Source organism: Trichogramma pretiosum, unplaced genomic scaffold (genome assembly GCF_000599845.2).
Source record: "Trichogramma pretiosum strain Unisexual culture from Peru unplaced genomic scaffold, Tpre_2.0 scaffold39, whole genome shotgun sequence".
Classification (NCBI taxonomy): Eukaryota; Metazoa; Arthropoda; class Insecta; order Hymenoptera; family Trichogrammatidae; genus Trichogramma; species Trichogramma pretiosum.
The window spans coordinates 1-105,488 of record NW_019640828.1 but is presented as its reverse complement, the minus strand read 5'-3'; the positions used below and the strand labels follow the sequence as shown (position 1 = coordinate 105,488).

General features: G+C 38.3%; 7 protein-coding genes across 10 annotated transcripts; 4 read left to right on the top strand and 3 right to left on the bottom strand.

Annotated features, from left to right (window-relative positions):
- The first annotated feature begins 13,719 nt into the window (after positions 1-13,719).
- LOC106659474 lies at positions 13,720-17,605 on the top strand. Its single transcript, XM_023463323.1, has 6 exons — positions 13,720-13,753; positions 13,848-14,135; positions 15,042-15,543; positions 15,626-15,725; positions 17,258-17,369; positions 17,484-17,605. The coding sequence occupies exons 1-6, from the start codon at positions 13,720-13,722 to the stop codon at positions 17,603-17,605; spliced, it is 1,158 nt and encodes a 385-aa protein (XP_023319091.1).
- Positions 17,606-18,255: 650 nt separating this feature from the next.
- On the bottom strand, positions 18,256-20,078 carry LOC106659473 (chymotrypsin-1-like). The gene is made up of 4 exons (XM_014382047.1): positions 20,015-20,078; positions 19,594-19,940; positions 18,591-18,860; positions 18,256-18,513 (listed from the first exon to the last, which is right to left on the bottom strand). Exons 1-4 carry the CDS (start codon positions 20,076-20,078, stop codon positions 18,256-18,258), a joined length of 939 nt encoding a protein of 312 aa, XP_014237533.1.
- Positions 20,079-31,846: 11,768 nt separating this feature from the next.
- On the top strand, positions 31,847-36,866 carry LOC111694594 (zinc finger protein 84-like). The gene is made up of 3 exons (XM_023463321.1): positions 31,847-31,896; positions 34,618-35,251; positions 36,819-36,866. The coding sequence occupies exons 1-3, from the start codon at positions 31,847-31,849 to the stop codon at positions 36,864-36,866; spliced, it is 732 nt and encodes a 243-aa protein (XP_023319089.1).
- A 4,642-nt stretch (positions 36,867-41,508) lies between these two features.
- LOC106659472 (transmembrane 9 superfamily member 4-like) lies at positions 41,509-48,839 on the top strand. The gene is made up of 10 exons (XM_023463320.1): positions 41,509-41,638; positions 46,090-46,258; positions 46,337-46,483; positions 46,556-46,717; positions 46,796-47,070; positions 47,145-47,363; positions 47,441-47,598; positions 47,673-47,935; positions 48,010-48,190; positions 48,263-48,839. Exons 1-10 carry the CDS (start codon positions 41,509-41,511, stop codon positions 48,500-48,502), a joined length of 1,944 nt encoding a protein of 647 aa, XP_023319088.1. The 3' UTR covers positions 48,503-48,839.
- A 1,535-nt stretch (positions 48,840-50,374) lies between these two features.
- LOC106659523 (zinc finger protein Dzip1) lies at positions 50,375-56,190 on the bottom strand. 3 transcript variants are annotated; one of them, XM_014382102.1, is made up of 11 exons: positions 55,654-56,190; positions 55,400-55,496; positions 55,161-55,314; positions 54,639-54,997; positions 54,250-54,564; positions 54,057-54,182; positions 52,980-53,981; positions 52,704-52,893; positions 51,808-52,606; positions 51,615-51,735; positions 50,375-51,540 (listed from the first exon to the last, which is right to left on the bottom strand). In XM_014382102.1, the coding sequence occupies exons 3-11, from the start codon at positions 55,279-55,281 to the stop codon at positions 51,265-51,267; spliced, it is 3,309 nt and encodes a 1,102-aa protein (XP_014237588.1). In that variant the 5' UTR covers positions 55,282-55,314; positions 55,400-55,496; positions 55,654-56,190; the 3' UTR covers positions 50,375-51,264. The 3 variants fall into 3 exon arrangements, with proteins under 3 accessions (XP_014237588.1, XP_014237591.1, XP_014237590.1); XM_014382105.1 differs by lacking the exon at positions 55,400-55,496; XM_014382104.2 differs by lacking the exon at positions 55,654-56,190 and having other exon boundaries at positions 55,400-55,595.
- A 1,592-nt stretch (positions 56,191-57,782) lies between these two features.
- Positions 57,783-93,407, top strand: LOC106659632 (probable multidrug resistance-associated protein lethal(2)03659). Of its 2 annotated transcripts, XM_014382273.2 has the most exons (7): positions 57,783-58,018; positions 58,472-58,582; positions 58,662-58,817; positions 68,621-70,136; positions 89,732-90,635; positions 91,524-92,743; positions 93,124-93,407. In XM_014382273.2, the coding sequence occupies exons 1-7, from the start codon at positions 57,945-57,947 to the stop codon at positions 93,181-93,183; spliced, it is 4,041 nt and encodes a 1,346-aa protein (XP_014237759.1). In that variant the 5' UTR covers positions 57,783-57,944; the 3' UTR covers positions 93,184-93,407. The 2 variants fall into 2 exon arrangements, with proteins under 2 accessions (XP_014237759.1, XP_014237760.1); XM_014382274.2 differs by lacking the exons at positions 57,783-58,018; positions 58,472-58,582; positions 58,662-58,817 and adding an exon at positions 64,731-64,807.
- On the bottom strand, positions 74,706-77,053 carry LOC111694590 (S-phase kinase-associated protein 1-like). The gene is made up of 3 exons (XM_023463307.1): positions 76,953-77,053; positions 75,712-75,978; positions 74,706-74,969 (listed from the first exon to the last, which is right to left on the bottom strand). The coding sequence occupies exons 1-3, from the start codon at positions 76,980-76,982 to the stop codon at positions 74,850-74,852; spliced, it is 417 nt and encodes a 138-aa protein (XP_023319075.1). The 5' UTR covers positions 76,983-77,053; the 3' UTR covers positions 74,706-74,849.
- Positions 93,408-105,488: the final 12,081 nt, after the last annotated feature.

Below are 105,488 nucleotides of genomic sequence, written 5' to 3'. Positions count from 1 at the left end.
TCTGAAGGCCTGAAGCACTCAAAAAATCTGAAAAAATTCAAGGTTGTTTGGATTGTTGAAAAGTATTTTTGTGAATTTTTTCAGATTTTTTAATTGCTTCAGGCCTTCAGAAAAAATATAGATAGAAAATGGACGTTTATACCGGAAGTGGGGGGTAGGAGGGGGGAGGGGGTCTAAAATTTTGGTTTTGGGTCTTTTTTGCCATGTACTATAACATACCAAAAGCGCGTCGAGATCGGTGACATACGAGCGCAGGTTTATTTAAAAAATTCTGAGCCTTACCCATATATATCGCTACTCGTACGTGAAATAATTAAAGCATCGTTAATCATCGTCATCGTGATCATCGTCGGTCGCGTATACACATACGAGATACATAATTTTATCGCGGAGGTGTCTCTCGATTTTCGAAAATTCAGTCCGCACCGATACTCGTGATTAATTCGTTGTACAAATACGTGTTGTACGAATTACTCGCTTGGCTGGGGACGATTGGATTTTAATCGACGGTGGCAAATTACTCGCGCGCGTACGGTATTTAATAGCCGCGCGGTATTATCGCTATGCGCTTACGTTCGAGTTAACGTTTTTCTGGTTTTTACGATAATATTATATGCCTAAATGAAAATGCGCCGCTCGAACAATTAGGCACGAGAGCAGCAGGTAGCGCGTATATATATTTTCAAAAATGTCTCGAGCGACTACCTCGTAAATCATGCTACGTGCTGCTACGAGCCACGAGCGAGAGCATAATAAATAGCCGCGCCGGCAAAAATATAATTTCTAACAATACTCCGGTCACTCTCTCTCTCTCTCTCTCTCTCCGCAATAATGTACCTTTTGATAACCATCAATTTTGCTCGTTTACTTTTAAAAGCGGCGTCTAAAATTAAAACACGCGGAACGCGTGTGCGGCTGCGAGTGCGTTACATACTCGGCGCATCTATTTTCTCCTGCACCGGCCGTACCCGGTATATTATACACCGTAGAAGTTGGTTGGTACACACGGGTCGTTTTCGGTGCCCGGAAGTGATCACCGTCGAGTTTAGAGGAGTTTTTGTTTTTTTGGCTTCAACAATTTGTCTTACAACGCGTCGATAATCCATATTTCTCTTTGATCTTTTTTGTCAAAACTGAGCTCGCGGCCAAAAATCCACCGCGTGAAAATTCATTCAAGGGGCGTGTATATATAATATCAGCGGAGCTCAATGAAAGAGCCGAAATATAATAATCACAAGAGCTGATGTTGCTGCACCTCGCTCGAGGTCTTCGACAATGCGAGCGAGGCGCGGGGAAAATTGCGTGGGAACTTTGGCACGCCCAGAGCACAGGAAAACGTCGTTTTCACGGCTAATAAATGTCATTTTACGCTATTTACGTTGTCATTTTTAATAATCCATCGCGTACGCAAGTGTCATTTTTAGAGTCGGGATTGATTTTCGGGTCGTTACGTATATCAATTATATAAAATTAAACCGACTGAAAAAAATCGATCGATTAACAACAAAATTGTTTTTTTTAATTGTATCGTCGTAATAACGCCAACGAACGAATACGAACATCGAGTGATTATGTACGAGATCGATATTACGCGAGCTTACCGAGTTTGCGTATGATATATACAAACTATGTACGTGCGTACATCGTCGGGTCAATATTTAACGTAGTGTATTTTTACTCGTTTCGAGTTTTTGAAATTTGTGAAGAAGAAGAAGATGATGAAGAAGAACCTGACCCATATTTACGAGTCGAACTGTATTTCATTTCTCAAATTTTTTCAAGTATTTACGTTTCTATGAGTAATCGTATAGTTTATGAAAACTTTAAAACTTCCAATCTGACAGGCATAAAGTATCTTGAATGATGGAAAAAATGACGACTTGTCAACGGAGATCAACTTGGATAAAAAAAATTTTGTTTTTATACGTCATTTGGTGGAAAAGTAAACATTTTAAACTAATAATCTTTTTCGGGTACGAATCGTTTGGAAAATGTTACTATTATCATACGTCGTGACCTCGAATTCTTCGTTTCGCTAATTTTTCGAGTAAGTAACCTTTTATCAAACTAATCGACGAGAAATTAAGGTTTTATTAAATTTAAAAGTCGAATTATTTCCATTGATCCGAGCCTCACCTGAAAAAAATAATTAAAAATTCAAACGATTCGAATTTATTCGAGACAGGTTTGGAAAAAACAAGATAATTCAATTACGAGAGTCTCGGAAAGGCTGAAAAACAATTAAAAGGCTCTCTCGTAGTTTATAGTCCAAGCAAATTCTCGTGACTCGGAATCGCTCGATCGAGCCGGCTAAAAGTAGCAAACAATTATATATTATCATGAATGAATAATCGTGAATGAACGATAAACGTATGAGATAAGGATTGGTAATGATCGAAAAATAAAAATAAGAATTATCCGATTCCTCATAATATTTATCAACAGAATTATAATTTGTAATTTGATAAAGCGTATAATTGATTTTGATAGATTTCGTATTGCTATATTAACCTAATGTTTTTTTGCAAATTATATAAGTACATCTATTCTTGTACCTACAGCTTAATTTACAACAGACCTCAAGCTTCTTTTAAGGTGGCTCATCAGTAAAACGGGTCGACAACAGATGTTTATGAAGAAATGTAGAAATTTAAGCATTATGGTTATCAAACTAATTTTTGAGAACGAAGCCATTGAAAATAACAAATTTAATATGGGCCCTTATGGGAGGCCATCATAATTTCATACATTTTACGCCATAAATTTTTTATTAAACAACAGATCTTGACCAAAAACGAGTATTTTATGCTTCAAGTCACTACCTTTCGACTGGTATGTTAAAAATTACCCCTTATCGAACTAACTAATGAGTAATTACACAAAATGTGCGTAAAATCATTGATTTCGAATAGTGCGAGCGGTTGCCTGCCTAATGCGAGAGAGAGACATACGCCTCAATTTACTATAATTGTTATGATTACTGACAAGCCACCTTAATCTTTACAGTTTCTTTGATTCTACGTTTTCGTCATTGAATGAACAACCATTGAATGCAAATATTTTGAAAAATTGAACGACAACTGATAAAGTTATTATTTAGCTTGTAAATCCAGAAAATTGATTGCTTCCAATATATCTAGAATGAGAAATCGAAAAGAGGTTAAACAAAAAACGACAATCAATGTGCTGTGCTGCATGTCTGCAAGAAAGAGCTGCTCAAACTTGGTGTTTGTTGCGAGTTCTTTCGTTTTTAGTTTCGAACAAATTAGCATTAAATAACATGTATTTGCAGCATCTTTTTTGACTGACTAAAAATGGATTTAATCGAATAATGTTACATCCCACTGTTTTTTTTGTTTTTATATATGTTTTTATTATGATGGTGTAATACATTTGCGTGATCAGCACGACTTAAATCAATGTATGAAGTTTTTGTAGATAATGTAGGCGCCCATGTTTCCACTAGCCGTAATTGTTGATACATATTTGCTGTAGCCTTGCTGTGGCTAGTTTATGAAATTATTTACATTGATGATATTATTTCAAGCGAGTTACATGCCACTTTAGATTCAGGTTTATACTAGTACCCTGAAGAATGGTTTATCTCTTGCGAGTACGTCTCTTTTCCAACGCTGCGCCACCTGGCGGCCGAACCTAAAGCTTCAAATTGTAGAAGTAAGAAAGGCGAGTAAATACTAAGACGACTTGTTTCAATCAAGTCAGTTCACCATGTAAACAATTCAATATTCATCAAAAAATATCGATTTATAACAGTTGTAAACTAGAATGCTCTCTTAAGCGTAAATGTACAATTTTGGATTTATAGAACAAAAACTAAGAAACGGATAAAACAATCATAATCAGAACTTTTACTAAATTTATCAAAAAACTTCATTAATGCATATTTTATTAAATCAGGGTCACGTATCATTAGCGAGTGTTTATTAAAAAATAATCACGCTTCATTCAAAGTTCCAAACAAGACGTGAGAAAAACTTTTAGCTGATCGTTGCATGAATAAATACAGGATCAGTGGCCAAAAATTAACAAATAGTAGTTATTGATATTCGTCTGTTTCGAAAATAGAACACCATAAAGACAGCGTAAGTAAAGATAGTTAAACACCTGAGGTTCAGGTAAGATACAAAAATTTCGGCACAATTTTTATTCATCGACATAAAACTATGCAGTTAAAAATTTTATATAGATAAGTATCTATACATATTTACAATAGTCAATCAGTATTTTTTCTCGCAATTGTGGCACGTTTAATCTTTACATCCTTCACGTATTTTCCTATGGTGTTTAAGCAATTGCTGTTAACGTCCAAATTAAGCGTCCCAATAGTCTTGGCGACCTTCGTGAGCTATTTTTTTGGTGTCTTCTCAAATTGCTTGATCTCCCAAATTTTTTTTCCCAAATGTCGCGTGCAAAATCGGTGCGAACTTCATAAACTATTTTTTCGGTCGAGCAAATATGATTTTGTTACAAATTTCCTCTTGTATTTGTCGCCAGCGTAATCTTTTCGACCCGCATGGGCTGATTTTTGGTGAAAAAGCAAATTTTGTTCAAGTCAACACTTTTTTTCGCAGGTGTCGGATGCAAAATCTTTCCGACCACTGTGGACTATTTTTTTGTGTCTAGTCAAATTACATTGTTTTCCAAACTTCTTTTCGCATTTGTCACATATGTAATCTTTGCGACCTTCGTGTACGGTCCTTTGGTGCAAAAGCAAATACGTTTTAGTTCCAAATCGTTTCTCGCACGTGTTGCATGCATAGTCTTTGCGACCTTCGTGAACTATTTTGTGATGGTTGAGCAAATGTGATTTTTTTCCAAATTTCTTTTCACATTTGTCGCATGAATAATCTTTCCGACCTTCGTGTACAGTCCTTTGGTGCTGAATCATAATACCTTTGTATCCAAATTTCTTTTCGCACTTGTTGCATGCGTAATCTTTGCGACTTTCGTGTACTGTCTTTTGGTGGGTGAGCAAATTACCTTTAAGCCCGAATTTTTTCTCGCACTTATCACATGCGTGATCTTTGCGACCTTCATGGACTGTTTTTATATGCAAGAGCAAATTCCTTTTTTTTCCAAAATTTTTCTCGCACATGTCGCATGTGATATCTTTGCGAACTCCATGTATTGATATTTGGTGGTAAAGCAAATTTGATTTGTTTGTTAATTTCTTCTCACACTTATCACAAACGTAATCTCTCCGACCTTCGTGAACAGTTTTTTGATGGTCGAGCAAATGTGATTTTTTTCCAAATTTCTTTTCACATTTGTCACATACAAAATCTTTGCGACCTTCGTGTATTGTTCTTTGGTGGACGAGCAAACTGTGTTTTTGTGTAAATTTCTGTTCACACTTGTCGCATACATAGTCTTTGCAACCTTCATGGACTGACTTTTTGTGCGAAAGCAAATATCTTTCACGTCCGAATTTTTTTTGGCACTTATCGCAAGCATAATCTTTCCGACCTTCGTGTACTGTCTTCTGGTGGAGGAGCAAACTATATTTCCACCCGAATTTCTTTTGGCACTTGTCACATGTGAAATCTTTGCGACATTCATGTACTGTTTTTTGGTGCATAATCAACTTGCTTTTAAACCCAAATTTCTTTTCGCACTTTTCGCACGCGTAGTCTTCACGACCTTCGTGGACCATTTTTTGGTGCTTAAGCAAAAGCCATTTATATCCAAATTTCTTCTCGCACTTGTCGCATGTGAAATCTTTGCGACCTTCATGGACTGTTTTTTGATGAGATATTAAATGCTGTTTACTTGCAAATTTCTTCCCACACTTGTCGCATGCGAAATCTTTTCGACCTTCGTGTATTGTGTTTTGGTGGTAGAGCAAACTAGATTTATGTCTGAATATTTTTTCGCACTTATCGCAAACGAACTTTTTACGGCTCTCATATGTTTTTATTTGGTGTTTAATTAAATTGCTTTGACCTCCTAATTTCTTCTCGCACTTGTCGAGTGTGAAATCTTTACAACCTTTACGAACTATATTTTGGTGCTTGATCAAATCTGTTTTTATTCCAATTATCTTCTTGTGTCCGTCGTGTACTGATTTTATATGCAAAAGCAAACTCTGTTTATTTCCGAATCTCTTGGCGCACATTTCACATAAGTAATCCTTAAAAACTTCGTGGAATATTTTTTTGTGCTTGAGTAACGTTGATTTGTTTTCAAACTTCCTCTCGCACTTGTCACATGTGAAATCTTTGGGATTTTTGTGCACTAATTTTTGGTGCATAAGCAAACTCGATTTTTTCACAAATTTCTTTTTACATTGGTCACATGCAAAATCTTTGTGGCTTTTGTGTTCTGATATTTGATGTCTACTCAAATGACTCCGAAACTCGAATTTATTTTCGCACTTGTCGCAAACATAATTTTTTTGTTCATCATGAATTGTGTCTCGCTGCGTTATCATGCTTGATTCCAGTGTAAATGTCTTCTGGTCAATATCACAAATGTATTGTTTGTCATCGGAAACAATAATGTTGTGTTCACTGATATTATGTTCCGAGATATTTTCCTCGGATTTCTTCTCACTTTTATCCATTTTGGTGCTCAAATTAAACGTTGAATTCTTCTATTTAGTACCACGGAAATTTAATGAGTGAAATTTATCTTTCGGTATCATAGCTTGTTTAATCGGGAAAAACAAAAGTCAAACTAATTTGATTTTACTATAAACATAAACAGTGTACCGTGGGAATATGCCAAAATAGTTTAGGATCATATTATTTACAATTAAAGTATCGATTTATCTTCTGATACATCTATTATTATCCTAACAATATTTGAAAGAAATATTTCAAATAATGTAACTTGGCATCGATTTCTTCGATGAATATTTTGTTTTAGTCCACTAAATCTTAGTAATTAGAAAAAAAGTCCCAACAGACAACATCGAGTTTACACAAAATTGACGTATATGTATGCGATAACATCTCTGTTACTTTCATTTGCGTTTAACGACGATCAACGGAGGGTTCAGTTCAAATGCTTTTAAAAAGTCGTGATTGTTACGGAGACACTTCTACGCAGCTCGTGGTACCTTGGTTCGACGTCAGCTTCGTGAAATGACTCGTGCACGAGGCACATTGTGCGAGTCTGGGTAGTCTGAACATGGATAGAATGTTTAGTTGGAATTTATCGTTGCTCGAATCGAAGTGCTACCGTCTCAGTTGAAGCATCATTGAGGTGGCACAATTATTGGAATCGAAAGGTCACAAAATGCATTTTCTCTCTAAACTTAGTATCGTAAAATTTTGGATAAAAGCTCGAGGAAACGATATCAACTTACGATCTTCAAAGATACGTGGTATGCCATTTGATTTTTCCGAACTTTAACTGACACGCGACTAATTTATAAAAAAATTTTCAGGGGATTTATCTTTAACTAGACCGTGGAACATGAATTCACTCAGTGAATTTAACTTTTATATGAAACGAGAAGCTATATAGATTATTGAAACTTGCATGCATCACTTTTCGGCAAGATGAGATAAATAAAAGAAAACTATCAATTCTGCATAATATCTATCATAAGTATTACAATTTTTTATTCGATGAAGCTCGTGTAAAACAACACCGACGAATATTTTCTCGAAATATCGTCTTGAAAAAGCATCGCTCTACACCAGCGATATCATCACGGTTATGTACGATAGCGAATTGCTGACGATCTAAGAATTAAAAATAAAATTTATTGAACAACGACGCGAAAGCGTGTTATCAAATAGCTGTTGCTCACCCAGTTGTAGGTCTCGTAATTGAGCTTCACGAATCCAGCCATGATGCCGCTCGATTCGGTCGATCGCATAATCATGAAAAAAATCAATTTGCGCGTTCTCTTCGGCAGCTTGTACCATCCGCTGGTGTATCTTGAAGACAAAAAAAAAAAAAAAAAAAAAAAAAAAAAAAAAAAAAAAAAAAAAAAAAAAAAAAAAAAAAAAAAAAAAAAAAAAAAAAAAAAAAAAAAAAAAAAAAAAAAAAAAAAAAAAAAAAAAAAAAAAAAAAAAAAAAAAAAAAAAAAAAAAAAAAAAAAAAAAAAAAAAAAAAAAAAAAAAAAAAAAAAAAAAAAAAAAAAAAAAAAAAAAAAAAAAAAAAAAAAAAAAAAAAAAAAAAAAAAAAAAAAAAAAAAAAAAAAAAAAAAAAAAAAAAAAAAAAAAAAACAAAGGGTTGAATGTAAAATGATCGACGCAAGTGATATAGTTGAATAAATTTGATAGCAAAAAAAGGAGAAGGTACGCTTTGTCGAAAATCTCGTCGCTCGAGTCGGTCACCACTTGGCCGACGAAGCACATGACGAATCCCGTCAGCAGGGCGCTGCAGGCCGACGCGCCCATTTTCAGGCAGTGCTCGCGATTCTTGTCGAACTGAATGATGATCTGCGCTCGCGCGCGACGACGCGAAAATGAAAAAGAAAGAAGATTAATTATTTTCACATTGTTTTCTTTCGTCTGTAATTGCATATATGTGTGTGTATGTGTTTAAATGTGACCATGGCACCGGAGACGGTGAGATCGAACAGAGCCAAGCCCAAGGCGATGAACAGTATGTTGCCGCTCAAGGCCGCGATTTGATCCAAGACACTGCGAGTAAAAGAAAAAAAGATGCGATTTTCATATGGTCGATTCGATAACTGAACCAAGATTTTTCCGCGGTATAAAAATCGTACTCGTAACAAGAGGCGTGATCTTTGATCAGCTCCGCGATGTGCCGATAGAACAGATCCTCGTTGCGCTTGACCCTGGAATAGACCAGTCGGTCGTCGTCGAGTCTCGCGTGCAGCTTGTCCAATCGACACCTGGCACAAAACAAAAAAAAAACCATAACTAGTCGCAGATTTTCGCAAAATTAAATTACATCGTACCCGAGCACTTTGAATTTGCCGACGATGAAGATGATCATGAATATGAAGGCTCCGGTGCAGGCGTTGATGCACAGCGTCATGGCCACGGCGTAGTTGATCAGAATGAAGAGCAGCGCGAGCAGATGGTCCTCGTTCTCGAAGCCCGCGTACGCCTGGGTGATGACGATCGGCTCGAAGCTGGCGTTGCCCTGCACGAGGTAATTCAGCAGGTAGGGCACTGCGACGGGATAGACGATGGCCGCCGGTATGATGACCATGAATAAACCTGCGTCATTGCGAACAGATTCGTCGATCGTAAGCATTATGCATACGTGTACGGTCGAGCCTATGCAATTTATAAACCTCCCCAATTTCATGAAAATTGAGACAATTCTTGTTTAAAGAGACGCTAATAACTATTAACTTCGGCTTGTGAAATAATTTTAGTCTAATTAATGGTTCAGTTCAGTTCATGAACGATTATAAAAGAAAAAGAGCAATCCAAAGTTACCTTGTTTTTTGACAAAAATTAATATCAACACAATGCGTCTAATGGCAATAATTAATATTTAATTATTTTTTTTTACAGAAACCTCTCTATTTCAAATTTGATTCCTCCAAGACCTCGAAAAACTAAATTTAAAAACTCTGTATTTCATTGATACAGTAGGGGAAAGCGGGGCACGTAGACTCACCTAACTAAAATGCTCAATATAAAGTTTGTAATAAGAATAAATGAAAATTTAAACAGACCAATATCAAGATGAGAAGTCAATGAATACAATGCAATAGTCAAAAGTCATAATTTTTGCATATTAATTAAATGACAACCAAAATAAAGGAAGCGTTGAAATCAGTGCTTCTTGCCCCAGCGTGGGTAAGAGTAACTGGGGTGCGGGGCAAGAAGAGCGCACTAGAGAAGTAGGTTGCTCATGCTTGATACTGTCTGCGCGCACATTGTTAATAGACGTAATTTGTTTATGAACTGAAAAATTATGAAAAAAGTTGAATACATAAACATGTAAGTGTAAATTTTTAGCTATGATTCAAATTTTTACAACACAAAATCTCTAAAATATTCAAAAAATTTTTTATTCGAAAAAAATCGAGTTTAGAGGATAATCCTCGAAATTTTCTGAGATGACCTTAGAAAATTAGATTTTCCGTAATTTCGGGAAATAAACAATCTTCTCCAAAAATATTGAAAAAATTTACGGATGTTTTTTAATTAATTATACAACTTATTCGTTCTATTTATTACTCAAATCAATCGTTTTTGCGATAAAAAATAATTGGATTTTTTTGTATAAACAATTAACTTCGGGAATGCCGTTTTGCTAGAAAAAGCTAATTTGAAAGTCTGTGAAAATTTCTGAGATACAATTACACTATGACAAACTTTGATCATATTTATGGAATTTTTCATCGTAAAACTTTGAAAATCATTTTCAGTTTAAGTTTTGCAGAAATTTTTACTGCTTGTTTTGTTTAGATATTCATAGCTTTTTTACTACGTTTTTAATCCTAAATCTGAACCCGGATTCGAAAAAGGCATTGAATTTCATACTATCATTGTGAAATTAATCGTTTTTGTATTGAGTTAATAATTGCGATCGGCGACGAGCAAAACAACAACACGGTAAAATGAGGTTAAGTTTGAACGAAAAGTCAGCAGACCGCCGTCACGAATCGTCGCAATGCCTGGCGTACCGCGACACTAATGCCCCGCTTCAGGCGCTACTCTTGCCCCATTAAGACATGTTTTTAAAAATTAAATATTTCATAAAATATTGCGTTTAATGAAATTTTGAAAAAAGCCTTTTCATCGGGAAGACATGACTGTTCTTATGAAAAAAAAGCGGTAGCATAAAAATCATTATCAAAAAAGATACAGAAGTGTGAAATAAGAAATTTTTGTAATAATTTTAGCGTATTTTTGTTTCGAGTTAAAATTAATAAAATAAACTTTTTTTGCGTCGTTTTTGCATGCAATCGATAGTTACAAGTATATTTCAACAATAAGTGGGGAAAAAATTTATTTAAAAAATCATTATCATTGAAAAAAACAAGAAGTCGTATTACCCCGCAAGTTACACTTGCCCCGCTCTCCCCTATATCTAATTCACAATTTTCACGAATTTCTGTAAAATTTTAATCAAATTTTACTTTTAATTGGTCGAGGTACGACGGCTTACGAACCGAGGTAGATCATGGCCAATTTGTAGTAGAACATGGCGAAATCCATGAACACGTCGGCCTCCTCGGAGTCGAGTATACTCTGGCAATCGGTCACCACAGTGTCTAAAAAGCCCTTCATTCTCTTCAGAATCGGCTGGAAGAGGACGTAGAGCAGGCCGGTGCACAGTACCGTCGACGTCTCGAACATCGAGTCGGACGCCGTCTCCACGGTCATGTCGTGCCTCGCGCGATACAGGCCTGCAAACTGCGCACAGAGTTTTATTATTATTATTATAAACTGAGCAAGGTATCTGTCCCACTTTTTTGGTCAGTCAAGTTCGATCTATTTTCGATCAATTTTGAATTCACTTTTAATATGTAAATGATTAAAGAACATCATAACACAAAGGTTCGGGAAGTACGAGGCAGGTAAAATGCCGTGCTCTTACTTATACAATTACTATTGCTCTACCGCTTGCAGATTTACAGATAAGGTCAAATCTCAAAATGAAATTCCGTTTCGTTAACAAAAAAAGGTGAAATTTTTTTTGCGTGCCCAGCGGCCCTGACCCCCGCAAATTGTTCATAGGACCTCCAGAAGTGAAAAAAAACGCGTAAACATGAAATTTGACAATAGTTAAATTTTTTTGGGGCACTTTTGTGTTTTAGACTCCGAAAAGTCATCTTTTCACGCAAATACGACTTACGGCTCAAAAAATAAATGAAGTTATGCTTTCGATAGGAAATTTCCTCAGCTTTCTCATGGTGCAGTTAGATTTTCCAAAAAATTTCATTTTCTCAAGGAAAAATCGAAAATGATCCAAAAAGTTCACTTTTTCCTTACTGAATTTTTCGACATATTTAGCCCTCAATGTTTGATGGCGATTTTCGCGGTGGAAATTGGATATTTCCGAAAATCAAATAGTACCATCGGAAAGCTGAGGAAATTTCCTATCGAATACAGTGGTCAGTTAAAATTTTTAGATGAGTTTTAATAGTTTTTCAACGACTTAGAAATCGAGCAATAAGTCGTATTTGCGTGAAAAGATGACTTTTCGGAGTCTAAAACACAAAAGTGCCCCAAAAAAATTTAACTATTGTCAAATTTCATGTTCACGCGTTTTTTTTCACTTCTGGAGGTCCTATGAACAATTTGCGGGGGTCAGGGCCGCTGGGCACGCAAAAAAAATTTCACCTTTTTTTGTTAACGAAACGGAATTTTATTTTGAGATTTGACCATAAATGTGCACTCACCATCTAGCGGTAACGGATGGCTTTAATTTTGATTAAATATTCATACATTTTTTGAGCAACTAAAGCAAAACATAAATCATTATTAAAGCGTTAATTTTCAAGCAAACTTTTTAAGTTTGATTATAGAACTGAAACTCTTATGTTCATTTTCGCATTATTACAATTATTAATCTTCGTGCGTGTAATTCCATTTTTGCTTATTTAAAAAAAAATAAATCAGCCCTGTCAAGTTATGAGACTATTTGCTTGGAATTCAAAATTTTTTAAAACTGCGTACAATTGAACAGTTGATGTCATTTATCGACTGGAAAATTTCGAGAGAAAAAAAAAACTAGGGCACCCGCGCTTACTTCCGCGGCAGCGATGAAGACGAAAACGACGCTGAACCACACCTTGGCCGCCGACTTGACGTGGGGACTCTGGTCCAGCCAGAAGCCCGCCAATTCCAGATACCTTTTAAAGCCGTAAAAATGCTTATCGAGGAAATCGTTGATCTGATGCATCGGCAGGCCACTTGAGGCCTCTTTGCCGATTTTCCTGCTGCGTTTTCTACATGGCAAATCGTGTTCGATCGTAAAAAATGTTTTCGGAAAAAATGACGAATAGTTTTTTTCTGAACTTACGTACGAGCCATTGGATTAACTTGGGATTTTATGGTTTATAGTTTGCTTCCCCAATCGGACTACGACGAAATGTAGTTTACGAAGAACTCGACCGACCCGTGCACGACCTGATGTAATTTTCATGATTACGATAGCGAAGAAACTTTGAATTAAGCATTACGACTTCCCGACTAAAATTTATTCATGGCGCCGTTGAATGATTAATTATGACGGCTCGCATAAAACAATTATGCAAATTCGAACGAACGCATCTTACGTTATATACTTACTGTAAATTAGTTTGTAGGGCAGGTATCACAAAGTTTCAAAGTTTCCAAGAGACTGTAGAGCTTGAGAAGTAATGAAAAATTAACGCCCAACGTAATTGAATTAATTATTTCATTTTGATATTTAATCGCTTGGTGAGTTACGAAAATGTAAGTAATGTTTTTGGGCTCATTGATTTTTTCAACCATTTTCAAAAATATCGAATTTACCATAACGATACACATTGTTTACAGCGATAAATGCATCGACGGTATTATAATGCAAAAAAAGAGAGAAAAAGCAAGAAATAATAGAACAGATAGTTGTCGCGCGCATTTGTCTATAAGAAAACAATAATCATAAATAATTGACTGTCGAATTATCGCATTGAGATAATGGCAGTTTCGATCAAGTTGTCACCACCCCTCGCTCCCCTCGCTCCCCTCGCTCCCCTCGCGCAAGCCTTCATTATGTACTTATATCGAACCACAGCGTAAAAGAAACACTCTTAAATTTTTTCTCTCTCTCCTCATCGACATGACGAAAGATCCACGAGCAAGCGATATTCAACGTAGAAATCGTCAAGGTTCTCCCGAAAAATTTCCAAACACTCGAATCGTATATATCGATAGGTATATAGAAAAATCGTGTAATAATTTCGACAGATTTCGAATGGGCGTTCGGCCTGAATCGTTTCGTCTTCGGTCTAATGGGCGTGTGGCCGAAAAAACGGCCCAACGACGACAGCAACAGCAACAGCTCGTTCATGTCCACGAACGTCCTCGTGATTCCCGGCATGATCGTCCTGCTGGTGGGGGGCCTGATCGCGCCGCAGATGTACGCCCTCAGCAGGATCTACGACGACTTCACCCTCGTCATCGATAATCTCACCACCGTCAATCCGTGCGTCTGTGCCGTCATGATGCTCTACTTTCTCTGGTCGAATCGCGACTGTACGTTTGTCGTAACCTCGTGAAATTGTTTCGAGTATAACGCTGACAAAATAACACTGTAATGGCGAACGGAGAGCTTCTTACTCGCGACGACCTATTCGCGGATACTCGCACGTTCTCGAGTTTATCGTCTCGTCATAATTCGAGCAAGGCCCGCTCTGATTGGTGGAGAGACTGTTTACACACGATGATGTTTAGTTATATATAGCAGCGCCACAGCAGTTTGAGTGCGGTTCACTCGTTCGCCGTTTCAGTGCAGTATTTGATAGTACGTGCTGCGTCCAATATCTATAGTGCCAACTTGAAATCTTCATTTATGGATCGAAGGACGCCATCTACATTCGAAACTTTTTGTAAAGCTTTAGTTTAGGTCTTCATCAAGAGGTGTCGTATCTCCTAACTTGCAGGAACGCATAATTTTTTGATTATTATTCCATCATACATGGTAAAATTGCTAATAATTGACTCGACCACTTATTAGAAGTATGCCTATCGTTAAAAATATTTTTTTTTTTTGAAATACCTTTTGATAACAACAAACGTAACCTTTCGAAACTATATACTTACTCAGCTTAAAAATTTTGAAGCACAAAGAGACGCTGACTTTAGCATAGCATTATACATAAACATGTTCTTAAAACATGAATTGAATATTTTTACCTGGAAATTTTTAAATTTTTTTGCAGGTTGTCGAATACTAGATGGCCTATTTTGAATAAATATTCGACCAAAATAGAATTTTCGACAATATAAAAAAACGATTTGATAATTTATGAGCGCAGCTAAAAATGGTCTCTGAAAATACGATGCTCAAAGAAGAGAAATTAACGTTCATTGCATTTAATTAAATTATATTTCATTTATTCAATGCAAAATTTAATGCGAACCCGTACGAAATACACACAGCGGTTGCAAGGATCACCAAGATCATCGAGCTCGACTGGCTGCGCGACGTCCAACGAAGCCCCGGCGAGCGCCTCACGATGCTGCGCTACGCCGGCTACGGGCGCACCTTCACGCTCTCGGGCTGCTTCATCACGATCTTCGCCGTGCTCTGCTTCGTCGTCACCCCCTTTCTCGGTCTCAGCTTCCGGCTGATCAACAATCGCACGGACCAGGTCGGCCGGCGCAGGATTCATCTGCCCCTGCAGTCGGTCTATCCGGGCGATTACCTGCGGTCGCCCTACTACGAGCTGTGCTACGCCGCGCAGATGCTCGGCGGCTGCATCGTCGGCATGACGATCGCGGCGACGGACAACTTTTTCGCCGCGCTGACGTTTCACGCGAGCGCCCGATGCCGAGTGCTGGCCGAGAGGATGGCCGGCCTCGCGCTCATCGGGATCGCCCGGGAGGAGGAATTTTTTCGTGCTTTGGGAGCGTCGATACGCGAGCACGTGAGAATCATAAGGTGTGATCGAGTCGTGGTCGACGACGACGCGCCGGTAATTGATCGATGCGAAGCTCCTATACGTCTTGTATTTTTTTTTTAGACTCGTGCGGACGATCGAGAGGATCTTCAACCAATTGCTCCTGACGAAGCTCATCTGCATGCCACTCGTCGTCTGCTTCGTGGGACTCGAACTGATAGGCGTGAGCAATCGGAATTTTTTTAAAATCGAGATCGAGCGAGAGATATCGAAATACGAGTCGATTTTTGCTCAGAATTTTTTATCGCCGTCAGAAACCCTGAAATTTCTAACTGTGATTTGACTTATACAATTATTTCGAATTTACCACTTGCAGATTCACAGATACAGAGGTACTCGCCATCTATTGGTGGAAGTTCAAAGTGATTTTAATGTTCATTTCAAGTGATTTATAACTGGTCGAAAATTTTTAAAATGCGAGCCAAATATTATTTTTAACATACTTATTAGGGTGGTTCGCTTTTGCAAAAATGTTCCAAATCGCATATACGTCATGGCGATTCTGAAAGTTCAAGTCTTTACGAAAAGAAAGCCGGGTTCAGAACCTAAAAAAAGTGTCGGGAACCGGTGTCGATCGATTTTTGAAGTTTAAAAACGTGGTCCAAAATAGGAGCAAAATCGGTCAACCATTCAATTTATTTCAAACTGTGTTTCGAGAGCAAAAATAATATCGACAATACATTTTCTTACGTATTTTTGTCTGTAGAATCGAATGCCGTAGTCAGTTTTGCTCTACGACTTCGTTTTCATCGATAAAAATGTACTTTTTTGATTTTTTTTTCGCTTGAAAATCCAAAAATCGACTTTGCAACGTTTAAAAATGAACAGAAAAAATCTTCGAAAATTTTTGACACTACCAAAATTTAGGATTTTTTGTGACGAATCCAACCGTATGAATTAGTATATGCTTTAAAATTATTTTCATTCATAAAAATGCAAATTTTCGATTTTTTTTGGCTGAATTTGACGAAAAATCTCGAAAAATCTCGTCTTTTTACGAGCGAACGATGCATGTATGTACGTACATTTACTTTCTAAAACTTCAAACACGTTTTTCTCAAAACTATGCTTTCAGAATCGGGAGTCAAGATATTTCAAAAAGTACTACATTTAGAGATACGCTTGTTTTTAATTTGAAGCTAATTTAATTGTCTGGAGCTTGAATCTATACAATTTTTAATTTTTTCATTATATTTTTTAGAGCCTAAAAAGGGCAAAAAAAATTTTTTCCCCGAAGTCCGCCATTTTATTAGTTTTTAATTTTTTTGCAATTATTTAGGTTCAAGCTCCAGCAAATGTCATCTAGTTTAAGAGGAACTTCAGATTTTTAGATTCGGACAAAAACTCAAGGCGCTAGCTTGGCTCCCGTTGAGGTATCTTCTTTTAACACGACCTCCTTTAAACGCGGCTTGGGGATACATAATTCGATATTTTGGTCTGAAAAAAGTTTTATATATAGTTAAAAACATATTTTATAAGTACCAAAAAACTTGCACTGCATTATTCACTTCCTTCCGTGAAAAAAAAATACGAAAAACACGTCATTTTAGAGGCGCTAGATGAGAGCCACCCCTAAACACGTTACCAGACTTATATATTCAAATCTAGCTCATATGGCTATTTTGTTACAGCTACTTAATAATTTTTTAATTACCTATTTTTTGGAGAAAAATAATAAACTTTGCCTGCCGACAGTCGTTTGGCAGCGAGAGCATCCGATTGACGACGCTGTTCGCTCAGGTCGGGGCTCTGGTCACGATGGTGTTTCACGCGTTAATCGACTGCGTCGCCTGCGAAGTACTCATGAGTTGTGTAAAGATCAGAATACATCCCTTTTTGCCTCTAATCAAAAATTATTTTATCGAATACCGACTCAGGCTTCGTTTCTTTTTTAATTTCTTAATTTTTTTTTCTTCCACAGAGTACGAACATCAGCCAAGCCGTTTACGATTCCGCGTGGTACGATTTACCCGCGCGCTATGCGAAATGCTTCATTCCGATTCTCATACAGCTCAAGTATCCGCTGAGACTTACGGCTGGTAAATTTTGCTTCATGAATTTGGTAACGTTCATGCGTGTGAGTAGATATTGCCTTTTAAAAGTTGATGTAATAATTTCCTCTCGTATGAACGATAATCTTGTTTTTTTATTTTTTTTTTTTGCTAAATATTAGATAATGAAGAGTTCGTTCGCGTACATGACTATGCTCTTGGCAGTGGGTTGGCACTGAATCACCGATACTTAATTGTTCGCTTTGTTTTATCTATCTATTAGTTAGAAAAAAATATGAGTATTTTTGTTGATCAATGAAATCTGCAGTTCGTTTTTATTTTCTCTCTCACCTTTTCTAGTTACTTGCTTAGTGCAATCTTAGACCCTTATTATTTTAAACATTTTTAGTTTTTAGCTCATATAACAAATACTTGTCAGACTTAAATTAAATTTACAAAAAACAACGAATTTAAAAAATTGTTGACTAATGCTCGAATTATTCTCTCACCCAAAAAAACTTGAACCCAAAGAATTATAACCATCGCTGGAAAGATTGATTTGCGCAAAATATGATTGTTAAAAACATGATTGTTAGTACAATTTTTTTTTTTTTAAATACGTAAAGAAAATCGAAATATTTATAAATTGATTTGCATTATAAATTTGGAACAAATCTTAAGAAATTAAAATCTACAAATACATTATTCTTCTTCTTCCGCGACTTGATGGCAATACGGTACTTTTTCGATAATTCCTTCTTGCTTAAAATCTTTATATTCAATGTATTTGAAAAGATTCCCGTTGTATTCCATGCCTGCCATGGCTTTGTTGATGAAATCCAGATATTCCGAGACTCTGGTGTATTTGGTCACCGTTCCGCACAATTCACGAGTCTTCGTGCTGGCGACACCGATCAGCGTGTTGGTCGATTCGTCGGTGAGTGGACCGCCACTGTCACCCTTGAATTCAAACGATCATTTGCGTGTAATTCGAATTCCAGCAAGATAAGAAAAATAAATAGATTCGATCGATGTACCTTGCACGGCCCCTGATCTGTTACGGTTTGGACGCAGACTTGTTTCTCCGTGCAGGGGGGATCATTCGATTCGTTGATCCTTCCGACGATGTACTTCAAACGTGGACTCATTTTTCCAAAAACTACCTGGCCCCCTTGCTTATCTTGAGAATAAATTCCAAAGCCACTCATGGTGGCGAGGCGCTTAGCCGGCGGCTTGTACTGATCGAACTTGGGTAAATTGACTGCTCGTATTCTTTCATCGGTGCCGAGAGGCAGCGGGCGTCTCAACTATTGTCAAATGTAAGATAATTTAATGTCAAATCGATGAGTTTCTCGTCAACGGATTCAAGTGCTTTAATCCATCGAGTCGCATGAGAACGTTTTTTCGACATTTTTTTCGGCCACTGTATTTTTGATGAAATTAGGGTAAAAAAATATGCGAATAAACAATTCTAATGTAAAATTCAATGTCTTTTCAAAATCAGGTCTCTTATCGGAAAAATAATTGGGTCAAAAGTTATACTTGATTTTATCCAAAAAAAACGTGCATAAATAGTTCTTTACGATACAAGTGCCATAAGTAACACTTTTTACACTGAAAAGTGTTTCCATGGCACGAGTATCGTACAACATTTTATAGCACTGCGTGGCATAAGTTCACATTTATGGCACGCTTGGCTATAAAAATAATTTATTTAATTTTTTGATTTTCCAAAAAGAAAAAATTTGAAATCTCACGGTTTTCATGCAAATATCGCGTTCTCGATACCTAAACTGAAAGTATCGTTGTTTATATTGAAGAAAATAAAGTCGGAACACGAAGAGATGAAAAAAAAAACGTTCAGAATTTTTAACTCGAAAAACGAAGAGCTACGGAATTGACTAAAGAATATTTGGGAATTTTTTCCGACAATTTTTTTGGGGCGATCTTTTCATCGAGTGCTCTCTATTCTCGAAATAAATAATTAAATTATTGTTTAATTAAAATCACGATCTAACTTTTACATCGCCCTCGACTCACCCTCAAAAGTGCTATATCGTCATTTTCCTCTTGGGGAGCGTTCAAGAAGTAAGTGGGCGGCAGGTAGATGCGATCCACGTCGCGATAGATGCCGGAGCTCTTGTTGCGCAGATCCCTCGTACCGGCCACGATGGTGATCCTGGCGAAGTTGAAACTGGAATGGTCAGCGACGCAGTGGGCGGCCGTCAGAATGTGTCTCTCGTCGAGTATGCTGCCGCCGCAAAAATGAAGAGCGCAGCCAGTAGTGCCAGAGTAGTAGTCCCAGCTTTCGAGAGACACTTGATGCTTGAATCTTCCCGGTTGAGCGTGATGTCCGCCGACTATTCTCTGCACTATTCTCGCTGATACTGTAATTTTTTGGGAGAAAAGTATGTATGATTATTGAGGCGAGTTGGTGCTTATAAAAGACGAAAAAACTTACCATCGCTCACTGCACAACTCATGAGCAGTCCCAAAAACAAACACAGCAACGATTTTGTCAACATTTTGATCGAGCGTTATATATCAAAACTGATACGACTCAACACAGGCTTTGATCTGCACCATCAAAGCTTCGGAGTCGCTTTACTTCCAACGATCGTCAACTATTTATATATTTTTTTCGATTCAATTTTTGTCAAACGGTAAGATTCTTCAAAAATAAAGTGCAAATAAAATTAGAAAATACGAGCGTGAATAATTGCAATAAAATTTAAACAATGAAAGAACTTTTGAAATTTCACACATCTCATTGGGCTTTTCACAAAATATTTAACAATGACAATAGCACCCATCGTCTTCTTTCATCGGTTTTGATTGAAATATGATGTTTTTTTTCTGAAATTTTGCCGTAATTCTCATTAGATGTTTAACAATGAACAATAACGCCTATTGATAACTGTTATCAGTTTTGATTGCAATAAAAAGGTTTTAAATGTTACTGACTGGTAGTATATGAATGCATGAATCGATGAGAGTCATACTTAAACATATTTTATTGTTTTTGCATACATTGTCTGGAATCAAGTATAATAACACACCGAGACACAATTCGAAACGAAAAAAAATTAGGCTTATGACAAGTGCGAAAAAACATTTGAGTAGCCATCAAATATAAGAACACAAAATCCACAACGATTTTGCAAGTGATCAGTGCGAAAAGAAATTTGTGAAAAAATTAAGATTGATAACGCACCGAAAATTGGCACATAAAGATTTTGGAAATTTCTCATGTAACAAGTGCAAGAAGAAATTTGAAAACAAATCAACTTTACTTAAGCACATACAGAAATTCCATGAAGTTTTCAAAGATTAATTATATGAAATGTGCGCAAAGAGATTTGTAAGTTACCAGTGTTTACTCGCACATTTTTTTTTTTTTTTTTTTTTTTTTTTAGATAGAGAAATGCGTTACGCACCGTAAGGAGGTTGGAGTTGAAGTCAACCCCGAACCTCCCCGTGTGTGGGACTCGCCCTCAACCGATTTGCGTCGGTGAGGGAATACCCACTAAAACTCTATCTGCCCGAGCGATGGAAGTGCTCGGACGCGGCTTTATTTCGTGGTGCCGTCTTAGATGGTGGGAGACCACGTTCTCCAAAAGATGTGCGCGAGATGATGTCAAGGCTACCCTATGCCTTCTCTTCGACCTGCAGAGTTAATACCTGTATAACCACTGATGTGCGTGGTCATTTTATTCCACCGGAGCCAATTCATGTACGAACCACGGAGAGCTCTAAACGTGATGGAATCCAAACATTTGCTCAATCCGAGTTCGCACAGACTCGCGGCGGAAGCAGCGGACCAGATACCCCGCCAGGAGATCGTGATCGAAGAGAACGAGATGTTATCGTTCTCGACCCCATACTCACTGGCGACCTGATGACGAATGTCAGGGGTATCATATTTAGCGACTTTCCGACGGTGCGAGTCGTCAAGGGACGATGAAGCGCTGATGACTTGCGCATCGATCACCTTGACAACCTGATCCTTTACAGCGACGATATCTGGCTTCCGCAAGCCTTCTCTGGTATGAAAGTGCGGCTCCTGCCGGACACTCCATCCCAACTGCCGGAGGCTACTGACTGCGATACGGCAAATTGCATCGTGTCGCAGTATTCGGCCTCCATGAGTGCGGTGACAGCCCTGAATGACGTGAGCTGCGGTTTCATTAGTACCACAGCCCGCTCGACACTCGATAGGCGGGCCACCGACTACGCGTCTGCCGCGTGATGTTCGAACGCGAGTTGGGAGAGTATTGACCCGTACGTGATGGAATTGTACATAGTCTCGTCCGGAGAGGGCCGCGCTGTTACGGTCTACCCACGAGTGGCTCGCACGAACACGAGCACACTCGGAGAGTTCCTTGCCATCATTCGCTTGATGGAGTAGCGAAGCCCAGTACTTGCCACGAGCCTCCTGGCCGATAAGAGGCCGCCCATGAAAGGACAGCGCCGTTTCGGCCCATCGGATCGAAGCCTGCACCGAGCGATGACAAAAGACACCTCTAACGGCGGCACAGGAAGACTCAGCCATATCCGAAAGCCTTGAATGAACCAAGGCCGGAATAGCTGTTCGGAAAGATGGAATTCCGAGTCCCCCGTCTAAACACCGCGCGTGGAAGTATCCAATGGGAACATCTTTTGGTAGCCGTAACCACTTGCGAACCGCAGCGCGTACTTGTCGGTCAAGACTCTTAAGAGTTTGAAGATGGCATCTCGACAAGACTAACTGGTGGTAAAATCGCGGCACGAGGAAGCAACGTAAGATCTTTAAACGCTGCTGGGGCTTTAGAGGAGCCGAGGCGATGTTAGCCAACTCCCGAACTAAAGTACCCCCGGGCTTCCGGATACCAAGGGGAGAAAAATGCACCCCAAGGTATCTAAAGTGCTCGGTAGGGCCAAGCTGACGAATAGGCCCTCCGCCAATCTGAAAGCTTTCAGCAGTCGACACTTTATATGTCTTCCGCTTAGTAGAAATCAAGATTGACATCGCGATGCACTTGGCCGCGTTGAACTGCAGACCATATTTGGAAGCCTCGTCCCCGGCGGTTCGCAACATTTCTTTCATACCCAATATTGACGAGCTAAAAAGCACGATATCGTCTGCGTACGCCAGTGCGTCGATCTTGTGCTCACCCAGATGGTATCCTACCGAAGAAGGCAGGGAAGTCAGAACCCGATCAACCACGAGAGAAAACAGGAGTGACGATAAAGGGTCGCCTTGACGAACACCTCTTGTCACCCTGATGGGTTCCGACTTCGAACGCTTAATGGTGAGCACAGTAGAGCTGCTCCTATATGTATCCTCGATATACCGGACGAAAGCAGATGGTAAGCCTAACCTTTTGAGTGTCGATGTTATCGCATGATGACTGACGCTGTCGAAGGCTTTTGCAACGTCGAGCGAAACGACGTGCAGTTCCTTCAACGATGACTTTGCGTCGCGGAGAATTGTGCTAAGCACAGTGATATTCTCCGCGCAGCCATCATGCATGCCTCTCTGCCGCTCGTCCACAAGATTTGCCCGCATAAGACGCGAAGCAAAGACCTTGTGTAAATGACGAACGACAACAGGGAACGTGAAGGGAGTCCATGAAGGTCGTAAAGATTTAACGTGTGACAAGTGCAAGAAAAAATTTGGTAAAAACTCAGTTCTGGTTGTACACCAAATAACAGTAGATAAAAAATGAAAATATGATGCATCCGGTTAGTTTGAAAAGAAATGTGTAGATCAATGCAACGCGATGAGAAAAATGCGAGAAGACGTCATCATGCCTCAAACTTCCAGTAAATTCTTCGAATAAATTTTTTATTTACTCCCATATTCTAGATCGAATTCGAAAAAGTTTCAATACACTGAAAAAAACCTTAGAGGCAAGTCCAACAAACGTGGACAGCTGGACCAGAAAAAAATAGTTTGCTGCCAAAGCAAAAACATTAGCAAAATTTAGCATTGCAATAGAGCCCAATAATTTTGCTGTGGCAGCAAAATATCTTTTTCTGATCCAACTGTTCACTTTTGTTAGACTTGACTCTAAGATTTTTTCAAGTGCAGAGCTTATTAATTTTATTTTAAGTTTAACGATCCAACTGTATGTATATCATGATTCTTTTATGCATTTTCACTTTATAATAAATGAATTAAATTAAAAATTAAATTTGTATTTGCGTCTTTTATAGTAATTCAAGTACTTTTTCTCGTAATCGATAAAATGCACAATTACATTAAATTTGACGTCTGATAAAAATCCAGTTTTTATAAATTTTTGTTGTTTATAAGAACAGCTGGAGCTGATTGTAGTAACATGCATTGAATAGTTTCTCAGAGAATAATCAGATGACGGCAAATTTTGAAACGAATGTTCACTTTAATAATTTATAATTTAATGCATGAGTATCTATTGACTCGATGTTACAAGTATTATTTTGAAGTACTGATTTTTAGATAAACAAAAATATTCCTCGAAGAAATCGTTGCTAATTTGACATTTTAAACAGATTCAAATATTGGCAGGAGAATATATAAACAGATAAATCTGTAAATTAATTGTAAACAACATGATCATAAATAATTTTGATGTCGTTCCTCGAAAACTGATCATGTTCTTGTTTATAGTAAAAACAAATCAGTTTGAAAGTTATTTCTCTCAATGTAACTATCAATCATTCAATGTTAGTAGAACTAAGAAGAAGGATACGTCGTTTTACTTCGGCACCAAAATGGATAAAAATGAGAAAAAATCCAAAGAAGTTAACTCGGAAATTAATTTAAGTGAACACGATAAAAAATATATTTGTGATATTTGCCAAGAGGCATTTACACTAGAATCAAGCATGACAACTCACCGAGGCACAATTCACAATAACCAGAAAGATTACGCATGTGGCGAGTGTGAAAAGAAATTCGAGTTCCGAAGTCATTTGAGTAGACACCAAATTTTGGTGCACAAAAATCGAGAAGATTCTGCATGCGACAGATGCGAAAAGAAATTTGTGAAAAAATCGAGTTTGTTTCAGCATCAAAAATTAGCACACAAAAATCGTGAAGATTTCAGGTGCAACAGGTGCGAGAAAAAATTTGAAAATAAATCAACTTTACTAAAGCACAACAAAATATTCCATGAAGTTTTCAAAAATTATTTGTGTGAAATGTGCGCGAAGAGATTTGGAAATAAACAGAGTTTGCTCTTTCACATTAAGAAAATTCACGAGGGTCGCAAGGATTCCACCTACAATAAGCGCAAGAAGAAATTAGGAGGTCAAAGCAATTTAATTAAACACCACATAAAAACATATGAGAGACGTGAAAATTTCGTTTGCGATAAGTGCGAAAAAATATTCAGACATAAATCTAGTTTGCTCTACCACCAAAAGACAAAACACGAAGGTCAGAAAGATTTCGCATGCGACAAGTGTGGGAAGAAATTTGCAAGTAAACATCATTTAATATCTCATCAAATAACAGTCCATGAAGGTCGCAAAGATTTCACATGCGACAAGTGCGATCAGAAGTTTGGACTTGCACATCATTTGTTGTACCACCAAAAAGCAGTCCACGAATGTCGCAAAGACTACGCGTGCGAAAAGTGTGAAAAGAAATTTGGGTTTAAAAGCAAGTTGATCATACACCAAAAAACAGTACACGAATGTCGCAAAGATTACGGATGTGACGAATGCGAGAAGAAATTTGGACTTAAACAAAACTTGTTAAAGCACAAAAAAACAGTACACGAAGGTCGCAAAGACTACAAATGTGAAAAATGCGAGAAAAAATTTGGACAAAAAACGAGTCTGCTCTACCACCAAAGGACGCTACACGAAAGTCGCAAAGATTACTCATGTGACAAATGCGAGAGGAAATTTGGTCAGAAATCAGATTTGGTTAGGCACCAAACGAAAGTACACGAAGGGCACAAAAATTTTGCGTGCGACAAGTGCGAGAAGACATTTGGTAAGGCAAGCACTTTGATCAGGCACCGAAAAACCGTCCACGAAGGTCGCAAAGATTTCGCATGTGACAATTGCGAAAAAAAATTTACCCAAAAAGGGCATTTGATTCAGCATAAAATGACAGTACACGAAGGTCGTAGGGATTACGCATGCGATATTTGTGAGAAGAAATTTGGAGATCGGAGCACTTTGTTCAAACACAAAGCAATAATCCACGAAGATCGAAAAGATATCGCATGCGACAAATGCGAGAAAAAATTTGCTAAAAAATCAGATTTTGTTGTACATCTAATGACAGTACACGAAGGTCGCAAAGATTATCAATGCGACAAGTGCGAGAAGACATTCGGTGATCTAAGAAATATAACTAGGCACCAAAGAACCGTTCACGAATGTCGCAAAGACTACTCATGCGACAACTGTGAGAAGAAATTTACACAAAAAACGAGTTTGCTCTACCACCAAATGACAGTCCATGAAGGTCGGAAAGATTTCGGATGCGACAAATGCGAGAAAAATTTTGGAAATAAAAAAAATTTGTTCTTGCATATAAGAACAATTCATGAAGGTCGAAAAGATCACGCTTGTGATAAGTGCGAGAAAAAATTTACACAAAAACCGAGTTTGCTCTACCACCAAATGACAGTTCACGAAATTCGCAAAGATTACGCATGGGACAAATTCGGGAAAAAATTTGGTAAAAAATCAGATTTGGTTGTACATCAAATGGCAGTACATAAAGAATGAAAAGATGATGTATCGTGTTAGTTTGAAAAGAAATGCGTAGATCAAAGCAACGCGATGCGTATAATGTGAGAAGACGTCATGTTTCAAACTTCTAGTAAATTCTTCGAATAAATCCTAGAAAATATTGACTCCAACATATATTGGATCAAGTTCAGAAAGATTTCATTATACAGCTCATTTTATTTAGTACATGTACACGACCCAGATGTATGTATATCAAAATAATCTTTTTTACATAATGTTCCACTTTGTAGTTGTGTCTTTATAATATTTCAAGTAATTTTTCTCATAATCGATAATATGCACAATTCCATTAAATTTCACGTCTAATAAAAATCCAGTTTTAATAAATATTTTCTTGTTTATAAGAAAATTTCGAATTTATTATAGTAACATGCTTTGAATGTTTCGATCGATATTTAAACACATGACTTTTTTAAAATTTCAATAAAAAATCGTGCCAATACGATCAAGTCCAAACTTATGTTGACTACCGTTACACCTTTGTTCACTGCCGTGATACACTTATATACGGAAAATTGTTTTGTCCACTAGACCACGGAACGTCATATGCTTATACATGTTCCATATCGACTAAATCCTTGTTCCAATGGACAAAGTAAGTGTCTGTGTAGTGTACAGTGAAACCTCCCTGTACGGACACCTCTTGAAAGCGGTCACCTCTCAATAGCGGACAAATTTTGCGGTCCCGGCAGAAATACATCGTTTCTTATGAGACTAGCCTCTAGTAAAGGTGGCCAAAACCACTTCTTAATAGCGGACATCAATTTATTCAAAGTTATGGGAAAAAATGCAATATGCATTAAAAATCCATGTAAATGCATAAGCAGTTGATACGAAAAACGATTAAAAACACTAAGCTGAAAGGTACTCGACTTCGCTTTGCTTAGCATTAATGAAGTAACCCGTTTAAACTAGAATGGTGAATAAGCTTACTTGATTGATAAATAAAATGGAAAATTCAACTTGCTGTTCATTTTTTTTTAATGTAATATTAAATCCATTTATTACAATTTTTGAAAAGCAATTGTTTTGTAGGATCTGTGAAGAATTTGACTCTCTACGATTTCGTAGTATCTCTAAAAAATGTTAGTTCAACATAAATTTAGCCGTTGCAGGATTTCTCTATATTTGACACATTCCATGATACACAATTTAATGTTTATAGATTGACATCAATGAAACAATATAGGAAAAAGATAATTGAAGAATCTAAAATAAAAATAAAATAAAATAAATGATTGCAAAAATTTTCGAAAAAATCCGTGACTGGTGTTCATAGTTACCTGCTGAGTCGTTTCATAATTCATAAATTTACTTGGTCCAACTCTAAAACCCGAAGGTCTCATAGACTTTATCATTATTAGTTGTATCATTTTCCGGGTTTTTATTGAGTATCTATACCAATCACTGAAGTAACTATTTTAGGCAGAAAAAGTTTTTAAATATCTTAAGAAATCTAATTTCGATTAACGAGAATCGAAATCCTTACCATTTCTTAAAAATGTCACTGCTAGCATCGTAAATTTTCTGAGAGGGATAGCTTACCAAAAACAAACTTTCGACGCAAACGATGTATACGAAAACCATTTTCAAAACGATGTTCATATCTTGTTTAAATTCAATCACCATCTAAGAGAAAAATAAGGCTATAAATAATAAAATATCCTGCTTTACCATACAAAATTTTTACTGTCAATTATTAACATTATAAATCGTACCACCCATCCGGAAATACTACCGATGACAAGCACAGTCAATACTCCAAAGACAAACATGGAACTGACAATCGTGTCCAGTAAATCAAATAAACTAATCATAAGCAGAAAAATAATGTAATGCAATTGAACGAAATAATTCTCAATATTAACACTTAACTGGATACAAAATTGATGTTGTTGAACCAGTTGAGAAATACGTTTGAAAGTTTCATCATCTCCGTCCGAAAAATGCTTTGTTTGAGAGAAAGACGAAATTTGTTTTAATTTGAACCTAATTGAAAATATAGCTTCATTCATTGTAATGAACAATATAAGGAATTATAAAAATTTACAATAAAATACCCCACGAATCTAAACTTTCCTATCACAAAGGAAGTTATTGATACATAAAAAACTGATAAACTTGAAACAAATACTGCCGTTATGTAAGCTAGTATTGGCAAAATAAAAAAAGTATAATAAAAGTGTATGTCTTCATCTATGAACAAGTCCAAGTAAGCAGAAAACTTTTTTCGATGCGCGTAATTTCTTGGTAAAATTAAATTTGCTATAACTGGGAATAATATTGGAATTATCATGGCATACATCATAATAGAGACATATATAAGACCTGCAACAAAATTAAACTCTTGATTTAGTATGGTTCATTAAATTTGATTTTGAGTATAGACCTGCCTGTGATTATGTAAGAAGTGAGCCTAGCTGTGTCAATGTATGTTTGTAAAAAAATTTTTTCCTCGGAACTACATTGAAATAAATTTCTCGTCATAAGAACTATTAACTTTTGAAACTTGAAGATAATTTAGATAAAAGTAAAAAAGTATTCGATTAATTTAAAAATATGTTTCTCGTGCATTAATGTTTTATAGAAAATTTGACTGTACTGTTATGTATTTTTTTTTGTCTAAAGTTACAAAATACGTGCCAATAATAACGGAACATGCGCAGCAGTTTTGAATGCATAATTCTATTACTATATTCATATCGAGTTTGCTGTAGCGTGTTATTCGTGCAAACTGCAAAACCATTTTTATAAATCATAACTAAAATTTTATTCTTAAATAAAGTACGAAAAACTTCTGAAAATGGATCAATAATAAATTACCGTAAATATTAAATTTGCAATCATTAACACAAATATCACCCATGGTCGATACTTCTTGATGCCAGTCCAAAAAGGCCACATGAGTGAAGCCTTCAGTAAAGGTACCAATAAGGGATACATTCCTTTTGTGCGTTTTTCAAGATCTGATATATCTGATTGTGATAACTGTTTCAATTCCCCATCTTTGATTGATTGTTGCAGAATAATCGGACGATATTGCGACATGCTCTTTACGAACCATAAACAAAACTACATTAACATATATTTGGTCGAAATCTACACCAGCGAACTTAAATACTCGGCCCTCGAAAATGTTCAATCGATTAGTCGCTTCCTTCACTGTGCAATGCAGGTCGTGAAACCGTAGTCAAGCGCTGTTGTTTAAAAAACGCGAAGAAAGCGACTAATCGATCGCAAATTTTCCAGGTCCGAGTATCTAAGTTCGCTGGTGTACGTGCGAGAAAAAACTTGAATATTACAGTGAAATGACAAATTCATTTCTCATTAAAATTTCAATACGATGTACACCAAAATTTAAAATTTCAACAAAGAAAATTGCATTCAACTAGAGTACGAAAATGTTGTTTTCTGATAGTTGACTTTTTTATAAAGAAATATAATATCTAACATCTCATAATATAGTTTTTATGCGACGCATTTAAATTTTTTTTTATTTTTTTATCTTGACCGAGAGTAAAATTTCCCTCCCGCTGCGCGATTGGAAAATTCGATTTTCATGCAAAGGTATGAAGGAAACCACTTTAACGAACTTAGCTAAAAGGTCGAAAAGGCCAACATACAACATAAGTACATACACACACAATCTCATACAGACATTTGTTAGTAATTCAATGTAGTTTTCAAATATGTCACCCAAAATTTCTTACGACGTCTGGTTCTAAATCTAATTTTCGAGCTTATCGCACAGCTTCCTCTATTAGGAAGTAAAAATCAATTTGCTCACCCACCGAGAAATAGTCCATGAAATAGTCCATGAAATAGTCGTAAAGATCATGCATGCGACAAATGCGAGAAAAAATGTAATTTTGCACCAAAAAAACAGTACACGAAGATCTCAAAGACTACCCATGCGATAAATGCGAGAAAAAATTTAGGGATATAAGGGATTTGAGAAGATACTTACGAGGCTACTTACGAGAGTCAAGTACACGAAGGTCGCAAAGATTACGCATGCAATAATTGCGATAAGAAATTTCAACGAAAATCGACTTTGCTCGGCATCAAAAGATCGTAAACGAAGGTCGCGAAGATTATGCATGTGGTAAGTGCGAAAAAAGATTCGGATTAGTATATTATGATACGTGTGACTTAAGCAGGCCATTATTGCACGGCACGGTTAGCACCCGAGCAAAGCGAGGGTGCTACTGAAGTAATGAATAGGCTATTTGAGTCATAAGTATCTTACGCTTTTTTATAGCACTGTGCTAAAATCACGTTTGGGTCCCCTTTGGCAAGATATAAGGTGCTCATATAGCGTCGCGGTGCAATAATGAGCAACTAATCACGGCAAAGCGTGCCTTAAACGTGAACCTTAGCCACGCAGTGCTATAAACAAATTTTCTTTGATATTCCACCAAAGCACAGTACATAAAGGGCTCATGTCAGTATGAAAAAAAATTGGCTGATCTACAGTCCAAGATCATTAAGATTTCGTACTCAAAAAATGTAAGAATACATCATATCTCAGACTTATCGAAAAATATGAGGATTCCTAATAAGTGAATCCCAATAGTAAAATCAAGAAAATATTGACTCTGACGTATGCTGAATTATGTTTAGAAAAGTTTTATAGGAGATAATTTTACATGATTAGACAACCTTACTGTATAATAACCAAGTTCATCACGATAATATCTTATTTTTAGTGTTTAACTTTGTAATGACGTATTTTATAATCTCCCAAGAATTTTTTTTCAAATCGAAAATAAGTGTAATCCCATTTTGTGAAAAATTTACATTTTGTACGAATGTCTCGACCTTATTGCAGTAATATGATTTGAATACTTCCTCAGATAATTGTGTGCAATTCATCCGTGAAATAATGAAAGCCACTTCTTTTTTTTCTCGACAATTGGAGATGGAGATATGTATATGGCCGATTCTCTGTCAACTCAACCGGTCAACATTTTTTCCCTACATCTCATATGATGAACACATTGTTTGGGATGTCAGGAATGTACAAAAAAATTTATAGAGCGATTGAGGCCTTCTATCACCCTTATTCAGAATTCCAGAGTTGGCCTTTTTCGCATTTTTCCATTATTTGTCAAAGATCGCAAATTTTTCAATAAGCTCTAACTCAGTAAAGAAAGACTCAAAAGTAAAAGTGCACAGAAGGTTTTTTGTTGGAAATCGTCGAAATTTTCAGAAAAAATGGGTTCCGAAGCGATCTGAGCACTCTAGAAGCTTCTACAATAGAAATAACAAAAAAAAACAAAAAACACTAAATCTACTCAATTATGATCCGGACTTTCCTTTCCAAAGCTATTTAAGAAGCTTCCTTAACATGTCAACTACTTCCATGTAAGTTTTTATAATGGTTTGAGCCTTGGTTTGCGCTGAAGACACTAATGTGTCGAAAAACGTGCAAAAAAAGGTCCTAAAGCAGAGTCTAGCCTTAGATCTTTACATGTTACACTTGCTAGGCAAACTCAAACCTCAAATATAAGTACAGGGGTCCCTCGTATAACGCGGGGCTTACGTTGCAAACATGTACATGTACTATCCAGCCAACAACCTTGAACAACTTGAGGAACTGTAGTATGTCTCTGGAAGTCCGAGAGATTTTTGTAATCTCCGGAGGTCCGGGAGATGTGCTCAGCGCAAGAGCTCACCAGCGAGCGGCCCGGCACCGCGGCTTATATAGCGCGACGACGCGGCTGAGAAGTGGCGCATATCACAGCGAGGCTGAGAAATGGCGCGATCCGCAGAGCTCGGGCGTGATCTGCAGTACGCGTCTATAATGGACAAAAATATTTTTCGACGAAATCGATGCTAAGTTAGAATATTAAACTGGTTGAAATATTGTTAGGAGAATGTATAAACAGATAAATCGTTTTTTCGTTTCTCGAATGTATTGCTCATGTTTAAAGTAAAAACCAATTAGTTCGAATGTTGTCATACATGACCAAACACGCCATAAACCAGAAAATCAGTTTTACTAATTATAATTCCGTGGCACCAAATTCAAGAATCTGTCGTTTAATTTAGGCGCCCAAATGAATAAAAGGGAGAAGGATTCCGAGGGAAATATCTCGGAACATAATATCAGTGAACACGACATTATTGTTTCAGATGACAAACAATACATTTGTGATATTGACCAGATGACATTTACACTGGAATCAAGCATGATAACGCAGCGAGACACAATTCATGATGAAAAAAAAAATTATGTTTGCGACAAGTGCGAAAATAAATTCGAGTTTCGGAGTCATTTGAGTAGACATCAAATATCAGAACACAAACTCCGCAATGATTTTGCATGTGACCAATGTAAAAAAATATTTGTGAAAAAATCGAGTTTGCTTATGCACCAAAAATTAGTGCACAAAAATCCCAAAGATTTCACATGTGACAAGTGCGAGAGGAAGTTTGAAAATAAATCCACTTTACTCAAGCACAAAAAAATATTCCACGAAGTTTTCAAAGATTACTTATGTGAAATGTGCGCCAAGAGATTCGGTAATAAATATAGATTACTCTCTCACATAAAAACAGTTCATGAAGATCGTAATCTTACTTGTGATGAATCAGAAAAGAAATTTGGAGGTCAAAGCAATTTAATTAAACACCAAATAAAAACATATGAGGGCCGTAAAAATTTCGTTTGCGATAAGTGCGGAAAAATATTCAGACATAAATCTAGTTTGCTCTACCACCAAAAGACAATACACGAAGGTCAGAAAGATTTCGCATGCGACAAGTGTGGAAAGAAATTTGCAAGTAAACATCATTTAATATCTCATCAAAAAACAGTCCATGAAGGTCGCAAAGATTTCGCATACGATAAGTGCGATCAGAAGTTTGGACTTGCACATCATTTGGTGTACCACCAAAAAACAGTCCACGAAGGTCGCAAAGACTACGCGTGCGACAATTGCGAAAAGAAGTTTAACCAAAAAGGGTACTTGTTTCAACATCAAATAACAGTCCACGAAGGTCTTAGAAATTTCAAATGCAACAAGTGCGAAAAGAAGTTTGGTCTAAAATGCAATCTGATTAAACACCAAAAAACATTACACGATGGGCGCAAAGATTTTAGATGCGACAAGTGTGAGAAAAAATTTCGACAAATATCGCATTTGATTAGACACACTAAAACAATACACGATGGTCGCAAAGATTATTCTTGCGATAAGTGCCAAAAGAAATTCGGGCAGAAATATAATTTGCTTGCGCACAAAAAATCAGTCCACGAAGGTTGCAAAAACTACGCATGCGATAAATGCGAGAAAAAATTTGGGAAATCAAGTAATTTGATAAATCATCAAAAGACAGTCCATGAAGGTCGCAAAGATTTTGCATGTGATAAATGTGAAAAGAAATTTGGAATAAAATCACATTTGCTCAGACACCAAATGGCAGTACATAAAGGACACAAAGTTTGAGACATAATGACATCTTCTCACATTTTTTGCGTGCGAAAATTATGCGTTCAATTAGAATAAAAAAATTTAGGTGGTTTAGAGCAATTCTATAAAGCACCAAATGACAATCCACAAAGATCATTGAGATTTTGCACACGAAAAATGTTAGAAAACGCCATGTCTCAAACTTATTAAAAAATATAAGCTTCATAATTAACAAGTACTAATATTAAATTTCACAATGTATTGGTTCTGTAAATATACTGACTCTAGTTCAGAAAAGTTTTATTGGAGTTTATTTTATTTTAAATAATTAGTTGACCTTTTTATGATAATATGATAATAATTAGATCAAATGTTTTGGCTACTTGGTTCGTGCAGGCTGTTTGGGCCAAGATCAAGCAGATTATATGGAGCTCGGACAGCAGCGGATAGAGACGGCAAATTTTGTGATGAACTGGTTCAAATATTGTCATGACATTTAAGTATAAACAGATAAATCAGTAACTCATTCCTCGAATGTATTGGTCATGTTTATAGCAAAAGCAAATTAGTTAGAATGTTGCCTTTCCCGACCAAACTATAGCCCTAATACCAGAAAATAAATTCATCATTTAATTTAGGTACAAAAAATGGATAGAACTGATAAGAAACTCGAAAAAGATGTCTCGAAAAATTATTCAAATGAAAATGACATTGTTGTTTCAAACGACAAACAATACATTTGTGATATTTGTGAAGAGGCATTTCCACTGGAATCAAGTATGATGACACACCGACACACAATTCACAATTTAGAAAAAACTTACTTATGTGACAAGTGCGAGAAGAAATTTGAGTTCCGAAGTCACTTGAATCGACACCAAATATCAGAACACAAAGGCCGTAATAATTTTGCATGTGACCAATGTGAGAAGAAATTTGTGAAAAAATTGAGTTTACTTACGCACCAAAAATTAGTACATAAAGATTTCACGTGTAAAAAGTGCGATAGGAAATTTGAAAATAAATCAAGTTTATTCAAGCACAAAAAAATATTCCACGAAGTTTACAAAAATTATTTATGTGAAATGTGCGCCAAGAGATTTGATACTAAACCCAGTTTGCTCTTGCACTTAAAGGCAGTTCACGAGGTTCCAAAAGATTTCACCTACGATGAGAGCAAGAAGAAATTAGGGGATCAAAGCAATTTAATTAAAAACCAAAAAATAACTCATGATTTCGCATGCAACAAGTGCGGGGAGAAATTCGGTCAAAACTCGCAATTGCTCTATCACCAAAAGACAGTACACACAGGTCCAAAAGATTACGCATGTGACAAGCGTGAAAAAAAATTTGCACAAAAAACGAGTTTTCTCTACCATCAAACGTCAGTACACGAAAGTCACAAAGGTTACGCATGCGAAAAATGCGAAAAAAAATGTAGACTTAAGTCTAATTTGTTCAAACACCAAAGGACAGTACACGAACGTCGCAAGGATTTTGCATGTGATAAGTGTGAGAAGAAATTTATAAGCAATTCAGATGTATTTAAGCACCAAAAGACAGTCCACGAAGGTCGCAAAGATTACGTATGTGACGAATGCAAGAAAAAATTTGGACTTAAACAAAATTTGCTAATGCACAAAAAAACAGTACACGAAGGTCGCAAAGACTACAAATGTGAAAAATGCGAGAAAAAATTTGGACAAAAATCGCATTTGCTTCGACACACAAAAACATTACACGATGGGTGCAAAGATTTTAGATGCGACGAATGTGAGAAAAAATTTGCACGAAAATCCTATATGCTTTTGCACCGAAAAATAATGCACGAAGGTCGCAGAGATTTCACATGTGATAAGTGTGAACAAAAATTTGGAGAAAAATCGAAATTGATCTCTCACCAGAGGACTGTACACGAAGGTCGCAAAGATTATACATGCGATCAATGTGAAAAAAAATTTGGGGCTCAAAGCAAATTAATAACACACCAAAAGATCGTGCACGAAGGTCACAAAGATTACGCGTGCGACAAGTGCGAGAAAAAATTTGGAGAAAAGAGTTATTTGCTGAAACATCAAAAGATAGTACACGAAGGTCGCAAAGATTTTGCATGTGACAAGTGCGGAAAAAATTTTGGACAAAAATCGAATTTGCTCAGACACCAAATGACAGTACATAAAGGACGCAAAGTTTGAGACATGACTTAAATTTTTCGTGCCTGAAAATTATGCATGCAATAACAATAAATGAAAAGAAATATTAGAAAAAGTCATGTTTCACACTTATTGAAAAATATAAGCTTCTTAATTAGCAAGTACTAACAGTAAATTTTACAATTTATTGGTTTCTCGAAATATACTGGCTCTAGTTCAGAAAAGTTTTATTGGAGCTAATTTTTTTTTTTTAAATAATTAGATGACCTTACTGCATAATAATTTCGTTTTTTGTAATGGTTTATTTTGCCACTGAGTCTGAAATCTTTCAAACGATTTTTCACATAATCGATAATAAGCGCAATCGCATTAAATTTCACGTTCGATGACAACCCATTATTTCTGAGTAATTTATTGCTTATAGGAATATTTCGAATTTTTTATGTAGTCAACATTTTTATCAGTAAAATAATGAAAAGCGTTGGTTTTTTGTCTTGACAATTGTAATTATAAATAGATACTTGTATGAATTTTTTTTTGAAATTTAAAATAAATTGTGTCAGTATGATTGATTTTTACCTAACATGTATCTACTATCGTTACACCTTTGTTTAATGTCATAGTTTTATCAGAAAACTGTTACTCAGTTTTAGAAGGTTGATAGAATTTCTCTGAGAAATCATCATTAATTTGAAATTTGAAACTGATTTAAATATTATAAGGAGATTGTATAAACAGATAAATTAATTGTAAACAATATGATCATAAATAATTTTGATGTCGTTCCACGAAAACTCATCATGTTCTCGTTCATAGTAAAAACAAATCAGTTTGAAAGTTATCTCTCTCAATGTAACTATCAATCATTCAGGCACCAAAATGAATAAAAGTGAGAATAAATCAGAGGAAGATGTCTCGAAGAATAGTTGGAGTGAACATGGCATCTTTGTTTTAGACGGCAAACAATACATTTGTGATGTTTGTCAGGAGGCATTTACACTAGAATCAAGTTTGATGGCACACCGAAAAACAATTCACAACGAACGAAAAGATTTCGCATGTGATAAGTGTGAAAATAAATTCGAGTTTCGGAGTCATTTGAGTAGACATCAAATATCAGAACACAAAAGCCACAAAGATTTTGCATGTGACCAATGTAAAAAGAAATTTGTGAAAAAAACGAGTTTGCTTATGCACCAAAAATTAGTGCACAAAAATCCCAAAGATTTCACATGTGACAAGTGCGAGAGGAAGTTTGAAAACAAATCAGCGTTACTCAAGCACAAAAAAATATTCCACGAAGTTTTTAAAGATTACTTGTGTGAAATGTGCGCGAAGAGATTTGGAAATAAACAGAGTTTGCTCTTTCACATAAAGCAAATTCACGAGCGTCGCAAGGATTCCACCTACAATGAGAGCAAGAAGAAATTAGGGAATCAAAGCAATATAAGTAAACACCAAAAAACAATTAATGTTTTCGGATGCGACAAGTGTGGGAAAAAATTTGCAAGTAAATGTGATTTAATATCTCATCAAAAAACGGACCATGAAGGTCGCAAAGATTTCACGTGTGACAAGTGTGAAAAGAAATTTACACAAAAACACAGTTTGCTCTACCACCAAATGACAGTCCATGAAGGTCGGAAAGATTTCGGATGCGACAAATGCGAGAAAAAATTTGGTCAGAAATCATATTTGGTTCTACACAAAACGGCAGTACACGAAGGTCGCAAAGATTATCTATGCGAAAAGTGTGAGAAGACATTTTTTGATGCAAGTTCTTTGATTAGGCATCGAAAAACCGTCCACGAAGGTCGCAAATACTACTCATGTGACAAGTGCGAAAAGAAATTTACACAAAACAGTAATTTGCTTTTCCACCAGAGGACGATACACAAAGGTTGCAAAGATTATGCGTGTGACAAGTGTGAGAAGAAATTTAAACATAGAACGAGTTTGCTCTTCCATCAAACGTTAGTACACGAAAGTCGGAAAGGTTACGCATGCGAAAAATGTAAGAAAAAATTTGGTCAAAAATCAGATTTGGTTAGACACCAAACGAAAGTACACGAAGGCCACAAAAATTTTGCGTGCGACAAGTGCGAGAATAAATTTGGTCAGGCAAGCAGTTTGATCAGGCACCGAAAAACCGTCCACGAAGGTCGTAGGGATTACTCATGCGACAGGTGCGATAAAAAATTTGGATATAAAAATTATTTACTCTACCACCAAAGGACCGTCCATGAAGGTCGGAAAGATTTCGGATGCGACAAATGCGAGAAAAATTTTGGAAGTAAAAAAAGTTTGTTCTTGCATATAAGAACAATTCATGAAGGTCGAAAAGATCACGCTTGTGATAAGTGCGAGAAAAAATTTACACAAAAACCGAGTTTGCTCTACCACCTAATGGCAGTTCACGAAAATCGCAAAGACTATGCATGAGACAAATGGGGGAAAAAATTTGGTAAAAAATCAGATTTGGTTGTACATCAAATGGCGGTACATAAAGAAAGAAAAGATGATGTATCGTGTTAGTTTGAAAAGAAATGCGTAGATCAAAGCAACGCGATGCGAATAATGTGAGAAGACGTCATGTTTCAAACTTTTAGTAAATTCTTCGAGTACATTTTAGAAAATATTGACTCCAACTTATTATGGATCGAGTTCAGAAAAGTTTTATAAGAGCTCATTCCATTTTACACAGTTACGCAATCTAAATGCTTATAGACAATCTATATCATGATAATATTTTTTTAAATGTATTAAATTTCATAATTATAAATAATGATTAAATATAAATAACTTATTCTTTACAAGAACAGCTCGAACTTATTGAATTCACATGCTTTGAATAGTTTTTCAGAGAATAATCAGTGAAATATTGAAATGAAAATAAATATATATATTTTAATAGATATTACTATGAATTATTTTTTAAAATTTCAATAAAAAACCGTGCTTATACGATTAAGTCTAACCCTATTTCAACTGTCATTACACCTTTGTTCATTGTTTCTACCTGCCACGGTTTATACTTTATTTTTTCATTAGGCACCTATAATTACTACTATCAATGAATTTTTTGGCTACTTCATTCCTGCAGACTGTTCAGGCCATGAAAAAGCTGATTACATTGCGTCGATGGCATAGAAACCAAGCCATGGCGTGACGATAGCAGTGGCCTGGGACGGCAAATTATGAAACGAATAATCATACAATTTTTAGAATTTATAATTTAATGCATGAGTATGTATGGACTCGATGTAACAAGTATTATTTTGGAGTATTGATTTTAAACTAGTTCAAATATTGTGAAGATACTCTACTCAACAAACTTATCGAAACAAAAAATTCCAACGAAACATTGTCAATTTTCAAAAAAAAATCTTCTCGATAAGCTTAATATAGACCAAGATAGAAGCATTAGAAAATTGACAAAATTTTTTCGATGAAATTTTTCATTGAGTAGCTGCGTATAAACAAATAAATCGTTAATTTGTTCCTCGAATCGATCGGTCATGTTTATAGGAAAAACGAATTAGTTTGAATATTGTCTTTCCCGGTGATACCCGTAATAACATCGAAAGATAAATTTTACTCATTGAATTTCTGTAATACAAAATAGGTTCCATCGTTCAATTCAGATACCAAAATGAATAAAAGTGAGAAAAAATCCGAAGAACATGTATCGGAAAAAATTGTCAGTGAACGCAAAAAATATATTTGTGACAGGTGCGAGAAAAAATTTGTAAAAAAAAGGAATTTGTTTACGCATCAAAAATTGGCACACAAAGATCGCAAAGATTTCTCATGCAACAAGTGCGAGAGAAAATTTGAAAACAAATCAACGTTACTCAAGCACAAAAAAATATTCCACGAAGCTTTCAAAAATTATTTATGTGAAATGTGCGCCAAAAGATTTGATACTAAACCCAGTTTGCTCTTGCACTTAAAGGCAGCACACAAGGTTCCAAAAGATTTCACCTACGATAATTTAATTAAGCACCAAAAAATAACTCATGATTTCGCATGCGACATGTGCGAAAAGAAATTTGGACAAAAATCAAGTTTGCTCTGCCACCAAAAAACAGTCCACGAAGGTCGAAAAGATTATGCATGCGAAAAATGCGAGAAGAAATTCGGACAAAAATCTGATTTGTTGAAGCACAAAAAAACAGTACACGAAGGTCGCAAAGACTACAAATGTGAAAAATGCGAGAAAAAATTTGGACAAATATCGCATTTGCTTAGACACACAAAAACATTACACGATGGTCGCAAAGATTTTAGATGCGACAAATGTGGAAAAAAATTTGCACGAAAATCCTGTATGCTTTTGCACCAAAGAATAACACACGAAGGTCGCAGAGATTTCGCATGTGATAAGTGTGAACGAAAATTTGGAGAAAAATCGAAATTGATCTTTCACCAGAGGACTGTACACGAAGGTCGAAAAGATTACCTGTGCGATAAATGCGAAAAAAAATTCGGATATAAATCAGATTTGTTAAAGCACCAAAGGACAGTGCACAAAGGTCGCAAAGATTACGCATGCGAACATTGCGAGAAAAAATTTGGACTTAAACATAATTTGCTCGAGCACCAAAAGATAGTACACGAAGGTCGCAAAGATTTTGCATGTGACAAGTGCGAAAAAAATTTTGGACGAAAATCGAACTTGCTCAGACACCAAATGGCAGTACATAAAGGACGCAAAGTTTGAGACATGACGTCTTTTCACATTTTTCGTGTGAAATCTGTGTATGTGCAACTTTTTATAGCACCAAACTAAAATCTACGGAGATCATTAAGATTTCACACACTAATAATGTTAGAAAACGTCATGTTTCAAACTTATGGAAAAATATAAGCTTTCTTGATTAGCAAGTATGGTTTGGGTACATTTTCACTAATAGTAAATGTTACAATTTATTGTTACTCGAAATGTACTGGTTGGAGTCAGAAAAATTTTATTGGAGCAAGTTTTATTTTTAGTAATAAGGAGACCTAATTATAATTATGTTACAATCATTTTTTTGTAATAGTTTGCTTTGTAATTTGAGTGCAAAATCTTTCAAACGATTTTTCTCATGATCGATAATATCCGCAATTGCATCTAATTACAAGTCCAATAACAACCCAGTTTTGGTGAGTAATTCTTATTATTGAAATAATAAAAAGCCCTGATTTTTGTCTTGACAATTGTAATTGTATAATAGATACTTATATAGATATTTTTTGTAAAATTTTAATAAAAAATCGTGCCAATACGATTAAGTTTATCCTTATGTCAACTATCATTACACCTTCGTTTGCTGCCACGGTTTATACTTTTTATTTTAATCAGGCGACTACTAATTACTACTCCCGGTGAACTTTTTGGCTACTTGGTTCCTGCAGGCTGTTTTGGCCAAGATCAAGCTGATTATATGGAGAGCGGAAAACAACGGTAGGGATGGCAAATTTTGTGATGAACTGGTTCAAATATTGTTTTTAGAAAGTATAAACAGATAAATCAGTAACTTATTCCTCGAACGTATCAGTCATGTTTGTAGCAAAAGCAAATTAGTTTGAATGTTGTCTTTCCCGACCATACTAGCCATAATACCAGAAAATAAATTCATCATTCCTTTTAGGTACCAAAAATGGATAGAACTGATAAAAAACTCGAGAAAGATGTCTCGAAAAATTATTCAAATGAACATGACATTGTTGTTTCAAACAACGAACAATACATTTGTGATATTTGTGAAGAGGCATTTCCACTGGAATCAAGTATGATGACACACCGACACACAATTCACAATTTAGAAAAAACTTACTTATGTGACAAGTGCGAGAAGAAATTTGAGTTCCGAAGTCACTTGAATCGACACCAAATATCAGAACACAAAGGCCGTAATAATTTTGCATGTGACCAATGTGAGAAGAAATTTGTGAAAAAATTGAGTTTACTTACGCACCAAAAATTAGTACATAAAGATTTCACGTGTAAAAAGTGCGATAGGAAATTTGAAAACAAATCAACGTTACTCAAGCACAAAAAAATATTTCACGAAGTTTTCAAAGACTTTTTATGTGAAAAGTGCGCGAAGAGATTTGGTAATAAACATAGTTTGCTCTTGCACTTAAAGGCAGCACACGAGGTGCCAAAAGATTTCACCAACGATAATTTAATTAAGCACCAAAAAATAATTCATGATTTCGCATGCGATAGGTGTGGGAAGAAATTTGGAAATAAACATAATTTAATACTTCATCAACAAAGAGGACATGAAGGTCGCAAAGATTATGCATGTGACGAATGCGAGAAGAAATTTGGACTTGAACGTCATTTGCTACGGCACAAAAAAACAGTACACGAAGGTCGCAAAGACTACAAATGTGAAAAATGCGAGAAAAAATGTAAACTTAAGTCTAATTTGTTTAAACACCAAAAGATAGTACATGAACGTCGCAAAGACTACGCGTGCGAAAAGTGCGAAAAGAAATTTGGGTTTAAAAGCAAGTTGATCATACACCAAAAAACAGTCCACGAAGGTCGCAAAGATTACGTATGTGACGAATGCGAGAAGAAATTTGGATTTAAACAAAATTTGTTAAAGCACAAAAAAACAGTACACGAAGGTCGCAAAGACTACAAATGTGAAAAATGTGACAAAAAATTTGGACAAATATCTCATTTGCTTCGACACACAAAAACATCACACGATGGTCTCAAAGATTTTAGATGCGACATATGTGAAAAAAAATTTGCACGAAAATCCTATGTGCTTATGCACCAAAAAATAATGCACGAAGGTCGCAAAGAATTCGCATGTGATAAGTGTGTACAGAAATTTGGAGAAAAATCGAAATGGATCTTTCACCAGAGGACTGTGCACGAAGGTCGAAAAGGTTATTCATGTGACAATTGCGAGAAGAAATTCCTATGGAAATCGACTTTGCTCCTACACCAAAAAACAGTTCATGAAAGTTCCAAAGATTATGCATGCAGCAAATGCGAGAAGAAATTTGGACAAAAAGGTCATGTGCTTTTTCACCACAAGATAGTACACGAAGGTCGCAAAGATTTTGCATGTGACAAGTGCGAGAAGAAATTTGGACTAAAATTGAATTTGCTCAGACACCAAATGACAGTACATAAAGGACGCATAGTTTGAGACATGACTCAAATTTTTCGTGCCTGAAAATTATGCATGCAATAACAATGAAAAGAAATGTTAGAATAAGTCATGTTTCACACTTTTTGAAAAATATAAGCTTTTTAATTAGCACATACTAATGGTAAATTTTACAATTTATTGGTTTCTCGAAATATACTGGCTCTAGTTCATAAAAGTTTTATTGAAACTAATTTTTTTTAAATAATTAGATGACCTTACTGCATAATAATTTCGTTTTTTGTAATGGTTTATTTTGCCACTGAGTCTGACATCTTTCAAACGATTTTTCACATAATCGATAATAAGCGCAATCGCATTAAATTTCACGTTCGATGACAATCCATTATTTGTGAGTAATTTATTGTTCATACCAATGTCTCGAATTGTTTTGCAGTCATATGCTTCTAGCGTTCCTGAGAAAATTTTTTTCAGTGAAATAATGAAAAGCGCTGATTTTTGCGTTGTCAATTTTTATTATAAATAGATACTTCTATGGATGTTTTTTTTAAATTTCTAATAAATTGTGTCAATATGATTTATTTTCACCTAATATGTATCTACTATCGTTACACCTTTGTTTACGGTAGCAATTGGTGCTTTGTTTTACCAGAGAACTGTTACTTACTACTCTCTTCGCATTTTTTGGCTATTGCAACGATCACCCAGTTGAAAAAAATTGCATGGATATCCACGTGGAAATCCACGAGGATTAGTAATCCTCGTGGACCATACAGGGATTCCATGTGGATCGTACAGGGATTCCACGTGGATCATACAGGGATTCCTCGTGGATCGATCATGGGCTGAAAAAAATGCAATCACCACGGATATTCTACTGATCAACGCTGATTTTTTTTCAATCCTCGTGGATGTGGAACTTGTTCGCGAGCACGCGCTCAAAACATCCACGAGGATTCGCGGCGAATCACCACGGATTTTCGACTAATCCACGTTGATTTTTTTTCAATCCTCGTGGATGTGGAACTTGTTCGCGAGCATGCGCTCAAAACATCCACGAGGATTTGCGACGAATCACCACGGATTTTCGACTGATCCACGCTGATTTTTTTTCAATCCTCGTAGCTGTGGAACTTGTTCGCGAGCACGCGCTCGAAAATCAACGAGGATTTGCGCAAAAATCCCCGTGGATCGATCGAAAATCAACGAGGATTTCCGTGCAAATCCCCGTGGTTTACGTACGTGGACTCTTTATATGATCCATGTTCGATCCACGTGGAATCAATGTCCCATCCTCAAGGAATCCCTGTATGATCCACGTGGATATCCACGCAATTTTTTTCAACTGGGCAGCCTCAAATTTTATTCACGCCTTGCTTGAAAATATGAATAGGACAAGCGGTTAGTTGATTATTGGCCCTTAAATAAAACCGCACCTAATGTTTGGGAACCTTGAATTGATGACAGATGCACTAGTCAACGATTTTTCATAAATTTGCCAATAGATACTGATCATTTCTGCCAAGAGAGACGTGATCGGTAGTAACTAATAATTTAATAATGGTTTCTTCAGTAAAAAATTATTGTTCAAATCAATAAGTATTTTCTATATCCTTTAAAATTATAAGAAGCCTTCGTAATAGATAAATTCTCTTTCTTAGTACTTTTATCAATCTAGTATCTTATTTTACTCAATATAATTCTTTGAGTTGTCAAAAATCAAAAACTTTAGACAATAAAAAGAGCTTCTCCGTAGTTGACTGTGTTTAATCGGTTGACGCTAAATAATCGATGCTCAATTGTTTGCATTGTTCTACCATTCAATAAATTTAAAAAAAAAGACATGAGTATTTTTGTTAATCAATCAACTCTGCGGTGAGATTTTATTTTCTTTTACATCCTTTCTAGTTTTATATAAAAAAAATATAAGATTTATTCCTTCTAATGATGAAAAAACCCTTTGGGCTCTAAAAATTCAACTGTAAGTGAGATAATAGATCGGCTTACCGAGGAGCGCGTGTCGCACTCCATCTGGCAACTTATACCTGTCGACACGCTCTTCTCATGCTCAAAAAATCACGCTAATTTTTTTTTCGCTCTCATTTGATTTTGATGAGAGATTTAAAAAACTGACAAGTCCATCAGATTTCTTGGGAAAAATCCTATCGACGAGAACAACATTATGAAATTGAGAATCACGAAAAAAGGTCTAACGCCAAATTTTATCGACGCGCAATTTATTTTAAGGTATGACACCTCGCTATGTTGGACTAATTTCAAAATTCTTCCTTTTTTGACATTTTCAATTTCGATCCGCCATTGAACAGCTGAAAATTTCCCTTTTAAACTATAATCACACGAAAAAGCTGACCATCGAATATTCAAAATCGTGGTACATAATAAAACTTTTTCAAAAGATTGTATTGGGGCAACTATGAAAGTCGAATCCTACTAATTTGGATCTAACTTCAAAACCTGTCCTTTTTCTCGCTTTTGAAGCTTTCAATTTCATTCCATCATCGATCGATTAATTATACGTTTTTCTATGCGATGAGGAAGAGAAAAAATTTTCGAGTTTGGATTGGCTCACATCGTCGTAAATAAATTTTCAATACTTTCAATAATTTTTTCTGAAGCCCTCGAGTATTCAAAAAATTTGAAAAAATTCAACGTTATTGGGATTGAATTTTTTCAGATTTTTATAGTATAAAATAACTTGAGAATCAGTAAATCACTTTGTACGGATGTGTTATATATAACGTACGGCAAAAGCAAGTCCAGATCGGTGACAGGTGGCACGTAAACGTGGCGCAACTTACAAGAGTGTATTTCGTTGGATTTGACTATTTTCAAAATAAGTGTGTAGAGTAGCGAGACAACCGAACGTCGTTGCGTCCGTTAAAATGGTAAGATATGCGTTCTGCTGATTTATGCACTTGTTTTGCTATGAACTTTTAATTTTTACGCACCATTGTCACTGGTGCACCATCAAAAATAAATAACATATTACTAATCGGTTGTAGAATAAACTACAATGGAAATGGGCTGCAGCGGTCCTGGTATTGCTTTTTATCGAGGTTCAATCATACTATGCCCCAGCAGGCCCTGTGGACTTCAAAAAAGGCCAGAAAATAGATGTGGAAGCCGCCAAAATGTATAGTTCTCGTACACAACTATCTTACGAATATTATTCGCTACCTTTTTGTTTGCCCAAAAATGGAACCTTATCTTATAAAACTCAAAGTTTAGGGGAAATTTTAAGCGGTGATAGGTGAATTTTTGAAATGTTGTATCTTTTATAGTACAATCACTATTTACAGTAATTGTCATGTTTATTGAAATATTTCAGAGTCGTTAAAACGCCTTATGAAGTTGAAATGGCGCAAAATATATCTTGCAAACTCCTTTGTGATGATATAATAGAACCCATATTTTGGAAAGAAAGTTATTCTTCACTTGTCATTGAACGAATACAACAAGAATACATTGTTCGTTTGTAAGACATTTAAAGCTTTTTTATGAGAGTAAAAAAGTGCACTCAATTTAATATATTTTTCTTATGTTAAAGATTGATTGATGATGTCACAGCAGCAAATTTATATAAAAAAGATAAAGTAGATGAAATGATTTATATGCAACCTGGTTATTATCTAGGTGGTATTGATGAGAAAAATAGGGTGTATATCAACAATTATTTGAAACTAATAATATTCTACCATAAACATGGAGAGTAAGTTTGACAAATTTCTAAAATACTATCTTGTCAAACATTTTTATCATTCTTGCATTACTGCATTACTTTTTTTAGGAATGAATTTAGAATAGATGGTTCAGTGGTGGAAGCTTTGTCAGTAGATTATAAACAAGTAAGCTATGATAGCGTTACTTGTAACATTACACCACAAGCTAGTCCACAATTCATCAATCCAAATGGAACTGAAATTCTATTTTTCTATTCTGTTCAATGGGTGGAAAAATCTAATATTGATTGGGCTAATAGAAATATGTATGCTGTGCAATATCATTTAGATAGACTTTGGTTCAGGACAATCTGTCTAATATTAGTTATAATTTTTTATTCTGGTAAGTTAATTCTTTGAAAATTATACAATATGTTATTCTAATATAGTAGAATGGAATATAATATTACTTTCTAGTACTCGCATATTTATTATATAACAAGGCAATAAAAAAAGTCAAAGCTAGGAATGATGTTGGTAATAGTGATAGGATTGCAAAATCAGAAGGAGCTGAAGAAAAAACCGGATGCAACCTTGTTTATGCAGATGTATTTAGACCTCCTACTAACTCTTGTCTTTTTGCTGCTTTTATTGGCAGTGGCATTCAAGTGTTTTTTATGACGTTTATTACTGTCCGTAAGTTGACTTATTTACTGTATTTATAAATATTCTTTTATGAAACTATTTACAATTTAATAAATCTTATTATATAGTTTTTACCATGCTTGAAAGGTTTTCATCATCTAGTAGAGGAGCTGTAGGAACTTGTGCAATTTATTCTTTTAGTTTCTCTGGACTAGTAGCTGGATATATTTCAGGTAGATTATATAAGACAATGCAAGGGAAAGAGTGGAAGAAAGCAGCTTTTCTGGTAATTTCTTTTGTGTACTATTCATTCAATTCTATGAAGTATATCAGTATTTACATTTTACATGCAATTTATAGACTGCAACTTTATATCCTGGCATAGTATTTGAAACGTATTTTTCCCTTAGCTTTTTTTTGAGGGAAAAGCATAGTTCAGATGCTATTCCTTTTTCTACAATGATTTCATTGCTTGGAATTTGGTTTGGTATTTCCTTACCATTAGTTTTCTTGGGTTACTTCTTTGGGTATCGTAAACCAAATATTACTCATACTGTTACAACTAAGCAGAAGCCAGAAAAAATTCCTGATCAAGTATGGCACTTAAATTGTATAAGAAAGTAGTAAGTTTGACAAATCACTAATTTTTTTACTATTTATTCATTATATTTTAAAAGAAACTTTCTGTCTTTAATAGTCTGTTGACAGGGATATTACCTTTTGGAGTAGTTTTCAATGATTTGTTTTACATTTCTGCTGCACTATGGCAAAACTATTTATACATCTTCACAGGATTTATACTCGTAGTTTTTATCTTATTTGTAATATCTTGTTTTAATGCTTCTACTATTATGGTTTACGCCATGTTAAAGGAAAAAGTAAGTATCTCAATTGTCTTAACAATTGATTTGATGAATTCATAATTCATTTTAAACAATTTTTTATTTCAGGATTATAGATCGTGGTGGGGAAGTTTCATGCTTGGTGGAGTATCAGCTGCACACATTCAGATATATTCAATACATTATTTCTTTGCAAAATTAAATATAACAGAGCTAGCTCCAACTTTGATATATTTTGGTTACATGGGCCTAATAACTATTACATTTTGGTTGTTGACTGGAACCATTTGTTTCTTTGTTACCTATTTGTTTATTAGAAAAATGTATGCAGTTGCTAAATTAGAATAACTGTCACATGTATGGTGTAATAGTTTTTGAATCTCAACTAATAGCTATTGAGTTGCCATCACACTGTCTAGCAGACTCGTAACATCTTTTTCTTTGTATATGGATGCAAGCAACACAATGCATACAATGCATGCATACATTTTCTCTTGATACAAAGTAAGCACACAGATAATATCACAGTCATAAAAAAATTATTGCATCACAATGACAATCATATACCATGCACAACTACTTCTAGTACCTTATAAGGTAGTGTTAAATAATTTTTGTATTTTTGTGTCCATCTATAAATTGTTAAATATCACTCATTACCATCACTCATAATATGACAGTAGTATCGACACTTACTTATTCTTAATAGCAAGATAAAATAGAGTACGACCACTGCTATCCCTCATTACGGGAAGCGTTGGTGTCTTATCAATCATGATTTCTACAATTTCATCAAATGATTTGCCTTCATTTCCACTTTCATTTTTGATATTATCCAATAAAATGTGGGCAGCAGTGTTGTTCCACATATTCGTAGCATCATACGACTCGAAACAAGATAATAAAATCAGGACTACCTCCTTCAACTTGGGTTGAAGTATCCATGGGTAATTTATTTCTTTTTTGCTGCTACAAGGTTGACATCTGCACCATTATCCAAACGAAACTGTACCATTTTCATGTTTCTACTTTGAGCAGCGAGATACAAGGGTTTTTGGCCCAATTTATCTTGAGTATCAATGGGCTTAAAAGAAGGCGCTCTAATTATTCAATAAAATTCAAGTTTGCAACAACGCCTACATAACACAAAATTATCAGTGACTGAATTCAATATGAATGAAGATATGTAAAACGTATCGACTGAAGCACATTAAAGACTGGATGCAAAACGTGCAGAACGCGTATACTCGTTCGAAATTGACCAACGGAAAAGATATCGCTATAGAAATTCAAACTGCCGCCAACACGGACACGTGCAGCTCTTATCGCTGATTCGACTCGTCTACGGCCGAGCTGCTGTGCGTCGAGGCGTCTGCTACGGCTCGATAGCTGTCACACGCAGGCACAACAAGTGAAACGATTACCGAAGTGACTGTACACGGTTATTCTACGTGCAGCGAAAAATGTTGCCCAACATCAACAAGCTCAGCATCAACGACTCGGAGGAGCCTACGAAGAGTTTTCGAGACGATCAGCAGCCGCAGCCCGACATCAGCAAGCTCAGCATCAACGAACGGCCTCCGGAGGAGCAGCAGCCGCAGCTGCAGCTCTGTTGTCACGTGCTCGAATATTTCGTTGCCTACAAAAAGAAACGCGACTGTGCCGCGTTCGAGTCACTGTTGTCCCTCTGCGACAGGTGCCTCCCCAGGTTGAATGCGGACGACCTCGTCGACGAGAACGGCAACACGGTGTTCCACGCTCTGCTGGGTGGCGGGACGCGACCTATGGACGACGACGCGGTCTGCCTGCGAATCATCAGACGTATGGTCCTGATCGGCGGGCCCGCGTTCTGCGAGGTGATGGTTCGGCCCGACCGACTCGGCCGTACGCCGCTGCATCTGGCGGCCAAGCACAAGTTCCGCGACACGATGAAGTTCATTCTGACCTGGTTTCGAGACTCGTGGCAGGAGCCGCTGGGCGGAGTGGCAGCCAACGGCAGCTCGGCCCTGCACACGCTGCTCGACGCCCTGAAAGAGGGCGAATCGGGCGCATACTTTTACGAGGTGATACAGCTGATGCTGAGCCAGTGCGGGAATCTTCTGTGGGTGGGCGACAAGCACGGGCGCACGCCGCTGCACATCGCCGCGCAAAATCACCAGGACATTATCGTGAATTGTCTGATGAAATATTACAGGTGATAATGAAGTGTGGTGAGCTCGCTTTGACTTTAGTCACGTTCTTTATTTTGGTCACTCGAGTTTATTGAAGCTATTTGGATTTTACAGATGAGAGAATGGGGATGATTACAGTATCATCTCGATGTACAGTATTGAGAACGTCGATTATATTCTGAGAATATGTATATTTCATTGTAAATAGCATAAAACAATATTTACATAGTACTTTCTGTTGTTTCGATGAAATCATTTGTGATTAGTTTGGTGCCGTTTAGAATTGATAATTTTAAATAATACTTGGTTCGAGACTTAAGCTTGACTTCCACAAGGCAATTATAGGAATTTTCTATTCCTAAATAACTTGTTTTTGTATTTATACTGCAGTACCTAATTCTTTGAATTTTACATTAGTGAATAAAGAATTTTAGAATACACGTTATTGTTTTAATTGATTTGTGCACATACATTCACATGTAGATGAATATTTGTCTTATGCTATTAAGCATAATGTTAACTGTAAACTTTTAATATCATATGTAAAACAATTTCAGTGTTGTTGAAATATTCAAATAATGGACGGATAAAACATGGCAACACTAGTATAAATAATCTTTGGTACACATTCCAAAAACTAGAAAAGTAAAGATTAAAATGCATCCATGCCTAGAACTAATTTTTTTATAAACAATTTCTCCTCAAAAATGTTAATAGAACTTATTCTTACATTTGTGCTAACATTTTTGGTCTACACACTTATAGTTATTACACTTTTTTTCTTGAGTATACTAACGTTTGACGTAAAAAAATAGATAACATTGCACTCACAACCTATCTGTACTAGTGAACTCAACGATATTTTACACAAAAGTCAACTGAAGCACAAAAAAATGGTAAAAATAGATTACATCAAAATTAATGCTATAAAGTCTTTGATTAAGTAAATGCTAATAATTCTCCTACGTCAACGTTTAGATCCAAATCTTTGGTATCAGATATTTGTCTGCGCGGGGCAGGCCTGGGTGTATGTGACACATTGATACGTGGTTTAGGTTCCATATGACTAGATAGAGTTTCCAAAATTGAACTTGTTATGGCTGTGGTACTCTGAGTGCTGTAAGCCATGTCGCTATCTCTACTGCCCGTGACTGATGGCCTTGAAGAAAACATTGCTTCAACAGAGTTAGTTGGTTTTCTTCTTGAGGCTTCAAGCTGCAATTACAAAATTTTATTTTGGTAACATTTTTTTTCAATACCAATGAAAAATATCAAAGTTAGTTATTCACCTTTTCCTGAATTTTTCTGGAAATTTCAGCAATTTTTTCACTTTGAGAAGTTTTAAGTTGAATATTTTCAGTACTCGATGATCTATCGTTACTGGATAAAAATTCATTTTCTTCTGGTACACTGATTTACAAAAAAGAAAATCCATTCAATAAGGCAAATTCAATCTTCAAATGTGAGAAAATATTTACACACCTGAATAACTTGCTGTTCCAGTCTCCATCACCAATCTCTCTCTTTTCCGCGTGGCTCGAGTCCCTGAATTCTTCGAAAGACCTGGTCACATCGGCACTCTTGATCGGACTGGCATCGTCTTTCTCCAAATCGAATAATACTTTTTTCTTCACCATATTGCTCATGGTACCGCTGCCACCGCCACCACCGGTGGTCGACTTCAGAACGCTTTTACTGCTGTTTTTCGGCGAGGCCCAACTCGGCGGCTCCGATTGCCTGACGGAGGTCTCGTGGCCGAGGAGGCTCGTCGCCGACTCCTGCATCGTAAAAGCGTACGAGTCCTGCAGCAGATTACGCGCGTTCATGGACGGCGTCGACGTGACCCTCGTAGCAGCGCCATCCGGCTTGTTGGTGGGCTGCTTTTGCTGCTGTTGCTCCTCGATGTCCCTTATGAAGTCCTCGATGCTCTGATAGTTGCGTTGCTGCTGCTGACCAACACTACCACTACCACCTCGAGCTTTTATAGGCTCCATGACGATGTCGGCCAGCTGCTGTTGTTGCTTGTAGTGTGCTCGTATGCTGCTGGCGATGCTGCTGCCCCCGTCGTCGCTCGATAAGCTCGTTTTGCGCAAGGGCGAGGACGTTTCGTTCTTTTCTCGCTTGGACCTGGATGAGCCCTCGTTGAGAGCTTGTCGCTTGATATTTTGAATATCCTGATTCGTTGGTTTCTTAGGCAGCAGCTCGAGACTGAGACGACGCTTGGGTACATTCGTGTCTCGCGGAGATGATTTTTTCGGGCTAATAACGGGCGTAGGCGTTTCTAAAAAAGAAAAAACATTGAAATGTTATTATTGCATAATTCAACAAATTCAACTAATAGTAAATCAAAACGAAAATTCATCAACAACTCAACAAACCATATCCCTTGGGAACCTTGAATTCCTGAAAAGCTTTCAGCGCCTTCGACTTGACGTTCTTCATAGCCTTGTTCAAGAATGACTTCTTCTCCGGTTCGTTGAATCGCTTGGGCGACTTTTGATGACTGAATATCTTCTTCGTTAGCTCCTCCAAGATATTCTTTTTTATATGCTCGTACTTGGGAATCCCCTGTAGCAAAAAAAAAAAAAAAAAAAACAAAAAACGAGTAGCGTATATATTCATAAAAAAGCTCTATTATAAAGCTCGCCACTCACCTTCAAAGCCATGGCCTGCTGGTGCTTGATACTCTCCATCTTTTGCTTGTAAGTGGCCACGGGGATGCCCGTCCACTCAGGATCCAGGCCCATCTCCCTGAGCTTGTCCTCGAACTCCTGACGGATCTCCTGGCGCACGACGCCGAAGGTGGCGGCAGTGGTGCTGCTGCTATTGGTGTTGGTGGTGGTGACGATCGACGATTTTCGTTTCGCGGTTATCTCCTCGTTATTGTCCTCTTGGTCCATGGGCAAATTTTGTGCGTCGAAATCCGAGTCGTCGTCGTCGTCGTCGTCGTCGTCGTCGGTGCTCTCGGTGTGCGTGGCCGAGGACTCGCTCGTCTCCTCGTCCGAGTCCTCGTCGGTCTCCATGTCCGATCCGGACACGCTGCTGGTCTCGCTTTTACCGGACTCGTCCAGTGACGAGTACTTGTTGCCTCCTCGGACGGTCTTTTTGTGAGGCTTGATTTTTTCCGGCTTCTTCGCGTGGCTCTTGGCTCGAGACAGGCTCGATTCTTTGGTGTTTTCCTCTGCCTTCAGCCTCGGGACTTCGGTTTTTTTTGGTAATTTCGTCGCGGCCTTGATGCTGTCGACTGTGGCGTCGGCGAAACTTCCTCCTCGCAACCGGTGGAATGTTTGCTGTTGCTGCTGTTGCTGTTGGTGCTCCGTCAGGGCGCCCGTGCTCGTGACGACGACCGCCGTGGTGGCTGCATTTCCGCCGATGACATGGCTGTTTTCCGCCGCGTAATTTCGCTTCAGACTGCTGAGCCGCTCGCTCTGCTCGTGCAGCAGCCTCGACTGATCGCACGACTGCCTCTCTAAAAAAGACACCTTCTCCTCGTACTCGGTCTTGGTGCGATTGGCCGACTCCTGGGTGAGTTTGAGCTCGGCGAACAGGCTCTCGATGTCGCGCCGATGCTGCTGCTCGAGCTGCTCGAGCTTCGAGCGCCAGTGGCTCTCCTGCTGGGCGAGCTTGAGCTGGACCTCGTTGGAATTGGACGTCAACTGCGAGCGAGCGAGAGGGAACGTGAAAGAAATTATCGAGCAAAATTTTCGAGGATAATTTATTGAAGTATTTACGTGATCGTGAAGTTGATTTTTCAGTCGCTGTATCTCGTTTTCCTGATGATTCATCAGTTCCTTGATATTTTCTTGATTAACTTCCGTCTCTTGTTGATTGATATTGCTGTCTTTCTTTTTGATATTCTATAGAAGAAAATAAAATTTTTTAATTTCTTTTCTTAGCTAAAAAAAAAAATAAATTATAATGTACCCTTATTTCAGTAAATAACATTGACTTCAAATTGCTTATTTCCTCTTGATACTTTCTGTACTGTTCGTCCTTGTTCGAATCGTCGTCGTCGTTAGAAATTTTCTCCTTGATTTTCGCCTCGCTGTGAATCACTCGCTCGGTTTGATTCAATCTCTCCTTGAGAGTCTTGATCTCGTTGTGCAGCTTTTCCGTTTCGGCTCGATACTCGTCTTGCACCAAGCTGCTGGTCGAAAGATTGGCGAGATGAGCGTGACGTCGGAAGAGATGAGCGTTCGCGAATGACGCTGATACAAAAGTCTTTGGGCAGTGAGGACACTAAAAGTAATATTAAACATTTGCATTTTAAGATTTTTAAACATGCTATAGTAGAGAAATAATGTGTAAGTTACTTTGTGTATTTCTCCATGACTTTCAGATTTCATATCTATGCTTTTCTTATCTTTTATTTTTTCTTTAATTTCTTTAATGACGTTCTGCTGCTGATCAACTTCTTCTTTTAGTTTTACATTTTCTTCCAACTTGTATTTGAGTTCTTCCTTTAAGATCACAACGCTTTGATCCAAGTATTGCTTACAGTATAAAAGATACTCTACAGCGAGCTGGGACAAGCGAAAGAGTTTAACAAAATTTGGGTCCAAGATCTTCACATCGTATTCGCTATCTAAACAATAATCAACAACATTGTTAACATTCTCATCGACTGTATTGAAGTCTCGCTCTCTTATCACTCTATCTATGTCAATTGAACCTGTGAACAAAAAAATATGGATCAACTATACATTCATTATTACCTGGAAATTTTAAACTTAGTAATAACATCTTGAGATAAATGGTATTGTAAGCACCATATAATTCATGTGCTATTTGACTTCTCATTAGCCCAAACTACAATGTAATCTTATGATACTCACTGATGCGGTTCCAGTCAACGCGCACTCTTGACGTATGACTATTGAAGTAGAATCCTGATTCGCGAGCTAGTTTTGGAAAATCATGGCACCAATTGGAGGTGCTTCTCAAGGTAAATGCCATTTATGAATTCACACAATCTTGCAGCAGCTGTAACTATTACGCACACACATTAAATTATGTCAAATTATTTTTTGTTTGCAATGTTGTTATAAATAAACAAACATGAGAGGGTACTAACCTAGGAAAGCGCGTATGCAAACAATAACTTGGCAACCCCATCACACACACACAGCAGAATAAGCAGCCTGACGTACACTCAGCGAAAGGGTTGGCATCTATAAAAAGATAATCAATGGATAGTCTATACGTATGTATATGCTATGCTTAGGGCAATAGACACTACAAGCGAGTGTGACGCAGGCGTGCGTGCTCTATATGTGTCAGAGTTCACAGGTATCATATAAGTGTACACAATGCAGAAATGCCACAAACCTATAATCGAAAGAAAGGACTAATGCTGCTGCCGCAGTCCAGCCACTGCTGCTGCCTGCGTTGCCGCCGCCGTATCGTAATAAGCCGCGGCTGCCACCCGCGCCGATGACGACGACGACGATCCATTGGTAACGGGGTTCAGGAAAAATAAAAACATTGGATATTCACGGAACAACGCAGTCACTGCAGTACACACACCTGCGGGCTGATAACGTAACAGCAGCACTACTGGAGGCAGTCGCTCAACTATGCGGAGCTGCTGCTGCTGCTGCTGCAGGCTATCGCCACCCTTTGTACGACGATAATAATAATGGGCAACGAGCCTGCGTCACCTGTGCGATACGTACAGTATACGCGGATGTGTGTGTGTGTGGGGGTAGTAGCCACCACCACCACACAAGCTCCGTCAGAAATCAATCGATAACTCGAAACTGCCGGCTATATGCAACTGCACGTTTTTTCTTTTTCGTCGTTGATACGCTCGATGCGCCTGCATTTCAACGAATCTACATGATAACTCGTCCCGTGCGGGTCTCGCAATCGCGTGCTCATGCAGCTTGTTTTGAGTTTCGACTTGTGTAACGTATCCGCGCACACGCGTCGTCTGCTCCGACGCGCCAGATAATAACACGTAGCAGACGATGATTTTTGAAATGCTTATATACATAGAGACTGTGTAACTGTCAAACGTTCGGAGAAATCGAATACGAGCGGCAACGGTCGCTGAACGAATTATCGGGACTCGAGATCGCCACGTAGTTTTTTTTTTTATTATTCGTTTCAATCGACGTCCAAAACGTAATCGAGGCTAGAGGATCGTTGCAATTAGGGACGCAACGACGATCGTAATCTTTTTTTTCGTTTTGTTATTAATCTTTCGATCGCTGCTGCCGCGGCGCGTCCAAGCTTTTATGTTATATATGCAGTACAGCATGGGAGCCGCATAAGAGCCGTTTGTTTGTAAATTGAAGACGATTGAGCGTACAGCCACGTGTCATTTATGACAATGGGTATTTATCGTGTACCAATAAAGACGAGCGGGATTCGTATTAATCGAAAGGGGAGATTTTTGCTCGTACATATGCATCGAGATATCGCAACACGATACAATACGCACATAATGGCATCGGAATTTTTATCGCGCTGCGATGCAAAACTTTTGCTACATACATATAATACGAGTTACAGAAACGCGCATAACGCGAAACGTGCGACGGCACGTGCTGCGCGCGTAAAAGGTCAATTATCGTGCAGTAATGCAACGAAATTGATGAAAAAAAGGAAGAATATTATGAATTCGCGGTGTCATCGAATTTTGCAATATCATATGCGCCGTAACGCACTACAATAATATTCTTACAATGATATAAAACTGCATCCGAGCTCGCGTGAAAATTTGTCGAAGGAAACAGCTCCGTAATGATCGCTCTATTAATCCGTTGCAGTACTGCTACCGCACCGTTTCCTCATTACCGCGGGTATTTTTCGCGCGTAAACGCGACGTCAAAAGCCTCGAGGAGCCGCAAAAGAGGCACGTAAATGGTCGATAGTGTTAGTATTATTATCGTTACGATACACAGTCACACGCGGCCTAATTATAATGCACGAAACGACGCGACGATTCGAGTACAAAGGAGCACAAAAGAATTTTAAAATTTTCGTTCAATGGCAGCTGGATATGGCAGCTGGAGATTACATCGATTTTTGCTCCTTTGCGCGCTCAGATACAGGGAGAGTCTCGGAGCTGTCCATTGTGGAAAACGGGGCAGGAGGCGGTGGTGACGGTGGTGAATTCCATTCGGCGCGCCTCGCTACACGCACACAAAGGAAGGGGATCGATCGATTTTTTGCGCCATCCATACAGTCCACTTTCTGATATATGTATATATAGCCCATGACGATGACGTAGTGTAGACTGTGTAAGCTCGGGTGTGCTACTACCATATGTGCGTGTGAGACACACATTTATACACGCGTTCTATTCTTACGATATTCACCACCGCGTGGACTGTACATATATATAAGCGTGTGCTTTTAACACATGTGCCGCGCGGACCTACTTCGGAGTCTCGAATGCTATATATGAAAAACGCGGTGGCCATCAGTTGGCGCTCGGCGTGCAACGTGTCGTCGTCGTCGAGCTGCCGCCGCCGCTGCTGCTGTGCAGTTTTAATAAATAATAATAATAATAATAAGTGTCATGTCAGTCACGTGATTCAGAAGAAAACATTTTCCTATACTTAATATTTTTACGGAAAATTTCTACAAATTAGTTAGTTAAATCAATAATCATGGAGGTGAACAAAAAGTACGACAATCCGAGCCCGAGACTGTCGGCCGGCGCACTCAGCAAACTGACGTTCTGGTGAGTTTACGCATATATTTTTTGTGTTTTCAACATAAATGAAGCCGCGCGTGCTGCTTTGTCGCTGTTTCTGCCGCTGCTACTCGATATATATATCATGCCTAATCGCTCGGTCCGCTTGCCTCTATTTGTATACATTATATCTTATGTAAGCTGTGCTCTGTATAGCGATCGCCGCTCGCAATTCTCTCTCTCGCTGTATAGCCGCATGTAATAGCCGCATTATATGGGCAGCTAATTAAAAAAAAAAAAAAATTGCGCAACACGTGACGACGGGCCTTTACATATATTACATACATTGGCCAGTTTTGCCTCGTGTGCTGCTTCGTGTTAATGAGTCTGCGGCTTTTACACATTTATAATATAAATTATGTCTTTTCGTGTTTCGATACTCACGATGACGTTTGCGAATCTCTCGTTCGCAAAACCATGTTTTTTTTTTCTTACATGTAGCTGGCTCAACAAGCTGTTTTGGTATGGAAGAAAGCACGACCTCGAGTTCAAGGATCTGCACAACACGCTGCCGGCCGATCTGAGCGAGCCGCTCGGCGACCGACTGGAGAAGTGAGCTTTTATATACGTTTGTTTTTCGATCGTTAGATTCGTACGTGTACGTATAAAATTTATGTTTATTATGATATAGATTTTGGAAGGAAGAGGTGGACGAGGCGCAGGCAAGCAGCGGCAGCAGGAAAAAGAAGAGGAAGAGGCCGAGCCTCGCCAGGGCCATAAGGAGGACCTTCGGTTGGAGCTTTTTTTACTACGCGGCTCACATACTGTTTCTTACGGTCGTCGTGAGGTAAGATCGATAAGTGCGCGTTGCATATGTATGCATCGAGTACGAATGGGTTTATAGTTTTTATATTATATGTTATATTATATCGTGGGCTTATAGTCCAAGCAAATCCACGAGTTTAACATTGAATCAAAGTTTATTCATTCTAACGATAGATAAAAAAAAAAGCAAAAAATATTAACATCAAAAACATTAAAAAAAACATTAAATAACAAATCATGCTCATCCCGAGTCTTGACCCTCAACCGCCAAGCAAATATTATGCAAATCCCGGTTCATCAGCAGCCCGATTATCTTCTCGCAGCAGAGAATCGGCAGCTCGTTGCGCGTCAGCTCCTGGAAAGGCTGTAGCGCCCAGCGCCGGAAGAATCCTCGCGCGAGCTTCTCGCTCAGATGCAAGGCTATCTTCGGGAGTTTCTCGCAGGTATACCCGGTGCAACCGTCCTGCAAACGGGGATGGCCGAAATTCTGCGACTCGAACGATCTCGCCAGCTCGTAATAGTCCCTGTACGTGACTATCTTGGCCGCCTCCTCGGGTCGCATCCGGATCAGATCGTAGACCGACAGCCTCGGGACTTTCGACGATTCCTTTTTGCGGCTAGGCTTGCATCTTCCGCTTATTTTTCCGCTTCTTATTCGTCTTTCTAGTTCTGCTGAAAAGAGGAAATTCCCAATCGCGATCTCTTCTCTATCCTTCGCAATACATTCGGGATGGACCCTCGGAAGTATCATCAACTTTTTCGCTTGCTCGACGAAGCGCTCGTCGTCCTCGTACCAAGATCTGTCCTGCGCCTCGCGCTCGCTCAGGTAGTACGCTCCCATCCGGGCGAACGTCATCATGACGCGCGACGCGCCGCGCCGATCCAGCTCGTAACCGCCTCTCTTCTCGAGGCACTCGACGACGGCCAGCGCGTTGGCAGCCAGCTCGAACTCGAACGCTTTGTGTTGGTTTATCCGGCTCTTGTCTTTCACCGGACACTGCCAAACGGGCGGCAGCTCGACCAGGGCGGCGTCGGCGCCGTAATCCAGCAGCAGCTCGACCTTCTTCAGATCGAGCCGCTCCACGGCCAGGCCCAGTGGCGTCAGGCCGAGTTCGTCCCTGGCGTCGATCAGCAGCGGCCTGCCGCTGGCCCCGGCGATCCTGAACATGGCCCGCAGCGCGCCGCGATTGGCGCGCATCGCGTGCACCGGCGTACGGCCCCGCTTGTTGGCGCGATTCGGATCCCCGCCGAGTCTCAGCAGCAGCTTGACCGACTCCTCGTCCTTGCCCTCGACCAGATGCAGAGGCGTGTCGCCGGTCCTTTCCACGAGGTCGTTGACGTCCGCCCAGCCGAGCTCCAGGAATTGCCGCACGCGGCGTGGAAAGAAGACGGCCAGCCGGCAGTACATGTGGAAGTGCGAGTAGCCGTCCTCCTCGTCGACGTAATTCGCCCCGTAGTAAATGTGGAACAGATCGTCGAGTATATCACGGCATTCGTCGCTGCGCGGATGCCCATAGTCCGAGGCCAGTCGAGCAGCCAGGTGCAGAGCCGTGGTGCGACGCAGAATCGGCTCGCCCGTCGCCTCGTCCAGTTCGGGCTCGCACCTGTAGCCGGCTAGACGCACGAAATCGATGAATCGATTACCCGCCATTTTGTAATAGATGTCGACCAGATTCAGCGATTCCTGCAGCAGCAGCTCGATCTCCTCGGGCCGAAAGATCTCGCGCAGATCGGGTACTTCTCCTCTCCAGTTCTCGACGAGACGATCGAGACGACTGAGAAATTGCCGTCGCTCCCACGACGACCGCCAATCGACCACGTCGGCGCGCATAGCCTCGATCTCCGCCAGCTTGTCCGGGATAGGCTTCTTCTTCGTCATCTTTTTTATTTGGCCTCGCGAGCGCCGTGCAGCGGCTCCGAACCTACTGTCTGGGATACGCTGGCGACCCGGCGCGCGGCTTCTCCTCGTGCGCGGCTCCGACAAAAAGACCCGCAGGTTGTGCGGCTCGTCGTCCGAACTGGCCATTTTCCTTATTGCGACGCGTTGAATACTTTGGTTTTACACCGATTTAACGAGAATCGCCGATTGCTGTTTCGAGGCGTGTATAAGTTCGACGTTTAACCGACACACCGTATACGCTTTATTTACGTTTGAGACTGAACGAGAGACTGTTGTAAGAGACTGAGTTGCCTGTACGACGATACGCGACGTAAGAGGACAAGTTTACGAGGCACAGAAGTGTTTGGATGCGAGACAAGGGTGGGACTTACCGAACCACGTGACCCGACGATTCGAATCGAACGGAATGAAATATGAATTAACGTAATTTTTAGCTTTATTTAGACGAGACTGTAGAATTATTAATGTGTCAGACAAATTGCGGCCCACTCGAGGTGGGTGAATTTTTCAAAATTCAAAAAGTTATAAGTACTCGTAGTATTGAAATGAGATTTTCAAAATAAAACAATTATGAGAGCTTTCAATAATTACGAAAACAAACTTTATTAAATTTTACGCTAAAATGATAATTAAAATACAACTTTTCTTGCTTCGGTTGAGCGAATATCGCCTGTGAACTTTTGTAATCCATAGATTGCTTCAATTAGGCTTTTACATTCAACGAAAATAATGAATTTTAAGCGTTACTTGCTTTTAGACGCCTTGGAAGGAGTTTGATTTTATTTTTAGACGTGTAATAAAGGCGTTACGATCCTTTTTTAAATAAAATTTTTCATACGAATCAGTGATTTTTTTCTCGATCAGAATCGAATAAGTGCTTAGAATTAGATCGAGGAATACGCGTGAATTTTTCCAGCATATTTAGATTTTTAGATATCACTTTTTTCGTATGGGTGGGAAATTTTATGAGGTATACGATGACAAACAGTATATACATATTTTTTTATTGTTTTCCGGTCTGCAATCGTCAAGCAACTGTTTCGAGGTAATTTCGGGTACTCACTCACCTTCTTGTTGACTGTATACTCTTTCAATGAGACTGTGGCATATTTTATTTAATAATATTTATATTTTTCATGATGGTCTCGATTAATTGCTGTGATACGATGATTCACTTTATTTTGATTCATTGGATTAATACAGTAAAAATACAACTTCAGCATTACATTACGAGCTTCGGCCCGCAGCAATGGAGCAAATATTGAATAAATCTTCGTTCGCCAGCTGCTCGATGATCGAAGCACCGATGTCGATCGGTAATTTTCGGTGCGTCAGCTCCATAAAAGAAACCAATCCCTGACGTTGATAAAAGCCTCTCAGCAGAAAATAACATTTTCTTCATCCCATGCTCGAAAGTACGTTCTTTCACCTTCGAATTCGGGGACGAAAGTAATACTTTTGCTCCCCGACAATATCGCGCGAAAGTTATTATCTCCATGACTACGGCAACCTACATTTCAATTATCGTTTGGTTTCGACTATGCAATAGATGAATTATATTGATTTAGTTTATGACGTACATATGCCAGATTGAATAAATATTATAAGACTAACAATTCTATGAAGTATCAAAATTGAACAGCCATAATTTAACGTACACATTTCATTACATTCAATTCCAATCCGAAATTTAAATCGTTAAAGATGGTAGTTGGAATAAAAAATGAGATGTAAGAGAACAAAGACAGTCAAAATATGTTAATTTTTATAATATATTTTGAAAAATTCTTTCAACTTTAAACGTTATTCTAGGTTACTCAAGTTTCTACTCGTCTACCTCAGATTGAGTGAATTACTTAATTGAAATTTTCATAATTTTACAAAATAAATGTTTAATTGAATACAACTTAAAATCGGAACAAGGAGAAAACATACGGTACTAATTCATGCTTATACTTTACGGAATCGTTTGTATTTTATTAATGCCATACTTATCTATGATTTACAAATATTTATTAATAATTTAAGTTATGTACTAATAAATATTATTATTGATGGTATTTTTTGCAAAGCCCGCCGTCGACCAGCAGCCCTCGCTGCGCTCGGGCCGCAAATGTCGGCGGGCTTTGCCATGTAAGCGTAAATTCATGGATACAATTTTTTTTAATAAAATATTTCTTAACTATGTTAAGCAAACGTACTTTCGAGCGGGGATAAAGAAAAATCGTATACGCGACTCGGGACAAAAGTCAAACGCCCGTCTCTGCGAGCTTGCACCCTCGGCTTCGCCTCGGGTGCATAACCTCGCAGGGACGGAAGTTCGACTTTCGTCCCTTGTCACGTAATATACTATTTCCGCTTGTGCATCGCAAAATAAAAATTATTATTATCGAAGAAAACAAAAATGAATTTTTTGCGAAAAGTCTGTGGATGACATTGGCTGCGCAGTGCGTATGCTCCAAAAGCTCACCCAACGTTCACTGTAAAAAAGCTTGAACTGTAGGAGTCTTCTTCGACCCTTTTTAGGCTTTGTACGTATATGTTGGGTTGTTGCAGCGTGCGAAAGACTACGCGTGCTCCGATGAAGGAGACGAGTCCACACTCGGATGCTGGATATTTCCCAGACTGCCAGGATCTTTGCTTCGTCCAGGACTGTAGGTAGTGGAAGGTCGTTGCTTTATATAGGCTTAAAAGTAGTCGTTGTAAGTTCTGCATATAATCTTCAAAAATACCATTTTTAAAATGAAAAAATAAAAAAAAATACTCGAAAAAGTTCTGAGAAAAATTCGCTCGAGTCGAGTCTCTCCGAAATGAAAAAAATTGCAATGTTAAAAGGTACGACGATAAAAAAAAAATCGTTTCGAGGTCGATTCAGGTAATTTTTGGTACTCATTCACCTTCTTGTCGACTTTAATTTTTCAATGAGACCGTGGCATATTTTATTTAATATTTATTTTTTCTGTATATATGCATAAATAACTCGATGGTCTCGATGATTTACGTGTGGTACGATGATTTATTTAATCGATTCATTCATTTGTAATTATAAATCTTTTGCGTTACAGAGCTATGACCAGCAACCGACAAGCAAAAATTCAATAAATCTTTATTATTCGTTATCTCCTCGATGATCATGTCGCAGCAGAGAATCGGCAGTCGATGGCGCGTTAGCTCCATGAATAAATCCAATCCCCAGCGCCGGTAAAATCCTCTCAGCAGTATCGAAGCCATCCTCTTCTCGACCGCCAAGTGGTTGTTCTCGGGTACGGAATCCAGCGATCTTCGCGCGATCTTGAATTGCGCGTAAGTGAATCGTTTCGACGCCTTCTCGATTGGTAACCGCATGAGATCGTCGAGCGACAGACTCGGACTTATCTTTATCTTTCTCGCTTTGCTAGCGAACTTTTCCTTGTCGTACCAACGTTTTACGCGATCCGGAATCTCGTCGAGCAATCCGTGCTTGGCGAAAAACTTCATGATGGTCAAGGCGTCGCTTCGGCTCGTTTCGTAGCCTTCGCTCTCCAGGCGCTGGACGACGCCGAGAGCGCCGGATAACACTTCGACTCTCAATGCGCTCGTTATTTTTTTGTATGATCCATATGGTTTGTATGCTTCGTACAATTTAACGTGATCGTCGAAGTCGCTCTCGGCGGGGAAAACGAAGCTGGACAGATCGGCGCCGTTATTCAAAAGCACACCGACCACCAAAGGCAAGAGATTCGCCACGGCCAATTGCAGCGGTGTACGGCCCCGATTATCCTTCGCCAACACCTGCACCGGTCGATCGACTTCTTTGCAGATCTCGAAGAATATTTTCGCCAAGCCGTCGTTGTCGTAATTGTCATAAATGCTTTTCATAGGCGGCGATTGTAGTATTTTTTTCCACTCGAAACTCAAATTGTTGTATTCCAGGTGGTGCAAATCCGGCGGCATCGAGACTCCGTTGATCTTGACGAACAGATCCGACGCGTTGCCGTCGTAAAGCTCGTACCTTTTGCAGACAAGGTGCAGAGGCGTCTCTCCTTCGGCGTTGACGACGTTAGGATCGGCGCCGTGTCTGAGCAGCAATTCGATCAAGTTTTTCCGGCCGTGGAGCAGAGCCAAGTGCAACGGTGCGTTTCCCAATTTATCGCGAGCGTCGAGTTGCAACGTCACATTCATTTCGTCGTTAACTTTGAAGAATAGCTCGGCCAAGTCTCCTCTCTTGCAGAGGACGTGGAGAGGCGTCTCACCTTCGGCGTTGGCGATATTAGACGATGCGCCTCGTCTCAGCAGACATTCGGCTGCCTTTGCGTTGCCCGACTGCAGAGCCAAAACCAGCGGAGTCCGATCCTGTTTGTCCAGGACATCGACCAGCACCGGCCGATGTATCTCGTCGCAGACGTCGAAGAACATCTTCGCCCAGTCATCGTCGTCTTTTTTATAATTGCAAACGACGTGCAGCGGAGTCGATCCCTCGTCGTTGGCCAGAATGGGATCGGCGCCGTATCTCAGCAGTAACTCGACCGCGTCCTTCTTCTTGCCCTTGAGAGCCAGGTGCAGCAGTGAATTACATGTTTTTGGCGCGAGACGGTTGGGTTCCTGGCCAAGCTCGAGGAATTTCTTCACGACGTCGTCACAGCCATTTATGCATGCCACATGGAAATGCGTCAATCCTTCCTCGTCGACGTAATTCACGTCGAATCTATCGTAAATTCTAAAAAGATCAGGGATTAGGCTTGTTTCATTTTTCCAAGCTGCACGATGAATTGGTGTGGTGCGACGCAATAATGGTTTTTCGTCTTCATCAACTATTGGCTCGTCCTTGTAGCCGGTCCTGATCACAAAATCGATGAATATTTGTTTTCTTTCGTTACAAGCCATGCGATTTATCGAATCGTTGAGAAGACGCTCGATCTCATCGGGCTTAAAGATATCTCGCAGATTGGGAAGTTGATCATTCCAATTTTTGATCAAACGTAAAATTTGATCGAGTAGTTGACGTCGCTCGCGTTTGACCTCCCAATCGATATTTTGCAACGATAATCTCTGTAATAGAACTAATTTTTCCTCGTCTTTGTAATCGCAAATGTTGCCTTCTCCGGGTCGACACATTTTTTACACACATACACACACACAATCACTTAAATAACTTTACAGAAATCACTTGTTGCATTTAATACTTTGAACACAAAACCTACGATCTTTATTTTGCTCTTTATTAAATGAAAGTGCAAAATGTCGGCGCAACGCTGTAAGTCTCGTACGAAGAGGTGCGAGCTACTGTGGGATCAGCGGTACATATGGAGCTATTGTATCGTGTCGACATTTGTATACGAAAGTATCGATACTAATCGCGATACTTTTTATGCTCGATATATCGATACTTGATAATTTACTGCTTAATATCGAAATTTTTTTTTTAAATTAAAGATAAAAAATGATTGGGAAAAATTATGTGAATTATTTTGAAAATGATAGGGAAGCGTTTGAAAATGCAATTATTGAAATACTTTTATAAAATTTTAAATTCTTGAGATTGTTCTCAGTCTATGAGTTAAATTAAATGATTGAATGAGTCAAGTTAAATGATTGCATAATTAATTTTACTGCAATAATGTATTATGTACGCTGAGAAAAAAAATTCATTGATTCAATGAAATATTTAATCAAATACAATCTATGAAATAATTTCATTGAAATAATCTTTTTTTATTTCATCCAACAAAATATTTAATTGTTTTTACAAAAGTTTCATTGCTTCAATCAATCATTTGATTAAATTGATAGTAAATAAAATATTAAATTAGATTTCATTGAATCAATGAATTTTTTTTCTCACTGTAGTTGCTTCATGGGACATGAAAAACCCAAAGTTATTGAATGTTCTTTTAGCTCAAAATAATTATTAGGAGTAGATGGAGTAATTTGAGTCAAATGATGTGAGCAATTTTAAGTTTTATATTTCATATTTCAAGAGAACGAAACAAGCTATAGCGTTCTGGTAGCCGGGATTTTTTCACGACATATCCATAAGCAAGAATATTGGACTTCTTTAGATTCTTCAATGAGTGAAATAATTGTAAAAATGTTGAAAAAATGTTTTAAAAAAATGGTTTCATCTTATCAAAGAACAGAAAGATTTAATTATAACTCTTGCCTGTAGTAATGTTCACAGCCAAGGCTGCAGCAGAAAAATTTTTTCGATCGAAATTCAATAAGATGCATAAACCAATGTGATTTAATTTGAGAATTTCAACTTGCGTAGGTAATATAGGCTATATGTACGTCAATTTTTGGTATATTACTGTGATTTCTAGTTTAAAAAGAAGTTGAAAAAAGTGTATTTTTCCACTGCGCCAGATGTTCTTTTTACTAATATTTTTATCCATTTTAAAATGTTTTAATTTTAAAGTAGATGTAAACGCTTCATTTAAATTCTCGACGATACATCCTCTTGTCAAAGTATCGATGTATCGGTGGTATCGAAGATCATCAAGTATCGATACACTCGATATCGATACATTAGCTGGGGGGGAAGACAGGGGCCGTTACATCCTGCGATAGTCTCCCCCCTCGTTTGTAATAGCTGCGATTCACGGGAAATTCCACGCGTGAAATTGTAATGACCGATTAGCCATTGAGTGCGTTTGCAAGTGTCATTCAACGAATGAAGTTACGAACGCACTTCAGCATACGGTAGCGAAACAGCGCAAAACAAAAGAAAGTTTGTACTTCAAATGCCGGTATAGGCGCGTGTGAAAGAGTATATAAGCGAGCGAAGAGAAGGATAGCACGCAGAGTTGAGCGAGAAAACGGACGAAAGAACATTTGCTAGGTTACAGCGCACCCAACATTTACTGTAGAAAAACTGAAAAAGCCTCCTCGAACCTTTTTTGGAGTTTGTATATCTGTGTTGCAGCGCGCGAAAGACTGCATGCGAAAGATTCTCTATTCAAACGGCACGGATCCTCGATTCGTTCGGGACTACAGTAAAGCCAGCTGCTTTTGACTCTTAAAATTAGTCATTATAAAATTTGTGTTCAAGGAGGACATTTTCACAATTAAAAAATATACTCGAAAAATGTTGAAAAAAATCACAGCTATTCTTTGACTAATTCTGAGACTATTTTTTTTCTCGGTATTTTTTTACTCGACTCGATAAAAAAATTACTGAAAAAATTAAAGTTTAAAAAATCCATGCATTGTAAAAATTGACTTTTTCTCGTTCAAAAGGCTCTATTTCGCTCACACCTGATGCATATAAAAGTTTCGATTCGGAAAAGATAATGGTAAAAACTAAAACACAATGATATTAGAAAGCAAGCAAATCAATGAATTCAAATTTTTGAAGTTTATTTATTCGATTGATGTACAAAATCTGCCACATTAAACAATACTAGATATTAAAAAATAAAATAAAAAATATGATTATCGGCATTACGATCTTTGACCGGTAGCAGCCAAGAAAATACGCCGTAAATCCTCGGTCTTCAGCTTCTCGATGATTTTTTCACAGCGTAAAATTGGCAACTCATAGCGAGTCACGGAGTCGCTTTGGTCTAGTTCGCATCCTCTTTTCTCAAGACTCTCGACGATGATCAAAGCACCAGCTGCTAGTCCTAATTTAGACATATGATCACTTTTATAGCGCTGCGCTAAAAATTTCTCGAAGTAACTCGCAGTAGGGAAGTTTTATCTCAATATGGTATGAACTCTACGAAAAAGTCGCAAAGAACAGAAAAGTCGTAGAATTTGTCAAGAAAAGTGTATAAATTTTTTAAGATTTTTTCTAGACATACTTGTGATTTTGACTAAACTGTACTGCTTGTACATCTTCAAAATACGCTTTAATTTATTAAACTATCATAACAAATTACAAAAACTTGTCTCACAAAGAATCTTTTAATTAATGTACTTATTTTTTGTTTTTTATCATTTCGCAGAGTCGTGCAGCCGCTGACCCTCGGCATCCTCATCTACCACTTCGATCCGTGCTCCACCACGACGGCCAGCCAAGCCTACCTGCTCGCCTCCGGGGTCGTCCTCATGGCCCTGCTCCAAGCCCTCGTCGGCCATCACTCCAACTTCGGCCAGTTCGAGATCGGCATGCGTCTGCGTATCGCCTGCTCCGCCCTCGTCTATCGCAAGATCACTCGCCTGTCGAGCTCGGCCTCGGCCCAGGCCAGCGGCGGCGGCGCCGTCGTCAATCTCCTCTCGAACGACGTGGCCCGCTTCGAGCAGCTGTTCTACTGCGCCCACTACATCTGGGTGATGCCGCTGCAGGCCTCGGTCATAGCCTACCTGATCTGGCGTCACGTCGGCTGGGCGGCTCTGGCCGGCGTCTGTCTCATGACCCTGCAGACGATCCCTGTGCAGGCCTACTGCGGTCGACTCACGTCGCGCTTGAGGGCCAAGGTGGCGGCGCGCACCGACGAGCGTGTCCTGCTGATGGCCGAGATCATCGGCGGCATACGCGTCATCAAGATGTACACGTGGGAGCGGCCGTTCGAGCGACTCGTGTCGGCGGCGCGCAAGCACGAGGTCGGCGTGCTGCTCGTCTCGTCCTATCTCAAGGGCGTGAATCTGGCCTCGTTCGTCTTCACCGAGCGCACGACCCTCTACGTGACGATACTGGCCTACGTGCTGCAGGGCAACAATCACGTCACGGCCGACAAGGTCTTCACCATGGCCCAGTACTTCAACATACTGCAGCTGACGATGGCGATATTTTTCCCGCGCGCCGTGCAGTGCGCCGCCGAGGCCAAGGTGTCCGTCAGCCGGATCGAGGATTTCTTGCTGCTCGACGAGGTGGAGCCTCGACCGGCCGTCGACGACGATACCAACAACTGCAGCGAAGGTATCTTAATCAAGGACGTGAACGCCACCTGGTCCAGTCGATCGATCGTCAACGCGCTGCACGAGGTCAGCCTCGCAGTGCCCCGCGGCCGACTGTACGCCGTCGTCGGGCCCGTGGGCTCGGGCAAGAGCTCCCTGCTCAAGCTCGTGCTCGGCGAGTTGCGCGCCAGTCGCGGCCGCTGCCAGACCCAGAGCCGGCTCGTGTCCTACGCCTCGCAGGAGCCCTGGCTGTTCGGCGGCTCGGTGCGAGCCAACATACTGTTCGGCGAGGCGTACGACGAGGCGCGCTATCGCGAGGTGCTGCGCTGCTGCGCCCTCGTGAAGGACCTGGACCAGTTGCCGCACGGCGACAGGACGCTGCTGGGTGATCGGGGCGCCGGATTGAGCGGAGGACAGAAGGCCAGGATCAATCTGGCCAGGGCGGTGTATCGCCGGGCGGACGTGTACCTGCTGGACGATCCGCTGTCGGCGGTGGACGCGCACGTGAGCAAGAGCCTGTTCGAGGAGTGCGTGAGGGGCTTTCTCGGCGACAAGACGAGGCTGCTGGTGACCCATCAGGTGCAGTACCTGAAGCACGTCGACGGCATCGTGCTGCTCAATAACGTGAGTTTTTCTAATTTTTGATTTATCGTTGTGTTTTAAAAACGAGTGAAGGGATTTCACGCGTATGCGCCCCTGGTAGAAATGCTCGATATTTTTTATGACTATGCAGTGTTTTGGCCCAAGGAAAAAGTTTTTTTGGGCCCAAAAGGGTTTAGAGAACTAGACGTGTATGAAAAAAAAGTGAAACATTTTTATCAACAATTCATAGTCTAATTAGCAGGCATGAACGGATTAGTCTAATTTTTCCGAAACCTCGCCTTGACTTATACTATTTTTTTCATTTTACCACTTTCAGATTTACAGGTTAAGGTACTCGCCATCTATCGGTGAATGCTTAAAGTGGTATTGTTGTATTTAAGTTGGTTGAAAGTCGGTTTTAATTTTTTGAAAGTGTTCGATCGTCATTTTCAGCTACTTCAAAAGTATTTTAGAACATTTTAAGTTGAGCATGTTTATTTAGAGCATTTTTAGCAGGGTGAATTGACCTCTAATTCACGTTGATTTTTGACGATTTCTAGTTCAATATACTTGTTTATTTAAAAGTAAATTAAAATGTGCAGTGACGGCTTATAGAGCCCGCCAATCATGCTATGGGGTGAAGGCGACAAATTTCGATTTTTTTTAAATACATACTTTTAAAAGGCCTATAGAAAATTATCCAAATAAATCGTTACCAAGTTGAAACTTCAAACTGGTTCATATTTAGAGGACTATGTATATAAACAAATAAATCGGTAACTTAATTAATTGTACACAATATAATTATAAACGATTTTGGCATCATTTCTCGTCACGCTAATCATGTTTATATTAAAAACAAATTAGTTTGAAAATTGCCTTTCCCGATGAAAGAAATAATAATATCAAAAGATCAATTTTACTCATTCAATTTTCGTGACACTAAAATAGAAGGATCTATTTTTCACCGAAATGGATAAAAGTGAGAAGAAATCTGAAGAAGTAGACTCAAAAGATAGTTTGAGCGAACACGTCGATGTTGCTACGAAAATCAAAAAATACGTATGTGATATTTGCCAGGAGGCATTTACACTAGAATCAAGCATGATAATACACCTAGACAAAATTCACAATGAAGACAAAAATTACGCATGTGACCAGTGCGAGAAGAAATTTGAGTTCCGAAGTTATTTGAGTAGACACCAAATGTCAGAACACAAAAGCCGTAATTTTGCATGTGACCAAAGCGAAGAGAAATTTGTGAAAAAAACAAGTTTGTTTACGCATAAAAAATTAGTACACAAAGATCGAAAAGATTTCACGTGCAACAAGTGCGAGAGGAAATTTGAAAACAAATCAACGTTACTCAAGCACAAAAAAATATTCCACGACGTTTTCAAAAATTACTTATGTGAATTGTGCGCCAAGAGATTCGACACTAAATATAGTTTGCTCTTGCACATAAAGAAAATTCACGAGGGTAGCAAAGATTTCACCCCGAAAGTCGACAAAGATTACCTTTGTGACAATTGTGGGAAGAAATTTAGAAAAAAATCGAATTTGCTTTCGCACCAAAAGACAACCCATGAAGGTCATAGAGATTTCAAATGCGAAAAGTACGAGAAAAATTTTGGACAAAAATCGAAATTGATTATACACCAAAAAACAATCCACGAAGGTCGCTATGATTTCCCATGCGATAAATGCGAAAGAAAATTTGTAAATAAATCAAAATTGTTAGAGCACCAAAAAGTAGTCCATGAGGATCGAAAAGATTACGTATATGACAAGTGCGAGAGAAAGTTTGGATTTAAGATAGCTTTGTTGAAGCACCAAAGGGCAGTACACGAAGGTCACAGGGATTACGCATGCGACAAGTGCGAGAAGAAATTTGGGGATAAAAGCAATTTGAGAAGACACCAAAAGACAGTACACGAAGGTCGCAAAGATTATACATGCGACAAGTGCGGAAAAAAATTCGGATTCAAATTTACTATGCTTTCCCACCATAGAACAATACACGAAGGTCGAAAAGATTTCGCATGCGAAAGATGTAATGAGAAATTTGGAAATAAACATAATTTACTAATTCATCAAAAAACAAAACACGAAGGTCGTAAAGATTACGCATGCGACATTTGCGAAAAAAAATTTATACGAAAACAGCAATTGCGCTTCCACCAAAAAATAGTTCACGAAGGTCGCAAGGATTACGCGTGTGACAGTTGTGAGAAGAAATTTGGGGATCCAAGCACTTTGATCAGACACAAAAAAACAATCCACGAAGGTCGCAAAGATTTCGCATGCGACAAGTGCGAGAAGAAATTTGGAAAAAAGTTTAATTTGCTTGTCCACCAAAGAACAATACACGAAGGTCGCAAAGATCACGCAAACAACAATAGCGAGAAAAAATGATGATTGACAATTGTAAATATGTACAGATGCATAGATACTTTAACACATTTTTTTTTAATAATTTGAATAAAAATTGTACCAATCAACTATCATAACACCTCCGATTGTCAGGGTGGTATCTTATTTTTGGTTCCTTTCTTTACCGGCAGCTGTTCATGCAATGAATAGCCGAGAGTTTTTTTTACATCTTATTTGGAACTAAATTTTTGATAAACCTGAAGTAATAATATCATGACCCTGAATTAACCAACCCGCTCGAATAGAAAATTTTGATTAAATATGCTGAAAGACTGATTATTTCTGCCAAGAGACAAGTGATCGGTAATAAACATACGTTCTTCCTGAAAAAACAAATTCTACAATTATATTTCATAATTCTATTTAACCCGAAATAAGTTTTTTACATTGATTCAAAATTATTAAAAGCTCTCATGATTGTTTTTCTTTCTATTAGTAACTTTATCAATCTAAAATCTTATATCAATGCTCCTTGAATTGCGTGAGCGGCAAATGATAGTCTGCATGTAGAGGAAGTGGGGGGGGGGGGGCGGCTCTTTTTCTATTCCGCCACTCAGTATATGACTATTTGTATAATTTTTCGTACGAAAACCGACTAATATATTGATCCAATTGTCATACATATTTAATTAGATATCTGCGGGGGAACCCACGAGAATTTCTGGTCAATCGATATAAAATCTACTCGAATCCAGATAGCTTTCCGAGTGTTAAGGGCTCAAAGGCACCTTTAAATCGAAAAATCAGTTTTATTAAAATTGATTAAAATTACAGAGAAAACAAAATCAGCTGTATAAAAACATCCGTAAGTTGTATAACGTCTTTATGAACATTAAAAATAGAATTTAACATTAAACAATCAAGTAATTCGATCTAAAATTCGAGTAATTAAATTAAAACAAAATTCGAGAAATTCGATTTAATAAATTCAAGTAAATCAATTTACAATAGAAAAAAAAAGAAGCGCTGCAAGATGTGTAACTAAAGTCACATTTAAAGGTGAAAAATTAAAAAAATAAACAAATAAAATAAACCAAATGAAACGTCGAATACTTTTTCGTTTCATCGACAAAAAATCCTATTCGAAAATGAGATGAAAATTTTTTCAATTTTAAGCCCCCTTTGAGCCCTTAATTGATTTTACTAAAACTGATTTTTCGATTTATTCTGTAGTAGATACTTTCTGATTAATTTTTTTCTATTATTTATATTATAGGAAAATGTAACCTCAAAATATTTCAGATTTTTCGGCTCAAGCAATGCACCTTTTAAAGCAAAAAAAATTTTTTTAATGAAACAAATATTAATATGCGATACAGAGTATATATCTGTGGTGGAAAGGGAGAACCGACCAACTCTATTTTTTTCGAAATCGAGTTTATGACATAAAACAACTATGTTTAGTGTAAACTTTGATGTACAAATGCCAGAAAGTCCGAAAATTTAGTCTATCGCTTGGTACAGCACAATGCCAAACCGACCAAGCCCATTTCGTGACAAACGGTGACCGGCCAAACCGACCAAGTCCACCTGTGCGAGCCCCAAAACGCGATATCGAGTCTAAAATATGATGTTCGAACACTGTGTATATCAACTCTCGCGTTATTGGAAGCTACCAGAGTAAAATAAGGCTCAACAAAATTAAAACATTTTTTTAGGTAGATACACATCAATCATCTGTTAATTTGATAAACCTGGCATTTTGATACGTTTTATTAGCTATTTTTTCAAGTTAGCAACATAATAATACGTAATTACTACAAAACCCACAAGAAACATTCATTTTACAAAGCAGAATTGCCGCGAAAGTGGACTTGGTCGCAAACCGTTTCCCGGCAAACCGACCAAGTCCACCTAATCTGGCTCCGCACCTACGCTATCAATTTGATAGATACACTGGTCAAAAGAATTTCGTAATAGGTTAAAATATCACGGGTACAGAGCTCTAGTCATCCGCGTCTAGAGCTACGCGTTCATAGGCAACTTTAAACACGTTTTTCTCGAATACACGAAAAATAGAGTTGGTCGGTTCTCCCTTTCCACCACAGATATAATATATAGAAATTTTATAGTTTTTTTTTCTTTTAAATAAAAATCAGATGTTTCTCAAAAAAAGTCTCAAGCACCGAACGAGCGTAGCGAGTGGGTTATAGCGCTAGTGTTAATTAAGTTATGTTATTTCAATAATTTTTATATCTGTTTTATTTCGACATTTTTATCATGAACAATAATTTTGAAAAAAAGGCATTGACATCATCAGAAGCAGGGGGTGGACGAGCTTCTCTACTTTCGTAACCTTGATTGTGATTCATTGATCAGCACTTATCGTGATTTTGCTTGCAAAAATGTTTTGCTTATTTCTTGGGTTGCTAATTCTAACAAATCTGTCATACATAAATAATTGGCTGCGTCGATAAGATCAAAAAGAGTTTTGAAATCAACCTGTAACATTATTAAAAAAATTATAAGAATTTTGCTGATTTCTCTCAAGTAGTACATATAATTATTGTAAAAAATTGAGATTTTAAGCTTATTTCGATAATTCAAGTTATTGAATGTAATCTTGGTTCATATGTAAGTAAGTGTAGATATTGTTTTGATGACTAGGGCTGTGCGAGTATCTGATTTTTTGAGTTTTACTCAACTCGAACTCGGAGAGTCGAGTTCGAGTCGAGTCGGGAAAATTCGAGTACTCGAGTTTTTTTGGGTACTCGCATTTTTTCGAGTACTCGCAATGTATTTAAATTTGAAGTAAATAAATGAAGAAAAAACAGTCTCAAGTCAAGTGTAATATTCGCAGCGGCTAGAATTGAAAGAAGAAAATAAATTAATAGTACCATACTTCATCACACTTACAAGCATGTACACACAAAGAGAGGGGTCTAGAGACTGTTGATTCGTCATTTATATTTTTAAAACTCGAATATATTGTGAGAATTTAGAAAAACTCGATTACTCGAAAAAACTCGAGTACTAAAAAAATCGAGTACTCGATTCGACTCGAGGAAAAAACTCGACTCGTCGAGTTTTTTTGAGTACTCGCACAGTCCTATTGATGACAGTATTCAGCAAAGCAAACAAAGATATAATTTTTACTCATGTGATTTTCAATTCGAATTTTAAGTTAAAATGTTCAACTTAATTCCAATAAAAAGAATATTAAAACTTAATATTGTTTAAATACCTCTAGAAATTTTTGATCCCATTCTGTCATTCGAATATTTACTTTCTCGACATCTTCTTCTGGCATGGGATCATTTTTATGATGAGTAGCGAATTCAATAACCTTTTTCAGAGTATCAGATTTAATTATTGGTAGAGGAAGAACTTCTTTCAATTCATCTTCGCCTAAACTTTCAGTCATGGTTTTTATCATTATTGAGCGCTGAGCGATTGCTAACTCCACGTCAAAAATGACTCCGTCAGAACTTTGCAAATGCAGGATTGGCCCCTGTAATAAAATTAAAAAAGATATTAGTCAAGTGGTTTACATTTATTCCATTGATTGTAGCAATAGAGTTAGTAATATTATTCTATTTTCACTACCTATACACTTTGTAAACTGAACAACAATAAAAATTCTTGTAAACAAATCAGAATAAATGATAGATATTTATATTTTGTTTCGGAATAGAACCAATAGTTATTAACTGGTAGTATTTGGTAATAATTGTTATCTAGTTAGACTCATTTCTACAATACGTACACAATTATTATGAATAAATATACAATGAAAATTAGTTAATTCGATCACGTTATCAGAAATTTAAAAATACGCCTTCGGTGTATCGGAAGCTGCCTACCCAAATACAAAGACCAATCACAGCACATTTATTTCGAAAGTACGATCGAACCAATACTTGAGTGAGAGCAGATGTTCAACGGATAAAGCCAAGAGGTCGGTCCCCTGATTTTGACAGTTAAAAACAACACGTGCTCATCGCGCGATCAGCTGTCAAAATTTGACGGTAATTATTTTTTATAAAATTGTTTATAAAATACAAAAAATACTATCAATACTTTGACAAAAAGCTTCGTATTGAAAATGTTATTTTTTCTACTTCTACATATGAAATTCTGATTAATTAGGCGATAACCCTATTTCAAAAATAATGAATTCTAACGAAAAATTCAAGTACAGGTTCTTTTTCAATCTTTAACTCAAAAGTCTCTTTGCTTACGAATGAGTTTAACAATCAGAACACGGGTAAAATTATTTATATAGTATATTGCTGCCCTAGACCATAAAAAACAAAATATTCCCAAAGGACTTGTAATTCGTCTCCGAGTCCGTAAAGCACAGGGCTCTCAGGCTTTCTTTTTTCATGGATCAGACCTTTATTCTATCTGATTTTGAAAAAATGCTCTACACACGTTACAATATATGCACGCACAACACATACGACGTCTGAATTAAAAACTTACCTCGCTAGAGTTTTCTTGATTTGAAGCCATTTTGTCAACGAGATATTTAAGCTGCCTTGTTGTTACGTCGCAAGATCCAAACACTCTGAGACTAACGTTTATTTTTCGAATCTTTCATACCCGAAAGCGTCGACGGTCTGCGTCATCTGATGTCGGATAGTGGGGAGAGGCAAAGAGTCATTCGTATAGCGAGACGCTTTCACATGTATATAATATTATTTTTCTTATTATAATTATTTATTAATAATAAGTCACGAAGGACGTGACACCAGCAGTAATTCGGCCACATTTCTTTGATTCTCGTCCAAAACCAAGTGTAGCGAGGTAGCACCTGTTTTTTCCACGAGGTAATTGGGATCTTGTCCGAGTTCGAGAAATTTTTTAACGATTTCTTGGCAGCCAAACATGCAGACCACATGAAAATGAGAGTAGCCGGATTCGTCCGTGTAATTCACGTCTGTTCTACTGTAAATTTTAAAAAGATCATGGACTATGGTTCGGAACTTGAATCTAACCGGGTGATGTACTGGTGTGGTGCGACGCAACGATATCTTGCCGTTCGTATCAACTTTGGGCTCGTCTTTATAGCCGCTGCGAGCCACGAAGCCGATGAATTGTCTTCCAGAATAATTTATGGAATCCAAGAAAAGACGCTCGATCTGTTTGCAATGCCGTGAACGTTTACTACGATATGTACAGAAAGTGACTGAAGCTGCAGAAAATGAAAGAAATTTTTAATTCAGAGTGGCGAAACATATGCTGTGTAAAACACATGTGGCTACAGTAGGCAATAGTCCCCGCCGCTAATTCGATGGATTTGAATAATTTCTGATTTTTACTGATGTAAATGTCCCAATCAATCAATTAGTCTGCCTCAGGATTTATAGGCTTATATTGGAACCGTGGGGTTATATTTTTGTAAATGAATGACACATTTCCGATCCAGTTAAAATCATATTCATTAAATTAGGGATTATTTCTTTTAATTCTTAGAGGTTTATGTTCTAGAAAAAGTTGTAACGATCCAAAAAGCGATATGAAACATAGGGATTGGACTGGTTTAGGCCGGGAAAAATAGAAAAGTCCTGGGGCACGTGAAATAACCGATCAAGGAGAAGCTGAGGTCGATTAGAACGTGCACTGGGGCTTTCTTTTTCCGGTACAGGGCGGTATGCTATTTTACATACCCTGTGGCCCGAAAGTAGCATTTTACTGCCGCTGCGCTAAGCCGAATATCAACTTTTATCTATAATAGAGACACATTGATTCTACATAAGACAGTACACGATGGTCGCAAAGATTTCTCCATCCAAGTCCTTAAAGATTATTCACGTGACAATTGCGAGAAGAAATTTGGACAAAAATCGAGATTGCCCTTTAACCAAAGTACACTACACGAAGGTCGGAAAGATTACGCATGCGATAAATGCGAAAATAAATTCGGATATAAATACAAATTGCTCTCACACATGAAAAAAGTCCACGAAAGTCAGAAAGATTACACGTCCAAGTGCGAGACAAAATTTGGACTAAAATCAAATTCGTCGAAACACAAACAGACAGTACACGAAGGACGAAAAACTTTAGAATGCAATAAATGTGAGAAAAAATTTGGAACAACATCGTATTTGCTTTTACACCAAAGAACTGTACACGAAGGTCGCAAAGACTACGAATGTAATGATTGCGAAAAAAAATTCGGACAAATATCGCATCAACTTTTATCTATAATAGAGACACATTGATTCTAAACGCATGTTTAGATATCACGCCGAGCTTTTTTATTAAGAATGAATAGAGCTTTAAAAAATTTTTATACTCACATTTAATAAGCCTATCGGTCCTTCTGGATTGTCAAAATCAAAAAATTCATCATCGTTACAATTTGTGCCCGATGTTTCTTGAACTATATTAAAATTAGTTTTAATTTTTTCAATCAAAGAATATAATCTTTTTTGAGACTCCTCATCCAGCGCTGTAATAAATGAGATTTTAAATTTTGGATGCATCAACGTGGCAATGGCAGCAAACTCTCCACTTCCTTCTATATTCATAATGTGCCGAAAACGACTTTCTAAATTATTAATTACTAATCTCAACACAGGACCAAATATTTGTAGTGTGTCAAGCATTTTTATCCACTTTTTTCTTAAAATTAACAAAATAGGCAACAAAATACCATAATGGCAATTTTGTTCTGCCTGTAATTTATCAATCGACTTAGATAGTGGTTCAACCCAAATTAAATAGTCCGATATCAACGCAAAATCATTATTTGACAATCCTTTAGAATCAGTTACTATATTTTTCATCGCAGGATCCATTAATTTATCTTTTAAGTCTTCAATTTGTTTTAGAGCATCGTATAAAGAGTTCCATCTAGTTATTACGGGTCGCTTGAGACTACACTCTATGTGTTTTCGTAAATCTTCATATTTTTTCGGCGATCGATGGATTTTGCAAATAGCTTCACATTTTTTTATAACAGCTTTATATTTTTTTTCAATTTTTTTTGTCGGTCGATATCGCTTTCATTGTATCAGTTGTCGCAATAAGGTTCAATGTGTGGCTTGCACAGCGAAAATGATTTGGTAGATATATATAATTAGAAAAGTTTCCATCCTGTTCCATCTCACAGTCATTTTCATCGTTGTTAGATTCTTCCAAATTTTGAATATTTTCAGTGTCCTCTAAAAAAGTATTCAAAAGTAAAATATTATAAAACATAAAGAGAGAGAGAGAGAGAGAGAGAGAGAGAGAGAGAGAATCTATGTATTTCTTTATTTTCATAAGCGTTACCTGTCAGAAAAGCTGCTGGATTATCCATGCCAAATTCTTTGAAAGCTTTCACAAAGTTGGATCCATTATCCGTAATTGTGGCAACAACCTTCTCAATATCCAATCCAAATGATAAGTGAATATCATCAAGTTATTCGGCAATTCTATCGTACTCGGCTTCGCCTCGGCGTCATATCACGTGTATGCGGATGTTTCATTACTCCCCCTTGTAAGAAAATCTACTATATCGTATGGACTTGAAGTTCATCAAAGATCATAAAACATTGATCAATTATATATCATAATCTTTGATGATCATAATCGTGATTTAAAATCATTTAAATCAAAAATCAAAATTGATTCGTGATTTAAAATCGTTTAAATCAAAAATCAAAATTGACTCGTGATTTAAAATTATTTAAATCAAAAATCAAAATTAATTCGTGATTTAAAATCATTTTAATTCAAAATCAAATTGATTCGTGAGTTAAACTGGATTTAAAATAAAAATTGATTTAAACTTTTACAACTCTGGACGTTACACATCTTACAGCTGTTCTAATACAGATGATTTTCAGAATTGTTCATTTAGAATTGTGAATTGAATTTTTGTAATTGATTTTACTAAAACTGATTTTTCGATTTTTTCTGCAGTAGATACTTTCCGATTAATTTTTTTTTAAATGGCTCGTCAGCAATAATAACAATAGTACAGTGAGGCGTCTGTCTGTCTCTTTCTCGCATTAGGCAGACAACCGCTCGCACTATTAGTTAGCTCGTTAAGGGGTAATTTCTAACATACCAATCGAAAAGTAGTGACTTAAAGCATAACATGTTATGGTGTAAAATGTATGAAATTATGATGGCCTCCCATTAGAGCCCATGTTAAATTTGCTATTTTCGACGACTTCGTTCTCAAACTTGGTACGGTAACTCATGCTAAAGTTTCTACAGAATATCAAAGGCACTTGAAATGACATTTCTGCCAAGTTTTATAATCATCTGTTGTTGACCCGTTTTTACTGTTGAGCCACCTCAATGTCCATCATAAAAGAACTCATCGAGAGCGACCTATAAGTCAGATCGTCTTACCCAAGGTTGTGTTTGTTACCATCGATGTTTTGAAGAAGTGTACCCACCCCTGGCGCTGAAGCTAAATCGGTACCCTCAAGAAGTTATGACAGATGACCAAAAACTACTCACTAGCAAACGCAAAAGAAAAAAAAATTAATACGCAATTTATACAAAAATGGCTCACGGAAACTGCCGTATCACAGTGAATAATCAAAATTTTAGAGTTTTAAAAATGCAATGATAAGGGGACAAAAATCCTTTTCGAAAATAAAATAAAATTGTTTTCAATTTTAATTTAATTAATTCTCCCCGTTAGCCTTTAAGTTAAGCATGTTTAATTTCAGCATTTTTATCGGGGAGATTTGGCCTAAAATTCTCGTAGATTTTTGACGATTTCTAACTCAATATATTGGTCAATTTAAATTTTAATTAAAATATGCAGTGACGGGTTGTGCAGCACGCCAATCATGCTATGTCGTGGGGACGGCAAATTTTGGAATAAATATTAACATTTTTTATAAGATTACTCGATGTCACAGGGAATTTTCTATGAGTACATACTTTTAGAAAATTCCAGAAATCATCGCCAAGTTGAAACTTGGTTCATAATTGTAGGTCAATGTATATAAACAAATAGACTTGGTAACTTAATTGTAAACAATATAAATATAAACGATTTTGGCATCGTTACTCGTCAAGCTGATCATATTTATAGTAAAACAAATTAGTTTTAATCTTGTCTTTTCCGGTGAAACAAGTCAAAACATAGAACGTTTACTTCTACTCATTCAATTTCTGTAGCACTAAATAAGGTCTATTATTTAATTAAGGCACTAGAATGAATAAAAGTGAGAAAAAACCAGAAGAAGATGTCTCGAAGAATAGTTTAAGTGAACATGACATTGTTGTTTCAGACGACAAACAATACATTTGTGATGTTTGTCGGGAGGCATTTATACAAGAATCAAGTATGATAACCCACAGAGACACAGTTCACAAGGAACTTAGAGATTACGCATGTGACCAGTGCAAGAAGAAATTTGAGTTCCAAAGTCATTTGAATAGACACCAAATATCAGAACACAAAAGCCGTAATGATTTTTCATGCTATCAATGCGAAAAGAAATTTGTGAAAAAATCACGTTTGTTTACGCACCAAAAATTAGTACATAAAGATCACAAAGATTATGTATGCAACAAATGCAAGAGAACATTTGAAAATAAATCAACTTTACTAAAGCACAACAAAATATTCCATGAAGTTTTAAAAAATTACTTGTGTGAAATGTGCGCCAAGAGATTTGGAAATAAACATAGTTTGCTCTTGCACGTAAAGACAGTCCATGGAGATCGTGAGCATTTTACCTCTTATGAACGAGAGAAGAAAATATGTGACAAGTGCGATAAGAAATTTGGAAAAAAATTCAGTTTGTTGAGACACCAAAAGACAGTCCACGACGGTCAGATAAATTACGCATGCGATAAATGCGAGAAGAAATTTCGCCATAAACATCATTTGTTCGAGCACGAAAAAACAGTCCACGAAGGTCGGAAAGATTACGTATGTGACAACTGCGAGATGGAATTTGGTCAAAAAATGAATTTGCTCCGACACCAAAAGGTAGTTCACGAAGGTCGAAAAGATTTCGCGTGCAACAAGTGCGAGAGGAAATTTGGAACCAAATTCAATTTGCTCAACCACCAAAAGATAGTCCACGAAGATCGCAAAGATTATGCGTGTGACAAGTGCGAGAAGGTGTTTGTAAATCGGGCCAATTTAAAGAAACACCAACAAATTGTTCATGAAGGTCGCAAAGATCATGTATGTAGCGATTGCAAAACGAAATTTGGGCAAAAATCAAAATTGATCAGACACCAAAAGACAGTTCACGAAAATCGTAAAGATTTCGCTTGCGACAAGTGCGATAAGAAATTTGGACGAAAGTCGAATTTGCTTAGACACCAAGAAACAGTTCACAAAAATCGTCAAGATTTCACGTGCAACAAGTGCGAGAAGAAATTTGGACACAAATGGCATTTGCTCGTACATGAAAAGACAGTGCACGAAGGTCGTAAAGATTACGCGTGCGATAAATGTGAAAAAAAATTTGGTCAAAAGTTTAATTTGCTTGTCCACCAAAGGACAATACACGAAGGTCGGAAAGATTTCGCATGTGACAGATGTGATACGAAGTTTGGGGATCAAAGAAATTTGAAAAAACACAAAAAAATGGTCCATGAAGGTCGGAAAGACTACGCAAACGACAATCGAGAGAAGAAATGATGATTGACTTAATCCGTCTAATACCAACAGACCCTATTTTTGACTTATTTTTCCACGCGTTATTTTTTCATGAAACATTTTTTCATAAATTCATGACTATGGTTTCATGAAAAAATAATGCGTGGAAAAATAAGTCGAAAATAGGGTCTCTTGGTATTACACGAGTTAAATGATTTTTGAATTTAAATAAAAATTTTATCTAACAACTGTCATTACATCTTTGTTTTGCAATGGTGGTGTTTTATTTATGACTACTTGTTTACCTGCAACTTTTCAGGCAATGATCATCCAAGATTTTTTTCACGGCTTGTTTGGAACTGGATTTTTGATAAACTAATGTTCGATTGTGATAACGTAATAATATCGCAATCGTGAATTGATCAAACACGAAGTAGCTAGAGATTTTGATGAATTTGCTGAAAGTCTGATTATTTATAATAACAAGAAAGTGAAGTGAAAGAAGAGCGTCAAAAAAAGTTACCCAAATATTTTGGAGATTTAATAGTATTTCATGCGCTTTATTTTAACGTATTTATTATTATATCTATGACTCATAGTGCTTATTCACTAACTAATATGAGGGGGCATGTTTTCTTGGTGTACTAAGTTCCCAAAATTTTTTTGGAAAGGATCCATGATCCAAAGGTTAGGTCTTCTTGTGAGTTTTGAAAGTCCGAAAAAATTCTCAAACATCGTCGCCAAGTTTGAATCATAAATTGTTTCAAATATTGTAAGCACAATATAAAAATGAATAAATCGGTAACTTGATTGTAAACAATATGCTTATGAGCGACTTTGACATAGTCCTTTAAATACATTGTTCAGGATTGTAGAAAAAACAAATTAGATTGAATGTTGTCTTTTCTGACGAAACACGTTATAACTTCGAACGATAACTTCGACTCATTCGATTTTTGTGGTACTAAATAGAAGGATTCATCGTTTAATTCTGACACCAAAATGGATAAAAGTGAGAATGAAACAGAGGAAGATGTCTCGAAAAATATTTCAAGTGAACATGACATTGTTGTTTCAAACGACAAACAATACATTTGTGATATCCGTCAGGAGACATTTACACTAGAATCAAGTATGATAACACATCGCAACACGATTCACAATGAACGAAAAGATTACTCGTGCGACAAGTGCCAAAAGAAATTTGAGTTCCGAAGTCATTTGAGTAGACACCAAATATCAGTACACAAAAGCTGTAAAGATTTTGCCTGCGATCAGTGCGAGAAGAAATTCGTGAAAAAGTCGAGTTTGTCTACGCACCAAAAATTAGTACACAAAGATGGCATCGATTTCAGCTGTCACAAGTGCGAGAGAAAGTTTGAAAATAAATCAACTTTACTCAAGCACAAAAAAATATTCCACGAAGTTTTGAAAGATTACTTATGTGAAAAATGTGCGAAGAGATTTGGTAATAAATATAGATTACTCTTTCACATACAAACAGTTCATGAAGATCGTAAGCATCTTACCTGTGATGAATCAGAGAAGAAATTTGGAATCAAATCAGATTTTATCAAGCACAAAAATACAGTCCAAGGTGGTTGTAAGGATTATTTATGTGACAAGTGCGAGAAAAAATTTGAAAAAAAACATTATTTGATCAAACACATAACAACATACCACGATGGTCACAAGAATTACGCATGTGATAAATGCAAGAAAAAATTTGGTGATTTAAGCAATTTGAGAAGACACCGAAAGACAGTCCATGAAGGTCGCAAAGATTTTGCATGTGACAATTGTGACAAGAAATTTGGGAATCAAAGCAATTTGTTAAAACACCGAAAAATAGTCCACGAAAAGCGCAAAGATTTCGCATGCAACCAATGCGAGAAGAAGTTTGGACAAAAGTCACATTTGCTCTCCCATCAAAGGACAATCCATGAAGGTCGCAAAGATTACGCATGCGACATTTGTGAGAAGAAATTCGGAGATCAAAGCAATTTGATCAAACACAAGAAGATAGTCCACGAAGGCCGCAGAGATTTCGCGTGCGAGAAATGTGACCTGAAATTTGGAAATAAATCAGATTTGTTGAAGCACCAAAAAACAGTTCACGAAGGGCGCAAGGACTACACATGTGACGAGTGTGAAAAAAATTTTGCACATAGATCTACTTTGGTCCTCCACCAAAGGATAATACACGAAGGTCGCAAAGATTTTGCATGTAACAAATGTGAAAAGAAATTTACAAGAAAATCAACTTTGCTCTACCATCAAAAGACAGCCCATAAATGTCATAAAGACTACGCAAACAGCAAGTGCGACAAGAAATGATGATTGACAATTGAAAATATTTATAGATTTATAGATGCTCAAGCATTATTTTTTTTAAATTTCAATAAAAATTGAGCCTATCAATTACTATTACACCTTTTATATGTAGTAGTTAGTGGCATATTATTTTTGAATACTTCCGTTAGCTGCAGCTGTTCATAATGTACTATTTGTGTTTACGAGCGCTAGCAGTGTAACATCATTTAAGTTCTAAATCTTTTAAAAAGTACCTCATTTTCAAGTACTAAATAAACACTTGTGATAATAGGTATCGTTACGGTGGTACATCAACTGGATTTAAATTATTCAGTTGCAAAAATATGTTTGTATTATGCAAAACTTTCAATATTCACATAATATTCAAAATATTTAATTACGAAAATAACGGGAACACCATATATCCCTAACAAATCTGTTTAAAATTATTGTGAATAATGAACATTTATCAGGATTGATAAAACATTCGCAACGTATTTTTTTGACAAGTATGTTCCGAGAAGATTGTTTAAGTTTTAAGCAAAAAATAATGAAACTCAACCCCAAAAGCATCCGTTTTTGTAATTTTATTCATGTCTGGTTTGATTTAATTTTGTCTTCTTTTGATAAATTTTGAATTATTATGTACGTAAAATTCGATGTAACTCGATCAATGAAAGTAGAAAATCAAGCTATTTGCCTATTGCATATTTCAAAAAAGCCTCCATTTTTTATCTGTAAAAAATTACAGCATCCTGTTCCGGTGGAAATTTCAAATCGAAATGTAATATAAAAACTTTTTCAAACGTCTGAGGCATCGAATTTATTTCAGCTGGGAAATATACATTTAGCGGCAACGCCGAACACACGCGCGCGCACACGTACCGAAAGTTTTGAAAACGCATAGTAAATTCCGTGACCGATGATTTTTATTCGAATAAGAGTCAACTTCAAACAACTCAGTCACCCGATGGATCGAGCTGCAAGTCGGGGGTTACATACAATCGAATCGACGTGGATGTTTCTCTTTAATCGAGAGGAAACTGTTTCGTGTCCAACTGAAAATGATGCTCTATCGAATTCGCCTCGCAACGTGTTAGCTCGATGAACCACACACAAACACGCCTGTAATAAACGCCACTATACCCTTGGGATCTTCAACGAATTTCACTACCAGTACGTTAGAGAGCGTCGTGTTTTACAGTCGCTCATTGCTGCAGCGGTGCGTGTTCGTGCGAGTTACGCGGTCAAACGTAGGATTAATCTGCTTCGCACAGTCAGTGCAAGTTACGACGCCACTAGCTAAGCAACGAAGAAAGATCGTGTCGACGGCAGCAAGTGATTTTTGTAAAGTGAGATATATTTTAGAGCGATACAGTGTTATAAACTTCAGAACAATGGCACAAGAAAATCAAGACAGTTTGAGCGCATTGAAGAGAATGCGAGAAAATGTCAATTGGGAGATGGAAAATGAGCGACGTGAATTTTACAGGCAATTTTGCAGCTTAATCACTAATTGGCAGGGCCAACTTCCTAACCTCCGAGACATTTTTCGGCCCGAAGCAATCGAATGGCTTCTCACGGAGTCTATCACGACGATCGTGTCCATCATGAATCCGGAAACATTCGTTGACTTTGTGATCAATACCGGCTACAAAGATAAAGATTACGCCAAGCATTTGTTGCGTCGCACCACACCCATACATCGTTCGGCTAAACGTCGGTTTTCTGGCAAGGATATCGTGGTCGGTAAGCTTTTTAAAATTTACGACAGTTTCGACGTGAACTACGTCGACGAAAATGGATTAACGCATTTTCACGTGGCCTGCAAGCACGGCTGTGTCGACGCCGTGAAGAAATTTCTCGAGCTCGGGCAGGACCCCAATTGTCTCGTGCCAGAAACGGGTGACTCGCCGCTTCATTTGGCGCTGGAGAACGATAAGAAGGAGGTGGCTAAATTGCTGTTGAGAAATGGCGCCAATCTGATTTTGGCCAACGACGACGGATCGACACCTCTGCATTTGATTTGCAAGATAGACGCCGATGGCGGTTTGACGGAGATGTTTTTTGAGATATGCAGTGACAGACGTCAAACGGTAGAGATCGACGCCCGGGACATGAAAGGTCATACACCGTTGAGCCTGGCTCTGGTCAGAATCAAGAGCAAGAAGGCGATCGAAACGCTGCTGAGAAATGGCGCCGACGCGAACTTGGTCAACGAGGAAGGGAAGACACCTCTGCATATTATGATCGACGACTGGGCTGAAGAAGACGTGCTGAAGACGTTTTTGGATGTCAGTGACGCATTGAATCGTCCTGTGCAGGTCGATGCCCGAGACAACAAGGGTAACACACCACTGCATTTGGCAATACGAAACAGATATAAAGACATGGTCGAATTGCTGCTAAAACATGGCGCAGGTCCAAATGCGGTCAATCAGGAAGGATCGACTCCTCTGCACTTGATTTGCAAGGAAGATGACCCTAAATGGTTGCGGATATTCTTCAAGACTTGTGACGAGGTCCAGCAGACGGTTCAGGTCGATGCTCGAGATAAGTTGGGCCAGACACCGCTTCAATTGGCCGTGACACATATCTCGTTGGATGCGGTCGATGTTCTATTGGATCGTGGCGCTGATCTGTCCGAATTCTCTTTTCCCACCGAGAGCCTCTTCAAGCACTTATACAGCATTGTGTATGGATGCTCTAAATTGCAATTAGTGTCAAACGTTCTGCGTGTCGTCGAGCATCTCAAGGGTAAAGGATACGAGCTGGACCGAAACGACGTCCTGACGATCGCATCGTCGTTCTCCAAGTATGGATTGTTCGAGAACTCGGTGGATCTCGACGAATCTTGGTACGACGACGTAAGGTTCGTGGAAAAAGCAAAAAACATAATGATAATCAAACCGGACTTGTCGCTCTACGACCTCACCCGGCTAAGGCCCGAAGAAGCGAAAAAACTACTCGCAAAAAAGGAATACATCAGGTTTGAGAGCTCGAAAAAATTAAATGTACTCCTTACAAGGCACAGGAGGCCTTGTGCTTTGCATCTGTGCGAGAAAATATCGAGAGGATTTTTCCGGCGCTGGGCACTGGATGCTTTCTTGGAGCTGACGAACTATCAACTGCCAATACTTTGCTGTGAAATGATCATCAAAAATTTGAAGAACGAAGATTTATGTAACATTTGCCAAATTCACAAGGACAGTGAAAAAAAAAGTGAAATGGATTGTGAAAACGAAAAACCGGCGAGGGGTAGAAAAGCTCAAAAAACGCTGTAAGATTGTGTATAGTGCATAGCTATAAGAATAATTGAGGTTCTTTTTCATTCACAGTTGCATGTTTTGCTTAAAGGCTCTACGGGCCATAGTTCGTGATGGCGATCATCATTTACTTCGATGTATTTTTTAATATTTCGTTTTGTTCAATTTTTCTTATCGTACAAATAAATTAATTGAAAAAAAATTGTATTCTTTAATTTTCTTTGATTTTCATATTTGTGTTTTTATCTTGCAAACGTTCTTTAATAAAACTGCTAATTTGCTTTTTTCCATTCACCAGTGTTCGGCTAAAAACAACAAATCAACGTATTCATAATATTCAATGCACACAGCACAAAGCGTTTCTGAGCAATGTAAGCTTGGAGACTTCGTCTCTGTCGGTTTGTTGCTATTATTTTGCCTATACGATATAACTGGCGCTCAGTGTGTCATGATTGCAGAGTCAACTCCACGCGTGAAGTGGCAGCACTTGTCTGTCTATTTCAGCCGGGCCGAAATCGCAGTAACTCGCGTGAACCGAAAAAGATCGGAATTTGGCGTCTTGTTTCGGAACTAGATTTCTGATAAAATTCACGTAATTATTTCGCGATCCTGATTAGATCAAACACGCACTTACACGAAAGATTTTGATGAATTTGTTGAAAGACTGATTTTTTCTGCTAATAGACAAGTGATCAGTAATAACCATACATTCCCCTTGAAAAAACAAACTCGAAAACCATCTAATGATTCAATTTAAACTAAAAAATATTTTCTACATTTATTCAAAATTACTAAAAGCTCTATAATGGTTTTATCATTTTCTTAATACTTTTGTCAATCAAAAATTTTATATCAATGCTTTTCGAATTGCGTGAGCAGCAAATGAAAGTTTTTTGCCACTGAGTATATGAGTGTTTGAATTATCTCTTGTATGAAAATCTACAAGTATATTGAGAATCGTCATGATTATTTAATTAAAAATCTACTCGGGTAAACCACGAGAATTTCAGGTCAATTTATACAATAATATCTACTTTAATTAATCCAGATGTATTTCCAGCTAATCGTTTCAACTAATTAAATGTGTCAAAATTTCTTCCATACAGGGCAGGGTCGAGTTCAACGGAACCTACGACGAGTTCAACAAGGACGAGCGCTACCTCCATCTGATCCCTACAGCCGAGGAGTTGCAAGAGTCCCGAGCTGCCTCCGAGGAAACGGACGAAACGATGGACCCCGCCAACGGCCAAGCGGCGCCGCTCGCCGCGGTCAAGCAGCCTAATTCGAACGCGGAGAACGACGAGGCCGAGCCCGAAGAGACCGAGGAGCTCGTGGCCAAGGGTCAGCTGGCCAAGTCCCTGTATCTCAAATACTTTCGCGCGGGTGGCTCGTTCTTCTCCCTCTTTCTGCTCGTCGTCTGCTTCGTGCTGGCTCAGGTCTTCAGCAGCGGCTGCGATTACTGGGTCGGCTACTGGACCAGAAGCGAGGAGGATCGTCTGCGTGGCTACGTGAACGCCACCAACGCCTCGCAGTGCTCGCTCGACGATCTGCCTGTCGCCTGGGCGGACGACGACGACGATCGCTCCAATTCGAGTTATCTGCGGAACGACGTGGCGCTGTACGTCTACACGTTCTTCATCGTCGGCAGCATCGTCTGGTCGACGGCCAAGAATCTTCTCTTCTACAAGATCTGCATGGACGCCAGTCAGAATCTGCACGACTCGATGTTCGCCAGGCTGCTGCGCGCCCCCGCGCGCTTCTTCGATCTCAACGCCTCGGGCAGGATACTGAATCGATTCTCGAAAGACACAGGGGCGGTGGACGAGATACTGCCCATGGCCATGCTCGAGGCGCTGCAGATCTTCTCGGTGATGATCGGTATAATGGCGCAGGTGCTGCTGGTCAACTGGTGGACGGTATTTCCCATGCTGGTAATGGGATGCCTGTACTGGCAGCTAAGGAACGTCTACGTCGCGACGGTTCAGGACATCAAGAGGCTCGAAGGAAATGGTAATGCAATTGCACTTCCCTTTGTTTAAATTTTGCGGCTCGACTCGGTGATAATTATACATTTTTGTATGCTTTTATAAACTCGAATAAAAAGTTTATGACATCTCGGTTTGATTGCGTACTCGACACAGTGGTATTGAAAACCGCAGCTGAAATTTCTTTGCAGATATACGTTTAAAAAATAGTATAACTTTCATAAATTTTTATTCAATTCTCTAACAAAAGTCTCCAACTTTACACCACCACCTCTTATCAGTAATTATTAGATGACTGCCCTCGATTATGTAGTATGATTAACACACTACTTTGGCCATGTCCTTGATTCCTCTTTGTTTTTGACAGCAGCATCTGAGTGTGGTGTGTAAAATTGGAGACTGACAACCTACGCAAGCATGATCTCTTATATAGTAATCGAGAGAAATTTCTAGCCACTTGCGGGAGCCTTGGTGTATCGCTAGATAGACATCTAGCGTCGGAAAAGTTAAATTCGGCGACGAAATTGTCGCGCACAACATATTCTCTGTGCGCGGTTTTCTCGATGAATCTTCATTTTAATGAAGTTATCCAAATCGAGTCATTATTGTTTTAAACTCGAAACTAGCAATTTGAAAAAAATTGTACAAACTTTCAAAAACTTTTTTAAATGAAATAAGGTATTTGAGTAATGGATGTCTCGGAGGAATTGAATTTGAAATTGAGAGATTGATTTAAATTTCCGTTTGCCTACTTTTTTTTATAAGCTGAAATTTACATCTATCAGTAAAGGTATGAAATAAAATTACAATTATTAAAAATAATATTATGAATTGAGCAGGTAAAATTACATGTAGTTTTCTGTCATTTGATAAATTAGGGGTAGTTAATAACAACTGCTATTTAATTTTCCAGCAAAAAGTCCGGTATTCTCGCACGCCAACACGTCTCTGGCGGGTCTGCTCACCATACGCTCCTGCCGTGCCGAGAAGATGGTGTCTCGCGCCTTCGACCATCACCAGGACGCCCACACCTCGGCCTACTTCCTCATTCTCGCCACGTCCACTGCCTTCGGCTTCTGGCTGGACATCGTGTCGATCGCGTTCGTCGCCTTCGTCACCTACAGCTTCGTCGTCGTCAAGAGCCACGGCGGCATTATTACCGGATCCGACTCCGATCAACCGTACGCCGGCAACGTCGGCCTGGCCATATCGCAGTCGCTGATACTCTGCGGCATGCTGCAGTACGGCATGCGACAGACCGCCGAGATGGTCGCCCACATGACCAGCGTCGAGAGAATGATACAGTTCACGGAGCTGGAGCAGGAGGGCCCGTTCGAGACGCCGGAGTCGGAACGACCGGACAAGGATTGGCCGTCGAAGGGCCGGGTGGAGTTCAAGAACGTGTGGTTGAGATACTCCGAGGAGGACGAGCCCGTGCTGAAAAATCTCAACTTCGTCGTGGAGGCCGGCACCAAAGTGGGAATAGTCGGCCGCACCGGGGCAGGCAAGTCCTCGCTGATCTCGGCCCTGTTCCGTCTCGCCCCGGTGGACGGCCGCGTCCTCGTGGACCAGCTGGACAGTCAGCGCGTCGGTCTGCGCGAGTTGCGCGGCTGCATCTCCATCATACCGCAGGAGCCGATGCTGTTCTCGTCCACGCTGCGCGACAACATCGACCCGTTCCGCGAGCACGACGACGCCAGCCTGTGGTCGGCGCTGCGCGACGTCGAGCTCGATCGCCACTTCCTGTCGCTCGAGCAGCGGATCGAGCGCGGCGGCGGCAATCTCAGCGCCGGCCAGCGACAGCTGCTCTGCCTGGCGCGGGCCATCGTCAGGCGCAACAGGATCCTCGTGCTGGACGAGGCGACGGCCAACGTCGACCCGGCGACGGACGCGCTGATTCAGGCGAGCATCCGGGCCAAGTTCGCCGAGTGCACGGTGCTGACCATAGCCCACAGACTGAACACGGTGATGGACAGCGACCGGGTGCTGGTGATGGAGGCGGGCGAGGCCGTGGAGTACGGCCACGCGCACGAGCTGCTCCAGAGGAAGGAGGAGGAAGGAGGTTACTTCGCCAGGATGGTGCAGCAGACGGGCAACGCCATGGCTGCTCATTTGAAGAATATCGCCAGACAGGTGAGAGCTTGTTTTTTGAGACTTTTCATTCGTTCGAGTTGACTCTTTTATTCTTGCGCAAATTTTTTTTTTTTAATATCGATTTTAATTGAGAACTGTGACCATTAATTTTTCGAAGAAATATACATTAGTTAATCGTTGCAGTTCAATTAACTCGCTATTAATATTGCGACTAATAAAAACGCAAAAATAATAAATAATTCAACACGAATAATGAACGGAAAAATTTTGGAATTTAAAAAAGCTATGATTAGAAAAAAAAATTCTTTTTAGAAGTTTAATACGTGTAATTTTTTTATTCTACGATACCTTTGAGATTAATTATGCTTCATTTCACTATCCTAAAGGAGTAATTTAATTCTATTTTTGTTTTGTTTCAGGCCTACGAAACTCACCATCAAACGGACCAAGAGGATTCGGTAAACGAATCCCAAAAATGAAAGTGCTTCGTATATTTTTTATAGACACGAAATGCTAGTTTTATTTATAGAAAAAAAATGAACTTTTGATACTCAATTATTCAGATGAACACTGTGTGATTATATGGATAGACTTAAGCTTCAGATATCAGTTGATCTGAATGAAGTGGGATCAATATAGCGAGTACTGGAGCTCTCGGAACTTGCAAAAATATTTTTTGAAGTGCAAAGATAATAATTTATACATGAATAACTATGAGTGTAATGTATATTTTTAGTATTCACCAATTTAATGTAAGAACAAATTTTAATGATAATAAAATCTTTACTGTGATACAACAACAATCGGTATTTCTGGTATTTTTAATCGTGCATCGGTAAGGAAGGAAATTTATATCTGAACGCCGGAGGTAAGGTACGGTATTTTTTTTGACCATCGACGAAAATATTCTCTATGCGAATTTGAAATGCCATGAAATAAATTTTAACGTTATAAAGAACAATGATTGTTAAAAAAAAGATCTGACATATTTTGTTTAAATAAGCTAACAATTCGATATCTTTACAAAGCTAGTGTTAAATTATAACTCCAGATGGAGCTAAACTTCAAGCCTCGCGTTCGAATGGACATTTGTAAGATGAAATCTGTAAAACTGAGGTAAAACCCGTTGATGCGGACTTCGTCTGTACAAATCAACGTATACTGTTAAGACATTTGATGTCATGCGAACGCCGATTTATCTCAGAAAAAATCGTCTGTAGCAAGATTTTGTATAATTAAAAAAAAAGGTATTCTATTCAATTATTTTTTTCAAGTGCGTACATTGCGCAAGTACAAATCCGTTAGGATGTGCGATACATAATATTCACGTGCCACTGATGTAAAACACTAGAGCGACAAGATTTTTTTTATGTATTTTGACACGCTGATAACGAATACTGGACGTGATTTTAATTTTCCACACTGTTGAAAATGTTTTTCAACGGTTGCACGTACTCTGACATTTCAAGTTTTTTTTTAATTTAATGACTCTGCCACCGGGTGATTTAATTATCATAATTAATCATTGCACATAAAGATCAGAAATAAAATTTGAATTTTTTTATAGTTCAAGAACATTTACATTTCAACGGGTTCAAAATTAAAACATCAATACGGTAGTGAATGAAAGTGTAATGATAGTTAATAGCGTGAAGTTAAAATATGACTATTATATAGAAATGATTTTTATTGAAATTTTAAAAAATCGATTTAAGATTCTATAAGGTAAATGTACCAATGGCTGGCCAGTTAAGCAGCTTAGCTGAAAAGAGCTCTATAGAAATGATATAAATGAGTAATTTTGATAATAAAATACTCTTGGGTTCTTGAGAACTAATGATTTCGGACACGAGGAAATATAAAAAACTCATCATAAGCCAGTAAATAATTGATACAGTTGAATTGATCAAATATTCACATCGTGCCAATGACTGGCCAATGTAATTTTTTTCATGTACCAATGTTTGAAATCCCATGTTCCAATGCCTGGCCACCTTTTTTATAATGAGTATTATTTAAAAAAACATGCTTATTTAATGAGTTACATGTTTTTTTTGCGAATGAGTTTTTTTATACGAATATGTTTAATTGCACGAGTTTTAATAAAAACAAAAATGATTAAAGAGATTTTGTTAAGATTAGTTTTTTTATTACTTTTTTACAAATTTACTGCATTAACATAATCAGGAACATTTTAAAATCATATCGATCATATTGGCTAATAGTCATTAATATATAATTTTTGGTTTTCAAATCTTATAAATAAAGACAAAATGTGAGGTTATGTCGGCACTTTTTTGTACTTAATCGAAAACAATNTTCTGCCCTTGTTTCTCCATCGACTAAGAAAACTTTCTAGGCTCACGAACTCAGAGTGCTCTTATTGATTATAGCAACTGTTAAATTTTCTGTGAAACGAAATCAATTATGGGAGTTGGTGTATGAGATTTAGAAATAGCCCTTGCATCATAACTATTAATTTCTATTGACGGACCAATAAAGAGTAGGTCTTGGGAAGTTTTGTTTTTTAGTTTATGCAAAAATGGTAAGTAGAAGGATTTTTTTAAATCACGACAACATTAGTAATAGTTTGATATTTTTTTTTGTTTTTTAACGAAATTGAAGAATAATATATTAATTAAACAGCTCGAAGTTTTCATTGCATTTAAATGTCTCTAGATAGCTCTTAAATTATACAAGTTTATAAATTTACAAGTATTGTTAATTACACTCTGCTCTCGCTACGTCGGAGAGTTCACACTTGCGCACTCGATTACAATTTTTATACTTAAGATATACTTCGCACTAGATTCTACTTTAAGACTTTAGTTTTTAATCGCGACAAAATACAATTCGATCAAGAGAGCAATCAGTCACGATGCGTCTCGTACAAAGTTAGTTACAATAAGAAGGGCTGAGCGTTAGTTCGCATCGGGTTTATATACCCGATTTGATCTGCGCTTATCGGCAGGTGTTTCGCCACCGGTAGGCCTACGTGCGCGAGCGAGTTACCTCCTAGAGCTGGGCTTGCGAAGCCACTCTTGGGTCATTCACCCAATTATTTCATATAACTCTTTTCGCCTTATCTCGGCTATCGTGGCCTACGTGATCTAATGCGCGCATAGCTAATGCTCGAGTGTGTACATCTTCCAAAACTGAATAATATTGGCTCGTCGATAGCCATCAGCTGTGTCACCAATGCCTAGACCGCGCCTGGCTATGGTGTCGTGTGCATTTGTTAATTACGTAATTCATCTGCATAGCCTATCGTTATCTTAGTTGTTCGGTCTATCTCGTGTCTATGGCGTGGTGCTCGCGTGTCTTTTCCGATCATGTGGCGAGTGCGTGACAAGGTATTTTTATCGATACGTAGTCGCGTGCGTACACGGAAAAACTTTTGAACATCGTTCACGCTCGAGTTCTGAAAACGAATCACTCACGAGTTCTGCTGAGCTATTATCGTGATCAGCACTGAGCGCGATTCACGCTCGGTCTCGAGGCTGAATCGCGCTCGAGCCTCGTCGAGCTAGTTTCGACATTATCACTGAGTACTAATGATTTTGGACAGGAGGGAACATAAAAAACTCATCATAAGCCAGTAAATAATTGATACAGTTGAATTGATCAAATATTCACATCGTGCCAATGACTGGCCAATGTAATTTTTTCATGTACCAATGTCTGAAATCCCATGTTCCAATGCCTGGCCACCTTTTTTACAATGAGTATTATTTAAAAAAACATGCTTATTTAATGAGTTACATGTTTTTTTTTGCGAATGAGTTTTTTTATACGAATATGTTTAATTGCACGAGTTTTAATAAAAATAAAAATGATTAAAGAGATTTTGTTAAGATTAGTTTTTTTATTACTTTTTCACAAATTTACTGCATTAACATAATCGGGAACATTTTAAAATCATATCGATCATATTGGCTAATAGTCATTAATATATAATTTTTGGTTTTCAAATCTTATAAATAAAGACGAAATGTGAGGTTATGTCGGCACTTTTTTGTACTTAATCGAAAACAATNCGTGGTGCCGTTGCTGTTGGTCGTGGGGCCGCCGCTGGTCGTGGCGCTGTTGCTGTTCGCCGTGGTGCTGCACGCCGAGGTAGTGCTGCTGGCCGTGGCGCTGCTGTTGGTCGTGGGGCCGCCGCTGGCCGTGGCGCCGTTGTTGCTCGCCGTGGCGCTGCTGTTGGTCGTGGCGCCGTTGCTGCTGGTCGTGGTGGTGCTGCTGGCCGTGGAGCTGTCGCTGGTCATCGTGCCGCCGCTATCGGTCGCGGCGCCGTTGTCGCTCATCGGCCTGGTGCTGTTCGCCGTGGTGCTGCTGCCGGTCATGGAGCTGCCGCCGGCCATGGCGCCGTTATTGCTCGTCCTGGAGCTACTGTCGGTCGGGGAGCCGCTGTTGCCCTTGGCCTTGCTGCTGCTGCGGATCGACAAGCCGTCGCCCCTATGGATCGTCGAGCTGTACTTCGCGCAGCTGATGTCCTCGTGGCTGCTCATCCAATCGGTCAAGCTGCGTGCGGTGCTGGACACCCTGTTCTACCAGGGGTTGCTGATGATCGTCGTGCGAATCGCGACGCCCTTCTTCATGAGCACCGTTTTGCAGCTGCCGACGATGTCTTCGTTGAGGATGCAGAGCATGACTTCGCACCAGATGAAGAGAACGAAGATGTTCCGGAAGAAGATTTGAGTAATATTGTTTTAGATCGTAATTTACCTAATCGTATTAATGAGGACGAACGTGTAATTGCGTATTCCGAAAACTTTCATAGTACGGCTATAAATAATTCTCAGTCTTCGGAAGAAAGTTCTTTAGCTCGGTTAGCAAATATTTTGGAGCGTTCGGTGCTAAACAATACGGTTTCGGAAAGCAATTCAGCCTTGTTAAAACGGATGTCGACCGATAAGAATTTACCGCGTTTTTCGGGAGATCCATTGCACTGGCGTAGATTTAAGAATGCTTTCGACAATTCAACGGCTTCGGGTAACTATTCCCAAAGAGAGAATATGACTCGTTTATTTGATGCCTTGCGGGACGATGCTCTTGAAGCTGTAAGGACGTCATTTGTAGCGTGCGATGACGCCGAATCTGTAATGAAGGTTTTAGAGTTGCGNTACTTCGAGCGATAAACGCGTTTGGTATCTACCCCATTTTGGGGTTCAAAATGTGAATAAACCAGGAAGAGTACGGGTAGTATTCGATGCTGCGGCAAAGTCAAACAATGTCAGTCTAAACGACATGTTATTACCCGGTCCCGATTATTTGAAATCTCTTGTAGGTGTAATAATGCGTTTTCGTCAGTTTTCGTATGCTGTTGTCGGCGATACAAAAGACATGTTCATGCGAATAAATATAATAGAGGGTGATCGTGATGCTCAGCGTTTTTTGTGGCGGGGGAGAGATAGGTCGGGAGAGCCAGCTGAATATCGCATGCGCGTTTTACTGTTTGGGGCAAAGTCTTCTCCGAGTACAGCCATCTTCATTCGAGATAAAAACGCAAGTTTGTTTTCTGATCGCTTTCCCGTGGCCGTGAAAAAATTGATAAATGATTCGTACATGGATGATTTTTTAGTAAGCTGTCTTTCCTCAGACGAAGCCCTCGAAATCGCGCGTCAAGTTATTATTGTTAATCGTGCAGCCGGTTTCGAAATGCATAATTGGTCTAGCAATGACAAGAACATCAGTAAAGAGCTTAACAATTCCGCAGAGATCATTTCGGTTTCTAAATGCATTTCAGATAATTATCAAAAATTAGAAAAGGTATTGGGCCTGAGATGGATGAACGAATTAGATCAACTCGTTTTTAATGTAAATTTATCGAAAATTCCTGCGGAAATCTTGAACGGACAGAAGATAGCCACGAAGCGTCAGTGTTTGAGCTTAATGATGTCGGTATTCGACCCATTGGGCTATCTCATTCCCTTTTCGATGCAAGCGCGGTTTATTTTTCAAAATATTTGTAAAAGCGGTATCGGGTGGGACGATCCTATGAGCGAAAGCGATTTTATTTTGTGGAAGGATTGGCTCGAAGTTTTACCAAAGATAGCTTCACTAAGAATTAATCGTTGTTATCAGTTGAGCCAATTTCAAGTAAAAGAAGCCGAACTCCACGTATTTTGTGACGCGAGCGCGCGGGGCTACGGAGCTGTTGCGTATTGGCGCTTTCGTTTGTCCAACGGTTCATTTCATGTTGCCTTTATAATGGCGAAAAGCCGAATAACCAATTTAAATTCAAATACGACTATACCGCGTTTAGAATTGCAGGCTGCGTTGGTAGCGGTAAGATTAGCGGAGTTTGTTATCAAAGAACACGAGTTTGAAGTGTCACGACGTTATTTTTGGTCTGACTCGCGAATCGTTCTGCAATGGATTAAGAAAGATCCGAGCGTGTACAGAGTTTTCGTCGCGAACCGGCTTGGAGAAATACGAGAGAAGTCACGCGTGGACGAATGGGGCTGGGTGTCAACGAAAGCTAATCCTGCTGACGACGCAACTAGATATGTGCCAGAAGCTATCGACATTAATAGTCGGTGGATGTCGGGTCCGGATTTTTTAAAAACTCACGAGAGCTTTTGGCTTGATTTGTCATCCGTTTTGAGGTCGCGAGAAGACGGGGGGGAAATAGAGTCGCGTGAATTAAAGTTGGTGTGTTTATTGAGGAAACAGGATTTTTTAGTAGATTTTTCGCGATTCTCGTCGTGGGAACGTCTCGTAAATTCACTGACTAAAGTTTTCGAGGCAGTCACCAGGTGGAAAAAACTTGATTATTGTCCAGTCGAGTCGCGTGCAAGAGCAGAGCTAGAGTGTGTAAAAATNGGAGAATGTTACGGACCCGTATTTTCTTGCCCTACGGGTGCTACTGCCCATGCACAAGCAGTGCCGATCAGCTTAGCTGATCGGGCACCCATGAGCTTTGACTACCGAAAAACGGTGTACAAAGCTACGTGGCGCCAAACTATAGGTTTGGCGCTGACGATAAGCTCCGAAGGCGACTTTCGCATCGTAGCGGCGAGTAATGCAGCGTCGACTGACTTTTCGTTCGGTTGTTGCCTAGCAACGCCTTTTATTGTTAATTTGCTTTCCTTTTTCTTCTTTTCCCTTAGATTTCATTGTGCTTACAGAGAGCGACGAGGCAACACCAAATAAAACATTTTATAATTCAAATCGTTGTTTTAATTTATTTCGCCAAAGCGATTACAGACGATGACATCAAAAATTACACTTGTACATTAGGTGATAATTTTTTTGCTTTTGGTCTGTCAGTGAATATCTATAGTGCATTCGATTACAATTTTCGAGCTCTTTAAATGCATTCAAATTCATGAGTAAATCTCATGAAATTTAAAAATTTTGCCTTAAAACAATTTTTTTTTTTAATGCACACTTGTGACAATTTTTTTGGGAGCTTACTATTCATTCAGAAACCTGGAAAAAATAGTGCCCATCAAATTTCGGTGAGGGCTTCCGAGGATTTAAAAAAGTACATGTTAAAGCTGAAGCTGATGAATCATATTTTTAAAACAATATTTGCTCCTAAATTTGGTTAAAATATTGATTTCTTAACATTTGAAAAAGACCGCCAGTTCCTCTAACTTCCTAACAGAAAAAAACTACATAGTGTCTTTCTTTTTTTCCAAAATTTCGAAAACTAAAATTGGCAATAAAATTGCGTCAGTTTAAGTAAAACTGTTGACGTTTTACAAAGCACGCACATCAAAAAGAGACATACCATTCGATTCTGCTACTCAAAAACTATTTTTCCTCATAATTTGGTGATGATTCACGGTGGGATCTATTGGGATTTTGGGATTAAATACAAATATCATTAAAATACTAAAAATCGAGTTGAATTTTTCTTAAGAGTGTGCAGAAGGCGCGGGTAACGACGCACAATAGTCAGTAACATTTTTTTCAAAAGTATTGTTTTTGAGGATTGTTTGATAATGATTTAGATAAAAAAGCTCGATGGGCGTATCGGAAATCAGAATTTGAAAATTAAAAATAGGATGCGTTTAATTTCAAAATGCATGGAAAATACCTTAAAATGTATTTTTTTCATATGAATTCAAGTTTGGATGCCACTAGAAGTTGTTCTCAAGAAAAGAAAAAGTTGAAAACTTAACTTCAACAATTCGAGGAATGGTAATTTTTAGGTTTTCATACGAATATTATGGGGTTCACACAAACACTAAAATTTCGCGAGATTTACTCATAAGTGGGGCGAAAGTTCTTAAAACTCCTAGCGCCTTGCGCAACAGCATTTTTGAGCGAAATTGCTCAATTTCTAACTTGCTCTAAAAGTATCTAAACGAACCTGGAAAAAATAACTAACCAATGATTTCATAAAGTCGATTCCATAAAGTCAATTTAAAAAACATGCTATTATTCATTAACCGATTTCCCCGCCGTCGCTTCCCAGGCTGCAACTTGGCATTGCGTTTTGGCCGCTGCTCACTCGGGTTACTCATAATTCTAAAGTAGTATGTACAACTCGATAGAATGTTGCGTGTAACAATGCTTCAAAGTGCCCAAAAGTTCTGCCCGTGGTCGTGGCACTCGCGAAATAAATAACCCTTATTGAATTTTGTTTCTTTCTTTTTCTTCATAGCTTTGTTTTTTCTTCTTCTTCATGTGGCGCCGAATATGAGTGAACTCTGCGTCATCCGGCCATTACCATAGCTTTGATTTAATAACAACGAAACAGCGGCAGCAACAACAACAACAACAACAATAACAACAACAACAACAACAACAACAACAACAACAGAACTAGTTCTTCTGAAGCAAAGTAAGCATCACCGAGTACTGATTAAACACGTTGCGAAAAGCATTGCGTTGCAAGCTTCTAACTAAATTTCCATTGTCCATCCATTTAGAATCATGTCCAACTGTCAACTGACTGCCTCCGTAGTACGGAACATGGAGGACCTTATCGCTAAGCGTGATATCGACTCCGTAGTTGTCGGCGTTTCATCGCTTATGGGCTTTCGACCAACTGAAAAAATAAGCGTGCGAATCGCAAGTGGCAAATTGATTCCAGATATCAATAAAAAATTTACGCGCATCTTAGCGATCAGGGCAAGCGTCGAATTAGACGACGCATATTGTTGGAAGTATGTGCGGATGTTTGGTTACAAAAGAAATGCAATTTTTTTTCTGGTCTACATGCCAAAGAGCCAGGCAGTAGCTGACATCCACTCGCAATTTATAAATAAAATTTTTAAAAAAACCGCTCTGTCGTTACCGATACATTCGTGCTCACGACAGACCAACGTAGCGGGTTTCTTCTCAGAAGATAGGACGCGAAAGCCCTACATCTACCCGGAAGACTGGACAAAATTTGCCGAGGAACTGGATCGTGTCTTGGCCGAGTCATCATTCTGCGCCGATCACGGGATCAGGTTCCAGTGTTTTTACGGTAGATAATTTCGGGCGATAAAACAGCTGCTATTAGACACTCATAACTCACTCATGTAGTGTATTATGACGATTCTCAAAAATGATTAAATTTTTTTCTCTTCATCAGCCTGCAATCATGGCACAAAGGATAAAAGCGACGATGCCTTCGGCTCCATAATTGCACGGATGAACATCGATCCGGATAGCCCTTACATACTGCTGGCTCAAGCGCACGTGGCTAACGTATTGTGCCACGCGTCGCATGCACACGCGGCCCTCTTCATCCGTCCGTCAATGGTCGCTAAGGCTTTCGATGAACCAGCAGCGAAAGAGCTTGTGCGTGGCAAAATCGCTCCCCATTATTGCTTTGAATTGAAGGACATTGGTCACTTTACGTGAGTATCGATACGTGAGATGAAAAGAAATATTCAACACAAGAGAGACGTCGACTTAAATGTGTACTGATTTTGCAATTTTTCAGAACACACTGCAATACCTTCACAGCGCCCGAAAACGAAGCCTGTATTACGTACGTGCAGTCGTATCACCCCGCGGCGCACTTACATCTGGACAAACGCGTGGGTTTGATTTCGATGCACGTACTGTACGGTGGCTACGATCCGGACCATGAGTAAGTAGCGGAAGAGCTGCTCCTCACAATTAAAAGCCTTTGTTTTCATATTTTTTTGCTTTTTCATATTTATTTTAGAGTCGGCAAAAAGACGAAAAAGACGCAGACCAAAAGACTGCGCTACGAAGCTCTTGGTCGCGTGCACGATTTTGAGGAGAGCCTGCTGAGTTTGCGCGATAGAGTCGATGCGAGGATAGAAGAAGTCTGGAGTGCTCCTACAATTGTGCAGCTGAAAGCCGCAGTGGATGGACTTGGGTCCTACAATTTCAGTGCCACACGACTGCTCCGTTCTGGAGCAGTTTACGTGGTACTGGGTTGGAGCGACTACGTCCAAGCAAGTCTCGATGAGGAGATCCGATTGCTGCGTGCTGCCGTTGACGAGATCGATGGCGTCAACGGTGCGCTCAACATGACAAAAAGTCGTATTTTGCGTATTCACCTTGCAGAAACAAAGCTTATGCACTTTCTTTCTCCAAGGTGTTACAAGAAATACGACTATGATCTTGCCAAAGTCATGCTGAAATATGGTGACATCGTCGAGCATAGACTTTTTCCAAAAGATGATGCGTGTCATTTCGAGGAAGATTTTGTCGACGACGACGACGACCACGAGGGCGAAGACTATGACGACGACGATGACGACGACGACGACAACGACCTCGAGGACGAAGACTATGACGACGACGACGACCACGAGGACGAAGACTATGATGGCGACGACGACGATGACGAAAACAATGACGATTACGAAGACGATGACAATGATAACGACAATGACGAAAACGAAATCGTAAACGTTGACATCGAAATGACTGACGCACGTGATTCTTGGGAAAAGAAGTATTCTTGGCGATGCATCAATTTCAAAAAAGGGGTATTGAATTCCATTTTCCATCAGTATGCAAAAGCGATAATAAGAATTTTGCCAACTACTCATGATAACCATGTTAGTGACGACAATGACCATGATGTAAACGTTGATGATGACGACATCGTTGTCTCTGAAAGTGGGAACGATCTTTCATCGTGTAGGCTAAGATTTTTCTTCGATATCTTGGCTGCTTTGAGTAGGCGCTTCCACTGTGGCTCTACGCGCACATTGTCAGCAAGTTTTCGTCCTCACACCGCCTTTAAGAAAAAATCTTTGATGAGCTTTATCAAAAGGCACAGGCTTGAAAATCAGTGTCAAATCGGCGGGAGCATGTATCCTCAGGAGGTATTGAAGTGCCTTCGGAATGGCAACACGATGCTGAGCACGATCGTTGGATCGATGGCTCGCCTCAACACCATTTCCGACGACGAGTTGCTGCAATTTGTAAAAAACAACGTCGAGTTGTTTCCAAAGGCTCTTGTGAATAAAAATGCCAGAAAAGGCTATTGGACAACGGTTCTCCAATCGGGCTGCAACGTCCTACCTGAGCCGTCTTTCGCTGATTCAGGAGCAGTAACGAGGACGAGAAATCTCCGGCAGTTTAATGTCAAACCGGGAAAGAAAAAACACCCCCGCTCGGTGAGTAGTGCTATATTTTTATTGATCAATTTGATTTCATTCATTCGTTTCCATCGCGATTCATGCTCCTAAAACAATACTAATGGTTTCGTGCTATTTTCAGCTCGCCAATTTGAAAAATGTAAAAAGGCCAAAACTTGAATAAATTTTTCTAATTTGCTTCTCAATACTCATAGGTCGTTCTTTGTATTAATTTATTTAATCCAATCCAAAACACCTCTTCCATTTCTGGGAAAAATACCCTAACCAACGCTTTTGTGATGAAACTGCTGAAACAGCCAAGATTGAAACACATTTTTAATGTAACTATCGGTAGATCTAGGGAATTTTACCGATGATAGTCCCAAGTCTATGCAAAATACAGAGGGAAATTGTGTTTCAATTGATTAAAGCAGTGGTTTCTTTGCACCCCACTCTTCGCCTCCTCTTACATTCCTAACTTGTTGCCTTTTTCAATCAAACCAAAACATTTATTCCATGCGTACTTTGCATTAAATTTCTATTTCGTAGACTTGTACAAGTGAAGTATTTGAACATTTTGTCAAAAAATTAAATCATATTTTAGCTCCATTTGTTGGAATTTGTTATAATTACGTGGTGGCGCGAATATCGTAAAAAGATCGAAAAGAACAATAAAATTCAAAATAAACCAACGCTAAAGAAGTCAAAAGCTGCAAAAAAATTTCAAACGAAAAAAAAACCAAAAGTCACTTCGTGGCTCACTTGGATTCTCTAAAATTCGCTCAAAAAAATTCGCGAAAAAAAGCAATTAAAAAAAGATAAAACAAAATCGCAAAAACTAAAGAATAATTCAAAAAAAAATTAAACGAAAAAAAAAAAACGAAAATAACTGAAAAAAAAACAGATATAAAACACTGAAAACACTAATGAAACCGAAACATTAGTGTTATATACCCTTTTATACTGGGTAATAACTTTATTATTAAAATATTAAATATTATTTTCTTTTGTGTCTGAGTGGAGAGGGATCATGAAATAAAGTGTGTAACGCTCAAGTAAGATTTACACACAAGACTTTATTACAAGAAACGCTGTGTCTATTCGCACTTAAAACCACGTAAATACGTGGATATAAAAAGTCGAAAATAAGCCTAAAAGACACGTTTTTTTTTATTCGTCTCCGCCGTAAAGACAGGTAAAAAAGCTCATATCCACGCTTATGAAATAAAAAAAAAAGCTTAAATCCACGCAATACTTATATGCACGTAAAAATT

Excerpts from the sequence above, each read along its gene's own strand:
- LOC106659473 (XM_014382047.1), bottom strand. The coding sequence starts at position 20,078 with ATGTTGACAAAATCGTTGCTGTGTTTGTTTTTGGGACTGCTCATGAGT. Across the intron at positions 19,941-20,014 it reads GAGTTGTGCAGTGAGCGATG|TATCAGCGAGAATAGTGCAG; the intron begins GTAAGTTTTTTC and ends AAAAAATTACAG. Across the intron at positions 18,514-18,590 it reads CAGATCAGGGGCCGTGCAAG|GGTGACAGTGGCGGTCCACT; the intron begins GTACATCGATCG and ends TTTGAATTCAAG.
- LOC111694590 (XM_023463307.1), bottom strand. The coding sequence starts at position 76,982 with ATGGCTTCAAATCAAGAAAACTCTAGCGAG. Across the intron at positions 75,979-76,952 it reads ATCAAGAAAACTCTAGCGAG|GGGCCAATCCTGCATTTGCA; the intron begins GTAAGTTTTTAA and ends ATTTTATTACAG. Across the intron at positions 74,970-75,711 it reads GGGATCAAAAATTTCTAGAG|GTTGATTTCAAAACTCTTTT; the intron begins GTATTTAAACAA and ends ATAATGTTACAG.
- LOC106659523 (XM_014382102.1), bottom strand. The coding sequence starts at position 55,281 with ATGGCATTTACCTTGAGAAGCACCTCCAATTGGTGCCATGATTTTCCA. Across the intron at positions 51,736-51,807 it reads TGGAACAGCAAGTTATTCAG|TGTACCAGAAGAAAATGAAT; the intron begins GTGTGTAAATAT and ends TTTGTAAATCAG. Across the intron at positions 51,541-51,614 it reads CCAGAAAAATTCAGGAAAAG|CTTGAAGCCTCAAGAAGAAA; the intron begins GTGAATAACTAA and ends TTGTAATTGCAG.
- LOC106659632 (XM_014382273.2), top strand. The coding sequence starts at position 57,945 with ATGGAGGTGAACAAAAAGTACGACAATCCGAGCCCGAGACTGTCGGCC. Across the intron at positions 58,583-58,661 it reads CTCGGCGACCGACTGGAGAA|ATTTTGGAAGGAAGAGGTGG; the intron begins GTGAGCTTTTAT and ends ATTATGATATAG. Across the intron at positions 92,744-93,123 it reads TGAAGAATATCGCCAGACAG|GCCTACGAAACTCACCATCA; the intron begins GTGAGAGCTTGT and ends GTTTTGTTTCAG.
- LOC106659474 (XM_023463323.1), top strand. The coding sequence starts at position 13,720 with ATGACGAAAGATCCACGAGCAAGCGATATTCAAC. Across the intron at positions 14,136-15,041 it reads TCTCTGGTCGAATCGCGACT|CGGTTGCAAGGATCACCAAG; the intron begins GTACGTTTGTCG and ends AAATACACACAG. Across the intron at positions 15,544-15,625 it reads GAGCACGTGAGAATCATAAG|ACTCGTGCGGACGATCGAGA; the intron begins GTGTGATCGAGT and ends TTTTTTTTTTAG.
- LOC111694594 (XM_023463321.1), top strand. The coding sequence starts at position 31,847 with ATGTACATGTACTATCCAGCCAACAACCTTGAACAACTTGAGGAACTG. Across the intron at positions 31,897-34,617 it reads GAACAACTTGAGGAACTGTA|TTTTGCATGTGACCAATGTG; the intron begins GTATGTCTCTGG and ends AGGCCGTAATAA. Across the intron at positions 35,252-36,818 it reads AATTTATAAGCAATTCAGAT|ACGGCAAACAATACATTTGT; the intron begins GTATTTAAGCAC and ends TCTTTGTTTTAG.
- LOC106659472 (XM_023463320.1), top strand. The coding sequence starts at position 41,509 with ATGGATAGAACTGATAAAAAACTCGAGAAAGATGTCTCGAAAAATTAT. Across the intron at positions 46,259-46,336 it reads GAAATTTTAAGCGGTGATAG|AGTCGTTAAAACGCCTTATG; the intron begins GTGAATTTTTGA and ends GAAATATTTCAG. Across the intron at positions 46,718-46,795 it reads TTCTACCATAAACATGGAGA|GAATGAATTTAGAATAGATG; the intron begins GTAAGTTTGACA and ends TACTTTTTTTAG.